Source organism: Apium graveolens, chromosome 4 (assembly GCF_009905375.1).
Source record: "Apium graveolens cultivar Ventura chromosome 4, ASM990537v1, whole genome shotgun sequence".
In the NCBI taxonomy this organism is placed as follows: Eukaryota; Viridiplantae; Streptophyta; class Magnoliopsida; order Apiales; family Apiaceae; genus Apium; species Apium graveolens.
This window is the reverse complement of record NC_133650.1, coordinates 298645661-298789839: the sequence shown is the minus strand read 5'-3', so window position 1 is coordinate 298789839 and position 144179 is coordinate 298645661. Positions and strand designations below refer to the sequence as shown.

General features: G+C 36.0%; 9 protein-coding genes, 1 long non-coding RNA gene and 1 other non-coding gene across 13 annotated transcripts; 8 read left to right on the top strand and 3 right to left on the bottom strand.

Annotated features, from left to right (window-relative positions):
• Nucleotides 1-31831: 31831 nt before the first annotated feature.
• LOC141717243 (rho GDP-dissociation inhibitor 1-like) lies at nt 31832-33492 on the top strand. 2 transcript variants are annotated; one of them, XM_074519337.1, is made up of 6 exons: nt 31832-31986; nt 32150-32309; nt 32401-32467; nt 32595-32813; nt 32905-33029; nt 33134-33492. In XM_074519337.1, exons 2-6 carry the CDS (start codon nt 32172-32174, stop codon nt 33206-33208), a joined length of 624 nt encoding a protein of 207 aa, XP_074375438.1. In that variant the 5' UTR covers nt 31832-31986; nt 32150-32171; the 3' UTR covers nt 33209-33492. The 2 variants fall into 2 exon arrangements, with proteins under 2 accessions (XP_074375438.1, XP_074375437.1); XM_074519336.1 differs by having other exon boundaries at nt 32109-32309.
• A 7165-nt stretch (nt 33493-40657) lies between these two features.
• LOC141721339 (putative long-chain-alcohol O-fatty-acyltransferase 5) lies at nt 40658-41946 on the top strand. Its single transcript, XM_074524235.1, has one exon. The coding sequence runs from the start codon at nt 40778-40780 to the stop codon at nt 41819-41821; it is 1044 nt and encodes a 347-aa protein (XP_074380336.1). The 5' UTR covers nt 40658-40777; the 3' UTR covers nt 41822-41946.
• A 171-nt stretch (nt 41947-42117) lies between these two features.
• On the bottom strand, nt 42118-56287 carry LOC141721338 (transcription initiation factor TFIID subunit 6-like). The gene is made up of 12 exons (XM_074524233.1): nt 55949-56287; nt 55777-55863; nt 55595-55696; nt 55377-55485; nt 55136-55239; nt 54899-55036; nt 54330-54425; nt 53912-54036; nt 53477-53609; nt 53054-53179; nt 52795-52906; nt 42118-42696 (listed from the first exon to the last, which is right to left on the bottom strand). Exons 1-12 carry the CDS (start codon nt 56108-56110, stop codon nt 42326-42328), a joined length of 1665 nt encoding a protein of 554 aa, XP_074380334.1. The 5' UTR covers nt 56111-56287; the 3' UTR covers nt 42118-42325.
• A 4081-nt stretch (nt 56288-60368) lies between these two features.
• Nucleotides 60369-60986, bottom strand: LOC141719897 (protein FAR1-RELATED SEQUENCE 5-like). Its single transcript, XM_074522261.1, has one exon. The coding sequence runs from the start codon at nt 60984-60986 to the stop codon at nt 60369-60371; it is 618 nt and encodes a 205-aa protein (XP_074378362.1).
• Nucleotides 60987-63510: 2524 nt separating this feature from the next.
• On the top strand, nt 63511-68798 carry LOC141721337 (serine/threonine-protein phosphatase PP-X isozyme 2). Its single transcript, XM_074524232.1, has 8 exons — nt 63511-63742; nt 65188-65340; nt 66106-66168; nt 66250-66335; nt 67765-67840; nt 67912-68180; nt 68267-68345; nt 68610-68798. Exons 1-8 carry the CDS (start codon nt 63599-63601, stop codon nt 68658-68660), a joined length of 921 nt encoding a protein of 306 aa, XP_074380333.1. The 5' UTR covers nt 63511-63598; the 3' UTR covers nt 68661-68798.
• A 556-nt stretch (nt 68799-69354) lies between these two features.
• Nucleotides 69355-74825, top strand: LOC141721335 (putative BPI/LBP family protein At1g04970). Of its 2 annotated transcripts, none has more exons than XR_012574705.1 (6): nt 69355-69993; nt 70486-70625; nt 71134-71485; nt 72084-72332; nt 72898-73015; nt 74406-74542. XR_012574705.1 is itself a non-coding variant. In XM_074524231.1 (6 exons), exons 1-6 carry the CDS (start codon nt 69565-69567, stop codon nt 74571-74573), a joined length of 1464 nt encoding a protein of 487 aa, XP_074380332.1. In that variant the 5' UTR covers nt 69360-69564; the 3' UTR covers nt 74574-74825. The 2 variants fall into 2 exon arrangements, 1 of the variants encoding a protein (XP_074380332.1); XM_074524231.1 differs by having other exon boundaries at nt 69360-69993; nt 72890-73015; nt 74406-74825.
• A 1919-nt stretch (nt 74826-76744) lies between these two features.
• On the bottom strand, nt 76745-79982 carry LOC141721334 (protein HOMOLOG OF MAMMALIAN LYST-INTERACTING PROTEIN 5-like). Its single transcript, XM_074524230.1, has 6 exons — nt 79737-79982; nt 79537-79637; nt 79278-79387; nt 78418-78493; nt 78178-78294; nt 76745-77805 (listed from the first exon to the last, which is right to left on the bottom strand). The coding sequence occupies exons 1-6, from the start codon at nt 79834-79836 to the stop codon at nt 77020-77022; spliced, it is 1290 nt and encodes a 429-aa protein (XP_074380331.1). The 5' UTR covers nt 79837-79982; the 3' UTR covers nt 76745-77019.
• Nucleotides 79983-80878: 896 nt separating this feature from the next.
• Nucleotides 80879-81427, top strand: LOC141719896 (uncharacterized). The gene has a single exon (XM_074522260.1). It carries the CDS (start codon nt 80879-80881, stop codon nt 81425-81427), a length of 549 nt encoding a protein of 182 aa, XP_074378361.1.
• A 3181-nt stretch (nt 81428-84608) lies between these two features.
• On the top strand, nt 84609-85211 carry LOC141719895 (secreted RxLR effector protein 161-like). The gene has a single exon (XM_074522258.1). The coding sequence runs from the start codon at nt 84609-84611 to the stop codon at nt 85209-85211; it is 603 nt and encodes a 200-aa protein (XP_074378359.1).
• A 3432-nt stretch (nt 85212-88643) lies between these two features.
• Nucleotides 88644-91530, top strand: LOC141721333 (uncharacterized). Its single transcript, XR_012574704.1, has 3 exons — nt 88644-88744; nt 88842-90320; nt 91016-91530. It is a non-coding gene; the product is annotated as an uncharacterized LOC141721333 (long non-coding RNA).
• Nucleotides 91531-113197: 21667 nt separating this feature from the next.
• Nucleotides 113198-113304, top strand: LOC141722392 (small nucleolar RNA R71). Its single transcript, XR_012575413.1, has one exon. It is a non-coding gene; the product is annotated as a small nucleolar RNA R71 (small nucleolar RNA).
• The last annotated feature ends 30875 nt before the right edge of the window (nt 113305-144179 follow it).

Below are 144179 nucleotides of genomic sequence, written 5' to 3'. Positions count from 1 at the left end.
CTCGTTAGCATTCTATAACCTTTTAATAACCACGTCAACCTTAGTATCACTAACGCGTTAGAATCGGAATACCACCATACTTGGTACCACTTCCTTTCTAGCTGCCTCCATCTTCGAAAGCTTGATCCATCATATAGAAGTAAAAGAATTCATTGAGAGATCACTATGATCATGAACACTTGTTACATTGCATAGTAAGTACAGAAGGTGGCCAGCCTTTAGTACTTGACAAGCAATTAAACAATAGCTGGTATCCTACTCGGTTTCTATCACACAGATAGATAGTCATTCGGAAATACCTCCCCTTCTGGAAGGGTTGTTCTTCTCAGTTTATATGAAATGAAAAGAAGAGAAAAGAACGAATTGAAGAGAATTGTATATATGAAAAAAATATACTGCCACAAAATATCTGGCTTGGAACCTACCTCTGAACTATAGAGGTTTGTCATAGGAGAACAAAACATATACGTATTTATATCAGCATCAAGCATCATAGCCTCGTATTTCCCATGCCTAAATATTTTCGCTATCCCGTCCATCATTCTATGGACCCACACTCTTCCTTGAGCTTATACATAATCACCTTTGAAACTCCCTCGACATCGAAAATCGAATCTGGGATCTCATTCTATACATCATCGTTACTAGGATTCTATGCTTGCACCGCAACCTTCCTCGTATAATAATACGACTCTCTATTGATAAGAAAGAATAATTATTCACTAGGTAGATACTCTACTTAATTAGTCTATCAATGATAACTTATACACTACCACGACCCGATTAGTGGTACTCAATCTCAACACCCATTCCAATACAACTCTCATGGTTATAATCAGCTCACTACTCACAGAATCATTGCTGCCTTACTATGGTCCACCACTGACCCACTGTAGTCATTCATTTTCCCTGAAGTCTTAATAGCTAACCATACAGAGTCCATACATCTCGTATCAAATCCTTCTAAGGAGGTAACATAATCACCAATCACAATTCATGAAGAACACTCCAAACTTTGACGTACTTTCATGACATGAAGAAGATAAAATTGCAGAAGAGTTTCAATCAAAGCAACGATAGCAGGTTAATACCATTCTTAATCATACGCCCTAAATAGAAGAATTAACTCAAGGGTTCGTCTAGTCCTTTTAGAAACATGGTCCTGGCTTATCCCAAGATAGGACCTTCTAAGATAGATAGCCCGCTCATGGCAATTACACGAATTAAACCTTTACCAACTACTATTACGGTTGGGTATTGCACAGTCATCAGAAGGAATGTCAATCTTCCAAACCATAATACAACCTTCTTAGCTTTAACCATCATCACTGTATTCCTTTGGCACAAGCGCCTATAATTATCCTCTTACCTTTAAAGTGTCGGCCACCTCTTTGGCCTTTCCTGATAGTTAAATTTCCTTACAGTCAATGTCATTTTAACCACCTCCAAATAATTTTCTACCTCATTTCAATCACAGCTTATGTGAAGATGTTTTCCTTAAAATCTGATGAGTAAAAAAAAAATCACCATTTTTCCATAAGTTATTGCCTCAGTCTTTAGAGGTTAATCACTGTCAAGACTGACTCTCGATCATACTTAGAACATCTTCTATCTTAAGTCCTAATTGCCCTGAACAATTTCGACCATTACTGGTTCGATCCATACCTTCTCGTGGTTTAACACGTGCCTCACTTGGCATCAATATAATTACGTCATATTTCCTTTATCAACATTTTTATTCTTGAGAATTTCGAATATTTCCTTTCTCCTTGTAAAACCTCTAAGGTTATCCTTCAATCGTTCCTCCTGTATTCCCTATATACAGGGCATATCAAAATACCATTTACTGATACTAGAACCATTGTCTATTTACTTCTGAAAAATTTCTCCACTGATCCTTAAAGGTTATTATTACCTTAATCCTTTCCAATTCATACTGTCAAAACTCATACTATCCCTATTAAGGGTGAAATGGCAACCTTTATGCAGTTCCCTAGGATTCATTTTAAGTTACCAATGTTCTATCCTTAATTCCACCTTTAAAAGGTACCTGCATCCTTCCACGAATAAATCAAGTCATATTTCCTTGATAGATTATCATATTCATCATTCCCACCTCGATAGTCTATACCTAACTTCATAATAGCATCCTTATTCAAATTGAGGTCAATTCATATGGCCTCCAAAAGATAACAACGGTTATCCGCTTGTCTTGCCTAATTTGGTAACGATAACAAAGATGTTCTGGAAGATATTGGTCGTATTCAACGTAAACTTCTTCTTAATAATTCCTTATTTACTTTTGTTGTTTATCTCAACAGTTACCTCAATGTTGGGATATCTTTCATACCTGGCGTCTCCCTTTCTGGGTATCAAGCCACCGGTCTTACATTTCACCTTCTTGAAGGTCACTTCCTTCATCCAATTTTTCATTATTTATCCTTCGAATTACCTCAAGGTTTCCTCGAATCCTCCCAACTTAAAGGGGGTACAATATATGTATCTCTTATGCCTTCAACCATAAATTTTAACTCATGGTGGATCATCATCATCTTGACAATTACATACTTTCCTATTTCTATTTCTACGAGTCTTTAGGGTTTCCTCATACCCAACTCCCTTATCATTCCTCAAACTCTATTGCCGTTATATTCCTTTCCTCTTCAATTTCTTTTTTTCTTTTTTTTTCCTTTCTCTTATCTTTATTTCATGAACCAACACCACATAAGCATTGATTTCAAACATCCCGTCATTCTGGATTCGTGTCCTCAGAACGAATCTTGATAACTTTTACAACTTAGATGCATAATTCATCATACTCGTCCGCCTTTGTTCTGGCTCTAAAGCTTTTACACTATCTCCATAACCTTGGGAATTACTTTCCCGAAAACAATTGACTAAACTTTAATCAGTTTATTATAATCTCTGGCTCCATGCCTTTCTTGGTCTTTCACCAGCGGGTGGTCTCTCTCTTAGGAGGGTAAGTGATAAAAACAGTCTTTTGTGATTCGTCAATCATTTAGAATCTCCAATAATTCCTATATTTCCTTTAGCCAGGCTCTTGCCTCGGCTGGGTCAGCTTGTTCCATGGAACTCTGAGAGCTTAGCGACTTAAAGGTCCTGAAAGAATTTCTCACCGCACTATCTCCTCAGGGTGGTGGTTGGGGATAATAGTCTAAGTTCTTTTTAGACAGGTCCATGAATTGCCGTATAGGAGTACCGTCTCGGGTCTCCTTTCCTTACTCGACTTTCTGTTTCCTTAGTATGAAATGTTTCATCCTACTCCCCATAATTGGGGTCATCTTTTAATTTAAAATCCTTATTTTCCACTCCATTATGTCATGGGTTCCTTCTATCTTGATGGTGACCTCCCTGACTATCACGTTCAGGGTTTACTCTAAATCTTATTCCTCAAACTATGGCTCTCATCTAAGTTCTCATCCTTACGCTCTTGAACTTTCGGAACCCAAATTCTATAGGAATACCTCATTATTCCCTTATCATCTTTCTCGATATTAATCTTTTATCTAATTGTTGGCTCTCTGCCTTCCTTCATAACTTTTTCTGGCACAATATGATCTTTTCCAATAATTCGGGCTGTATTGCAATCTCAAACAGCTTTTCGGTACCGGCTCCGGTTACCTTCGCTTCTATTTCCATTTTCTCAAAATCTCTTATAAACTCTCCAAAAGACATCATCATCTTGAGTCTCTCCTTTTCACTAAGGGCATCAGCCACCATATTGGCTTTCCCCGCATGATAAAGAATCTCCCAATCATTATTCTTGATTAGCTCTAACTGCCTCCTCTGGCATATGTTGAGCTCTTTCTACGTGAAAATGTACTAGAGCACTTATGGCTTAGGTAATTCTCGCACTTCTCTCCATACAAGTAGTGCCTCCAATCTTTAGGGTAAAACTATTGCCACGAGCCTAAGCTCATGGGCGGGGATATTGAATTTCATATTACCTTAATTGTCTTGACGCAGACGCGATTATCTTACTGTGCTAAGAAGCACCCTAATTCCTTATGCGAAGCGTCACTTACAAATCACAAAATCTCCTTTTTCCATCCGGCAATGCCAGCATAGGGGCCATCACCAACCTCTGCTTCAGTTCTTGAAAGCTGTTCTCGCATTTCTCTGTCCATTCGAACTTCCCAGTCTTACGAGTAAGCCGCGTTAAAGGGGCTACTATCTTTACAACTTGAACGAACCTCCGGTAGTGACCGGCCAATCCTACCTCTGGTAGTCGACCAAACCATGGACATCAATTCATCAGTGGTCCTTTATCTAATCCTGTCAGGATCCTCCATGGGATCCTCCTCAACAACTATCCCTTCTAGGACAACATCCTCAACCGCTAAATCCTCAATATCAACATCATCCGGTCCTGCATTAGGACACTCTATCGGATCCAAAATCCGATCTCCAATTAGTAATAAAATATCATCGCGATGTTGCTCCTCAACCTCAGGGTTCGGAGTCCCGCTACCATATACGATAACGAACTACGCTCCTATCACGATATTTATAAGGGTTCCCATAAGGGTTTTAACTGTCAGTGCTACGTTAGGTAGCCCGACTATGAACTTGGCAAGAGTTCTTATTATCTTAGTTAACTTATTATCTTAACGTCCCATCATCTCTGAGGTTTATAACGCTTAGCTCTGATACCATTTCTGTAACACCCCCAAATCCGGGGTCGGGAATCCGGGTTGTCACGAGTTCCATTTCCCTTAATAACACCCAATCTTAATAAACAATCAACTACTCTGTACTGTGACCCCACAATAAACACACACACCACAAGTTATAGTCTCAGAGATGAATATCGAAAAGTAACACGAATCATTTTATTCCAAAATTATATGCCATTACACCTTAAAAGGGTTTCTAAATAGATTTACATTTCTTTGCCATTATTACAATTGATAAAGATACATAAGTCTGGTACATCAAAAGTTGAAAGCCTAGCCTATTGGTAGTTCCTACCTCAGCTATAGCGACATCAACGCCTATAGGAAACTGCGGAACGTTTCCTATCCGCTCACGAACTGGGAGCTTGGTCCTGTTCATCTTTTCTATCTGTTGTTGTGTGATGAAAGAAGAAAGCAAGGGTGAGCAGCAAGCCCACCAAAATAATATGTATAATGATTAACTATATATGAGCCTTCTCATAGTACTCATGAAAGTCTTGGTCAAAAGAAATGGACCAAGTTGATATCTTAATGCGATGAAGTCGCAAAATATTAAGTATATATACATATATACTTTTCAAAATCTTGGAAGTCCTCTTCTATGCATAATATACACAGAGTTCCAGTTTATAATTATATAAAACTATCGTTGCAAGGTGATCTCATATATCTAACCTTGTCTCAACGTTTTTCTGAAAATCTTTGACATGCATAAGATAATCATTTGCTAGATATAAATTTAAAAGATGAAGTTACAAGATACTCCAATATACTTATATCTTTTCCAAATACTACTTGAACTACCACCGTTCAAGTTATAATTAGTTTCAAAAGTTCATCACATAGATGAGACTACAAGACAAGATTTGAATAGATTTAATCTTTGAACATCATTATAAATAATAAAGTTACGAGATACTTCATTAAGTCCTGATATATATACACCTATATATATACATTTCATACACTCCTTGAAAACCTCTGTTATGAAAATTATAAACAGAGTTGTAATATCCAATGAATTTGGAAAGGAGAAAACCTTGGCATAAACCTGATATCTTGCTGATCAGGCAAAGATACCAATAAGTAACCTTTTCTACTAGTAGATGGACGAAATCCCCACTGGTCATCACCCTGGCCGCAATAGGACCTTATGCTGGACTGCCACTCAGCCACTTACGTATTTGATGGACTCTCACTGAGCCACTTACACTTTCATGGACGCCCACTGAGCCCATGTTGCTTATGCCGACTCAATAGATGGACTTACTTCCCGAACGTTGGGTAAGTAATCAATTCATTTATCAAAACAGCAACCTCGTTGCGAATATAAAATACACCACAGAGCTGGATCCCTCTGGTTTTGAGCGAGTATTTAAATCCCCTTTAAAAGGAAGATCTTAAATATATAAAAATGAGTTTTGGGATCCGCTCTAACTTTTAAAAATCATTTTAAAGACTCGAAAACACTTTAAAGAGTGTTTGGAGTAATGCTGATTTAATAAAGTAAATTAGTCCCAATATATTAGAAAATATCTGAATATTAATATTCAAATAATATTCCCATAAAGAATAATCTTTATACAAATAATTGAGGTAGAAGTTGTAAAATTTATACTTGAAATGAGTATTAAATAACCAAAGATATACTTATACGAAAGTACTATCTTTATTTGAATAATCAAGATAAGTTTGATTATCGACACCTTATTCTTTAATAAAATAAAGAATATATCTCAGCAAATAATCGGAGTCATAGATCCTCAAATGAATATTCAAATAATATTCATTAAATAATATAAACTGAGTCATAAGCCCTCGAATTAATATTCAAATAATATTCAATAAATAAAATAAAAGGAGTCATAAGCCCTCGAATGAATATTTGTAATAATATTCATTAAATAAAATAAAAGGAGTCATAAGCCCTCGAATGAATATTCGTAATAATATTCATTAAATAAAATAAAAGGAGTCATAAGCCCTCGAATAATATTCGTAATAATATTCATTAAATAAAATAACATGAGTCATAAGCCCTCGAATGAATATTCGTAATAATATTCATTAAATAAAATAAAAGTTATCGAATAAACCTTATTCGATTAATAGTTTTGAAAACTATATCAATATATATATATTTATTTAAATAAATATATATATATAATATACTCGGGAACATCGACTCCCGGTTTTAGAAAATGTTCACCTTTGGGTCCGCTATACTAAGGGTATATGCAACTACTGCTTATCTCTAGCATAGGTATTATGCAACTTATAAGCAATTGAATCAACAGATATATATCAAGATTACGAAACAGACATGCATATATCATATCAGCATGCTCCAATATATCGCAAAATTTGCTAATAACAACCATGCACTTATCACAAGATAATGCATATACATATATTTACATCACAACAACAGTATAACGGGTAGAAAACTTGCCTGAGCGACTGGGGTTACGAATGGCTCGGGACGAGTCTGGTAACCTATAAACAACAAGTAAGTTGGAATTAAACCAAAGTCACTTGTAAATCTATACTTTAACTAACTTAGACTCTAACGCTTGTTTTGCGCTCACTGATTCGCTTAAGTCACTCGGGTACCCTCGGCTCCACCATTTTTAATAAATTAACCATTAAGGGTTTTAAGGCGATTCTTTCACGAGTACCTTACCAACTGCCTAATCCACTTTACATAATTGTTTCTTACCTCAATTAGTCATTTAAGGTCCTTAACCAAGGTTTCAAAGTAAGGCGAGGGGTAATGGTTCGGTCGCGAAACGCCGTTACTTAAAACGGTCGTTTCTCCTAAACCGTACATCGGAATCAAACGAACTACATATCAAAACGAAGTTCGTAACATGAACTATCTAATCATGGCAATGGTCAAAACCTAGCAGTGAGTTCACGGGTCCTAATGTTAAGAACAAAAACAGCCTAAAGTAAATCGGACATTACGACGGCTATGTTTACGCGATTTCCCAAAATTTTACCAACCAATTTAACACCAAACCATCACCAATCAATCCCAATACAACCATATGACCATATCACTCATCAAACACTTTAAACCATTTAAACCAATCTCAAATCATACCATGAATCATCAAGAACAACTAGTGCAACTTTTTAACTCCAAAATCAACAAAAGCACTTAACCACTAAGATCTCAACATGATAAAACAACTACTACACTTAATCTATCATTCCATCATCATAATCATTTATATCAAACAATCTTAATACTAAGGTCATGAAGAGTTATACCTTCCTTGAAGCTTTTAATCAAAGAAAGATCCTTGGAATGTCCATGGAAGCCTTAATATATGCTTAAGCTACCTTGACCTTGCAAATAAAATCAAGAATCAAAAATTTGTTCTTGAAAGTTACTATTCACCCTAAACTAAAATGATTTGTTTGAGATAGAAAACCTTTGATTCAAGCACTCAAACTACTTGCTCTTCTTAGTTATGAAATATAGGATCCAAAGAAACAAACCTTATAATTTTCCATGGAGTATAGCTTGTGTTTTGAATTTCTAATTCACCATTTTGGTGAAAAATTCGAAATGAAGAAGATGAAAAGGGGGGGGGAGAGAAGCTTGCTTTGTTTTATTGATCTTTGTGCATAAAAGGCTTGGTTGATATCCTTTTGTTTTGTTAATTACCTTTTAACCATGGTAAAATTTGTGTGGCTTGAAATCAACCAACAATACCTTCCCTTTGGTCATGCTTATGTCATCCTCCTATGTCATCTTCCCACACTTGTCATCTTCTTGTTGGTGTGGTGACATCATCATCACTAACCTCTTTGATTAGCTCTTAATTACTTGGCTAATGACCGCTGATCTGTTATACGGTTCGCTTAACTTTCATTCTCGTTTATCGTTTGAGGGATCATACCCGGGATTTTATTACTTGGGTTCCCTTAACCTTTCTCAATACATTATATTCCTTTTATGATCCTCTCTTATAATCCTTGAATTTAAATCCTTTTAATCATGTTACCTTATACTCAATTCTTTCGGTATTTGGTGGATTTTCGGGAAAAATCAAAGTGTTCGAATTTGGATTCTGACGATTTTTACATATACTTATATCTCATATAAAGTACTAATAAGATCTCAGAATAACAATAGAAGAACCCCTACATAGTGTGGCATGAAAAGTTTTCTTATTCAGCATAATCAGCAAAATCACTATTCATAAGGGTTTCAAAAAAATTTCAAAAAATTGGGGTTATTACAATTAACAAGCATGGAAAAACACCATATGAGATGGTAAAGAAAAAGAAGCCAAATCTGAAATACTTTCATGTATTTGGATGCAAGTGTTTTGTTCTCAAGACTCATCATGAACAGCTATCCAAGTTTGATCTAAAAGCTGATGAAGGAATCTTTGTTGGATATCCACTTTCCACAAAAGCCTTCAGAGTCTATAATTTGAGAACAAAAGTGGTCATGGAATCTATCAATGTCTCTTTTGATGACAAGAAGATTAATGGTCTTGAAGATTTCATTGACCATGATCAGCTGAGATTTGAAAATGAAGACTCAAATTCTGATACTGAAAATCCTGACAGTCTAAGTCCTGATACTGTAAACTCTGATGGATTAAACTCTGATGTTATTGAAACTGTGGTGACTACATCAAAGGAAGATGCACCTATGCAGGGGGAGCATACTCAAGATCTTACCACATCTCAAGAAACATCAGAACATACATCTGGCTCTTCAAGTTCTGATTCGTCAAGTTCTGATAAGCCAAGTTCTGCTAGTGCTGAAAATCTAAATTCTGAAGAATCCAACTCAGAGAGCATAGTTTCAGGGGGAGCATCAGAAAATGGAAATGAAGATAGCATGGATCATGGGGGAGCATCCAGTTCTAGAGAAAACCTTCGATCTGCAAGGAAGTGGACAAAATCACATACACCTGATTTGATAATTGGAAATCCTAATGCAGGTGTCAGAACTAGAACAGGTACTTCAAATGAATGTCTTTACAATTCTTTTCTCTCTCAGACTGATCCAAAGAAAGTGGAAGAAGCTCTTCAAGATGCTGATTGGGTGCAAGCAATGCAGGAAGAGTTGAATGAATTTGAAAGAAACAAAGTCTGGACCCTAGTGCCAAGACCAAAGAATAGATCTGTTGTTGGTACAAAGTGGGTATTCAGAAACAAAACTGACAGTGATGGCATAATTACAAGGAATAAGGCAAGGCCGGTTGCAAAAGGATATTCTCAACAGGAGGGAATTGATTATGATGAAACATTTGCACCAGTTGCTAGGTTAGAAGCCATAAGGATATTTTTGGCTTATGCTGCTCACAAAAAGTTTACTGTCTTTCAAATGGATGTGAAAAGTGCTTTTCTCAATGAAAAATTGGAGGAGGAGGTATATGTTGAACAACCTCCAGGCTTTGTAGATTCCAAATATCCAGATTATGTCTACAGGCTTGATAAAGCACTTTATGGACTTAAGCAAGCTCCTAGGGCATGGTATGAGACTTTAGCTCAGTTTCTTCTGGAAAGTGGATTCAACAGAGGAACAATAGACAAAACACTGTTCTACCTCAACCATGGAAAGGACTTACTTCTGGTCCAGATTTATGTTGATGTTATCATTTTTGGGTCTACAAATGACAGACTTTGCAAGAAGTTTGCCAAACTAATGTAGTCAAAATATCAGATGAGTATGATGGGGGAACTTAGCTATTTTCTGGGCCTTCAAGTCAAGCAGAATGAAGAAGGCACTTTTATTTGTCAAACTAAGTACACCAGAAACTTGCTAAAGAAATTTGGAATGCAAGATTGTTCAAGTGCATCCACTCCCATGGCCACTGCAACAAAACTGGATAAGGATACTGGTAAATCAGTAGATATTGCTGATTACAGAGGTATGATTGGCTCTCTACTCTATCTAACTGCTAGTAGACCTGATATCATGTATGCTACCTGTCTTTGTGCAAGATTTCAAGCAGATCCAAGAGAACCTCACTTAACAGCTGTGAAAAGAATTTTTAAGTATCTTAAAGGAACAGCTGATTTGGGATTGTGGTATCCTAGAGAATCAGATTTTAAACTAATAGGTTACTCAGATGCAGATTTTGCAGGTTACAAAATTGACAGGAAAAGCACAAGTGGAAGCTGCCAATTACTTGGAGGCAGATTGGTTTCTTGGTTCAGCAAGAAACAAAAGTCAATTTCCACATCAACTGCAAAAGCAGAGTATATTGCTGCAGGAAGCTGTTGTGCACAGATTCTTTGGATGAAGAATCAGTTACTGGATTATGGGTTAACATATTTCAAAATCCCTATTTACTGTGATAATCAAAGTGTTATTGCTATGACAGGTAATCCAGTTCAACACTCTATGACAAAGCACATCAGCATCAGGTACCACTTCATAAGGGAACATGTGGATGAAGGTACAGTGGAATTGTACTTTGTTCCAACAGATCAACAACTAGCAGATATCTTCACAAAACCACTGTGTGAAGCCACTTTTACAAGATTGGTAAATGAACTTGGAATGATTTCAGGTTCTTTCTCTAAATCTGCTTAGTCTTGATCTATATTATCAGACTTTATGATCAGTATTTATAGAATTTAATCTCTTTGTGTATTCTGTGATTAATTGATAAATGTTTTTAAGTACTGGCTGTTGTTTGATATATGTTTCTAAACTCTGATAAGTGATATGTCTGTCTAAGTAACCATTCAATCCTATGAGGATAATTGTGTTAGATACTGACCTAGTAGTCTTCAATAAACAAATGATCCCATGTAAGAAGTAATTATTTCTGTGGAAATTTTATGACACAAGCAAATTCTGATAATTGAGCATAGTTGAGTTTACTTTGTTTATCTTATTACTAAGTCACAAATTAGAATAATGCTACTCATCTGTTAAGTTCTGATACTAGTAAAACTGCTGAATGTACTAAGTGCTGATAAACCTCACTTATAAAAAGAAAAATCAAAAGGATCAAAGAATAAAATCAGGTACTCCTTTGAGATCTAGAGTAAAAATGTGGAAGGGAAGACCCAAGTGCATTGCTGGTATTAATTAAATATGCATTAGAAAAGCAAAATATTTTCTTGGTGACTTTTCACACTCTATGATTACTGGAGAAATACTCTGATAATAGCATAAATTCTGATAAGCAGTCGTGACTCACTTACACCGAGGAGCCACTGTAAAATAGAATTTAAAAAGATGCATAAAATTAGCACAAATCACTTGAGGTGGACTCAAGCATGAACTCATTCATCAGTAGGTTTCAGGATAATGACAGCTCTTTAGCAAAATTTTAGTTATGCCTTATTTCTAAGATGTACTGAAGTGAATCAGACTTTACTTTTTGTCTGCTATTTAGCTTGATGCACACACTAATTACTCCATCTGAATGATGAAAATTACTGTGGTGGTCTATGTTGTTTTAGATAAACAGTCATTGTGTCACCTTGCACTAATTCTGAGGACAAGTTCTAGTTGCATATTCTGAAGATTAAGTTCTGAAGAGTATAACTCAGAACTTGTATGAGGATTTACTCAGATAAGCATTTTTTTTTCGAGTTAAGAAATTATGTTCTGATGACTGTTAAGTTCTGAAATAAGTCTAAGTTCTGATATTACAGTCTAAATTCTTTACTTGACTTATCTGTGGATAAAATTTGATAACAGTCTCGGTACAAACTAGAACATGTGAAGTGGAAGATTAATAGTCCCTATGGTTAGGATTAATGGTACTCGTACTTGAACAGTCAACTTTTACTTGTGTCTTGTGCGCATTCAACCATGTTTTCTCTTTCCGATGAATGTTATTCTTTTTCCAAGTCTGGGGAGACGAGGTAGAATTAATTCTACGTGTCATCATTAAAAACCTTTACGTCTCCTGGCATTCTCTTGCCTATATAAACAGCCTCTTCATATCAGCCTTCCCATCAAATTCTTTCTCACAAACTTACCTTCATACTTTTTCTTTCAAAAACACAATGGTCAGATACAACATGTTTTTGAACTACCAAAACTTCAATATGGAGCTAAGTTGTGCCGACTGGCAGCAGGAATGGCACGTCACGGCCATTCCTGAGGAGATATGGGACTCTGTCCCACGGGAGGTACTGACCCACCTCCTGTTCTTCTATATGGACTACCATCGCCATCTGGAGCGATTGGAGGAGGAAAGGCTGGAAGCTCTCCGCCAGCAAGAGCATATCATCCGACTCGCCATTCTGTTTGTCGAGAGTAGGAAGAAGAAATGATTTAATCTCGTCTTCTTCTTGTTTTTCTTCATCATCAGCCTTGCCCTGCTTCTTGAGCTAGGACTAAGGCTGTTGATGTTAGGTTTAGTAGCTTAGGGAAATCTTGTATAAGTACTGATGTAATTTCCATTTCATGAATGTATTCTCTTGATATATTTATGAAATTTGTTTTTGTTTCAAGATTTTTTCTCTAAGTTATTTTGTAATGTATTGATAAATCCTGATTGATATTCTGATGACCATATAAATTCTGTTTTAATTTAAGTTCTGACTTTCCTTTATCAGTACTTACTCATATGATTTATCTTGGTCCTTTTCACTTGATCTCTTTTCAGAATATTAATGATGCAGTGAAAAATAATTAAATCAGTGGGAATGGTTTCAATTTTGAATTAAAACTGTTTCACCTTGATTAATGGAATATCTGGGTAGATGGAACGGTTTTTCCTTGAAAACAGGCAAGTGGGCAAGTAATGATTACTGTTTTCTCGCGCCCAGTAACTATCATGTTAGGTCACACTTTCACTGTAGAGAGGGTGAATACAGTGTTTATTACAATCAAATCAAACTTCAAGAACTTATGTAACAGAAAACAAACTTTATTGAAACAATAAACTCTGTTACAATCTGGAACTGTTATCTCTCAGTGATGAACAAAATATCACGAGAGCTGCTAGGGTTACAGTAAATAATATTCTCGATAATGATAACACTTATTGTGTAAACCCTATGTCTGTGTTTATATATTACACAGTTACAAGATAATCGCTAATTGATATGGAATATAATTCTGCTTCCTAATATATATCAATCAGATATCTTTCCTTCCAAGTATTCCATTCTTTACGGAATTCCTTCTTCATGCATATCTCTTCTTATGTTTATCTTGATCTTCTTAACTTTAATCAGCTACTGTCCTTATCTGATCATCCTTCAGCACTTAAGTTCTGATATCTATCTCCTGATGCTTATCTCCTGATAACATAAGTACTGATATCCCTTAAGTTCTGACGTCCAGTATAAGTACTGATCAGTTAAGTACTGATTTGTTCTGTTCAAATAAGATCTGAAATCTAAACATAAAACATATTAGCCATGACATTATCAAATATATCTAACAATCTCCCCCAACTTGTAAATTATCAAAATATACAAGTTTAACAGATATTTGATGATGTCAAAAACATTAAGTACAAATGCATGAGAAATAGACAAGATAACTACAACTTACAGTCCTTAAAGCTTTTACCAATTCAACTTCTGATAACAACTTTAGTCTGTATACACATCAGAATTTAAGTAGTTGTAGATCTTTGACTTGGCTTCATCATTTTCTGATCTCTCTGATGTCAGGAGTTGTTCTGAGATAATTCTTCAACAAACATTTCTCAGCATATCTGAGTTCATCAATCATTCTCCGTTTGACATCTTTAAGCTCTGCAGTATCTTCACCAGTTTGAAATATTGCAGCTCTGAGATCATTAATCTTTGCTCTTCTCAACTCCTGATCTAGTCTTATGACATAAGCTTTGTTAGACTCTAGATTGAATTCAAGCCCCTTAATACCAAGATATGTTCTGATCTGTGCAGTATTAGGCTTCATATCAACAATATCACCATTGTGATTTCTGTACTTTGGAACATATATGCTGTCAGACTTAACAGAATAAAGTCTTTTCTGTCTCTGAATCTGTTCTTTCAAATAATTTGCAGCAGTCCCTGTCAATCTGTCATCCACTTGAAGTAAGAATAATACATGCTCCAATTCTTCAAAATACTTCAATGGAATGGCATTTTGTCTTATATGATAAACCCTACCATCTGTCATGAAATACAACAAGATGTGTTCCTTCAAGTAGGTATGGTAAACCATTTGTACAGATTCCAATTGATTTAATCTTTCAGGAGTTGCTCCAATTCCTGGTTCACACAAGGAAGTTGGATCATTGGTAGTGTTGTGTACTCTTCTTTCATCAGCACTTCCCAATCCAGTTTTATCTCTTGCTTCCTTTCCAGTAACTACTCTAGCTTCAAAACGACTTGCAGTAGTCTTCAAAGGTTGAGTTTGTTTTGCTTTAGTGAATCCTGGTAGGAGTGTATTTGATCTTCCTTCTGATATCAAGTTAACTTGAGCTGTGTCAGAGGTTACTTGCTTCTTTTGAATATCAGAACTTTTAATTTCTTGACTCTGAACAACTTGAGCTGTGTCAGAGGTTGTTTTAAGAACTTTTCTTGAAATCAGAGCAAGATTATCTTTGTCATCAGTAATTTCTTCATCTTCAGGAGGTACATAGACTTTAACAGGTTCACCAACCTTTTCTTTACCCTTGGATCTTGGGTCTATCTTTGGTTGTGATTTAGCAAATGTTGCTTCAGTTTGTGCCTTTTCTTTAATCACAATACCTTTCAGTTTTGGAAGTGACTTTTTACCAGAAGCTTCGGATTTAGATGTGACTTTCTCTGATTTAAGTCTAGCTTCTTCTTCCTTTAAACTTTCCAAGTCCATTCCTGGATTTTCTTGAAGAAATAACTGTCTTGACATTTCTTCATCAAGATCTAGAAGTTCATCAGAATTTATTCTTTTACCAGTATCAGAACTTAATCTCTTCCCAGTATCAGAACTTATCCTGTGACTTGTAATTTCAGCATTTCTTGATGAGAATCTTTTACTTTGACTATGACCTCCACCCATTCCAGAGTTTCCTTGGTCATCTTTTTCATCATCCTTTCCTTGCAGTGTCTTGTCATCCTTGCATTTGGACTTAATCACTTTCTCCCCCTTTTTGGCATCAGCAGGAAGTAGAAGAGAGATAAGCAATTCCACTGAAGATTGGATTTCTGTCAGTTGTGATTGCTGAGAAGCTTGATTTTGCAGAATTTTATCAATCTGTGCTTGTTGGCGATCTTGAGTCTTCTCAATATAAGCAATCCTGTCCATAGATGGTTGAAAGAACTTTTTCTTATCAAGTTTCCAAACTTGTTCTTGTTTGGTAAAGTTCTCCTGAATCTTGTGTATTTCGGCATGAGTAATTGAATGAAGACCTTGTAGATTTTTAGTACTCAATGCAGTGACACGAAGCTGAGCTTTGAAATCATCAGAATTTAACATTTCATCAGCTTTAGTAAAGTGCTCAGTAAGATGTAACGCAGATGGAATACATGAGACTGAGTTCCATTCCTTAGTCCACTCCTGTCCTGCAGGAGTTTCACTCCAAGGCACTGGTGGTTCCTCTGTAACATACTTCTTTACTAGTTCAGACTTTGAAAGAGGAATTTGTCCTGAAGGACCTGCTGCATCAGTATTTGCAGTTGGAGCAGCATCACCAGTATCCCCAGCATGTGCAGCATCAGAACTTATAGAATCAGTATCATCTGATATAATAGCAGTGTGAGTAGCAATGGAGGCGTCAGCATCCTCTAATTGCTGATCTGATGCTAAGTTCTGATCAACAGCCAATTCCTGATGCTCACCTAAAGTCTGATCATCAGTGTCTAGATGCAGAGAAGGTGACTTAGATAATTCCGGAGTTTTAATAGCATCAGTAACAGTTGTTGGCAAAAGATTTGTTGTTGTTGGAGCTTCTAAGAAAATTACTCCAGGCACAACTAAGTGTTGATCAGCATTATCAGCACTTGTGCCTTGATGACCAAGAGACACAGATGGGAAATTAGCCTTGTCAGATACAGTTTCCTGAGATTGAGTGGATGGAGAAGAAGTAACTGGAGCAAATTCTTTTTCTTGTGAGATCAGAGATTCCTGATCCCCTTCCTTAGCTGCTTCCTCTTCATCATCTGAAACTGGCCTTTTTGCCCTCTGTTTCTGGTATGTCCTTGGTAATTTAGAGTCCTTGGAAGTGTCAGGAATTGTCATTTTTCTAAGCCTCTTGAGAAGCTTAGATCCTCCAAGTTCAGAATCCTTCTGAGAAATCTTTTTCTCAGCTGCAGTTACCACAGGTTCTGAAGAAAGAATCGGTTCCTCAGAATCTGAGTCATCTCTCAAGGTGATCCTCCTCTTCTTCTGAGGTGTGTGAGAAATTAATCTGAGACTGTTACCAAATTTTACTCACAGATAAGTCAAGTAAAGGGTTAGACTGAAAAATCAGAACTTAGACCTATACCAGAACTTAACAGTCATCAGAACATAATGTCTTAACTCGAACAAGGAATATCTATCTTAGTAAGTTTTCATACAAGTTCTGAGTTATAGTCTTCAGGACTTAATCATCAGACCATATAACTAGAACGTGTCCTGAGAATTTGTGCAAAGGGACACAGTGACTGTTTGTCTAAAAGAACATAGACCACCACAAAAATTTCATCATTCATATGGAGTGATTTGTGTGTGCATTAAGCTAAATAACTAATAAAGAGTAAAGTCTGATTTACTTCAGTACATCTTAGAAATAAGTCATAATTAAAATTTTGCTAAAGAGCTGTCATTATCCTGAAACCTACTGATAAATGAGTTCATGCATGAGTCCACCTCAACTGTTTTTGTGCTAATTTTATGCATCTTTAAAATTCTCTTTTACAGTGGCTTCTCAGTGTAAGTGAGTCACGACTGCTTATCAGAATTTATGCTATTATCAGAGTATTTCTCCAGTAATCATAGAGTGTGAACAGTCACCAAGAAAAATATTTTGCTTTTCTAATGCATATTTACTTAATACCAGCTATGCACTTGGGTCGTCCCATTCACATTTTTACTCTAGATCTCAAAGGAGTACCTGATATTATTCTTTGATTTTTTTTTTTTTTTTTTAATAAGTGAGGTTTATCAGCACTTAGTACATTCAGCAGTTTTACTAGAATCAGAACTTAAACAGATGAGTAGCATTATTCTAATTTTGGACTTAGTAATAAGATGAATAAAGTAAACTAAACTAAGCTCAAGTATCAGAATTTGCTTGTGTCATAAGATTTCCACAGAAATAATTACTTCTTTCATGGGATCATTTGTTTATTGAAGACTAGTAGGTCAGTATCTAGCACAATTATCCTCATAAGATCGAATGATTACTTAAACAGATATATCACTTATTAGAGTTAAGAGATATGTATCAGACAACAGTCAGTACTTAAAAACATTTATCAATTAATGCACAGAATATACAAAGAGATTAATTCTGTAAATACTGATCATAAAGTCTGATAACATAGAACAAGTTTAAGCAGATTTAGAGAAAGAACCTGAAATCATTCCAAGTTCATTTACCAATTTTGTAAAGGTAGCTTCACATAGTGGTTTTGTGAAGATATCTGCTACTTGTTGATCTGTGGGAACAAAATGCAATTCCACTGTACCTTCATCCACATGTTCCCTGATGAAATGGTACCTGATGCTGATGTGCTTTGTCATAGAGTGTTGAACTGGATTACCTGTCATAGCAATAGCACTTTGATTATCACAGTAAATAGGGATTTTGAAATATGTTAACCCATAATCCAGTAACTGATTCTTCATCCAAAGAATCTGTGCACAGCAGCTTCCTGCAGCAATATACTCTGCTTCTGCAGTTGATGTGGAAATTGACTTTTGTTTCTTGCTATACCAAGAAACCAACCTGCCTCCAAGAAATTGGCAGCTACCACTTGTGCTTTTCCTGTCAATTTTGCAACCTGCAAAATCTGCATCTGAGTAACCTATTAATTTAAAATCTGATTCTCTAGGATACCATAATCCTAGATCAGCTGTTCCTTTAAGATACTTAAAGATTCTTTTTACAGCTGTTAAGTGAGGTTCTCTTGGATCTGCTTGAAATCTTGCACAAAGACAGGTAGCAAACATGATATCTGGTCTACTAGCAGTTAGATAGAGAAGTGAGCCAATCATACCTCTGTAATCAGTGATATCTACTGAATTACCAGTATCCTTATCCAGTTTTGTTGCAGTGGCCATGGGAGTGGATGCACTTGAACAGTCTTGCATTCCAAATTTCTTCAGCAAGTTTCTGGTATACTTAGATTGACAAATAAAAGTTCCTTCTTCACTCTGCTTGACTTGAAGGCCCAGAAAATAACTAAGTTCTCCCATCATACTCATCTGATATCTTGACTGCATTAGTTTGGCAAACTTTTTGCAAAGTTTGTCATTTGGAGACCCAAAAATAATATCATCAACATAAATCTGGATCAAAAGTAAGTCCTTGCCATGGTTGAGATAGAACAGTGTTTTGTCAATAGTTCCTCTGTTGAATCCACTTTCCAGAAGAAACTGAGCTAAAGTCTCATACCATGCTCTAGGAGCTTGCTTAAGTTCATAAAGTGCTTTATCAAGCCTGTAGACATAATCTGGATGTTTGGAATCTACAAAGCCTGGAGGTTGTTCAACATATACTTCCTCTTCCAATTCTCCATTGAGAAAAGCACTTTTCACATCCATTTGAAAGACAGTAAACTTTTTGTGAGCAGCATAAGCCATGAATATCCTTATGGCTTCTAACCTAGCAACTGGCGCAAATGTTTCATCATAGTCAACTCCCTCCTGTTGAGAATATCCTTTTGCAACCAGCCTTGCCTTGTTCCTTACAATTATGCCATCACTGTCAGTTTTGTTTCTGAATACCCACTTTGTACCAACAACCGATCTATTCTTAGGTCTTGGCACTAAGGTCCAGACTTTGTTTCTTTCAAATTCATTCAACTCTTCCTGCATTGCTTGCACCCAATCAGCATCTTGAAGAGCTTCTTCCACTTTCTTTGGCTCAGACTGAGAGAGAAAAGAATTGTAAAGACATTCATTCGAAGTACTTGTTCTAGTTCTGACACCTGCCTCAGGATTTCCAATTATCAAATCAGGTGTATGTGATTTTGTCCACTTCCTTGCAGATGGAAGATTTTCTCTAGAACTGGATGCTCCCCCATGATTCATGCTGTCTTCAGTTTCATTTTCTGATGCTCCCCCTGAAACTATGCTCTCTGAGTTGGATCCTTCAGTATTTAGATTTTCAGTACTGTCAGTACTTGGCTTATCAGAACTTGACGAATCAGAATTTGAAGAGCCAGATGTATGTTCTGATGCTTCTTGAGATGTGATAATATCTTGAGTATGCTCCCCCTGCATTGGTGCATCTTCCTTTGACGTAGTCACCACAGTTTCAATAACATCAGAGTTTAATCCATCAGAATTTACAGTATCAGGACTTAGACTTTCAGGACTTGAGGTATCAGAATATGAATCTTCATTTTCAAATCTCAGCTGATCATGATCAATGCAATCTTCAAGTCCAGTGATCTTCTTGTCATCAAAAGAGACATTGATAGATTCCATGACCACTTTTGTTCTCAAATTATAGACTCTGAAGGCTTTTGTAGAAAGTGGATATCCAACAAAGATTCCCTCATCAGCTTTTAGATCAAACTTGGATAGCTGTTCAGGATGAGTCTTGAGAACAAAACACTTACATCCAAATACATGAAAGTATTTGAGATTTGGCTTCTTGTTCTTCACCATCTCATATGGTGTTTTTCCATGCTTGTTAATGAGTGTTGCATTTTGAGTAAAACAAGCAGTCTGCACAGCTTCAGCCCAGAAATAGGTTGGAAGCTTTGCTTCTTCAAGCATTGTTCGTGCAGCTTCAATGAGAGTTCTATTCTTCCTTTCAACAACTCCATTTTGTTGTGGAGTTCCAGGAGCAGAAAATTCCTGCTTTATTCCATGATTTTTGCAGAACTCTTCCATTATCAGATTCTTGAATTCAGTGCCATTATCACTCCTCAAAATTTTCACAGAATCTTTGATCAATTTATCCAGATGTTTGACATGATCAATCAGGATAGATGCAGTTTCACTTTTTGTGTGCAAGAAATACACCCATGTGTATCTGGTGAACTCATCTACTATGACCAACGCATATTTCTTCTTTGCAATAGACATGACATTCACTGGACCAAATAGATCAACATGAAGTAGATAATAAGGCTCAAGAATTGATGATTCAGTCTTGCTCTTGAATGAAGATTTTCTTTGTTTAGCCTTCTGACATGAGTCACAAAGACCATCAGGAACAAACACTGATTTTGGCAGTCCTCTCACAAGATCTTTCTTGATCAGTTCATTTATCTTGTTGAAGTTTAAATGAGAGAGTTTCTTGTGCCAATTCCAGCTTTCTTCAGTTGAGGCTCTACTCACTAAACAGATTGCAGAACCATCAGAACTTGTTGAAAGCTTAGCTTCATAAATGTTACCACGCCTGAATCCCTTCAGAACAATTTTTTCTTTAGATTTACTAACTATTTCACAATGTTCTGCAAAGAAATCAACATGATAACCTCTGTCACAGATTTGACTTATACTCAGTAAGTTGTGTTTAAGTCCTGAGACCAGAGCTACATCTTTAATGATGACATTCCCAAGATTGATATTGCCATATCCCAAAGTTTTTCCAATGTTGCCATCTCCATAAGAAACACTTGGGCCAGCTTTCTCCACAAAGTCTGATAGCAGGGCCTTATTTCCAGTCATATGTCCTGAACATCCACTGTCCAGAACTAAAATATTTTTCTTGTTGCCCTGCAATCAAAAAGACCACTAATTATTAGTTTTAAGGACCCAGACTTGCTTGGATCCTTTGGCCTTTTTAGGTTTGTTAACATTTGCAGCGGATTTAGCATCAGATTTTATGTTAACAGTTTTCTTATCAGAACTTATACTACCAGACTTTGAATCAGAACTTACACTAGAAGGAACAACAGAAACTTTCTTTAAAGAAGGTTTTATTTGATAATAATCATAGTACAAACTATGATATTCCTTACAAGTATAAATGGAATGCCATAAACTACCACAATGAAAACAAGGATCTTGTGGTTTGTATCTAACAGACTGACTCTTAACTCCTGATTTTGTAGATAAGGAGTTAATATTCTTATTCTTCCTGCAAAAAGAAGCCAGATGGTTAGAACTTCCACAGTTATGACACGCTTTCCTAGGAGCATCAGGAACAGATTTATAGTTATTGCTTTTATTCACACCTTCCTTTCCATTCCTGTTTTTCCTAGGTGATTTTACCTTGTTTGCATTCTTAACATCTTTCAGCTTATGCTTAAGCTGCTTCTTCGTCATTAAGCCTATGTTAACTTCAGCTGTCTTTTCCTGTTTTAGTTTGTCAGAAGCTAATTCCTTTTTAACTTCTGATTTCTCATTTTCAGATTTTTCAGTTACAAACTTAACAGGTTTTAACTTCGGCTTTTGCTTATCAACAGGCTTAATTTCTACAGTTCCTTTTTCATTTTTATTTTCTCCATAACCTAAGCCCTCTTTCCAGTTTCCACTGCTTAGCAAATTTTGAGTTGTTTTGCCAGAGTTAGTCCAAGTTCTGATAATCTCTCTCTCCTTTTCTAACTCAGTTTTTAGAGATTCATTCATTTTTAGCACTTCATCCCTAACATAAAAAGCATCATCTCTATCCTTCTGAGTTTGATGGAACATGACTAACTCTTTTTCTAAGAAATCATTTCTTTTCCTAAAAGCAAGATTTTCAGAAGTTAATCTTTCACATGTTAAAGTTTGATCTCTATAACTAACAAACATGGTTTTAAGATATCTTCTCAACTCATTAATATCATCAGTATGAAAAGCATAAGTAGTCTGAGGTACCTTTGTTTCAGCAGCTTCAGAACTGCTCTCAGAACTTTGTTTATCAGCATTTGCCATCAATGCATAGTTCTCCTCACTTTCAGAGTCTGAGGTGTCTGTCCAGCTTTTCTGCTTTGTGACAAGAGCTTTGCCTTTGTCACTCTTGGTCTTCTTGCAATCAGGAGATATGTGGCCTTTTTCACCACAATTATAACATTTAACATTAGCGTAATCTCCTCTGTCAGACTTTCCTCCTCTTGCTTCAGATCTTCTGAAATTCTTCTTATCAGAACTTATGCCTTTCCTGGAAAACTTCTTTCCCTTCCTGAACTTCCTGTATGCAATCTTTGTGATTCCCTTCACCATAAGAGCACACAGCTTCATCATCTCCTCATCAGCATCAGTTTCAGGCAAGCTTTCAGAATCTGAGTCATCATCACTCTCAGAACTTGATGACTCAGTATCAGACTTTATGATAAGAGCTTTACCCTTGTCTTTCTTTGAGGAAGGTGGTTTGGGGGATTCCTCTTCAGCCTTGAGAGCAACCGTCCTTGACTTTCCTCCTTTCCTCTTGCTTCTTTGTTCCATCTCAAGTTCATGAGTCTTGAGCATTCCATAGATTTCATCAAGAGTTGTTTCATCAAGATTGTAGTTGTCTCTTATTGTTGTTGCCTTCAAATCCCAACATTCAGGAAGAGCTAACAGGAATTTAAGGTTTGTATCTTCAAGATCATACTCCTTATTAACCAATGACAAGTCATTCAAGAGTTTGACAAATCTATCATATACATCAGTCAATGACTCATTAGTCCTAGAGTCAAAGTGTTCATACTCTTGAGTGAGTATTGTCTTCCTGTTCTTCTTAACTGTTTCAGTTCCTTGACACCTTGTCTCCAGTGCATCCCATATCTCCTTAGCAGTCTTGCAGTTGATTACCCTATTTGACATTACATTATCAATGGCACTATGCAATAAGTGTCGTACCTTGGCATCCTTAGCAATAGATGCTATATCTTCAGCAGTGTAATCACTCTTTTCCTTTGGTACGGTCTTTGCTGCTTCACCTGCAACTACAACAGAGAGCTTGGTAGGTTTGTGAGGCCCTTCCTTGATTCTATCAAGGTATTCTGGATCTGTTGCTTCCAGAAACATGGTCATCCTTACCTTCCATATGGGATATTCAGATGGTCTCAATATGGGAACTCTGATAGTCTCATATCGACTCTGAGTTGATGTCTTTGACGATTCCTCAGTTTTGGTAGGCTTAGTTGGAGTTTCTGTGTCAGACATGATTGTGTTTGGATCTTTAACTGTATGTGTGTTAACAGAAGGCTCTGATACCACTTGTTAGGTCACACTTTCACTGTAGAGAGGGTGAATACAGTGTTTATTACAATCAAATCAAACTTCAAGAACTTATGTAACAGAAAACAAACTTTATTGAAACAATAAACTCTGTTACAATCTGGAACTGTTATCTCTCAGTGATGAACAAAATATCACGAGAGCTGCTAGGGTTACAGTAAATATATTCTCGATAATGATAACACTTATTGTGTAAACCCTATGTCTGTGTTTATATATTACACAGTTACAAGATAATCGCTAATTGATATGGAATATAATTCTGCTTCCTAATATATATCAATCAGATATCTTTCCTTCCAAGTATTCCATTCTTTACGGAATTCCTTCTTCATGCATATCTCTTCTTATGTTTATCTTGATCTTCTTAACTTTAATCAGCTATTGTCCTTATCTGATCATCCTTCAGCACTTAAGTTCTGATATCTATCTCCTGATGCTTATCTCCTGATAACATAAGTACTGATATCCCTTAAGTTCTGACGTCCAGTATAAGTACTGATCAGTTAAGTACTGATTTGTTCTGTTCAAATAAGATCTGAAATCTAAACATAAAACATATTAGCCATGACATTATCAAATATATCTAACATATCCGTTATTACTGCATGTCTGACAGGTGTCCAACGACATTTTATCAAACACCTAACAGGCACTTTTAAATCTCAATTTTTCACATGGCACCTAAGGATTTAATCATTGATGGAGCTAAGTTTGTTCCAAACAACTATGCTGCAATTCTTGATCATGCTGAAGCTCCATCTGAATTGCATTTTGTGCAAGATCTTCTTGCACACAGTGAGATTGGGTATGCACTGACCCAGCCTTCAGTCTTTTCGAGCCAACAAGTTCTGACATTTTGGCGGACTGGGCACTGTGATGATGGTGGTAAATATGGCACTCCCAGTATTGTTTTCGAAGTGGGTGATTCTTCTTATGCAGTCACTCCTGGTACAGTACGTAAAGCTCTACATCTCCCAGAAGATTGTACCTTTTCAATTCCAGAAGAATTAGCTCTTCAGGAGTTAATGGCAAATTTGGGGTATGAAAAGAGTTTGGCAAAACTTGGGCAGTTGAAACGGGCTCATATCAGAAGAGAATGGAGCTTCTTCTTCGACTGCATCACCAAAGCTTTTAGGAACAAATGTTCGAATTTTGATGTTATCCCAATTCTGAGTCAGCATATCGGGTATGCTATTATCAATCAAACTCATTTTGATTTTGCAACTGGTATAATTGGTTTTATTGGGGATAGGATGACAGAGGATAGGAATGTTGTCTATTTTTCTAGATTCTGTCAACTTATTTATACTTTTTGTACTGATGAAACTCAATTAGTCAGTTCCTCAACCCCACCTTTTAAAGTTGCAAAATGCTACTTTAATGACCTGGTAAATGCTGACACTAAGAAATCAGTGGTTAGACCATTACAGATTCCTCAGTCTGTAAAACAGATCCTAGTAAATGTTGATCCTGATACTTATAGATCTATTTACTCTGATGTCCAACCAACAACAAACACCCAAAAACCATCATCCTCAGCACCTACCACTCATTCTACTCAACCTACCCTCTGGACATATCTCAAATCTTATCTCTCCACTTCACAGACTGTTCAACCCTCATCCTCAGCACCTATTGTGAAGCCTTCATCCTCCAAGCCAAAGAGGACAAAGACTGTTCCTCAAACACCTCAAAAGAGAAGGAGGATTGCCTTGAGAGATGAATCTGATACTGAGGAACAGGTTCCTTCTTCAGAACCTGTTATAGGTGAAGCTGAGAAAGAGACTTCTCAGAAGGATTCTGGAATTGGGGGATCTAGGCTTCTCAAAAGGCTTAGAAGAATGATAATTCCTGAAACTCCCAAGGAATCCAAATCAGCAAAGAGATACAAGAAACAGAGGGCAAAAATGCCAGTTTCAGATGATGAAGAGGAAGCAGCTAAGGAAGGGGATCAGGAATCTCTGATCTCACAAGACAAGGAATTTGCTCCAGTCACTTCTTCTCCATCAACTCCATCTCAGGAAGCTGTTTCTGAAAAGGCTAACACACCATCTGTGTCTCCTGTTGATCCAGGCACAAGTGCTGATATTGATGTTCAAAACTTAGTTGTGCCTGAAGTAATTCTCTTAGAAGCTCCAACAGCAAATAATCTTTCCACAACACCTGTTACTGATGCTGTTCAAACTCCAGAGTTATCAACAACACCTTCTCTGCATCAAGATGCTGATGATCAGACTTTAGGTGAGCATCAGGATATGGCTGTTGATCAGAACTTAGAACAAGATCAGCAATTAGAGGATGTTGAAGCCTTCATTGCTACTCATACTGTTATTTTATCAGAGGATACTGATTCTGTAAGTTCTGATGCTGCAAATGTTGGAGATACTGGTGATGCTGCTCCAACTGCAGATGCTGATACAGCAGGTCCTTCAGGACATGCTCCTCAACAGACTATTCTAAAGTCTGAACTGGTTAAGAAGTTTGTTACCAGAGAAGCACCAGTACCTTGGAGTGAAACTCCTGCAGGTCAGGAGTGGACTAAGGAATGGAACTCAGTTTCATGTGTTCCAACTGAAAAGCATCTTGCTGAGCACTTGACTAAAGTTGATGAAATGTTAAATTCTGATGATTTCAAAACCCAGCTTAGAGTCACTGCATTGAGTACTAAACATCTACAAGGTCTTCACTCAACTACTCATGCAGAGCTACACAAGATTCAGGAAAACTTTATCAAACAGGAACAAGTTTGGAAAATTGATAAGAAAAAGTTCTTCCAACCTACCATTGACAGGATTGCTTATATTGAGAAGACTCAAGATCATCAACAAGCTCAGATTGATGATATTCTGAAAAATCAAGCTTCTCAGCAATCACAACTGACTGAAATCCAATCCTCAGTGGAATTGCTTATCTCTCTTCTACTACCTTCTGATGTCAAAAAGGGGGAGAAAGTAATTAAGCCCAAATGCAAGACTGACAAGACACTGACAGGAAAGGATGATGAAAAAGATGATCAAGGAAACCCTGGAATGGGTAGAGGTCATAGTCAAGGTAGAGGATTCACATCAAGACAAGCTAGTCACATGACAAGTTCTGATACTGGGAAAAGAATAAGTTCTGCTACTGGTAAAAGGATAAGTTCTGATGAACTTTTAGATCTTGATGAGGAAATGTCAAGACAGTTATTTCTTCAGGAAAATCCAGGAATGGACTTGGAGAGTTTAATGAAAGAAGAAGCCAGGCTTAAATCAGAGAAAGTCACATCTAAATCTGAAGCTTCTGGTAAAAAGCCACTTCCAAAACTCAAAGGCATTGTGATCAAAGAAAGGACACATACTGAAGCAACATTGGCTAGATCACAACCGCAGATAGATCCAAGATCCAAGAGTAAAGAAAAGATTGGTGAACCTATCAAGGTTTATGTGCCTCCTGAGGATGAAGAAATTACTGATGAAAAAGATGATCTTGCTCTGACTTCAAGAAAAGTTCTTAAAACAACCTCTGACATGGCTCAAGTTGTTCAGAGTCAAGAAATTGTAAGTTCTGATATTCAGAAGAAGCAAGTAACCTCTGACATCGCTCAAGTTAACTTGATATCAGAAGATAGACCAAAGACACTCCTACCAGGATTCACTAAAGCAAAACAGACTCAACCTTTGAAGACTACTGCAAGTGGTTTTGAAGCTAGAGTAGTTACTGGAAAGGAAGCAAGAGATAAAACTGGATTGGGAAGTGCTGATGAAAGAAGAATATATAAGACTACCAATGATCCAACTTCCTTGAGTGAACCAGGTATTGGAGCAACTCCTGAGAGATTGAATCAACTGGAATCTGTACAAATGGTTTACCATACCTACTTGAAAGAATACAGCTTGTTGTACTTCATGACAGATGGTAGGGTTTATCATATAAGACAAAATGTCATTCCATTGAAGTATTTTGAAGAATTGGAGCATGTACTATTCTTACTTCAAGTGGATGACTGAATAATAGGAACTGCTGCAAACTATTTGAAAGAACAGATTCAGAGACAGAAAAGGCTTTATTCTGTTAAGTCTGACAGCACATACATTCCAAAGTACAGAGATCACAATGGTGATATAGTTGAAATGAAGCCCAACACTGCTAAGATTATAACTACCTTTCTGGGGTACAGGGCTGTTGAATTCAATCTTGAGTCTGATAAAGCTTATTTGATCAGACTGGATCAGGATATAAGAAAAGCAAAGATCAATGATCTCAGAGCTACAATCTTTCAAATTGGTGAAGATACTGTAGAGCTTAAAGATGCCAAAAGGAGAATGATTGATGAACTTAGATATGTTGAGAGATGTTTGTTGAAGAACTATCTCAGAACAACTCCTCACATCAGAGAGATCAGATAATGAAGCCAAGTCAAAGATCTACAACTGCTTAAATTCTGATATTTGAACAAACTGAAGTTGTTATCAGAAGTTAAATATTGGTAAAGCTTTAAGGACTGTAAGTTGTAGTTATCTAGTCTAATTCTCATGCATTTGTACTTAATATTTTTGACATCATCAAATATCTGTTAAACTTGTATATTATGCTAATTTACAAGTTGGGGGAGATTGTTAGATATATTTGATAATGTCATGGCTAATATAATTTATGTTTAGTTTTCAGATCTTACTTAACAGGACAAGTCAGTACTTAACCATTAATCAGTACTTATACTGGAAGTCAGGACTTAAGGATATCAGTACTTATATTATCAGGAGATAATCATCAGAAGTTAGATATCAGAACTTAAGTGATGAAGGACGTTCAGATAAGGACAGTAGCTGATTAAAGGAAAGAAGATCGAGATAAACATAAGAAGAGATATGCATGAAGAAGAAGTTCCGTGAAGAATGGAATACTTGGAAGAAAAGATATCTGATTGATATATTTTAGGAAACAGAATTATATTCCATATCAATTAGCGATTATCTTGTAACTGTGTAGTATATAAACACAGACATAGGGTTTACACTATAAGTGTTATCATATTCGAGAAGATTATTAATTGTAACCCCAGCAGCTCTCGTGATATTTGTTCATCACTGAGAGGTAACAGTTCCATACTGTAACAGAGTTTATTGTTTCAATAAAGTTTGTTTTCTGTTACTTAATATATTAAAGTTCGATTTGATTGTATTATACACTGTATTCACCCCCCTCTACAGTGTGTGTGACCTAATAGATTTTTTCTGCATCATCTCCAGATCATAGGTTTTAAAAATATCATATAAACCTCCAAAGTTATTCTCCCTAAATCTCTCCCTTCTCTTATTAGAAAGATCTTTTGTTCTAATGGTAGGAAGAGTGAACAAGAATTTTAGGTTGACCTCCTCAGCTTCATAATGCTTGTCATGCAGTTGCAAATCATTTATCAGTTTTTTGAACTTTTCAAAAATCTCAGTAGTGCCTTGTTTAGGTTTAGCCATGAAAGCCTCATATTGTAAGACTAAAATCCTTCTTTGGTTTGAGGTAGATCCTTATTCGTTTGAAACGTGTTAATTGTTCTTATATATCAGCCACAGACTTGTAATTGTAAATTTATGTACATATATGTGCTTTATATTGATAGCATATATTGTTAATTTGTCTTGCGAGAATCTTTACATATATTTTAGATTTATTATTATATTGACTAATGTTTTTGTAACTGGATCTTAAATAGTATTCTCGATTTTTTGTTTATTTAAAATATTTATATCATTTATGAGTTAGACTTTTATTGTGCGGCCTGTGAGCCTGTGCTGTGGTACTTGCATTGCATGCAATAGTTCAATTAGCGGTAGTTTAGATATATTTGGTGCGGTGGGTCTTCAGATATTATTGCACCGGGGAGGTAAAGTTTTGATTTTCTTTTTAAATCTTTTATTATGTTATTATAATATTTTATAAATTTTAATTTATATACGTTCCATTATTAAAAAAAAAATTGAACTTATATTTCGGATCAAAGAGATTTGAATTTTGAATATTAGATTTATAAAGAGTATTTTAGAACTTATCATTTTGTATCGTTAGTAAATTACATATAGTCCTGAAATTATATTCTAGACCTTAACAAGAAACACTTATTTTGAACCCTTCGTGTATTGTGCAGTACAGTAAAACCTCTGTATAATAATATCTTCGGGACAAAAAAAATATTATTGTACAGAGATTATTTTTAAACAGAGGTTAACATATAAATTTACAATTTAAAAATTAATTAAAAAAATTCAATTAAATATTTTTATTACACGAACTAGATGAATATTAATAAATTTCTCGAACATTCTAACAAGTGGTGTACGCCTTAATTGAAGAAAAAAACGTTGCATGAATCATTCAAGAAGCGGAAGGTAATAACCAAGACGATGCCTAAAAGGTTTTGATTTAAGAAGTTTCAAAGTTGCTCGAAAAATGAGATTATTTTGGATACAACAATATGTTGATTTTGGTGATCAATTATTATGGAAAAAGGAAAAAACATAGCGGATCAGAAACTATAACTGACGTCAAAAATAAGAACTTATATCGGATGTTGTTCAAAAGCGATGTTAAAGCGGGTTTTGACATCGATTTTATTTCTATAAACGATGTAAATAATGATTTATAATTTGAAAAGATTGTAATGCAGTTTTTGTATAAAAATAAAGAATATACATCGGGGTTTAATCCGGAACCGATGTTATAGTTGTTCCTAGACATTAATTCATGGGGTATCTTTCTCTGCACCCGCATAGACATCGGTCAGGAAAACTTTTAATCGATGTCTATTAAAGGTTTTCTAGTAGTGCAAGCTAATGGATACAATGTTGATCCGAACGACCAATTGATTGTCACGGACAATTTTACAAAAATATTTTAAGTTATCTGAAATATTTATGCAACAAATTTATATTTATTGGATATATATAAATATATTTAATAAATTTTAAGCGGTTGTATTCTTATACTGTACAGAGGAAAATTAATAAAGAATAAACTTTAGAATAGTATAGAATATTATTCTTAGAGTTTATTCTTAATTATAACAGGTCCAAGTTGAGACTATTTTATTACAATACGAATATTATTAAAAAAAATGTTTCTCAGGAACCAAACAAATAATTATCTACACTATATTAAAACAAAATTACAAACTATGACAAGTGTCACTTGACTTAAAGAGCACACTTGTCATTCTCACAATTAATTTAAATATAATTAAATTCTTAAAAGAAGACATTTTTCATTCTCTCACAATTAATCTAAATATAATTTTAATTTAGTTGATATACTAACATTAATGACATTCTTCTTTATCATCCCTCTAATTATGACTCCTTTTTTTTCCAATTTTGAACCTTTTTTCAACTTTTTTAGAAAAATATCTAACAAATTTAAATTTTATTGGTATATTATATCAAGTGATATTCGCCACTTAAAATTAAGCAATCTACAATTATTTCAATTATACTAAAATAAATTATATATATATATCAATTGATACTCCTTACTTAGAATTTACACATTATAATTATTAATTTATCTATTCTAGTACTAAAATAATAAAATATTAAATAATTATAATTATAATATAACTTATCAAGTGTACTAGTAATTTCGAAAGAGGATTTTTTTTGTCAGGATAAATTTGAAAGATGATTGTTTTTTTAGTGTGTGGGAGAAATAACACGTGTCATGAAAGCATGAGTTTGCAGGGACGTATAAGAAGCCTAATATTGAGGATTGACTGGTGAACATTTGAAGGCCATAATAATTTGCATGCATTAAGCAGTATCTAAACAAACCAGTTAATATTAATTTTTATAATTATTTTATATCCATTAATCATCAATTTTTTCGGATCACCATACGACTATTTCCCTGCCGCCAGCTCCTTTACTTCCTATCACTTTTCTACCCCCCACAATCAAAACCTCAAATGCACTCCTCCTTTTTTTTTCTTTTTTAAATATATTTTTTTATTACCTCACTTCATAACAATTATGCTTGTTTTAGTTCGTTAATCATATTTTATCTGGTGTAATCTATCATTTTCCTCCTTGAAATTCTCTAAATTATCAGGTACCTTCTTCTTATTAATCTGTTTATACTTGGAGTTGTAACATACCTGTTGTCTATTACGTTTTTCTTGTAGTGCATTGTTGTTAATCTTACTAAAAATGCTCGTGACCATCACATTGTAGAACTTCCCTGTTGAACCTGCTTCTTGCTGTTGCTACATTAGGATTGTTTGATCGAAAACTGTAATGGAGAAAGGCGATGTTTCTGATTCGGAGGGCAAACATCCCAGCGATTCATCTTGCTATGCAACTGAAGATGAAGAAGAAGCCAGGATACAGTTGGGACCTAAAATGAGTATTAGACAACATCTTGAGAAAGACAAGGTTGAATTTTCCTATGACTTTGATATTTTGGTTCAATAAACATTCGTCGATCATATTTTTAGCTTCTTATTTGATTGTTGTTGCTCAAAAGGATGATGAGAGTTTGAGGAGGTGGAAAGAGCAACTTCTTGGAGGTGTAGATGCAACCGCGGTTGAAGGTACAACTTACATTAATCTTTATGTTTAAATTCAAGAACTGATCTTGTTCTTGATACAACTGAGGAACGATGAATGTAACAGAAACTTGATATCTGTTTTTTTTTATTTCTATTCTTCTCTCTGCAGAAGTTCAAGAACCAGACGTCAAAATTCTAAGCCTCACAATAATTACTGCTGATAGAACTGATCTTGTTCTTGATATTCCGGAGTCTGGGAATACGAATGGCTTGTGGTTTACTTTGAAAGAGGGTAGCAAGTACCATCTGAGATTTTCCATCAAGGTCAGCAATGATATTGTTTGCGGCCTCAGATACACTAACACTGTCTGGAAAACCGGTATCAAGGGTAATTATGATCTATCCCTCCACGTAAAGGAACACATTTCATTTCTTTATAGGACTCTGAAAATTTCTAAATCACAATCTTCAAATTTCAGTTGATAGCTCAAAGGAGATGCTTGGAACATTCAGTCCCCAACCCGAGCCTTACACACACGAGATGCCCGAAGAGACTACCCCGTCTGGCTATTTTGCCAGGGGATCATATACGGCCAAAACAAAGGTAATTTAAGGGATTCTACATTTCTTGTATGAATTTTATTATATTTGTTCAAAATTTAATTTATCTTGTGAAAAGTGTCTCTCATTCCTTGACACAATTATCAGTTTCTCGACGATGATAACAAGTGCCACCTGGAACTGAACTACACCTTTGACATCCAGAAAGAATGGGCAAAATAGATCAAAACTTGCAAACTTATGACACATATATCGCTGGACTGAATGAATTTGAAAGAAGATGCAACGCCAAGTAGCTTCGTGGAGGATATGTTTTAAGAAGATAATAAGCATTTATGCCTGTTGTAGTTTTTTTTGGATATTCTCTTCCTGTCTCTGCGAGGAGGAGCGTCTATTTCTCCTTGCAGAACAGGGTGCTAGCAATTGACAGGGAAATTCAAAACTATCGGCTTGTTGATTATTCATTACAATGAAAAACTATTGAAATGACAATTTTGCTTTGAATTGTGTAGTTACATTTGCATCTTCATGACACATCTTTGTAAGTGTTTGATTTAGCATGGATGGCCCTAGTTAAACCGTGCCTTCATAGTAAAGATTAACTTTAAAATTTTAGACGGAAAGGAAATTTTAATGGATTAGACACTTACCACCCGCAGTGATCCAGGATTTTATCTCGCAGAAATTAAAATGCATACCTTCCGTATCCAACATTTAATTTCATATAGTATGTTTGGTCAGTTTTGAGGTGTGGAGTGAGAAATTGATCTATCTCTTAAAGCACTCACAATGGTGGTTATTTCACTGCCTCGGTCCACGTAAAGTGACATGGGCAACACTTTATCATTGTATTGAATGAGGGAAAAGAGGTTGTGACCGGGATGGTGGCCTTACCCACTTGATATGCTTTTTCATTTTTTATTACATTTTTTATTAACTGAATTAACATGCCAGTGGAACAATGTTACTTTATCGGTTCTGTTTTTCACTTTATCACCTGCATACCTATAATTAATGTATACATTCCAACATTTATATTAGTAACGTTCGAATTATTAACGATAATAATTTTACTTCTATATATTAAATTATGAAATAACATTTCATATTATATATAATATAATGAATTTAAAGGTTCAAAAGTGGACACTATTGGACCAACCAGGTCATTCGCTTCTCCTGCCCATTTCAACTCACTGTGACATACATGTGGTTGGGAGAAAAAGTGGAAACCTCCTAACTATTGTGGGTACTCTTATGAAAGTGGCCTTGGCTTTACTGGCATCCGCCACTGCCTACCGGGCAATGCATAAAGGGGTAATGGTTGGCAGAGTTTAGGTGCATTCTGCGAAGATGGTTGGGTCAGTCAATCAATTGATAAGGAATCTGAAGTATAACTAATTAACTACTGATAACCTGACCAAAATAAATAATTACTAGTGATAATGTTCAGAAAAGGTTGTTCTTTTGCAGGGAAGTAGTAAGTACCAAGTAATAGTGATTTCTTTTAACTTCCACAAAATTGTTTACTATTCTCACCACCATCTCTTAATACATTTCTTATTTTTATTTTTGGGACATTCAAAATACTTTTCCTATTTCCATTTTAAGTCATAAAATTATCTTAAAAATTATGCTAAAATATCCATATCTCAAATTGCCAGCAAATTGCGAATAAATATTTTAAACCAAAATATCATCATATTATCCTAATATCAACAAAACAAAAATAAAAAGCAGTCCTCTTTTTATTCGTACCCGACTCCCTCTTCACCCATGAACCCTAATTTCCCAACCCCTCCCTATTCGCTCTTGGATTAAACACAGCCTTCAATTCTCTCTTCACCCACAAACCCTAATTCCTCCAGACTAATACTTTCTTCGACCAAACACTTGATTAAACTGAGTAATATAAATACGTACTATGAATTTTTGGATTCCAACGATAAAGCTACGGGTTCCTATCGATGTTCTGATCCTAACCACTGCGACAAAGAGGTTCTTTGTGATGGGAAACATGGCTACAACCTTCAGTACAATCGATTGAGAGGGGTAAGTTCGGAGCAATCTGAAGACAAATAGAGTAGATTTTATAAGTAGAGGATCAAATTTAAAAAATCTGTTTTGTATCAACTGACTACTGTGACTACTGTAATGAAGATTGATTTTGTATTTGTATGTGAGAAGTGCAATGTTACTACCAATGTGTAATGTTGTGTTTTGATTGGTTATTGTCAACTTGTCATTTGAAAAAGCAAAATGGGGGAAGTTTAGCTAATCTCGCTCCAACATTGTGCACCTAATCATTACTAAGTATAGATTATATAATTTTCTTAAAACATGTGCTTTTAACCAAAGAGGAAATATTTTAAGGGATAGAGGGAGTATGTAAATACGAGGCTGGGAAGGAGAATCAATTTAAACACACCAAATGAACTAAACCGAATGTCTAGTTGAGCACAGTTGAATAGTTTAAGAGTTTATCCTATATCTTTACAGGTTTTGAGTTCGACCCTCGTCCACCCGAGAATTTCTTAGAACAGATACTCATTTGTAAGGTTATAAGTCATATTTACATAAAAAAACCCGAATGTCTAGTTGACGGCATAAATTTACCTTCAACTACGTTTGATAACAGGAGGGTAACAAAAGATGATGTAAGATGAACTAAAGCAAATGTCTAGTTGACGATAAAAATACTGATTGAAAACACTAAAAAACATTTACCACCAATCAAATTCGTTAAATATTTACTCTCTTTTTCTAAACAAATAATTGTTCTTCGAACAATGTTTATCATTTTTCGAGATTAAAAATACATTGTTACCGGTATGCGTATCTCGGAAGATTTGAGAAGATTATTCTGATTTATGAAATATTCATATATTGAGATTTATTGAGGTTCTATTATAGTAATTGTGTGGTGATGGAGTTTTATGTAGAAAATAAGAAACTAGTTAATGTAGGAGAGAAGAGAAACACATTTCTATGAATAGACTTCATAATTATAAATCTGCAGAACTGAACTTTTATACAATAACTATGCTAACTGCTAATCTAAAGATAAGGAACTGCCTATAACTTCCTCCTAAAATCAACCATAACTACTAGATAGTTACAATCCTACAACTGCTACTAAGTTATTTATTTAAACATTCATAATAACTAAGAAATTATAGATAATATATGAATTCCAGCATGGTTGTTGCAGCAACTTAAGTATAAATTTTCAACACTCCTCCTTACTTTGGTTGCTGCAAACTCCAAGTTTCTTTCTAAGAAACTCAAACTTACTTCTTGGCAGAGCCTTTGTAAATATGTCAGCTAGCTGAAGATCAGACTTGCAATATTTTAAATCAACTAACCCTTCTTTCTGCACTTCTCTAAGAAAGAATAACTTAATGTTGAAGTGCTTAGTTTTATCATGAAAAACAGGATTGTGAGAGATAGCAATTGTTGCTTGATTATCAACAAACACTTCTGTCCTTCCTTCTTGTTTCATATTTAAATCCAGTAACACTTTTCGTAACCACAAAGCCTCATTTACAGCAGCACCAGCAGCAATGAATTCGGCTTCTGCTGTTGACTGTGCTACAGTATTCTGCTTCTTGCAACACCATGAGAACACATTTGAACCCAACTTTGAACAATAACCAGTGGTACTTTTCATGTCATCAAGTGAACCTGCCCAATCACTATCCGAATAGACTTGCAAAATGCAGTCTTGATCTGCTCGAAATTTGATTCCATAATCCAGCGTCCCTCTCACATATCGAAGGACTCGTTTAGCAGTTTTAAGATGTGTTTCAGTTGCACAATTTGTAAATCTAGATAAGAGACTTACAGCATGCAATATATCAGGTCTCGTAGACGTTAGATACATCAAACAACCAATTAGACTTCTGTAAAAACTTTCATCAATTTTCTCGGCTTCATCTTCTTTCATCAACTTCTCTTTTTGGGACATTGGAGTATCCACACTCTTGCAATCATCCATTCTGAATTTGTTGAGAATTTCCTTAGCATACTTTCGCTGAGAAATAAACACTTCTCCTTTTTTCTGCTTTATTTCCATTCCCAAAAAATAAGCCATCTCTCCCAAATCTGTCATCTCAAAGGTGTGTTTTATATCCTCTTTGAACATGTTTACAAGTTCTTCGTTGCTTCCTGTAATCAATAAATCATCCACATACAATGAAACAACGACAAAATCAATTTCATCACCTTTAACGTAAAGAGTAGCTTCATTTAAACTTCTCTTAAAACCGAGTTTCATCAAGTATTCATCGATTCTGCTGTTCCAACTTCGAGGGGCCTGTTTAAGGCCATACAAGGCTTTCTTAAGCAAGTACACATAATCTTCTTTTCCTTTTACAACAAATCCCTCGGGCTGCTCGACATATATCTCCTCCTCTAGAACGCCATTCAAGAATGCTGATTTAACATCAAGATGATAGATTTTCCAGCCCTTTTGTGCAGCCATAGCAAGTAACAGCCTTATGGTATCTAATCTCGCAACAGGAGCGAAAGTGTCAGAAAAATCAACTCCAAATATTTGAGCATACCCTTTAACAACGAGTCTAGCTTTATGTTTATTGATCGAGCCATCTGGATTTAACTTTGTTCGGAATACCCATTTCACTCCAATCACTTTCCGGTTAGTTGGTCTTTTCACCAAGGTCCAAGTTTCATTTTTTTTTGATCATCTTGATCTCTTCATGCATAGCATTAATCCATTCAAGATTCTTCTTAGCTTCCCAAAAACTTGCAGGTTCAAGTATTGCAACATTGCATTTTTGATAAATATCAGAAAGAGATCTCATACCTCGAACAGGAATGTCATCAACCAATTCATCTTCATTAAGCTGTAATTTTGAAACTTGGTTTGAAAACTGAACTGCTTGTTTATCCTTCCAGTCCCATTCATCATTTTCCATGAAATGAACATCTCTGCTTATCAAAATCTTCTTGGTATTTGGTTGGAAGATTCTATAAGCAGATTTAGAATGTGTGCTATAGCCAATAAATACTCCTGCCTCGGCCTTTTTATCAAGCTTGTCCCTTTTTATTTGAGGAATATACACAAAGCATAAACATCCAAATACTTTTAAATTTTCTAAAGAAGGTTTGTAACCATACCAGATTTCATATGGAGTTTTTCCGGAAACAGCTTTTGTAGGAAGCCTGTTGAGGAGGTAAACTGCAGTGTGTGTAGCTTCTGCCCAATATTCCCTTGGCAAGTTCTTTTCAAACAACAAACATCTTGACATTTCTGTTATGGTACGATTCTTTCTCTCGCTGACTCCATTTTGTTGCGGAGTATACGGAGCTGTGAGTTGATGATCGATTCCTGTCTCCTCACAGAAAAAATTAAACTGGTCCGATGTATATTCTTTTCCATTATCAGATCTTAATACTTGGATGTTTTTCCCACTTTGTTTTTCAATCCATTGCTTGAATTTCCAGAACACACCAGCCACTTCTGACTTGAATTTAAGAAAATATATCCAGCACATTCTGGTATAATCATCAATGAAAATCAGATAATACCTACTCCCATTTAGTGATAGAGTTCTGCGAGGTCCAGCAACATCAGTGTGTACCAACTGCAGCTTTTCAATGGCTCTCCAAGTTGATTGCTTGAAAGGAAGTCTAACTTGTTTTCCTTGCTGACAAGCTCTACAATTAGAAATTTCAGATGCAAGACAAGGCAAACCTTGAGCTAATTCGTTCCTTTGCAGATTTACCACAGCTTTATGATTAAAATGGCCAAGTCGTTTATGCCAAATTTCTGTATTGACTTGTGTTGCAGGAAATGCTGCCTGCTCCTCCTCTAAAGGATCAAGTGCAAAACTCTTCGCTTTCATTTTCACTTTGAAGACATCGTTATTCTTTGCATCTCTAATTACACATTGATTTGTTTCAAAAATAATTTTGAAACCTTTTTGAGTCAATTGAACAACACTTAACAAATTCTGACTGATGTTAGGCACAAATAGCACATCTTTAATATATTTTGTACCTGAAGTGCTTTCAAGTGCCACTGTGCCTTTTCCTTCGACTGCAATATATTCTCCATTTCCAATCTTCACTTTTGAAGTCACTGAAGTATCCAAATCCTTAAAAAGCTCACGATTAAACGTCATATGATTGGTACAACCACTGTCAATTAACCACTTGCCACTTGAATGACTAGTTGCAAAGCAAGATGCTACAAAAAGTTGTTCCTCTTCTTCCTCATCAGCCACATCAGCAACTTGAGCAACGTTCTTTTGCTTTATATCCACTTGTGACATTGTGTTACTCCTGCAAATTCTTTGATGGTGTCCCTTTCTCTTACAATTTTCACATTGTTGGTCAGGATTTCGCCAACATTTAAAAGGTGGATGACCCTTTCTGCCACAATGTTTACAAGGAGGGAAATCATATTTTGGTCCCTTACTTGTGTTGGAAAAATCAAAAAATGCAATTCCATTCTTGTTCTTATCATTTCTTGTCCATTGTCTTCCTTGGTTTGATTGAACACTGGCCGGTAACGCACCTTCAACAAACCCTTCAGATCTCATAAGCCTGCGTTGTTCTTGAGCCTGCAAAGCATACATCAATTCTGCCAGACTAATTTTTGACAGGTCCTTTGTATTTTCCAACGAAGAAATAGTAGCTTCAAATCTTTCTGGAAGAGTGACAAGAATTTTTTGGACTAATCTCGAATCTGAAAATTCGGTACCAAGTAATCTTACTTTGTTCGCGATACCAAGTAGTTTGTCACAATACTCTTTCACGGTCTCAGAATCTTTCATCTTCTGGAGTTCAAACTCTCTGATTAGATTTAGGATTTTCATTCCCTTCATTTTCTCATCTCCCTCGTACTCTTTTTTTAGAAAATTCCATATCTCAAAAGCCGATTTCATAGTCATAATTCTGACAAAGATCTCAGCGGAGACTGCAGAAAATAACGTTGCTCTTGCCTTCGATTTTCTGGATTTCCTATCTTTATGCAACCTGATCTGCGCCACGGTTGGATTATCTGTTAATTGAGGAACTTCGTAGTCCTCCTCCACTGCTTCCCATAAATCATTGGCTTCTAGATGAGCCTCCATTCTTGCTGCCCAAACATGGTAACCTTCACCATTGAAAACCGGTGGTGCTAATGAAGTAAATGGGGTTTCTGAATCCATGGAAGAAGAAAAAAAAAAAAAAAAAAAACTAAAATTTTCAATCACAGGTCCCTCAAGAAGAGGGCTCTGATACCATTTTGATGGAGTTTTATGTAGAAAATAAGAAACTAGTTAATGTAGGAGAGAAGAGAAACACATTTCTATGAATAGACTTCATAATTATAAATCTGCAGAACTGAACTTTTATACAATAACTATGCTAACTGCTAATCTAAAGATAAGGAACTGCCTATAACTTCCTCCTAAAATCAACCATAACTACTAGATAGTTACAATCCTACAACTGCTACTAAGTTATTTATTTAAACATTCATAATAACTAAGAAATTATAGATAATATATGAATTCCAGCATGGTTGTTGCAGCAACTTAAGTATAAATTTTCAACATGTGGAGATGAAACCAAGGCAACTGGGAAAAAGCAGAATCAAACAAAAATAAAGATAACATAGTTAACAGGACCCAACTGAAAAAACAAAGACCAGATCCACATTCCAAAACTTTTTCTACAACAGTTGATTATTTCCCAATTCAATCGGAAAGCACTAAATAACAGTAACAGGGCCTAGCATATATATAAAGATCTCAAAAGGCCCTTGTGTTGAAGTAGACAATGGAAGGTGAAATCAAGAATTTAAGCTATGTATGCTCATTAATCATAGCTTCTCTTTCTTATTGTTACTTTGTTTCATCCAAAATTTCACCTGGTAAATTAAGATTTGTATCTGTATTACCCATCTTCTGCCTTTTCACCATCTTACCTTATTATCTCTCCTCTGCTTTCAACATTGCCCTGATAACTTTCTTTACTACTTGGCTTTCAAATTTCAAGCTCCTCCTCTTTTGCTTTGGCCATGGCCCACTTTCATCCCACAATCACTCTTTCGGCTTCTTCATCTCCATAGCTTCCCTTCCCATCAGAATCAAGCGAAGTACGACGAGTAATAACACTGCGACAAAAGTACTGCCTCTGAATTTCTCTGTACAAGTACTCGGGTTTGCGATAATAGTTAAGGTATTGTGTAGTTACAGAGAAGGATTGCAGCAGAAGCTGGTTCAGTGTCTGTATTGTTGTCTTTGCTTTCTGTTGATAGATATCCTCATTGCTGTATCCAGCACACTGGTTTGGGCCCTGGTGGGAGTTGAACTCGAGCCAGCCTCGAATGAGCCGTATCTGTCAACATCTCTCCAAGACTTTTGGGGAAAAAGATGGAACCTCACTGTAACCACTACTCTACGGGAGACTGTATACCAGCCTGTCAGGAAAGCGCTTGAAAAAGTTACAGGGAAAGACTTGGCTCCGGTGCCTGCAGTGATAGCAACATTTCTAGTATCAGGATTGATGCACGAGCTGTTATTCTGCAACGTCATACGTGTGTATCCAACATGGGAGATGACGCTGTTTTTTGTGTTGCATGGAATATGTGTAGTGGCGGAGGTAGGGCTAAAGAATTGGGTGCAGGGGCGGGGATGGCAGCTCCCGTGGGTGTTGTCGACGGGACTGACAGTGGGATTTGTGGTAGGGACGAGTCTCTGGCTATTTTTCCCACCATTAATAAGGAATGGTGCAGATACAAAAGTGCTGGAGGAGATGACATTTTTTGCCAAGTTTGTGTGGAGTCACCTAACCAAGCTATTCTCGTCCATTCATAAATAAATAGCTGCCAATTTGTCCATGTGAATGTTTACAATTTGAACAGAACTATTATCTTGTTCTGTGTCCTATAGCACACATGTTGTGCCATGAATTATTTTGTATCTAGTAAAATGACCGTACTATTACATAGGGAAAAGTTTAAAGTTTAGAATTTAAAAGTAAAGGGCATCTATATATAATAATTTGAAAAACTTGGTCAGAGAAGTGTTAAGAGAGAAGTGGGACAGTAAGATAAAATAGCTGGGGACTGAGCATGCCAAATATTTTCTATCCTATTCAAAATCTTTTCACAAAAATAATCATAGAAGCATGTTGAACTCGAGCTTTTATTAACAGCTCTAGCCTCTAAGGCCTGCCAAACTGCGAAATAGAAGCCATAATAAAATAGGATGGCAAACAGAGAAGGTCAATATTTTGTAAATTTTGATCATATACACCAAAAATACTACTTTAGTTTAGTTCATTCTTTGTATCCATAAATCTGTGACTGTAATTTCCAGATCCTCAAAGAAAGATATTAGATAGTGGAGTGGGTATGAACGGAAGCATGCTTTCACCAAAATTTTCAGTTAGCAGTGGCAGAAATTGTCCAGCATCCATGACCTCCTTCAAAGCCTGTGTTGATGAACTTGGCAACTTCTTTGCTCGATCATCCTTTTTACCATTGATTCCTAATACATTCTCAGTTGGTAAATGTCTTGGCATTGACGATAAACCAACATCAGAACCCCCGAGACTTGTAGAATACCCTCCAGTTGCTCTTTGAATGTTAACCGGAAAGGAATTCGCTGTATTGATACCCATAGAACCTTCGGTTGTTACTCTCTTCAGCGGTGGTTGTTGCATCATGTTGTCCGTGCTTGCTTTACGTTTATCTTGATAAATTACAGAAGCACGAGGATAAGACATTCATATTCAGATATGCAAATGGGAGACTTGATAAAAACTATATGCTCGTAATGCCTTGACAATACATTATGATAATTATTTAACACCAACTATTGAGAATATTAATCATCAGACATTGACTTAAGGGCCCATTTGATAACCAGTGCATGAGACTAATTGACTTGAATGAGTAAAAATAAGTGCCCATTAGATAACAAGTGAACGAGGCTGATCGACTTGAACGAGTAAAAATAAGGGTCCATTTGATAACAAGTAAACGAGACTGATTGAACTGAAAGATTAAATGATTAAGAAGCAAAGAACTGTCTGCACTCCCTAATCTCTATAGCCCAGCCTGGGTAAAATATCACTTTGGTGCTTTCAGTATAAAAATTACATATTGTTATCTTGTTTTTAAATTGTTTAAAATGGTCAATTATTTAAAATTACGTCATTAGATTATCAACATATAAGTAATAATTCTTTTTGAGTTTGCTGAATATTTTATTATTTTTACTATGTGAAGTTTTGATGTTTTATAACAAAAATTATGTTCTTTTATTCATTATTGGTATTAATATTAGAAGTTCTGTAGCATTATTAAATGTTTTTGACATTTTATCAACTTATATCCCGTGTGATGCATGAGAGTTTTTAATATTCGTTTTTCTATATTTTTATTAATTATTTTTGTTATAAATAATTTACTTATATTGTTTCAAAATAATTAATCCCATTACGATAGGTTTAAAAATAAATAGTCCTTAGAAATGTGTTTTAATTATATAGTTATTAAGTGTTTTAAGTGTTACAAGTACAACTAGAATATGTTTGTAACAGAGCTAGGCCCGTTAATTTAATTAAGGTCTTAAAGAGGTAATTATATTATATTTTGGGTCCTAGTAGTGAAAGAAAGTATTGAAGCCAAAGTACTAAAAAAGAGCTACCTTACCACCGACCACCAAATTTCTAATGTTCCGGATTTAATAATATAGTATATCTAACATGTAATTGTGTAGATTTTGTTCTAGCTATAAAATTCTTCTTCTTTTTGGTTTATTTTATGAACAAATATTCATGTTACATTATATATCAATTTTAAATTATTATGTCAAATCAAAATTATTACAGAACACATTTTGAATACATAATTTGTCAAATCATGTCACGTAATAATAATTAAAGGATTAAATAGTTAAATATCACATTCACTAGCATGTGACTTAACAAGATAATCATGCGTCTTTGCAATTCATATGGCTGAGGCGGAAAAAATATTAAGAAAGCTTTTATCCAGTACTAAGACAGTATTCTGTAGGAAGTCTTTATTTTTAACATCAATAAGTGTTGCTAAAGATGTAAAACAAACCTAAAAGTAAATAAAATACTAATATTGAATAAATTTTACTTAACATTAAAAACACCAAATGCCGCAACAACACTGAAACAAGAAGCCAAACTCATTACTAATATATATCACCATCGTTAGACTTACATTCTTATGGTAGTTTCACTCGCAGACCACCATAAGAGTTGGTATCTACATCCGGAAAAAATGCAAACCCTTGACTTAATAATCACATACAAGATTGTAACACTTCCAAAACACACAACTAGACAAATAATACTTTACAGAATAAATTGAATTAAATCACATTCCCTAAGTGTCGGGGAATCTTATCCAACACACTTTCCTGGTTGTTGGATGGAGAGGAATAAAAAAAATTATCCTTTCCGCAGAAGGAAGCCTTTCCACGGAATGACTTCTGGTTCCGCGAAAAAATATACTCGAAAGCACTGTAAGTTTAAAACCCTAGACGATCACTGTTTTCCATTTTGTGTCTCTTTAAGCATTTTGGAAAGCTAAGTTGAGGATTCTCTTGCAATAATTCATCCTTCTTCAATTTTATGCATTAGGTAACCTTAATTTGTTGTTTACATACATGTATAAGTTATTTGCAAGATTTGTAGGTAGAAAAAGTTTGAAAAAAAATTGAGAAAGTAGTATATGATGATGTTAAAAGTAGTAGTGGTAAATATTTGCGTAGAGATGGGTTGATGTTGTGAATTTTGTTGATGATGATTGTTATGTTAGTGAACATTTACGAAATTTTGCATGAAAGTAGTGTTAATATGCATGAGAGTAGTGAAAAAATAAATTAGGGTGTTTATGAAGATGAAAATATTGCAATTCCTTATTTGCACCAAACTTTCTCTAATTTACAAGTTCCGCAGCAGGGCGTATGCTTTAAAAATTGGTTTTGCACATAAGGTTCAAAACACGCAAAGGCGTGTTAATGATAAATCAATAGGCGTATACTTTACAAATTGGTTTTGCAATTAAGATTCAAAACACACAAAAGTGTGTTAATGATAAATCAATATATGCTTGTACGTATGTTTGTAATTTAGCGGGAGAAAATAGTGGTAAAGAACCCATTGAGGATAATGAAATATTGATTGGTAACGTCCGTAGTATAAAAAGGAAATGACGTAGAAATAAACTTCCTAGAAACGGATGCAAAGCTAGAATTTATGTGTCTAATAGGAGAAAAATAAGTCATTGGGAGATAACCCCGTTGGATTTAAAAAACACAACCACGAGGTTGTGTCACCATCTAAGATTAGCTTGATTAGAATGGAGAGACATGTAATCTCCTCCCGAAGTAATTTAATCAAGAGCTTACATGTTTCGAGTGTCCAACCAAGACAACGAATGCAAATTTTTGGCAAAATGCACGGAGGAGCGGAGCAAGTAGGTTTTGATTCCCAACATTGAAGGAATGCGGTACATGATTTTAGGATGGACAACTTGGGTGTTAATGAAGCTCAAGCGGGATCGGATTTGTTGCATCCCTTTAAAGAAGAAAGTGGTGGAACGTTTTTATTAGAACTCTACTCTTGAAGTATCTTGTATGCGTTGATCCTCGCTCTTTCTTGACTTAAAAATTTTTTGGTGACGTGCGTTTGATACTACATAACGAATGAATAGGTATGTTATGTCGTTTGTGCCTTTCACCGGTGTCAACCATCACTACCAATCAGTTCTTTTTGGATTTGCACTGAAAACAACTTTTGAGTGAGTTTAAGGTACTTGGCTAGAGGTCGTGGAAGGCAAAGAACCCTTGACTATCATTACCGATCAAGATTAAGCCATGACAATTGAATCTCAACTACCTAACATCACACATTTGTTGTGTTCTTGGCACATTAGTAACAAATTTCCCGAAAACCTTTCAAGTTATTATTTCAACGAAGGTTTAAAGGTGATTTTAACAATTGCATATACCACTCATTGACCAAAGATGTGTTTGAGGATAGGTGAAAAGCATCGGTTTTAAACTACAACTTGGAAGAGAATACATGGCTACAAGGGTTATACATTGAAGCATTAGTTGATCGAGACTTACATACGGAACATTTTTTCCGCGAGTCAAAAACAACGAATAAATGAATGCCTTTTTCGATGCTCATGTTGGCTCTTGCATGAGATTGAAATAATTTGTTGAGGATGCAAAAAAAGCTTTGGAGAGGCAATTCATGCGTGTGAAAGAAGAAAATTACAAGACACTTCACAAAAATCGTTGCATGCAAATGAACATCGTTTTGGAGAACCATGCCGCTTCCATTTAGACTTAAGAAATGTTAAAAAATTTCAAGACCAATTAGTAGAAGCCTCTATAAAATATTTTATAGAGAGCGATAGAGATCGCTCCTTAAAAGATTTCGAAGACATATATTACAAATGTTATAGACCATTGATGCTTGTGTCCAGAAGAACCATTACAAATGTTACAAATGGTCATACATTATACAAGAAATCCTTAATGACACCTTAGACACAAGCATTAAGGGTCTATAACATTTGTAATATGTGTATTCAACATCTTCCAAGAAGCAATCTTTATCTTTCTCCACAACGTATTTAGAGACTTCAACCAATTGGAAAGAGGCAAGGTGCTAGTGCTCCAAAGCACAGTTCATTTGCATGCAACGACTTTTATGAAGTGCCTTTGTAACTTTCTTCATTCTCACGCATGAATTGCCTCTCCAAAGCTTTTTGTGCACCCTCAATAAATTCTTTCAATCTCGTGCAAAAGCTAACATAAGGATCAAAAAAAGCATTCATTCATTCGCTTCTTGATGTTTTTGACCTGCAGAAAAAGTGTTGTGTGCAAGTCTCGATCCACTTATGCTTCAAAGTATCCAATCCTAGTGGTCATGTATAGTATACAATCCTTATAGTCATGTATTCTTTTCCAAGTTATAGTTCAAAACCGATGCTTTCCACTTATCGTCAAACACATCCTCGATCAATGATTGATATATGTCATTGTTGAAATCACCTTAAAAACCTTTATTGAAATAATAACTAGAAAGGTTCTCGGGAAATTTGTTACTAATATGTCACGAACACAACATGTGTTGTTAGGTAGTTGAGTTTCAATTGCTCCGGCCATGGCTTGATCTTGATCGATAATGATAGCCAAGGGTTTTTTGCCTTCAACAACCTCTATCCAACTATCTAAAACTCACTCAAAAGTTGTCTTCAATTCATCCCGCAAGAGTGTAAATCCAAAACGAACCGATTGGTCGTGATGATTGACACCGATAAAAGACACAAACGGCATAGCATACCTATACGTTCGATATGTAGTATCAAACGCTACTACAACACCAAAAAATTTTGTAAGCCAACAAAGAGCGAGGATCAACGCATACGCATACAAGACACTTCAATCTTTTTTTTATCGTAGGGAACCCGCAGCCGCTACCCTTCGGGTGGGTGCGCACTGGGTAAACCCCACGGGCTCACGCAATAGCCTGCAAACCACGTGAACCAGGGTAAACCGCATTTAAGCGACAGGCTCTGGCTCAGGAGACATAATCATAAATTCTCCTCCTGTGGGATTCGAACATGTGACCAAGAGGATAGATATCCCCTCTTCAATCTTTATTCATCATCAAGTATAGTTTTAACGAAAAAATTTCCACCACTTTCTTTTGCGTGATGTAACAAATCCAATCCCACTAGAGCATCATTAACACCCACGTTGTTCTTCCTAAATTCACGTACCACATTCCTTAAATATTTTTTGGAATCAAAATCTAATTGCTCCGCTCCTCCGTGTATTTTGCCAAAAATATTCATTTATTGTCTTGGCTGGACACCCGAAACATGTAAGCTCTTGATTAAATCCCTTTGGGCAGCGCTCACATGTCTCTCCATTCTAATCAAGCTCATCTTAGATGGTGACACAAGCTCGTGATTATGTTTTAATTCCAATTAAGTTATCTCCCAATGACTTGTTTTTCTCCTATTAGCCAAATAAATTTTAACTTTGCATATCTCTACGCCGTTTCTTCTTTATACTACCAACGCTATCAATCAATATTTCATCAGACTCAACGGGTTCTTTACCACGATTTTCTCACACTAAATTACAAACATACATACGGGAATATTTAATTACAAACATACATACGGGAATATTTAACACGCCTTTGTGTGTTTTGAACCTTAATTGTAAAATTATTTTTTAGAGCATACGCCCTAAATAAATTCTCACCAGCTTGCAAATTAGGGAAAGTTTGGTGCAAGTAAGGAACTACAATATTTTCATCTTCATAAATACTCTCATCCATTTCATCACTATCCTCATGCACATTAGCACTACTTTCATGCAAATTGTCATCAAAATGTTCACTAACTAAACAATTATCATTACCATCAACAAGATTCATAAGATCAACCCTAACCCTATCTCTAGGCAAGCATTTACCACTACTATTTTAACATCATCATTTACTACACAATGAACATGAACATTCTCAAATTTTTTAAACTTTTTCTACCTACAAATCTTGCAAAAAACTTATCCATGTGTAAACAACAAATATACAACAAATTAAGTTTACCCTGAACAAAAATTGAAGAAGGATGAATTATTGCAACGGAATCCCTAAATTAGCTCTCCAAAATTATTCAAGAGGCACAAAATGCAAACGATGATCGTCGAGGGTTTTAAACACTGAAAGTACAGTGCTTCCGCGTATATTTTCCATGAAACCAGAAGTCGTTCCATGGGAAATATCCGAGAAGTCGTTCCACGGGAAATCCACGGAAAGGCTTCCTTCCGCGGAAAATATACGTTGAAAGGTTTTTTTAAAAATCCTGGCCATTGGAGGCCATTAATTAGAATCCAATGGCCAGGAAAATGTATGTTGGATAAGGTTCCCTGACACACGATTGTCGCGGAACAGGCCCAATTGAATTTAGTTTTATTTAGTGTCAAGTTAGAGCAAGTGCAGCGGGAGCCCGAGTGTGTGATGTGGCAGAGAGAGAGAGTGAGTTAGGCCAGGCACATGCATTGGAGTGGAAACAAGAAAGTTGGTCAGGCCCGGCTACTTGGGCTTGGCCAACTCTTGCAAGTTGATTACTTTTTTATTTTTTATTATATTTTATCTTTCTTCTATCACAAACTTAACAATGTTTCCTGTGAATATGTAAGTGTACAGAACGTTAATATTAACGTTATAATTCTGAAAAAGTAGTGAGTCGTTGTAAATTTCATTAACGGATATAATTTTGGCACTATAAATATGTAAATTTCATGTTTATTTTTTTTCCACTTCTTATCTATATCAAAAAAATTCTAAGCTCAAAAAATGAATCCCCATCAAAATTCACCTTCAAATCCCCGAAATACAAACCCAAATTCTCAATCCACGAATACCCAATTTCCGTATCCATTTCCGAATTCTTATTTTCCGTTTGCCCAAAATACAAATATCGATAATTCTCAATTTTCTAGTCCACAAAATTCGTACTATAATCCTCAAACGCCAAATTCTCAATTTCCATTTCCTAATCCTTTTTTTCCCTGTACTCAAAATTCACAATTTGCGTATGGTTCAAATTTTCAAACCATACTTCCACATTTTGGAAACCAACAAACACCTACAGCTAACCAAAATTCTCCGCACTCACAAACTTCTTTTATTGATGCTACAAATGTTATTGATTTAAACGATGATGTCAATGAATTCGACGACACGCGAAGAGATATAACTCAGTGGAGTTGGAGTGAAGATCAATTATTAATTAGCGCATGGTTGAATGTGTCAACTGATCCGGTGATCGGGGCAGATCAAAAAGGAGAAGCATTTTGGGATCGAATTCAAAATTATTGTGAAGAGAGTAATCCCGGGCTTATCAAAAGAGGGGTTGTAGCTATAAAAAAAAGATGGCAACGAATAAATGAAGGAGCTCAACGATTTGGAGCATGTTGTGATCAAGCTGCCCGTAAAATGGGAAGTGGTACAAATCTTGACAACATAATTTCGGCAGCACATGACTTCCATAAATCTAAGTACAAGAAGAAGTCCAATTTTGAACTGCATTATAATGAGCTAAAGAGACAACCTAAGTGGAGAACTTCTTCAACAAATAGTGGAAGTGCAAAGAGAACTAAATTAAGTGATTCTGGAAATTATTCATCATCGATGAATGAAACACCGACGGATGAGAATGCTGTTGAATCTCCGGTTCGTCCAAAAGGTACAAAAGCAGCTAAGAGGAAGGGAAAAGGAAAGGCAAAATCAAGTGTTGTTGAAGAGTATGAAAGTATAAAAGTGGATTCATGCAGGAGATTAGATTTAATGGCGCATTATAATGATCTAAAGCAAAAGGAGGTAGAAACGAAACAGAAGGAGATAGATATGCAGCTTCTTATGCTTGATACTAGTATAATGAATGAGGCTCAACGAGAGATTCATGCCAAAATGATTGAGGAAGTCAAATCGAGACGAATGTAGCTGTTGGAAGTGTTTGGTTGTTTTTTTTTAATTTGGAAGCTAGTGTTTGTTTGTTTCTATTTGGAAGTAGCCGTTGGAAATTTGTATTTGGAACTAGCCGTTGCCCTGTATTCATTTTATCTTCTATATAACTCATTTTCCTTCTTCAAAATACAATGAAATCAAAATATATACAATGGATGAGAACTCAAATGTGTCTGAAGAATTTGTTGAAGAGTTTTTCTTTCATAATTCATTGGAGGATCGTAGACTTGAACTATTCAACCAAATATATGGAGAAGGTTCATCAACCACGAAGCGACGGGTGATATGCAGAGATCGTGAAGCAGGTCATGAACGTTTAGAGAGAGATTATTTTGCTCAAAATCCAGTATACCCTTTGGAGACATTCCGAAGAAGATTTCGAATGGGAAGACACGTGTTCCTTCGAATTGTGGATGCTCTTTCAAATTTTGATCCATATTTTCAGCAGAGGAGTGATGCATTGGGAAGAAAGGGCCTATCAACTTTACAAAAATGCACGGCGGCCATTCGTATGCTAGCATATGGAATTGGAGCAGATGCAGTTGATGACTATGTGCGTATCGGTACGTCCACTACAATTGAATGTTTGAAAAAATTTGTTAGTAATGTTATTTTAATTTTTGAGGCTGAATATTTGCGAAAACCAAACTCAAATGATGTACAACGTCTCCTTAAAATGGGAGAGGCGCGTGGTTTTCCCGGTATGATGGGTAGTATTGATTGCATGCACTGGCAATGGAAAAATTGTCCTAAGGCATGGAAAGGGATGTTCATGAGTGGTCATAAAGGAGTTCCAACAATATTACTTGAAGCTGTTGCCTCATCAGACCTATGGATATGGCATGCATTTTTCGGTGTTGCTGGTTCTAATAACGACATAAATGTGTTAGATCGGTCACCGATTTTTGATGATGTACTAGAAGGTCGTGCTCCTGAGGTAAATTACAATTTGAATGGTAACAATTATAAAATGGGGTACTATCTAGCAGATGGAATCTATCCAGAATGGCCTACATTCGTGAAAACAATTCCACGTCCACAAGGTGAGAAGAGAAAATTGTTCTCCAAATATCAAGAAAGCCAACGAAAAGATGTAGAAAGAGCATTCGGCGTGTTGCAGTCTCGATTTGCAATTGTACGCGGTCCAGCAAGATTCTGGGATAGAGCAGATCTCGCTAAAATAATGAGAGCATGTATTATACTACATAATATGATTGTTGAAGATGAACGAGACACATATGCCACTCCCTTCGGTCATTTACCATCTTACGATGATGCAACAAATGGCTTACCACCTCCAAATTTAGGCGAAGAAAATTTAGCTTCTTATGAAACGTATATTGAGAGAAATATCCAACTTCGCGACAGACAGAAACATCGTCAACTACAATCCGACCTGGTTGAGCATATCTCAAGCATTCATAACAGTGGCTAATTTATTTAAATGTAATGTTTTAAATTAAATTGATCTTGTAATGCTTTGATTTTAAATTATGTTTTGTAATGTTTTAAATTCAATTGTTCTTGTAATGTTTTTTCTTTTAAAATATGTAATGCATTTTAATTATAAATCATGTTTTATTATTAATTTCGTTTATATTAAAAATTTTAAGTTCTTAATTATTTAAATAATTTTAATAAAAATAAAGAGACGAATATTTATCATATCACTAATTAAATATAATATTTAATTTGCTTAGTAAACAAAAGGAAATGTAGCGTACAATAAAATGTAATTATAATGTATGAATATGGCTCTTTTTTTAGTTTTTTTTTTTAAAAAAGAAAGTGTAAATATGGCCTACAGAAAATTAAGAGTTGGGCTTTGCATTGGAGTAACTTGGCCAGCTTCTTTGTTGAACCCGCTGCTGCTTACGTGGCACACAAATGTCAGAATTTGGCAGTGGACTTGGGTTTGTGCACTGCACATGCTCTTATGTCTACAAGTATATATGGGTCTTAGGCTCTAAGCAATGTAACATTTAAAATAATGGATTTCAATTTTCAACTAACCAAACTTGCAAAAGGAAAATATCTGGCTGAATATTTAGCTTATGTGGTGTCCATTGATCAAAATCCTCATCATTAGACCAAAATTACCTATACATAAAAGGTAAGTCTATATAACACTGCATATAATGAAGTATTATCATCAACTGTCCGCCACACAAATAAGAAACGACCAGACTACTCGTAAGTCATATCTCTTTATAAACAAAAAGAAACAACGCAAGATAACTCACTTGCCATGGTAGTCATAATTTTCGCGTTAACCTTCCACGGGGTACAAGTTGGTGGAGACAAAGGGGAGGGTATTAGCTTTAGCTTCTTGTATACACATTGACCAACTGCATGCTAAAAGGTGCATTGTTCTTAGTTACACTAAATAGTATATGTGAATGAAGGAATAAGTACAAGGTGCAAGGCTGCCATTTTTTTCAACTCAAAGAAACTAAAATACAAAAACTGAACTTCTTGCCGCTTTATAAAAAAGAAACTCACCAGTAGGGCACCATATACACGCCAAGCTTCATATCTCTTTGTCTCATTCTTCTGCTTCTCAACTTGCATTTCTGGCTCTATAAGTTGCAAGTATGGTTCAAGGTTTGGGAGAACAATGAAACCAACCTGAAAAAAGATCTACTATGTAAACAAACTGGCATTATAAGAATGGAAGAAAAGAAAATAGTTCACAAATATGATTTTTGTTTCAAATGATGCTGGATTTGTAAAAGGAGTGAAAGAGTTGTATGAATCTTTGAAACTGAAACATTTCACCAATGTTACGCATGTTGAGGAATCTTAGATATTATACTTCCAATTATTCAAGCAAAGTAAACCCTCATTATCACCGAGGAAAGGAAAGAAAAAAGAAACCAGTTTGTCAATTAAAGGCGAGAAAAGGCTTAATCATGAAAGGCATACCACGCTGGGGCCAATGGAAGCTAGAGCGCAAATTGCTCCATATTGTTGTGCCATGGTCTTTGATGGGTCCAAGAAATTGTGCAGGAGAGTCTTGGTCACACGTGGCTGCAGGGTATGGTAAGCATGCCCATACCTGCAATTTCTCAACAAAAAATATTCATGTGAAGTCCAGAAATCACTTAGAAACTTAAAGATTCAGTATGTTCTAACATCATCCATAACCATGATCATCTATGCATGCCTAAACCAAAATTTGCAGAATGTAGAAATACTTAAATACAAGATACATTTGTAATGATTAGATCAATTATCTTGCATTGCCTACGTAGTAGGAAAGAAGGTACGATATTTGATTATGCAATAGTCATGTTTGCTTGAACAATGACAGAGCTTTCTTGTACTTTTCCATCCATCCGATATAAAGACAATCCTCACCTTCTGCATATAGAAGAAACCAATAGTGCTGCATAGTTTCTAAGCTCCCAATGATTGTCAGACAATTTATGGCTCAATGTTTTTCCAATAAGGCAGGTCATAATAGATGGCATCAATTGGTGTAGCTGTAGAATAGATCATTGGATACACATAAGGATTTTACATTGCAATGAAACTAGTCTTTTAATATAAAAAATTAATGAATTCTCTAATATATAGTTTGCAGTGTACTAATTTATAGGGGTACCCCAACTAATCGACCAACGGGCTAACAGGGTCAGAAAAGCTCTTGAGGTTGAACCTAGTGGGCACCTTATAAACTATCTTCTGAACACCAGTTTAAACAAATGATACCTTCTATCACCAAAAAACATACTTTATTTCAGCATATTAAGGAAATAAATTTCGCTGGACTTACATATGGCTCAATGTGGAGGTGTGGATTTTGGAGAAGACTCCGAACAAGTCGCATTAAAGCGAATAAGAGATGGAAACTTTTTGAATTGCGCATGACCTGGCATTATGTTACAAATACAAAAGGCCGCAATGAGTACCATCATATAAATCTATTCCACAATATATAATCAGCTTTTAAATTTTTGAAGTCCATTTAATCACATTTATGAGATCAAGATTAAACTGATCCATATAAAAATTCCAAGAAAGGATTTGCAACTAGTAATACTTTATATTTATTATATATAACAATATTTCATACTCGGTAATGAAGATAAACTTGTATCACATATTTAAGCCCGGAAATTATTTTAGAATTGAGTGAGTATCTATATTCCACAGTATCATATAACTGTAAACAACTAAATGCCAGACTAGTTTGGTAAAAATAAACATAAGCTAACTTTTGTGAGCGTGTAATAATACAAGTACCTTTACATTACTATTTGGCATGGAGGTTGGTGTGTTTCAATGCAGACATATTTAAAAAAAGTGCAGATAACATCAACCACAATTGATATTTATGATTACCTCGTCGCCAATGAAATATGTAAAATAAGGAACTAATGGGTGGAGGCCTGAATCAGTTGCCAAGCTCAACAGTGCTTCTTTAAAGAGTATAGAGTCAGATCGACCCACCGTAAGTTCCGTAATTTTTTCAAAGTAAAGCTGCACAACAATCCCCGAAAAGCATTTGCAGTCGTAATGAATCAAAAGAGGAATACAGGACATAGTGAGCACACAATGAACATGGATATATGATGGTACCTGAAGCTCACGAGAGAGTACATGCTTCACTGGATATTTGACGTCAGCTGGTATTTCATCGTCTTTGTAATCCGCTTTCTTGTTATCAGATGGGGACGCCAGTGCTTCGTACAGTAGAGAAAAGATAAACATGTGAAAAAAGAATATTACCACAAAAGCAACAATGATATATAAACATATCGATATGAAAGATAAACATCAGGGAGTAATTATGATGCCATAAGTAGAGGTAAGATACTACCTTCAAATAAAGTAGTTTCAGGAGTAGCAGGTTGTACACCTTCAACAGCAAGCCAATTAGAAACAACAGAAGTATCTTGAGGTGTTTTAGATATAGGTGCTTTCATAACCTTAAAACCGATTCAAGGAAATAGAGCAATTAGACCAAACACGTGATAAAAAACAGTCTTAAACTAAACTAAACTAAACTAAAGATGCAAAAATATGATAATGCGTTACATTTTTAAAATCGACTTGTTTGTCATCAATGTAGAAGAGATCCTTATGTGCGGCAGCTTTCTTGAACTTGTACGTGTCTCCCGATCCAAACCCGTAAATTGGCTAATATAAAAAAAGAAAAAAAGAACTTACTATTAAAATTGAGTTAAACTGAGGGGGATAGAATAGATTAGTGCTAGTACCTCTAGGTTTCTAAGATGGAGAGCAAAATCGACATCTTCGGAAGTCAAAATAGTGCGTTTGGAATGGTGCATACATTTAATAGCTTCCTGAAGCCCAAGCAATACATTACAGTATTATACAAACATACATATAATGAGAGAGGTAATAGGGAGGGTGAATTGGGGGAATTACCTGCATAATCTCGCGGAGACGATATTCGACATCAGCAGCGAGAGAGGGGAAGATATCAGGAGATAAATTATTGTTACCGATTTTCTGAGCAATTACTTGTATTGATTCCTTCCCCACCACCAGTATGTTACTGGTACTGTTATTAACATTGCTGCTGCTCATCTCTTAGCTTTACTACAATTCACTCTTCTCTCTCACTCTCTCTCTCTCCCTATATCTCTCTCTCCCTCCCTCTCTCCGACAAACCCCTTTAATCTGTGTGTGTTAGGGCTACAGTTGATTTGCTTCTCAGCTCGAATTTCCGGCAAAGAAAGGTCAGTGTTCGAAAAAGAATATAATAACGAACTACATAAAGCAAGATTTATTTTTTTAATTATTTCGGACGAAAATTTTAAAAACTATTTCTAATATTTAACTGAACTTTGAAAAGATAATTTAGAAAATCAATTCCTTAAAATAAATGAATCAAGGGTCCTGTTCCCTGTTCCCTGACAATCATGTGTCAGGAACACTTAACTAACACACTATCTCCTGGCCGTTGGATCGTGAATCCAACCGCCAGGAATAAAAAAAAAATAAAAATTGATCGGTCCGTGCTTTTTTCCGCGGAATGCTACCATTTCCGCGCTTTTTTTCCGCGGAACATATTTCCCTTCCGCGGATAATATTAGCGGAAAGTGCAGAAACTAATAATAGCCCGACTTTCTTCTCCATCAGTTATATACACAAACACAAACACTAAGGTTCGACTTCCTCCTTCTCTGGCGATTTTCTGGCGATTTCAACCGAAACAACAACCAACCAACAACCGTTTTCTACCCAAAGGTTCGATTCTCTCGATTCTTCTTTGTATTAGTATGTTCTTAGGGTTAGGGTTTTGAAATTGAATTGATTGTTCTTTGTTTACTTCGAATTGATTGGGTTATAATTCTGTATGTATATGTAAATATGTGTGTATATGTAATTCGACCCCATATGCCACAACCAACTTGAATTCAGAATTTGAATTTGACAATACCGATCGATGACTTTAGTAATTGTTTCGTTTAGGCAGGAACTGATCGATTTAGTTTGTTTCGTTTAGGTAGGAACTGATCGATGACTTTAGTAATTGTTTTTATGTGGATAATTGTTGTTTGATCGGTGATTATAAGAAGTAAAATGCATAAAGTTTGAAGCTTTATCGTACATTTAGTGTCGGAGGCTAATAATTGGTTGTATGTGAATTGTGGTTTAATGTTGTTTGATTGGGTGGTTTAATGTTGTTTGATTAGCGATTATAAGAAATAAAATGGATAAAGTTTGAAGATCATCGGTCGGTCATTTAGTTGGAGGCTAGTAGTTGTATATATGTGGACGGTGGTAAATGTTGTTTGATTGATGATTATAAGAAGTAAAATAGATAGAGATCGAGGCTTTATTAGTCATTTAATAGTCGGAACGTATTGGCCACGCTGGTGGCTCTAAAATTTTCCACAATGATGTCTATATATAGTATACGATCATATTATTGAGGAGTTAATTGCAAAGTTGCAGATCGCTTACTTATCTGCTGAGTTGTGGATGGTTTTTTTATCTTTTGTTTCTTTCAGTTAGGTACTTAGGTATTGATGACTGGCTTTACTTGGGCCTCTAGTTTCATCCATGTCTTAAGATTACACTGTTTTAAATCTATAGATACTTTTTATATATGAGAGCTTGAAGGGTGTTTTTATATTGGGTTGATCATGATTTGTTCCAGTTTTTGTGCGTATTCTAATTTGTGTGTATTCTGATTTGTGCGTATTATACGTTAATGGTGATGATTGTTTCTACTTGATCGTGATTAGTTAATCGTAATGGTTGCGTTTTGTCGAATGTTGATAGTTGATAGTTGTGGTTGTGTAGGAATCTGTAACGTGAGAATGTCTTGGTTGCATTTTGTTCAATGTTGTTGACTGTGGTTTGTGTCGTATTTGTGAGAATGTCTTGATTCCGCAATGTTGTTGATTGATTAATATGTGTTGGTTGAGATTTGAATTAACAAGGCCTAAATTTTGTTACATTCTGGTTCTTGTACATTATACGGTCAATTTTAAACGTGGAAGTAACTAACGTTAAATTGTTTGTTTATTGTTCCAGGATGGATAACATATTGTCGGGTCCAGTTAGTCATGACATTATCTTTGATAACTCCTATTATGTGAGTTCGGATGTTTGGGAGGGACATGAGCGGGGTCCTTTGGAGTGTTATTGTGGGAACAGAAACATGCGTATGTGGGTTTTATCTGATGCACAGAAGGACTTGTTGCATAACATTGGTTTTGGTGTGTTTGCAAATCCGAGTGTGGTTTTGCAGAATGATGCGAGGCTTGTCACGGCACTTGTGGAGAGGTGGCGTCCCGAGACCAACACCTTCTTCATGAGACAGGGGGAAATGACAGTGACTTTGGAGGATGTTGGTTATATTTTGGGTTTACCGGTTGCTGGTCATGCGTTAGTTGGAGACGGTCTGGACAGTGGTTTGGCATATTTTTCGAGACAGTGGTTTGAGTCGTTGGATGAGGAGGAGGTGAAGGCGGGATGGGCCAGAGCTGGCATAAAGTACACTTGGTTGTATCAGAGATATGGGAGGGCTGATCCGGGTCCTGATCCGAGGAGGATTGCTATCCACACACAGGCATAACTGTCCATGGTCGTTGGTTCTGTTCTATTTCCTACCAGTAGTAGGAATGTGGTGCACCCGAAGTACATTGGACACCTCCGCTATCTTACGGGTGTGCAGAGTTGGTCTTGGGGTTCTGCGGTTCTTTCATATCTATATAGGGGGCTCGAGCATGCAGCACAGAAAGGGGCCAAGAGGATTGCCTGTTGTACGTGGTTGTTGCAGTTGTGGGCATATGAACGGTTCTTGATTGAGAGACCTCTTCCTGATCCTATCAGGGATTCATATCCAGTAGCTGAGTTTTGGGCTAGGCCGGTAAATGAGGTGGTAGCTGAGGAGGAGGAGGCGGAGGAGGAGGTGGAGGAGGAGCCTAAGGAGAAGAAGGGGAATAAGGGGAAGGAGGTGAAAGGAAAATAAGGGAAGGAGGTTAGGGGGAAGACGGTGACGGAGGTGAAGGAGGTTAGGGGTAAGGGTAGGGGAAGGGGAGGGAAGGGTAATGTGCATGCTGATGTTATTCCTGATGATCCTGTGGATGAGGATGTTCCTGGGACTGAGATTGTTGTTAAGAGAAAACGGGCTATAGGTAGGCGTGATAGTAGATTGGCGCCTCATCATAGTTTGCCACATTATAGAGGCGAGTTTGATGGAGTAGCAGCAGATATTGTGTCTTGGACGCCATATGGCCACTTTCACGAGGTGGAGGAGGATTCGGGTGGGGATCATGACATATCGGTCGAGGATTGGGAGGCTCATTACTTTGGTCTTGCCAGGATTCCAGTGCTATGCTATGATGTTGTAGAGTATCAGTATTCAGACAGGGTGATGAGACAGTTCGGGTTCAAACAGGGTATCCCACGTTCACCTGTTAACATGACAGAGTATAGGAAGCCTATGATTCCGTTTAATCCCTATGACTGGTGAGGTATATGGTTTGCCGAGATTGGTGAGTGGACCCGTTTTAGTCAGCACCCCGAGATTGTAGTTGCTCATCAGCCAGACGCAGTGGATGACACGGGCTACATGCAGTGGTACTCGGGCATTGCACGGATGCGTGTTGGGAAGCCACAACCTTTGCCAGATCCACAGTACAGCACCCGGGAGTTGTTGAACAACTCCCAGACATTTGACCTTGTAAGTTTGTTAATAATTGTTTCCCCGATATTTTGTAGAATTGTTTCCTCCTTTGCATTATAGTAACATCTGATTATATGCCACAAATGTATTTTGCAGATACAGAAGGGGTTGGCATGTCTGCAAGCTATGGATAGTAGCATTCCCCCTGAGTATGAGCAGGAGTTTGGGAGGATTGCCCATATGTTTCTTGAGTCGTATTGTAGATTCATGCAGGATGGTAGAGGTCCGACATATATGGCTCCAGTGTTCCAACATGTTTATCTTTCTCTCGAGGCGCTGAGGCCTAAAGTTGGAGAGACTCGAGAGGCTGATGTAATTGACATGACACAGCCGTCTCAGCAGGTGTCACTGGCCCCTACACATGCATCTGTATTTGCAGCAGACTCGTCTTCCAGGGCTGAGAAGATGGATATCCGCCGCCTTGTGGAAGAGAAATGGGATATAAATAAGAGACTAAAGTGGGAGAGGATAGACGCTATTAGGAGGGATTGGGGATGGGGTGGTTTTCCCGGGAGTGGTCCTATTAATATGATGACATGGCATGCCCGAATGCTCAAACATTTTACATATGCAAGAACCCCGAAATGACAACTTGTTGAAGGTAACGAGATAAGTGGTTCTCTTATACTCAACCATTAATGGTCAATAACATTTGTAGTACGTATCCTCCACATCTTCTAAGGAACGGTCTCTATCCTTCTCCATAAAGTACTTTGCGGCCTCAACCAATTGCTCTTGAATTTTTTTGAACATCTCTTTCGTATACATGGAAGCGGCATGTTGCTCCAAGGCGGTGTTCAGTCGTATGCAATGAATTATATGACGTGTATTATAATCCTCTTCTTTCTCACGCATAAATTGTCTTTCTAATACTTTTTGTGCACCCTCAACAAATTCTTTCAACCTCGTGCAAGACCCTACATAAGCATCAAAAAAGGCATTCATTCCTTCGCTTCTTGAAGTTATTTTTTGACCCGCGAAAAAAATGTTACGTGTATAAGCATCAATCCACTTATGCTTCAATTTATACAAACCTTGCAACCATGTATTATCCTCCAACTTGTACTTCAAGATCAATGCTTTCCACCTATCCTCAAAGATTTCTTCGGTCAACGAATGATATATGTAATTGTTGAAGTCACCTTTAAATTCCTCCTTTGCATAGTAGGCTGAGAGCTTCTTCGGAAATTTGTTACTAATGTGCCACGAACACAACAAATGTGTCGTGTTCGGTAGTTGAGATTGAATTGCCCCCGTCATCGCTTGATCGGTGATAATAGCCAAATGTGCTTTTCCTTCAACGACCTCTAACCAAGTACCCAAAACTCACTCAAATGCAGTCTTCAATTCATCACGCATTAGTGCAAAACCAAAGAGAACCGATTGATAGTGATGATTCACCCCGGTGAACGGCACAAACGACATAGCATACCTATTTGTTCGATATGTTGTATCAAATGCAACCACATCACCAAAATTTTTGTAGGCCAACAACGACCGGGGGTCAACCCATAAAAGACACTTCAATATTCCTTATTCATCAATTATAGTCCGAATAAAAAAATTTCTTCCACTTTCCTCTTCTAACCTATGTAACAAATCCAATCCCGCTTGCGCATCATTCACACCCAAATTATCTTTTCTAAAATCTCGCACGACATTTCTCAAGTGTTGGGCATGAAACCCTACTTGCTCCTCTCATCCATGCATTTTTCCAAATATATTCATTTGTTGTCTAGGCGCAATACCCGAAACATGTAAACTCTTAATTAAATTCTTTTGGGCGACGGTTACATGTCGCTCCCTTTTAATCAAATTCATCTTAGAAGGCGACACAACATCGTGATTGTGATTTAACTCCAACGATGTTATCTCCCAATGCCTTGTATTTCGCCTATTAATCACATAGATCCTAAACTTACATCCACTTCTAGGAAGTTTATCTCTGCGCCTTTTCTTCTTCTCACTACCGACACTTCCTATCAAAACTTCTTCATCCTCTACGGGTTCTTTATCGCGGTTTTCTCCCGCTAAATTACAAACATAAGTACGGGCATATATTGTTTTGTCCACACGCATTTGTGTATTTTGGATTTTAATTGCAAACCCATTTTTCAAATCATAGGCCCTAATTGTAATTTCGGCGGCTACCAAATTAGGGAAATTTTGACTCAAGAAAGGAATTACAATATCTTCTTCCCTAACAACACTCTTATCCCAACCCTCATGCACAAACTCACTATTTTCATACAAATCTTCATTTTCAAATCTATGTTCACTAACATAAACATTTTCATCACAATCATCAACATGGTTAACATAATTTACATTATCATTACGTAGACAACTATCACTAATATCAACAACCTCACTATTTACAACATTATCATTTTTTCTCAAAGCTTTTCTACCTTGAAACCGAGCAAACATCTTATCCATAACTACAACAAGAAAAAAGCAAGAAATTGAGCTTACCAAATGTAATTAGTGAATAAGGATGAACAAAATCAAGAATTCCCCCAAATTTGCTCTCCAAATTGACAAATGCTCCACAAAAGGAAAGTGTGATCGTTTTTAGGATTATAAACTGTAAGTACAGACGTTCCGCTAATATTATCCGCGGAAGAGAAATATGTTCCGCGGAAAAAAAGCGCGTAAAGGGTAGCATTCCGCGGAAAAAAAGCGCGGACCGGCCAAATTTTTTTTTTTAATCCTGACCGTTGGATTCACGATCCAACGGCCAGGAGATAGTGTGTTGGTTAAGTGTTCCCTGACAAATGACACATGATTGTCAGGGAACAGGACCCATGAATCAATACCTGACACCTGGGTATCCAAAGTCATGTATCCCAAGTCACGTAGTTGAAAAATGATCAATTGCGCACTTTCGTGTTTTTGGTTAATTCTTGTAATCGATTCAATTTATATCTTATAAATTTTTACGAATTTTTCTTTATTATAATATATATAAATTTTTATTAATATTAAAATATTATATTAACTTAAATATAAATAATTATAAAAATTATGATATAATAAATATATAATTGTTAATAAATATATAATTGTTAATAAATAATTAATATAATAATAATAATATAATTTAATATTATAATATATCTGATTTTTTACTCAGATTAATTATTTTGATTAATACTCAATTTTTACAATACTGCATGTAGTTGAAAAATGATCAATATTGCCTACTTTTGTGTTCGAGCTCTTGTAACCGTTGCGCGGGAATTCAGGAGTTCGACCTCTTACACTTGTGCGTGTGTCATAAATTGGCAAACAATTATCAATATTTATTTTCCTATAAATATGCATTATAAAACATATATAGAACTTTCAAATCATTAATAAATTAAAAAGAATAGGTTAAATACTAATTTATTAATTTATACTATTATATTAAAAATAAAAAATTAAAAATTTAGTTGTTCGTCCTTGATTACTCAATCTACAATCACCAAATTAAATTAATGAGAATAATTAGATATAATTAAAAAATTATTATTTAAGTGATAAGATATTAAATTCTACAAGTAACATATTATTAAAATTAAAATTATAATATATAATGATAAGAACGACTATCGTATATTAGTTTATATACTAGTATTTGTTAGTATTTGTTTGTTGTACGTTATTGTGTATCGCTTATTCGGTTGTTTAAAATACAACTGATATTTTTTATACATACAATTAAAAAGAAAAAAGAGGTAAAGACAATGAACAGAAGAAAATGGGGAAATGCGTATAAAATAAACACAATAAAACAGACACACACAAATTTGTGAGGCTGAGTTGGTAGTAGCAAAGCAAGAGAGTGAATTGGAATTGGGTGGGGAATCGAATCCCCGGGGGGAGGGATGTCTTGTGAGCTAGACAGACAAATAGAGCAGCTCAAGAAATGCGAGCCTTTGAAAGAATCTCAAGTCAAGTCTCTCTGTCTCAAAGCTATGGAGATTCTTGTTGAGGAAAGCAATGTTCAAAGAGTTGATGCCCCCGTCACTGTACTCCTCTCTCTCTCTCTCTCTCTCTCTCTCTCTCTCTCTCTCTCTCTCTCTCTCTCTCTCTCTCTCTCTCTCTCTCTCTCTCTCTCTCCTCTCTCCCTCCCTCTCCCCCACTCTCTCTCTCCCTTCTGGATCTCTCTTTATTTTCTGCTTATACTTATTATTATCATCTGCTCAAGCTCAACTGTAATTAGGGCTTCTCTGTCTTTCTCATTCATTGTATGTGCTCTCTTTCTTTTGTGCATACATTTATAAACTTTACTATATTCGTATCCTTTAGATTTTATATATCACTCTACCCATTAGATTAGTTAAATTGAACATCCAATAAACAAGAGTTGGAGCAAGCAAAGAAAATTTACACGCTCCTAAGTCATAAAGTAGGACTTGTTAACAATATGATATCGTTTTGATGTCAATCCCATTAAAGGGCTTTTGGGACAAGGTTGATTTTATAACTATTAAGTAACTTTCTCTGATATTTTTAATAGTTGCTCATATAACAGGGTATCAATTGTCAATTCCGAGTATATGGACAGGTCGCAACCCACCCTCCCCCCCCCCTTTCCCTGTCCGCCAAAGGCAATGATCTCTTAATTTTCCCACAAAGTTCAACGTTTTGGAAGATTCAATCATTTAGCTTTATGTGGTAGTGATATTCTTTTTAGCCTCATCATCATGTATCAAGATACTTAAATTAATGCTTTCATTTGAAAATATTAGACCATATTGAAAAAATTATATCACTACTCTCCTACGGGTACTTGAGGATAACAAATACAAAATATAGCAATAGCTCAAAAGGTGGTAAGATATGACAAGGCAAATAGTCAGTTCTCCTAGAAATTTGCAAATAAATATTTATTTTGGTATACTTTTTGATATCAAATGAAGTGATATCCCTATGATTGAAACACCAGTTTAATACCAAGATGATAGGGAATTGAATTTCATATCTTTTATAACTACAGCCTACATTGTTTTCATAAATTGAATAGTAATACAATAAGCATTACATCACTTTGCAATCTTCATTTTCTCATGTATAACATGTCACCTTGCGCATGTCGCCTAAATATATATTCTCAGACCCGTGTTCAAGTTAGTAAAGTACAATTCAGATGCTTCTCTGATATAATATGATCCCCTGTCATATAATCTAATCCAACGCTGAACATGTTACTCAGTAATAAATTAAATATCTCATTATGAATTACCGATACTTTATATTATACACGACTTTTATAGCTCGGTGCTTGAATATTCAGTTATTTTTTCTTTTTCGAAATCATTGTGTGGTCTGTAATCACATACTCTATGCAGATGTAGTTGGTATCTGGAAAAACTTGTTTATTGGGTGATTGATTGTCATTGTAATGTAGCTCTCTGTTAATGTCACATTTCTTCTTATACTTTGCTTTTTTTCCTTGTTTTCGTTTGTATAGATATGTGGCGACATTCATGGGCAGTTTTATGACCTGAAAGAACTTTTTAAAGTGGGGGGTGATTGTCCAAAAACCAATTACTTATTTCTTGGAGATTTTGTTGACAGGGGATTTTATTCAGTGGAAACATTTCTACTTCTACTTGCCCTAAAGGTATTTCTAAGCACACCATTTCTACTCCCTTATATAGTTCTCTGGAGATGGTGTGTAGTTTGTTATCGTCAAGTCTGCCAATACCTTATTTATATCAATTTTTCTGCTTCACCTATTTTTTTCCTTGATAATGCTCTAGCTACCCTGTAGGCATAGGCTTAAACGGTACAACCCGACCTTGATCATTACAGGGGTAGAAAGTTTCCGTCGTTTTCATTAATAATTTTTTTCTTGTAAGTACTTAAGGAATCTATTTTTTTTCAATATATTAAGATAACTATATATACATAAGTTCCGTCTAATATGGCAAATAAGATGTATCCTGTATATAATTAGTGAGGGAATTAATGTGGTTTGGTCGTCAGGGGTAAAATTTTATTTTAGTAGTATTATTAAGTGAAGAGATTAAGGTTCAAGACGTTCGACTCCTTACGAATACAACGTTAACTTAATATTGTTGTTAGAAGGAAAAGTAAATTAAATCTGATATATTATATTCACAAGTTAATGTGATTTGGTCTTCAGAATTTCGTGCATTGCATGGGGCCACGGGCTAATAGCTAGTATATCTAATTAAGCGAAAGTACATACGAAGCTGTACAGTCCAGATATATTGCTAGCTTGCTACTTAAGCTTGTATTTATCAAGAAATTAAGCACTAAAATGGATGTTGCAAAAGTCCTACTGGGGGCGAAAGGAACCATCAGTTTATTTACTGTAGGTCTCTTCATGTTGTTGTTTAATTAAAGAATTGTGTATAAACAGGTCAGGTATCCAGATCGAATAACTCTAATCAGAGGGAATCATGAGAGCCGACAGATTACTCAGGTCTGGTCCGTACTTCGAATGCCTTGTTTAATTTTTTTTAATATTTTGTTGCAAGAACTTATCCTCTGTTCTGTATGTCAGGTCTATGGATTCTATGATGAGTGCCTTCGGAAGTATGGTTCGGTCAATGTTTGGAGATATTGCACAGATATATTCGACTACCTAAGGTGTGGTGATCTCCTAATTCCTATAAAGATGACAGTGGTGTCTCTCTGGTTCAAATTAGATAGATACACAACTAGTGTCATTGTCTTTCTGTGAAAACAAATTTTAGAGACATTTGTTCTTCAGGGTATATAACTTCATCTTTTGGATAATCAGAATCATGAGAAAGTTGTTAGTATCTTATAGAAAAATAAAATATGAACAGAAACTTTCACAAAAATATAATATATGGACAAAATATTTTCTGTAATGTTCATGCACATCGATTCTTGATACTTGTATCATAGGTACTAGTTGATATATATATATATATAATATATATATATATATTCTATGTTGCAAGGATAACAGATTAATCTATGGCATGGTCTGTCTCTCTAATGATAGATCATGGGTCCGTATCTGTATTCTGTATGTCAGTTTATATTTTTTTTCATATTTTACGGATATAGCCTTCCTCTCTATTCTTTTGAGTATAGCTAAGGTTACATACATCTTACCATCCTCCGAATTTGCTCTACAAACTATGTAAGTTCCTTTACTAGTTATGTTGCGTACTTCACTACGTTCTTGAAAAAAAACAAATTTTATAGTGCTTTTTACTGTCCCTATAATGTGGAGTCGATAGGTGTCATAGTTTTAATCATATTTGTTTCTGAATTGCCAATTTCCATGGTTGTCATGTCGGTCGACTAGTCGCGACTACTCTCGAGTAAGCGGTGATTGGATGTCGACTCAACATGTCGACTAGTTGAATGTCGATATTTCGGTCACCTGGTCGACTAATTGGTCGACTAGTCGACGAAGCGGTCGACTAGTGGACTAGTCAAGCTGCTGAATGTATATATATATATATATTTTTTTTTTCTGCATAAATTTTGTTGCATGCTGCACTACCACAACACATCACAGTTGTATCAGACTACTGTTATTGATCAATTGTTACATATTTCACATGATTGCAAATACTTTTCTTGTTGTTATTTGTTAACTCTTCTAGCTTTTTCATCATTATCTTCAAGTGTCGGATTCTTAATTCCTTAGAATCTGAAATTAAACATTGTGGAAGGAGTTGGAACTTAGAACCTAGAACTTAGAAATCTAAAATACATAACATATATACATGTGTGTGTGTGTCTATATTGTTTTTTAATCTATAATAAATATATTATTTTTTTCAACAACTAGTCGACTAGCGGGAGGTCCGTCGACTCGCCTCAACTCATTGACGCGACAACCATGCATTTTTCTATTCGAATAATGGTAATATAGAACATATTAATATAGAACTGCTTTGGTGGGACACCCAAAAGATATGGTGGCTTTAGAATATTAGTTTGTGGTTATAGGGTATCAACCACATAATTCATCAAGTTACATTCAGATAGTCTTGCTATGAATTTTAATGTTGTTTTCCTCTGTAATCTACAGTCTGTCTGCCCTTATTGAGAATAAGATTTTTTCTGTTCACGGTGGTCTATCTCCTACAATTTCAACATTAGATCAGGTTTGGGAGCTCATCCTGTAGATTTTGGCTTATGCTCCTAATAAATAGTTATAACGCAAGTCATATGGCAGATTCGGACAATTGATAGAAAGCAAGAAGTACCCCATGATGGCGGTATGTGTGACTTACTATGGTCAGATCCAGAAGACATCGTAGACGGATGGGGCTTGAGTCCCCGCGGTGCAGGTTTCCTCTTTGGTGGCAGTGTAGTTGCTCCTTTCAATCACACTAATAACATTGATTACATATGCCGGGCCCATCAGTTAGTAATGGAAGGTTATAAATGGATGTTCAATAACCAGATAGTTACAGTCTGGTCAGCTCCAAATTATTGTTACAGGCAAATATTGTTACTCCGAAAAGTTTCCTTTCCCCTCTCATGTTTGGGAGCCAATTTGTTTCTTAATTCTTAGATGTTCTATGCAGATGTGGCAACGTAGCAGCAATTCTTGAACTGGATGAGAATCTTAATAAGAAATTCCGTGTATTTGAAGCTGCTCCGCAGGTTTGTGAACAAAATTTTGGGTCTTAATTCATGATATATAATGCTTGACCAAATAGTGTTCTCGGAAAGAATAGTGGCTGCATCAAGGACCATAATGGTCGCGGACCACAGTGGGTCTTAAAGTTTTGAACATTCGGTTGCAGTATTAATTCGTTTTAAAGCCTCTAGTTTAACACAGTGAATTGATCCCTGTAGGACTATAGAGGCTGTTTTTATGTGTTGTGCACTCTTTTTGTATCTAACATACAATTGCAAAAAATGCAGGAATCAAGAGGGCCTCCAGCCAGAAAGCCAGCACCAGATTATTTTCTATGATTAGAATCGTGAAGTTGTTACCTATTCATACCTATGTGCTTGAAGTGTTTGCAGTCTAAAGACATGACAATGATACTGAATTGAAAGACTGGCGAACTTGTCACTCTCTGAGCATTGGATTCTCGCGGTGTAGATTTGTGTACTTTATTTTTTACTTTTTTGGGGTCTTCATATTTCGAAATCATTGTGTTTGTTGTAATTTGTGCCTGCGGATGTTAACGGTTACATATAGCAAATGTTATGTGTCTGTCAATTTGAATTCTGAGATGCAAGATCATACAAGGATGGAAACTCCAGCTAGAAAAGTAAGCAAATGTTTTGTATACAAACATTGGGTGGATTTTCGAGTTTGCAAATTACTGGCAGCAGATAGATAATTCACAGTTGGTGAGTTGGGTTTAAAAAATACTCCATCTCAGAAGGCAAATATCCTTTTTTATGATTAATTATTTTTATGAACTTGAACTTTGATAATGATTAATGAATAACCTCGGATCCAATAAATTTAAGAACTTTGATAATTGATTAAAATGATTATTTTTGTCAATTTTTTCTAGAATATATTTAACTGCAAACTCTGATCCCTTCTTACCCTATCATGTTTGTATACAAGACAGAGATCTGAAAAACAATTTATCTTGCTCTTCAACTGCCTGACTCTGGCATGTGGCTGTGTATAAATAAAAGATTAAACTAGCACTTTTATTTGCTTGCGTCTACGCCACTCTCTCCCCCCGTAACATGAAACGAGAGGTATTTATTGAAGAAAACAACCTCATTTCAACTTCTTGGTGTTTAACTACTTGTTCTAAGCAGCTATCTACCTTTACTTGTACCTACCTCCAACACATAAAACTGCTCTTGCCCCTGGTACTATATCCTCAGTAATTTCTGCTGTGAATTCATGGCTCACCATGATCAACCAATAATTTTCAGTATTTTGTATTTCTTGCTGATATCTTCTTGCCAGTATCTTCATGTTCACTGCAAAGTAGGAGATGCAGGATACATCTCTTTACAAGTATCTGAAAGAGGTCTTGATTTTGTGAAGGATGTGGTAGTGAAGGAGGCTCTTTCTTCTTTAACTCCTCTCCACCTTCCTCGAGTCGAAAAGCCTGTCAAAATCCCATTTCTTGGTAACGTTCAGATTGTTCTTTCAAACATCACTATTAATCACATTGACTTGCCTTCTTCTGTCATCAAAACTGGACAATCCGGTATTACGTTAGCTACATCCAGTGCCACCGCTAATCTCAGTATGGATTGGCGATATTCCTACAGCTCTTGGCTACTTCCTGTTGCTGTTTCTGATCAGGGGGATGCCTCTATTCAGGTGCTTTTCTTTTCCGCAATCTGCTCTGATGCTTCATGTATAGTAATTGACTTTGATCAGAATCTCTTTGCTTTTCGAGTATTGATACTAATTTTTTTTTAAACTTCACTAGTCGTTCTAACTGCTTCTTTAACTAATGGAATCATCTACCATATATTCTAGTTTAGTAAGAGAGCTTCATTGTGATAAAACATGTAATAGTCGTCTTTCATTCATACATCTCTAAACATTAGCTTTTTTACTTCAGCTTTACCTTTAAAAAATTAGTTTGGTCTAATACACTTATTTTTCGTGTTTAATGACAAGTAATAATTTTTTTTGATCATTAGGCTATTAGTCCCAATCCAGAACTTGTTCTAGTTTATTACTAGTCATGATCTAGTACATTTCCCAGAAATAAATGGCGCCTCACTCTTACACGTTCATTTAATAATTAGAGATCTTTTCCCTCTTCTCCTGCAAGGAAAACTAATGAATGTTACATGTTTCAAGGTTGATGGTATGGAAGTTGGACTTACCTTAAGCCTGGAAAACCAGCAAGGGAATCTTAAGCTGTCCCTTCTCGAATGTGGATGCTACGTGAGGGATATATCAATACAGCTGAATGGCGGTGCATCTTGGCTATATCAAGGGTATCACCTCTATAATATATCTCTAGTTACAAGTCATGTCTCTTCTTTTCCCAAATTAGTCATGATTTGAGAATCATAGTCAACTCATATTCTGTCTTGTTCAATATAATGAATTACTAAACTAAGTTTCTTGTGAGGTGAGCAAAGCTATTGCTTTTGCTCGATAACTTCACATAATGACTCTACAATTCTTATCATAGTTATCCATGTTTTACTGAATTCCACATGTTTTTGCAACGGCATGGCATATCTTATTCTTCAATTTTAATCAATATTTTCAATCATTTGTAGTTCATCTATTGAACTATTCAAACAACTTTATAGACTTTGCTATAAGTAATCTGGAAATGTTAGTTAAGTTGCACCTATGTAGAAGCATCTTTCGACTTTCTAACCTTCTGCTTTTCATTCGTTGTCTGTCCTTGAAATATAAGGTATACCATGTCTGCTATTTTTAATGTAGATTGCCTACAATCTCCTGCAGTTAATTCTCCATTATGCTTCCCAGGGTAGCAGATGCTTTTAACGAAGATATTATCTTGTCAGTTGAAGATGCTGTCTCCAATAAAATCAAAGATGGGATCATATATGTTGATTCTTTTTTAGAGTCAGTTCCAAAAGAAATTCCAATAGACAATGTCGCTGCAATTAACGTCACATTGGTGAATGACCCTGTGTTTAGTGATTCTTCATTTGAACTTGAGATTGATGGACTTTTCACCGCAAATAATGAAACTCTGATTTCCAGCCTTCAGAGAGAAGTAAAAGAAGATTCACATTCTTGCGAGGGTCTGAATAAGATGATTTGGATATCATTGCATGAAAAAGTCCTTCACTCAGCTGTTTCAGTTTATTTTGAAGTAAGATCTTATCCTTTAGACCTTCACTATAAACTTAGTTACTTTAAGATCGAAAGAATATGGGGTACTCTACTAAGAGTAACTCAATGCTAATATATCATACAAAAACGCATGGTATTATATTTCTCGTCTCGGTATAGAGAAAAGGGGCAAAAAATCAGAAAGGTGGGCGGAAGGTGCAAAGTTATTTCTTTTCCGTGGATTTTGATTGAAAGTATATAAAAATTTCTCAACTCTAATGATACATCATACATTCTACTAGCATGATTTCATTCTTGTTAGCTCTAGTGTTTCACCAATTAAGTCTTATTTCATATGTACAAATGTCCTCCTTGCCTTTTGATAACAACAAGTTAGTAACCTCTGTAATATAGTACAATGTCTATCAGAGTAAAGATCTAGGATTGAACAACAAAATATTTACATGTTATAGTAATCACGTACAACGCACAGGGTGGTTCTTCCTACCTGGTACATCTGTTGAATGATCCCTGGCTGCAGAGTGTGTTTCACAAGTGTATAGCGATGGTCTTCTTATATTTGCTTCACAGTTCGCAGTTATATGAAATCGGGGTTGATTAATTTTCTTTCATTCCAGGCAGATATGATGCAGTGGGTGGTTGATCAACTGCCTGACCAATCTTTGTTAAATACTGCTGGCTGGAAATATGTTGTTCCTCAGCTGTACAAGAAATTTCCAAATGATGACATGAAGTTGAATATTTCAATATCTTCTCCACCAACTATTAACATTGAACGGCAGAATATTGACGTTGCAGTTGACTTAGATATAACAGTTTATGTTGTCGAATTTGGAGAAGTAATACCCGTTGCATGCATCTCAACTGTAAGTTTGACTAGGCATTACTCTGTAACTCGTATCTTCAACCTCAATTCATCAACTAACCTCAGGTTGTATTATGTTTTTCCAAAATGATATACTTTTTGTTGACAAAATCGGAGAGCTTGTGCTTTAAAGTTTTGAGTAAAATAATACTAGGACTAATGAGTATGCTCGGACTGAGCAAAAAAGTGAGACATTGCCAGAATTTGAGTTGATGAATTTTTTAAAAAAAATTGTAGTATGATATTTATGTACATAAGTCAAAGTTTGTATCTGGATCGTTGTGGCTTGAAGATATTTCTAGCTTCCGGTGCCATTCCATGGATCATCATATTCTGTATTGTTGGGAAGAGAGATTATCTGAAATAACTTGCTGTCATCAACCCCTATAAATTAACAATAGCTAGTCTTTCATTTAGCTGTATAGCGTGTTATAAAAATATACTACTGATAGTGTAATAAACTACAAGGCATTACTTATAGTTATTTGTCGTAATAAGTGATTTTGTTCCCTCTTTATTTTTGTGGAAGTTCGATTAATGGTTCGTAATTTGGTGTAGATGATCAGTGCTACAGGTTTTCCTGAAATCTCAATGCACAAACTAGGTGGTAGTGTTAAATTGACTGGCTTCACCATGGATTTGAAGTGGAGCGAGATTGGTAATTTGCACATGATTCTTATCAAGGTATGCAAGTTCATTATAGAATTCTTCGATTATGATGCGACTACAGTGCACATAGTGAACATCAGAATTAGCACTGACTATATCTGCTGATCTGCATATATCTGAACCTTGACTTCAGTTTTATTTTAATTAACATGCTGGATTTTTTTTTTTGTTTTCATCATATAATTTTTGTAATAAAAGAATACAAATAGTGTGTGGTGTGTACTTGTGTTGCATCAAACTGAATTAACGAAGGGTAAGAATCATGAGAAGTGAGGGTGCATTCAATCTCATCTCTTCCTAAGAGCTGATCATTTTTAAATTCCTCATGGATTTCTTAACGATTGATCCTTCATCCCTTTCGTGGATCAAGGCAGTTAAGTTAATGCCATATGTGTTTTTACCGAATTAATTGGGTTAAATGCTAAGTTTGATTATCCTTGTGATATGACTTAATATTAGCTTTTCTCAATTACTCAGATGCATAAACGTAAATAAGAGAGGGAATTGGTGACGCGGAAAACCCGTAAAAGGGAAAAAACCGCTGGTGGGAATGTATACCCAACCAAAGAAAAATCTCACTAAAATAATGTTTTTTGATACAAGAGTTTTTGTTTAAAATGATCGAATATAATTTGTATCATGAACTCCCATTGATTTGAGTGTATTTGCTGTGTGATTCTTGGGTCTCTCTTTTCAAATGATGCCCACGATCCCTTCTTATCTTTCTTCCTCCTTCTTTCTCTCCAACTGCTCCTCCCTTTTCTCTCTTTGTTCAAATTGTGGTTGCTCCGGATAAGGATAAGCTTACCTATTCTCACTCCTTATAATTCGGAACTAACTGGACCGTGTCGTCTTCAGTCGTCTGCTGCTTCTACCGATGTCGTTCTCGACAGCTTCCTCAGGTTCCCGTCCTGATGTCCCGTCTTGTCTTCCCGTGAAGCCTTCCTGTCATGTTGCGAAATTTCATATATAACAATATGCTAAGAGGAAAAATAGTTCAATTTCTTGGGTTTTATCAATCAACTCGAAAGAGGGAAACCCCCTTCTCAGTAGGATCTGCAGACCAACTTTCACTCCTCGTTTTGCCTGGTTCTTGCTGCTCCTTAAACCTCACAGTCCCTTCTCTTCTAGCAGCACTAAGTCTTAGTGATTGAAGCTTCCACCTTACTGTATGATTCTAGTGATCATTTGTTTCGCTTCTGGTAGAAGTTGTTCTTTGCTACCTGGCTCTTTCCTCAAAGACAAAGAAGTCAGAGGGCAGCGTTTTTGCATAAGAATATATGACACTTTGATGAAAAGTTGTATGCTAGTGTCCTCTTCTTTTTTCATTGAAGTCTTGATGTATGTATATATGAATCGTTTATACCTTTGTCGAATAATTGCTAAGCTGTTATTCTTTATGCAGTCCTTTGTATCCGCAAGTCTCAAAACTGTGGTACTGCCATACCTGAATATTCTCCTCTGGGAAGGATTTCCCCTTCCCCATTTCCGTGGATATGAACTTCAGAATGCTCAAATTCTTTCCGACGATTCAAAAATCATGATATGCAGTGATGTGGCATCCATAAAATAGTCAGAATTATCTTTCTCTGTGCCTCGAGGCAAAGTAGACTGCAGTAGGTTACATATCTAGTGTTGTAATGTACCATATACAAAGCCACAGAGATGTCTAATTTGTTTTTAATAATTTGATATCTTCTGAGTGACATGTAACCTTCTGATCATGTTCAAATGTTACCGTTAGATTCTTATGATACTACTACAAACTTTTACAACATTATGAATGTCGTATTATGTATTGCAGCGAAACAGATAAATACTATCAGATGTTGCCTAAGATTGTTAAATTTGATCCATATCTATGGAACCCATTTCATTGATATCCAAACTGTTAAGTAACCAATTGTTTTAAAACCTTAATGTGGTAGAGAAAGGCCCGAACAAGATCTTATATTCTTTAACACGAACTGTTCTACTATGGAGAAACAGAATATCATATAGGAAGACACTAGAGCTTGATAATCGATCTATAAAAAAGAATAAGCTATCAGCTTTGATTTTATACATAACAAAATAGCTCAAAGAACAAAATATATATCTGGTCATACTGATACACTGAGACATGACTTCTGATACCGCTCCAAGCATGTGGCAGCCTCACACTCACTTCTTAGAGTAATAGTAACCATCTGCTGAATCCATAAAGAATATATCGGCCACTTCAGGTAGCGTAAACCTCACTTTCTTTTTTCCCTTGGCATCGATTTGTCTCGTTATTACTGAAGAATCCTCCTGCGCTTTCTTATCTTCATCATCGTCATTGGCCTTCAAGTTCATCTTTTCCAGACACAAACTATCTATACGTTTTGATGTGCCTACTTCAATTATGTTTTCTTCCTCGTACGAAGGGTGCACTCTGCCTGAGAATTGGACATTGAAGCTAGGTGAGTTCATAATCCAATCTTGTAAAGTCGGTTTGTTTACTCTCTTCAGTATAGGCTGTATTTTCTCCTGTTGATGAGGTGTTACCAACGGCCTCTTCTTCGTATCTCTCGATGAGCATCTTGGCTTTATATACTCGAACATGGATGCTGATAAACCAAGGCACCTTCTTCGCTCTACAACATTCCGGTTTGCTGAGATTTTCTGGTTTTCATGCACAACATCGCGTAAACTTGATCTGGTTTTCACCTTTTTCTCACTGGTGTTGATCATTATCGGAATCTGAGGTTGAAGCAAGTCTATGCACCCACTGGTTTAACATCACCAAAGTTAGAGAGACGAATATATAAGGAATGCATTGGATGCCATAGCAAGAATTGATGTATTCCAAGAACGTTCGATACATTATAGGTAGAGATACTATCAATGAAAGTGAGGAGTCTAAGAGACGCCAAATACGAAACATGTTGGATAATTGGATTTGATCCTCTCAGGATGCATGTATTGTAAAAGGCTAGTTTCGTAATCCCTGAACCCGATAGTGACAAAAAATGTCGAAAAAGGATAGAGTATACTAGTTACTCTTTGGTTGGCCTGTCCGACACCGTCTAACACTTGTCTAGGACAAGGGTGGTATGCATTGTCAAGATGGAGAGGTGAAGAATACAAAGGACCTCCCTTAGTTATTTTACTATGTACCTGACCGCCTAATTGTCAACGGCTTGCATCTGTGTTTACTGTTTGGCCTACTCTTTTGAAGTTTGTATCATCTAGAAATTAAAATGATAATTCCTTTGGAAGCTTTAGTTGTATTTTAGAGGCATTATCCCACGCATAGATAATAATATTCCTAATTCTCAACCTATTGATCTTTACTTTACATGTTTAGTTTCAGTATTTTAGAGGCATTATTAGGTACATGGATAATGATATAACTAATTCTCAAACCTATTAATCTTTATTTTACACGTACCGCAATCTTTTATCTTGATACGATATGTTATAGCATATGCGATCTTTTATCTTGATACGATATGTTGTAGCATAAATAAGGAATCACTAGCTTTTCATCTTTGCTGTTGCTGAGAATTTGGATGTAACCATTTAATTGTTAGTCTGCTACAACAAGAACTCATTAATATAAATGGAGTAAGGCTCTCATTCCATGCTCTTGCATCATCTAAATACTTTCAGAGCAGTTTATAGTTGGCACTTTCCGAGTATGAGTTATTTTTTAAGTCAGACAAAGGGTTTAATAAACAGGATTAGATTATACTACCAATACAGCATCAGCAAAAGATAGAAGTGTAGGAGCCAAAAGAGTATCATTTGTCCACAGTCAGCGATATAAATGCTCTAAATGAGTATCATATGTTCCAATCGAGAATATGGAAGCGGGGTAAAAGAGCATCAAATGTTCCAATTAGCATGGAACCAAAACAAGTGATTTCGTAATTCATAAGCTGCAAGTAGCACCCTCCTAACTTCTACTTACAAACTTTACAAACCGAGGAAGACCAAGTGAATAAAAATCGGATGATACATATCCATCCAGCTTTGGAACTCTTGAAACAAACTCACTGACCTGCTGACGGTATCGTCAAAAGTTCAAGTGATTTCTTAAGGTAGTCAACGGCAATCGAGACATCATCAAATGCCAGTGCACCCACTGCAAATCTTGCCGCCTTGTGTGCCTCTGCAATTTTTTCAGGTGGAGGCTGATAATTGCTATCATATTTAAATTCTTGAACAGAAGCAGGAGCAAGGTCTGAAACGGTTCCATTTCTACCATTTGAGCTCTGCTGCACTGATGAAGGGTAGTTTGATGCATCAGAAGCCGATGTGATGTTGTAAGAAGAATCGGAACCTTGATGGTAAGAAGGCTGATGAGTGGGAGCAGCAGGAAGACTACTCTCTGTAAAACTAGGGTAAGTCTGGAAGTTTGGATATGTGTAAGAAGTGTCATGAGATGGGTACTGTGAAAAATGTGGTCGAGGTTCTTGAGGAAATGACTGCTGCTGATATGGTTGAGCATAGGTATTATTTTCTGGTCTGCTGGTAAAATTTGGTGGTTGGTGGGAATTATGGGATGAGTAATCATCGTTCGGGGGAGGTTGATGGTAAGTATGGGATGAATAATCATTGGTTGGAGGCTGATGAAAACTAGGGGACTGAAAATTGTTTGTAGGATAAGGAGATGGAGGAATGTTGGAGGGAGGTGGTGTAAGGTTTTTTGCGGGAGGTAAAGGTGATGGAGTAGTGGTTAAGGATTGTTTGGGATCAACACTTTCATAAGACTGGGTTGATGGATCATACTCTGATGCAGATTTCATAACCGGATCAGTATTGCCTGGCTCAGAATTCTACAAAAAGAGAATGTTATAGTTAGACAACCACAAACTGATTACCATGTTATTTATTCTTCATATGCACTTGAACAAGTTAAGCCAATAACAGTTCATTTTGTAAGAAGCAAATAAAGTCTCAGCATCTAATCCTCTGAGCCACATATCATCGCCAACAATATATGGTATATATTGATACTGCAATAATTAAACACTTCGCAGTTGGGAGAATACTAGCATATGATTAAATTGGTCACCAACAGTTCGGTACATTTGTCTTGCATAAAATAACCGATGTATTCTTGCATAAAATAACTGATATAATTCTTACAAGTCTTATATATCATTAACCAGAAGAGATGGTATAGAACATACATAATTACTACTTACCGGGCTAGATATATCATTATCACCTCCGGGAGGGCCTGGTACGGGTGTCCTTCCTTCTTTTAGAGCTTTGCTTATATCTGCGGCTTTCCATGCTGCATATTTTTGTTTCTGTTCCAGCTGCCAAAGAAAAATTAAAAATTAAAATATTTATTTTGCACATGATTACTGATCAACTACATCCATTTAATGATGACTTGCATACATAAACATGCGAATATGGAAAGGTAGCCAGAGACTTACATCAGGTTGAAGTGGGCCAAACTGATTAAGAATTTCAAAGAAAATACTTGCAGCATAGAAGGTCTTTGCGGTACTCCTGCAAAAAAATTGTAAGGTCATAACTGATAAAGAACAAGCAGCAGCACAAGAGATTGCAAGTTTGTATGAAGGAATGGCAAGTCATTCCAACATCCAAGTTAACAAAGATATCTACTCTGTTCAACTCACGTCCCTTTTTTCTTTTCACTTAGGAGAAGCAGGAACTATATAAAGGTATAGCCTTGCAATTATCAATATGATAATGTTAAAAAGAAACACAAACCATGTTTATCATATATTAAAATTTTGGAGGTTGAAACCACTGGCACGATGGCTATAAAATCTAAGTAAACATCATCGTGTAGCAGCAAAATCTGACATAACTGTACCACATGTATTACAACTTATAATACAAGTAAAGTGGTAAACCAAACAAAACATACCAAGTACATCACACTGGAGAGGGACCTGAGACCTCTACCTTAACAAATCAAGTACAACCACTTTTCTGTATCTCTAATTTTGCAACACAACCAAAATTCTACAACATGATGAAAATTTATCCACCTAAACTGAGTTATCAACTTTAAGTCCAAAATCTAAATGTAGGTAACCGCAAATTTCAAAAATTTCAATTTATGTGTAGCTGAGGACTAATTAAAGGTTACGGAAACGTTTCCAGTCCCATATAACTAAAAATCATTTCTAAATGAGACCCAAACACAATTCAAATCAAACGACCTACCCTTGTATGTCCATTAAAGCAAGCTGTAGCAATAAGACATACTAAATCCAATCAGTGTATAGTAAAATGCAAGTAAGAAGGGGATTAAGAATGGTACTTATCAGCCCGGCCAGCCCGATCTTGCTTATCTGCTTTTGCGAACACATTCAAGGCAAATCCCTCAATGTGTAAACTGTCATCCGGTGTCAACTCTAGTGACTTCTTATCCTATTAAAAATTAAAATAGCAACCCAAAACTTAATCGCCAGTATCAAACACAACTCGAACCAATTATTATAACATACTTCCTTTCCGCTTTATTGAATTATAACTAAATTAAGCTTAAATCGAAATTGACCCGTTGAAATAATAAAAACCTTTTCGAGTTGTTTGATAAGAGAAACAAGGAGAGAATTGGTGGTCTTAGTACGGTCAGTTTGGGGGATCTTCAATCCTCTTTCCATAGCATACAATCGACCTGGACAATCCGAATCACAATTAAGTAATTAAATAAATATAGATATGAGAATTAAAAAATTAATAATTAAAAATGAGTTAGGATTAGGGATTGGATTACAGTAATAGGCGACGAGAGGATCGTGCTTTTGCAACTCATCGGCGCGTTGTAAATAAGGAAGTAGCAGCTTCGCCGGTTCATTTTCGTTTCCAGTACTCATCTCCGCCTCTTTTCTTCAACTATAACACTTTCTAGATTGTACTCCGATCGTATATCATACACAATACTACTTTTTATTCAACCACTTATTTTTTCTTCTTAATTAAGAAAAATATGTCTACGTTGTAGGAAGGCTAGACTTAGACTTAGAAATCTTCGCATTACATTTAATTTTCTTATATCTTGTTTTGGCTATAAATAGCTTCGTTTGTGATGAATAAAAACACACCTCCGAGCAGCAACATTCCTCTCATTTGCTTGCATTCTTCTTTTATCAGCTCTTCAACCCTTTCATTAATCCAGCTATTGTTATAATATAGTTAGTATTTTACAACACGTTATCAGTATGAAGTCCTGCCGAAATTGAGAAGATATAATTTTAATTTAAATATGCATATATATGAGTAGACGTGGTTACACCATCTACATATAATTTATATATATATATATATGTGACCGAAATAGACGTGGTTACACCCTATACTAATAATTTAAATATATGCCGGAGCACCGCCTATTAAATTATTTTACGGTACCATTTAATTTTGGGTAATACCGAAATATAGTGGGAACCTTAATTTATAAATTGCATAATTATCGGATAATAACTTTGCCCATAACTAACTTATGCAGGATTGTCCACTTTAATTTATTATTGATCGGAGATAACCTGCATACGCAGACGTCCGTATGGCGGGTGAAAATCCATTTGTCATTTTATATATAGATTTGTTTATATTATCAATGATAATAATGATATATACATTGATTATTGCATACTTGTTAACGCACCCGATTAAGTAGAATTTTATGTAATATTTACATTGATGAATTAAAATTTAATAATTTTCGTGTTAATTCAGATTTAGTATGACAAATATTACAAGTTCGTTTCCTTGGACATTTCTGGCGATAATTAGTTATCATGGGTACAAGATGTAAAGTTGCATTTGGGTTCAAAGAAATTAAGCGATACAATAAAGGCAGAAAATAAATCCACGGCTGAAGAAAACTTTACCTCCATAATTTTTCTCCGACACCACATGCATGAAGATTTAAAATCTGAGTACTTAGAAGTCGAGTATCCTTTTATTTTATGGGAAAATCTAAAGGATATGTTCGATCACCAGAAACTAGTTTATCTACCTGCAGCTGAAAATGATTGGGCTAATTTAAGACTTCAGGATTTTAAGAGTGTCCGAGCATATAGCTCTGCTTTGTTCAAAATAAGTTTTAGGCTTATTATGTGCGGTGAGAAAGTTACGGAAAAAAGAAAAATCGATAAAACACTATCAACTTTTCACCCCAACAATATCAACTTAGCAGAGATGTACAGGGAGCGCAAATTCACTAAATTCGGGGATCTTCTATCAACTCTCCTCGTTGCTGAACAGAATCATGAATTGGTGATTAAGAATCATCAATCCCGTTCAACAGGATCTGCCCCATTACCTGAAGTAAATAACATGTCATTCCAGCAGAATGTACGTGGAAGAGGGTATAGAGGTGGACGGGGCCAAGGGCGGTACCGTGGACGAGGTCGGAGCCACGAGCATTTTCGTCCATATAACAACTCTGGTCACCGGAAGTGACAATCTGAATCACAGAGTAAAAGAAAGGCATCACGAGGAGGAAAAACTGAAAATGTTTGCTATAGGTGCGGCATGAATGGGCACTGGACACGTAATTGTCATACCCCAGATCATCTTGTTAAGTTATACCAATCTTCTCAAAAATCAAAAGAGAAAATGGTAGAAATAAATTTCGCCAACAATAACATAGATGATTTCTCGAGAATCACAACCGGAGGAATAAGCATTAATGGTCCGAATGAACCTAACGAAACTCCCATATGGGAGGCTGAAGATTAGTAGTGTGTATTGTGTGCTTTATTTTGTTTGAACTATGTAGTGTGTTATGTTCTTATCAAATAAATTATGTTTCTTAATTATATACAGAATGGATTCTGAAGATATATGCATTGCTGATTGTGGTACAACTCATACGATTCTACAGAACCAAAAGTATTTTACCCAAATAACCAAAACCAAAGCTCAAGTCGGAACGATTTCCGGCGTATCTAATATAATCGAAGGTTTTGGAAAAGCTAGTTTCGTCCTACCTAACGGTACATACATACACATTTCAAATGTATTATATTCTAGTAAGTCTACTAGAAATCTTCTTAGTTTTAAAGATATTCGACTCAATGATTTTCACATCGAAACTACCTCTGAGGCTGATAGAGAATATCTTCTTATTACTTTCGTTAATCCTAGCAACAAGAAAATCTTAGAAAAGTTTCACTCACTTTCCTCAGAATTATACATGATGAAAATTAGAACTATTGAGTCACACAATGTCATTGCTTCCAAACTCATAGATCCAAAATCTTTTACTCTTTGGCATGAAAGATTAGGTCATCCTGGCGTCTCTATGATGCGTCGTATTATAAATAATTCTACTGGCCATCTTCTTAAAGATTTTAAAGTTCTTTCCAACAATGACCTCCCATGTTCAGCATGTTCTTTAGGAAAATTGATCACTCGACCATCCCCTACTAAAGTTCAGCTTGAAAGCCCAACTTTTCTAGAAAGGATCCAATACGACATATGTGGACCTATACACCCATCATCTGGCCCATTTAGATACTTCATGGTATTAATTGATGCCTCAACTGGATGGTCTCATGTTTGTCTTCTCTCAACTCGTAATGATGCTTTTGCAAAATTACTTGCCCAAATAATCAAATTACGAGCTCAATTCCCAGATCATTGCATCAAGTCAATTCGTTTAGATAATGTCGGAGAATTCACATCTGCAACTTTTGTCGACTATTGCATGTCTGTAGGAATCTCAGTTGAACACCCAGTTCCTCATGTACATACACAAAATGGGTTAGCCGAGTCTTTTATCAAAAGACTCCAACTTATTGCAAGTTCGTTGTTGTTGAAAGCAAAATTACCTACATCTATTTGGGGTCACGCAATACTTCATGCTGCTAATATTATTAGGATTAGACCAACTTCCTACAACCAACATTCTCCGCTACAACTGGTACTTGGTCAAGTTCCTAATATTTCTCACTTCAAAATTTTTGGATGTGCTGTATATGTACCGATTGCTCCACCACAAAGATCGAAGATGGGAGCTCAAAGAAGAATAGGTATCTACGTTGGTTTTGATTCCACATCTATAATTAGATATCTGGAACCTATAACTGGAGATTTATTTACCGCAAGATATGCAGATTGTCATTTTGACGAGTCTATGTTTCCTCCCTTAGAAGGAGATAAACATTCGAATAAAGTTAATCCTGACCTATCATGGAATGCAACAGGACTATATTTTCTAGATCCACGTACCGGTCAATGCGAACTTGAAGTTAAAAGAATTATCCATATGCAAAATATTGCAAACCAAATGCCTGACGCATTTAACGATTCTAGAAATATAACTAAATCTCATATACCTGCAGTAAATACTCCAGCCAGAATAGATATACCAATTCAAAAATCAGATACTAAAGAATTGGTTACAGAATCAAAACCACGCCTAAAGCGCGGTAGACCGGTTGGTACAAAAGATGTTGCACCACGAAAAAGAAAAATAAAGAAAATTGTTCCTGAAGTGGCACATGCTCCAGAAGAAGCAAATACCCCTGAAGTGGTATTATCTCCTGAAGAGATTCCATCCTCTGAAGATACGGGATTAAACAATCATGAAATTTCAATAAATTATGTGCATGATATGAAATTATGGGATCGAAGTAAAGCCATAATTGATGATATATTTGTGTATTCCGCAGTATTGGATGTAGACATAAATTCTGATCCCGAACCACAAAGTGTGGATGAATGCCGTCAAAGAAAAGACTGGCCAAAATGGAAAGACGCAATCCAAACATAATTAAATTCATTGTGTAAAAGAGAAGTATTTGGACCTGTTGTCCAAACACCAATTGGTGTAAACCCTGTTGGGAATAAATGGGTATTCATAAGAAAACGAAATGAAAAGAATGAAATTATGAGATATAAAGCCCGACTTGTAGCACAAGGGTTTTCTCAAAAGCCTGACATTGATTATCAAGAGACATACTCGCCAGTGATTGATGGAATTACTTTTCGTTTTATATTAGGTATCGCATCTAAAGAAAATTTGGAAACACGTCTTATGGACGTCGTAACTGCATACCTATATGGTTCACTCGATAGTGAAATTTTTATGAAAATCCCAGAAGGGTTAAAAATGGATGAGTTCAAGAAACCTCGTCATATATACTCCATTAAACTTCAACGATCATTGTATGGACTGAAACAATCTGGTCGTATGTGGTATAACAGACTAAGTCGTTATTTGCAAAAGAATGGGTATATTAGTAACCAAATTTCTCCATGTGTTTTTATCAAAAAATCACAATCTGGTTTTGTGATTATTGCTGTATATGTGGATGATTTAAATCTTGTAGGAACATCTACAGAGGTTAATGATATTGTCATATACCTAAAGACAGAGTTTGAAATGAAAGATCTTAGAAAGACAAAATATTGTCTTGGGATACAAGTCGAGCACTTGTCAACATGAATTTTCCTCCACCAAACCACATATACAGAAAAGGTTTTGAACATATTTTACATGGAAAAATCTCATCCATTGACTACTCCAATGGTGGTTAGATCTTTAGAGCCTGATAAAGATCCATTTCGACCACGAGAAGATGATTAAGATGTTCTTGGTCCTGAAGTCCCATATCTAGGCGCGATTGGTGCGCTTATGTATCTTGCAAATAATACAAGGCCAAATATTGCATTTGCTGTGAATTTATTGGCTAGATTTAGCTCTGCTCCGATGGATAGGCATTGGAATGGGATCAAACATATATTCTGTTATCTTCGTGGAACAACAGACTTTGGATTATTCTTCCCGAAAAACTCGACATCTCAGTTAATTGGATATGCAGACGCTGGATATTTGTCAGATCCTCATTTTGGTAAATCACAAATTGGATATGTGTTTACATATTGCGGTACAACCATTTCCTGGAAATCTACGAAGCAAACTACAGTGGCAACCTCAACAAATCACTCAGAACTCATTGCAATTCATGAAACCAGTAGAGAATGTGTTTGGTTGCGATCTATCATCAAGAATATTCAGGAATCATGTGGATTATCAGACATCTCTAGAAGTCCTACCATTATGTTTGAGGATAACACCGCATGCATTGATCAACTCAAGGAAGGATATATCGAAGGAGACAGGACGAAGCACATTTCACCAAAATTCTTCTACACTCATGAGCTTCAAAAGAATGGTGAAATTGATATACAACAAATTCGATCACGTGACAACCTTGCTGATTTATTTACGAAATAATTATCGAATTCAACATTTGGGAAGTTACGACATAACATTGGAATGCGTCGATTCAAGGATTTGTTACAACAAAATTTTGGAGAATGATTAGTTCTTCCAAGGGGAGATTGTACTCTTTTTCCTTCGCCAAAGTTTTTATCCCATTGGGTTTTTCTTTGACAAGGTTTTAACGAGGCAGTCTATGATCCATTCCAAAATAACAATCAAAGGGGAGTGTTGTAAATTGATTGTTATTGTCAAAGATTAAATAGTAAGGCTAGGCTTAGACTTGGAAATCTTCACATTACATTTAATTTCCTTGTCTCTTATTTTGGCCATAAATAGCTTCGTTTGTGATGAATAAAAACACACCTCCGAGCAGCAACATCCCTCTCATGTGTTTGCATTCTTCTTTTATCAGCTTTTCAACCATTTCATTTAATCCGGCTATTGTTATAATATAGTTAGTATTTTACAACAGTTTACAATTATTTTACAAGAAATAATATTCACATGAGGATACAATAATGTATTTGTTATTATCTAATTAAAACTAAAAAAACAATTGAAATTTCGAGTTTCATACTTTTATTATTTATAGAATTGGATGTTTTCATTTTGGACAACAAATGGGGAGTAATTTGTATACATTTATGCATGAAATCTTTTTTGTCAAATAAAGAAAAATGTTGTAAATTTTGCATTTTTAAGGATACATTTGAGATCATAATTAAAATTGTAGTTGAAAATATAGTCTTTTCCTGATACTAAGATTTTTAAGTTATAACAGAGAAACTAACGTTTTGCCAAGATTTGATACTGTTCATAAATTTTCGATATGGAATGGAGTCAAAAGTAATTATTGTTAAATTTTAAATTTTAGCCAAAATCTAAACTATTTTCTGTGCTGATATTTAATATATAAAAAATGGATGCTTGAACTACTAAAGATTATGCTTAATGCTGCTTTGTAGTATTTTTGAACACAAATGCTAGGTTACTCAAAAATTTTCATTTTGTATTAATATACATTTACAAATTAAAACATGACATGTATTTGTCATATTATTTGATAAAAATTTTGAGAATTTTTTTTGAGAAACATAGCACTAATCAATTTTAAATAATCAAAACAGCAACTCCAACAAGTTATTTAGGATAATTTGTTAAAAATGGTGTTACACTTCTTGATCCTTATTTTTAAGGACTGTACATGCCTTATCTTATTTTTGTCAATTTAATTAGCTCTTACATTCCTTATTCTTTTCACGATAGGCAAGTAGGATGCAGTTGGAGTTGGCTCTTGCATTACCAATAAAACTATACTCCAGCAGTATGAGATGCCACACCAATGCATCCTCTCCCAAAAGCTAACACCAATGAACAATATCATTGAAATATCTTAGAACTAAGTTAGACATGCCATAACAATGAGCTACTTAACTCTAACATCTAAAGGAGGTTTGTGTCTGGGCCTGATCACAGTTGTATTTCAGCAAATTTAACTTCAATGCTGGTTAATGCTAACAACAGAAGACACAAAACATATCCTATAAAATTCCTTTCACATAAGAAACATTTGATCAAGTAAAGACTGATTATATCACATCAACAGTCTTGGGAGAGGGGGGAAGGAGTACAACCAACCAAATCAGCTAAGCATTCTAATCAAGTTTGCTCGAATTACACATATCTGAGATCTGTATATAGATAGATAAAAATTGACCGTTAAAATAAAAAGGTACCAAAACAGAAATACAGAATATTCAGAAGCGGTCAAGATGTCTAAAAGCTAAACAATTCACAGGACAAACTGAGAAAGAAAGGGAACTAAAACATCGTTATTCAGTAGGATAGGCGATGGCACATGGCAACTACAATCAATTTTCCTGGACGTGCTCAAATCCTTCGATTGAAATGAAGCTCTCTGCATGCTTGAGAACTCTCGTCATAAAGCTTCGAGATGGGCGTCCAATACATTTAGTCTCTTTCTTGCCATCATCATACAACATTTCTCCTGCTCCAGTTCTTACAACATACTGTTTAGCACCCAAATACAGAAAAACCCACTCTATCTCCAAACCAGCATCAAATTTGAACTTCTTGCTCCAAGACACCTCACCGAAAACTGTCTCCATAGTCCACAAACTAATCATCTCCTTATCAACCAAACCATCACCGCCAGATTCAACAACAACCGCAATCGAACCTTCAACATCCAAAACATTCGAAATCCTTCTTTTTAAAGTAACAGGAAACGAAATCAGTCCAAACACCTCACTCCGCAAATCAAATGTCACAATCTCATGCATACCTTCCAAATACAAAACCCCATCCAAAACAGGCCCCGATATCAAAACAGGACAACCCGGAACGACACAAAAGACGTAAACACCACATCAACCTCAATGTCCCTCCTGGAATCAGCATTCGAAGAATAAACCTCAATAATCGACACCGTCACAAGTTGAGAATTACCAACCCTTACATACTGAATTCTCAATACCTTAAAGTCATTTAAAACACAATCAAACCCAAACACTACATCAACCTTAACTACCTTATCTCCTCTTTCTTGTAATTCTTGCAAACTTTTATTAACAATAACAACAGGTGGCACCTTTTTCGACATTGAAATAAACGGATTAAACAAATAAATATTCTCAGCGGCATTATCACAAACACATACAATGCCATTACAAGAACTCACAAATTTCATCCTATTACTACAAATCGACGGCAAAGGAGGACTCACATTAGAATCATCGAAGTATACAATAGTTGCAGCGACATGATAGTCAGATGCTGCTGACGTAATCATTAGAATTGAGGGGGAATTGAGTGAATTGGAGTGATGGGCTTGGATGAAATTGGGCTTTGAAATAATGGATCGCCATAACTTGCAAATGGATCTGAATCGGAGCAGCGATGTGAGTTTGGTAAATGAGAGTATGTTGCATATTACTACTTCGGGGAAATAGTGATCGCAGCTTGAACTCGTCATATTCGATTCTGTGCGTGTGTGTTTGTTTTTGTTAAGGTTTTTGTTAGACAAGATGGAAGTTTAAATAAACATTTGAAGATGGAAGTTTAAATAGCAGGTTCGTATAGTGGGCCGTTAACAATGAACAGATCTTTTCTGGAATGGAATTTGGGAGCCTTGGGATGGGGTCCCCGTGCAAAGGGGGATGTATTTATGTCTGAGATAGAATATGGGTTAATGATCTTGTTGGTCACTGAAGTCAGCTAAATATATTAAGTAGGTCAGTGAAATGAAATCGGTATCTAATTGGTCACTATCTTGACCCTATTGTACATTCGATTTAGTCATTTTACATTTTTGACGGAAATTGCTAACGTGGCTAACATTTAATCTATGTGGCTAATGTCTGTTAAAGTAACTATGGTTAATTAACTATAGTTTATGTGAACTCCAGTTTATACATTGATTCATCGTAGTGTAAGTCAACTGAGGTTAGTAAATTAGGGGAAGTAAAACCCTAATTTTAACAAATCAAGAAACTGCAGTTATCGTATGCATATCAATTAGTAAGGTAATATATACATACATATCTAACAATCATATATCATATATTGAAGATAATATATCTAACAATCATATGTTCTTTTCAATTTTTACAATTTTTACAGGATGTCGACAAGGGTCTATGTTTATATACATCATCATGGTGATTTGGATATTACAAAACCGAGCTACCAAGGTGGGAAGGTGGATGCAGTTAATCTTGATATTATGAGTTCTCCTTTCGCGATTTGGACGATTTTAGCAAGGAATTCGATTATGATTCTTCAGCAATTGTTTATTTTAAAACGAATGGTCATAATTTTAGTGATGGTATCAAGATTTTGTATGATGATGATTCTGTTAGAGAGGTAGTTGATGTGTCAATGCCCTACGGTAAGATCGACCTCTATATAGATCATTCTTTTGACTTTGCTTTTCCAATGAATGACACTGAAAATGAAATATTTAATGGTGATTTGAGTGATAGTGAAAATGATCCAGAATACTTTATTGAAACTGAATCAAGTGAATCTGATTGTTCAAGTCTAGTTGATAGCGATGAAGAGCTGAATGAATGTAGGCAATCATAAAAGTTATTTAAGGAGCAATTGGCTAGCGATAAGTTTAGAGATATTAGCAGTCACGAGTCTAGTTTTGAGAGTGATGAGCTGAGATTGATTGATTCCTCGTCTGAAGATGAAATTAGCAGAAAAAGGTTTATAGGGGATAATCTGATTATGGATAAAAGAAGAAAAAGAGAAAAACTTTTTAAAGCAGGACATGAGAAAGAGGCAGCTATCAAGTTTAAAATAGGTATGATATTTTTGTCAATGGATGAATTTAGATCAACTGTTAGACAATATGGTTTAAATGATAGGAGGGCAGTCTACTTCGTGAAGAACGATTCTCAGAGATGTCAAGTCATTTGTGAACAAGGGTGCCCATTATATATATGGTGCACCAGAATTAAAGATTCTGAGAATGTTCAAATTAAGACTTTGGTGGATAATCATTGTTGCACGAAGCCTTATATGAACAAGCATGCCACGGTTAAGTATTTGACTGAAAAATACGGTGATCGAATAAGAAAAGACCCCCAATGGAAGATTAAAGACATGATTGAGGTTATTAAAAAAGAAATGGAGATAGAGGTTACAAGAATTAAATGTATCAGAGTGAGGAAAGCTGCATTAGAAGGGGTTTACGACAGTCTAAAGGAACATTATGCTAGAGTTAGAGATTTTCCATGTGAAGTACTAAAGGTGAATTCTAAAAATACAATAAAAATTAGTACTACCAGGATGGATATGAATTCTTAGGCCAAGTTTAAAAGAATGTACGTGTGTTATCACGCTCTGAAGGAAGGTTGGAAACTTGGTTGTAGATCTATACAAGGGCTTGACGGTTGTTTTCTGAAAACGGTGTGTGGAGGGCAGCTGCTATCTACCGTGGGACGTGACGGTAATAATCAGATGTATCCCGTCGCGTTTGCTGTCGTGGAGACTGAGAACACAAACTCGTAGAGCTGGTTTTTGGAGCTACTGGTGGAAGACTTGAATCTCGGTGATGGTTATGGTTTTACAGTCATAAGCGATCAATAGAAGGTACATCTTGTTAATTTGTTTCCTTTTTTCCAGACTGTAAGTACTTCCTGCCAGTTTGTATTGCTTTTTCGCTACTGAATTTGGTACTCATGTTTACTTGGTTACTGGCTTGACCTAATATAGATTAATTTCTTATTATATATGTAGGCTTCTTACTTTTCTCTAATATTATATGGCAAATTGAGGTAGGGAACTTAATTGAATCATATAATATATTTCCACAGTAGACCCTCCTCCACTTTATCTAAGTCTGGGGACTCAGTGTCTTTTCTTAGTTTAGGCATGCTAAACAATATTAATTAGGAGACCCTGTAACTAATTCTGGACAACATTAACCAAGATTAATTTATATTGCTTAAGTATGTTACTGCCTATTATTATATTTCTAATTTCTTATTTAGGGAATCAGACCTGCATCATTAATAAAAGTGAAAGATTGATTAGTCTGAGAATTATAGAAAAATTTATAGCAAGGACCAAGACTCACCATTTAAAACCACTTAATAAAGCAGAAATCACTGGGATGGCTATTCTGGTATTAAAGGCTGACAGGAAATCAAATAGTATAGTTTATTTAGAATAAGGGAGGTGAAATCACAACACAGTGGTACTTGTTAAAAAATTAATAGGGAAAATAAATGGATTCAATCTAACTGAAAAGAAATATATTTTTAGTTAATTTTCTTCTTCTCCAGGGCCTGGAAAATGCAATGAAATATTACATGCCAGGAGCAGAACATAGATTCTGTACTCGACATTTATACTCCAACTTCAGAAAAAAAATATCCATCTGCATTCTTAAGGAAAACATTCTGGCTAGCGGCAACAACAACACATCCTGTGCAGCATCAGAAAGTTATGAACACCATTGCCAAAAATTTCAGGCCTGCTTATGACCAACTTAGGAACCTTGATGCTAAATCATGGACTAAAGCTCATTTTACAACAACATCAAAAGCAGACAATGTGGAGAATAACATGTCTGAATGCTTCAATGCATGGATCATAAGCGAGATGTACAATTATATAAATTTGCAAGCTACCTTGAAATTGATATATTTTTATTTATATTTTTTATTACCAATTGGATGCAGATATATGCCAGTTTTGACAATGATACAAGAGATTAAATTTAAGCTCATGACCAGAATTAAAAATAAAAGGGAAAAAATGCTTAACAGTGATCAAATCCTTTGTCCAAAAATTAAAAAGTAACTTGACTTTTATGTAACAGAAGCCATAAATTGGAATGCCACATGGGATGGAGCTGGGACTTATGCTGTAAGTAAAGTCATGCATCTGGTTTTAATTCAAGTTTTTAAATATTAATATATGAAGTATTTATGCAGGTTAAATACGGTGTGAGAGGTGTGACAGTGGATTTGGTTAATAAAACGTGCGCTTGTCGAGTGTTCCAATTAACCGGAATACCATATGACCAATTTGATACCGATTTCAGTTCAGTGATTCACTTGATACATTTAGCTGACTTCAGTGACCAACAAAATCATTAAGCCGATAAAATATGTGCCCGTTGTTTGGATCACATGTGAGCTATTGTTGGTAGGGGTGAGTAGAAAATCGTAAAAACCGCTTTCACCGCATCAATTCGCACCGTAGAACGCGGTTTTTAATTTTCGTGGATCGGTTGCAGTTTGAATTTTTAATAAACCGCGCAGTGCGGTGCAGGTTGTGATTTTAAAATTCTGAAATGCGGTTCAAACCGCACCGTTTCATGATTCCATTTATTAAGTTTGATTCCATTTAACATACTAGGAGTGCTTGCTTAGTGATCATCTTGTTTCTGCAAGACCAATTGTTGCGTGGTGATCATCCTATTTGTGTTTCTTCAAAAATAATGAGACACATGGTACAAAACCACCTATTTAACAGTGAACTCATTTAATTGCTGAGCCAAGCTTCTATGCTAAACTTTACGGTGTGGAATTTTTAATTTATATTATTGAAGAATATTGGCGACTTTGTTATATTATTCAAAAATTTAATTAATTTAAGTTTTGTATTTATTTAAAATTTTCGAACTTATAATGTATAAATCGCAGTGAACCGCACCACACCGCACCGTATTTTTGTGGTGTGGTTTATGCGGTTTTTGAGGGTACGCGGTGCGATTGCGGTTTGGAAATTTGATCAAACTACATGTGCGGTTTGGTTTGCGGTTTGAGGAAAAAACCGCACCGCCCGCACCGCGCTCACCCCTAGTTGTTGGGTTTCACCATATTGAATATGAATTTTATTTTTAAAGCTGATTTTTTTTGAATTTGAATTTTAGATATACGGATTTTGAAACCTGATTCTAAATCCGAAAATTGATCTAAACCCAATTCAAAACAGAAATCCGAAGAAATTTAATATATATATATATATTACTCCAATTTTAAATACTCTACACAATATATTATACATATAATTGTTTGACTTTAAGACATATATTTTTATTTATGTTAAAATTAATTAACAATAAATTTAAATGAAATTAAATTATTGTCTAATTCAAACGGGCGATAGGGTAAATAAAGCATCATCTAAGATAAATCTAGTTAATTTGGTTGATTGTTAAAATATTTGTTATAGATATACAAATAATATTGTGGTGGAATGGTTGAAGGTGCCATGTTAAAATTCATCTTTCATAGTCTAGGTTCTGTGCTCCATAACAGATGCTTCCAATATTAATCTATTAGGATACTTTTCGTATTTCGGGTTTGTATTTCAGATTTCGGAGGGTTTTGGATTTCAGGGTATGTTCATATATCCAATCTAAAAAAAATCGGGTTCAAATATTTTTTCGGGTTCGGGTATGGATAAAAAATCGGATTTTGATATGGTTTTTGTTATACCCGATGATGGTACATGTGGCTCCTCCAACGACTAGGCCCAGACTCCTAACTCCATCCAGTCCCGCACACCACCAGTCCTAACTGGCCCAGTCCCGCAAGCCCAACCTTGAGAGGTCCCAACACGTGAGGCATATACCAAAATGCATGATAGGGACAACTGTCACCCATCAATCATGGGAACAATCAGGGCACGTATTAGAGGATCCTCAGAACATTCCTCAGCCAGTCCCGCGCTGACACGTGTGAAACATCCACTCCAGCCAGGTGTCCTCCGCTCCTAGAGCCAATGGCCACGATTCAAAGGTACCAACCCCAAAACCATATCCTTGGGCTATAAATAACCCAAGAAGGTAAGGTTTTGGGGTTAATCACTCTCTCACACTCATATACAAACACAACATCTATCTTCATCTTCCTCAAAAGCGAGTTCTTATTCTCACACCGGAGGCACCGCGGGACTAAAACCCCCCTTTCGGTGTTGTTTTGTAGGAACCCCACCACAGTTACATCTCCACAGCGGCGAAGGATCCAGGCACGGTGTCGAAGGAGCGGCTCCGCCACCAGGAGTTACCATTTGGTGCTAGAAGGAGGGGCTCTCCATCCTTAGGTCTCGGTGCCCCTGGATTCACCTTCATCAGCAATCTCTTTAAAGAGTCCATTTATTTGACTTGTAAGAACACATGCAACCAAACTCTCTCATAAATATGAATGTTGTTGATCTAAGCCACATTTGTATGTGCTCGTTGTTTTAGGCCACGTTTATGTGAGCCCAGTTTCGTTGATTTAAGCCACGTTTGTGTGTGCTATTATCAGTTTTTTTTTGTTTTAGAAACCCCGAATTTTCTCTATCTTGCAAATTACCTTTGTGTTCTAAAACCCCGCTACACTTTTGTTACCACATTGTTGAGTAGTCCCAGAAGATTGTCTGAACTAGTCCCGGAAAGCTGTTTGTCACTGCTTGTTATTGTTTGGGATAGTTCTTGCGATTTTCGTAAAGCAACCTTAGATCCATATTTTTAGTGGGAAATCTTTGTTAGTTGTTGTTGGTATTTTTGAGACAATGGCAAGACCAGGAAAGCATACTTCTGGAAGACCATCTGCTAGTACTCAGGTCCAGGAGCCGGACCACTCCCAGGCCCTTGACCCCGGAGCCGACAGAGAAGCATTCCACGAGCAACTATTGCAACACACTCTTGTTGTGGACATAATTGTAAACACCCGGGACGCTAGAAGCCTTATTGAGCTGAACCAATACAAATACACTAATGTCCCGGTGGCCGAAGAGCACATGGCCAACCTTACAAGTGATGAATTGGCAGAAGCAATCCGGCTCTACAGGCAGGAGCAAACCCGGCTCCAGGAAGAAGCCGAACTTGAGGAAGAACCGGAGGAGTCCGGGGACTCCCAACAATCTAAGAGATCTGTCTTTGACCGAATTGGAGCTAAGGGAATGAAAAATACAAAGGATTAGGGTAATAGGAAAGAAGCAGAAGCTGCTAAGCAGAAAAAGTTGGAAGAGATGCGGGAGCAAATCAGAAAATAGGAAGAAGCAAAACTCGAGCTAAAAATCCAAAAAAGAATGTAGTTAGAAGAAGAAAAGCTATTGGCCAAGTATAGGACCAAGAGAACCCGGAGGGATCCCACTCCGGAGCTGATTTCTGATGATGGAGAAGAGGAGAAGCAAAAAGACTTAAAAGATATGATCTATGAATTGCAAAGGAAGATGGACAAAGACTCAGGACTTGAAGCACTACAATTTTGATTCTTTTAATGGCCTGGGAGACCCAGAGGAGCACTTGAACTACTTTGAGCAGATCGCGCAAATATATTACTACAATGACTTGACGAAATCAAGGTTCTTCGCATCAACTCTTAAGGGAGGGACCCATAGATGGTTCGGCAAGATCCCCTCCCGCAGCATCCATAGTTGGAAGGAGTTCCGTGCTTCTTTTCTCCGGAGATTTCAAGCAAACAAGATGCATGAAATGCATATGTGTCACCTGGAAACCAACCGGCAGCATGACAATGAGTCTCTCTCTACATATATGCGACGGTTCCAAGAAGCAATCAACAAAGTCTCGAGCTTGGATGAGTGCGAAGCTCTGAGTAGGGTTGAGCAAAACCGAACCGAAACCGAAAAACCGAACCGAACCGTGCTAATTCGGTTCGCTTTGGTCCTAAATTTTTCAAAAATTCGGTTTATTCGGTCCGGACCGAATAGACCGAAATAAAATTCAGTTCGGTTCGTTTATTTTCACAAATATTTCGGTTCGGACCGAATAGACCAAATCATAAATACTATAATTTTGTATTATATATATTTTACATATATCTTAAAAATTATAATCAAAATTTTTAATTTGTAATTATATTTATGGAGTATTAGAACTCTATATATCACATTACTTTAATTATATTTTAAAATTTAAAATTTATGATTTAATTTTTAATGTAATTTTATTTTTGAAAAAAAAATCGGTCTATTCGGTCCAAAACTGGACCGAACCGATTATTTCGGTTCGGTTTGGTCCGGTCCATAATATAACTTCGGTCCGGTTCGGTCCAAGAAAAAATGACTATTCGTTTTTTCGGTCTATTCGATTCGGTCCGGTTTTGGACCGAACCGACCGAATGCTCAGCCCTAGCTCTGAGCATTTTCAGGAAAAACTTGGACCCAGAGCAGAGTGAGAGATATATTGTCGAACTGATCAATAGGGAGCCACAAAGTCTGGCAGCAGCTTACTCCATGGCTACCAGATTCATAAAGAAACTGATGTACTCTAGGCAATGAGGATGACCCGGAGTGGGGGATCCAGGAGTAAGAACACTGATGACCGACCGAAAGGGGGTTACCATCAGGACAAGAAGTTCAGGAAAAACCAACAGAACCAAGAAAGACAAACTACTCCAGTTTTTCAGAGACTCAGTCCTAAGCTGGAGTCCAAGGGCGACCCTGGACCCGCGAAGCAGCCCCGGGAGCCGAAGCAGGAGCCGGACTGGACTCCTCTCAATATGACCTGGGAAGAAATCTTGAAGGAGGTAAAAAACAAACCTTTCTATTATCCTCTGAAACCAATGCAAACTCCTCCGGAGAGCAGGCCTTGAAAGGAATATGTCCTAAGTCCAATCATGTATTAGGATTTAGGAATAACTTTTATGTAATCTGTTTTGATTTCATTGATATTAATAAAGACTTGTTTTGTTTTTATTACGGGCTCTATCTATTTAAGTGTTTAAATAAGATATACCATAGTTTAGAGTAAAGCTTTTTATGGATTATGATGAGATCATAATAGTGAGACCTAAAAAGATGATAACTCTAAACTTAAATAGTTCCTGGTCATAGGATTACTAATTGGTAATTAATAATCCGCAAAGATTGGTACATACTATGCTTGCTTCATTATGAAGGATGTCTGTTCTCATAGACATTTGTGTGGTGACACTATAGCTAGTATGTAGGTGCTTATTATAGAATAAGTTCACTGAACATGACTCGCCCAGCTGAACAACTGATGGAGTTCACTCACGTGTCAGCAGTTATTCGCTTAGTGATAGTTGTACAAGTATCCTTAGACTTGAGGTCATCATAGTCATCTTGTATACACTGAACTATGCTTTGGTTTAGTTCTTAGTCTCCAGGGACAATTATTAGGGCTCTTCTGGGTATAGGAATTTGTACACGAAGATAGTGTATGATCAATAAAGGATCTACCCCTTCAAGTGAAGGAAGCAAATGTTCAAGGCTGATCCACTTATGCTAGTTCAGGAATATCTGGCCAGAGTGAATGAAATTAGAAAGGAGTTTCTAATTTGCATAGAACTACGCATAGTAAATGGTAAGCAAGTGATTGAATTAGATAGGCTTGGCACGAGATCCATGCCTTGTATTTAATCGGGACATTGTAGGGTAGAAGGAGTTTATTGTACGGTAACTATTCACTGACAGGTTCTTGGTTTTCTAAGCAGTGAATTCATATTATCCGGATAGTCGCGATATGTTGAGAAGCATCACTCACGATGTAGAATAAATGTGATTAATTAATTAATCATATTTAATAAATTAGAGAATTTATATAAATAATGATAAAATAGTTTTATTATTATTTATTTCTACTACCGGCTTAATATTGAACCTACAGGGTCACACCATAAAAAGAGAATGATTTTATGATGGAGGAATTAATTAATAATGGCTAATAATTATTTATTTGTGAAATAAATAATTAATTGGCAAATTTAATAATTGGTTAAATGAGATTTAATTGATTATAAATTAATTAAGAAAAGTTCTTAATATTATTAATTAAGGATTTAATTTTTGGAAATTAAATCAAGAGAGAGAATTATTTCTAAAGTGTTTAGAAAAAGGATTAATAATTAAAAGGTGTTTTAATTATTAATGAGAATAATAAATGGGATAATAATAATAATATTTATGGGAAAATTTCAGCTGAAAATTTTGCCTATAAATACACTATTATAGACCCTATTTTATTCGAACCCAAGAAACCCAAAAGTTTCAGAAAACCAAATTCTCTCCACCTCCTCCTCCTCCTAAAAGTCGTTTTCTTGGTGGATACCGGTGGAGTGCTTCACACTTGAGAAGCAACTGCTAAGGATCTCTGATCGTTGTCTTCGAATTAATTTTAAAAGGTTAGATTCGATCCCTCGAATTTTTATTCACGATTTATATGCTTTTATTTGGATTTTGTATGTGTAAAAGTGTTTTGTCATGCCCCCGCTGTGTTTAAAAATCCAACATTGGTATCAGAGCATAGGTCGTATGCATATAGATCTGTGGTAAAAATTTTAGAATTTTATGTGCTTGTATGAATTAATTATGATTTTTACAAGTTATATCATGAATTAATTTTGTCTGATGAGAAATCGTTTCTCAGAATAATTTTGACTGTTGATCTGGGTTCTACAAGTGTTGTAGATCGTCTGGGTATTTTTTTCATAATTTTATGATGTATAGATTTTTTATTATGAATTTTTTGAAGTTCTTGTAATTAAAATTCGTAATTAAATAATTATATATATATATGAATTGTATGTATGTATATATCTATATCTGCATAATCTGTACTGCTGTCTGTTGTTTGCACGGGTAATAGAAAGAAGACAGCATAGGTACGATAGACACAGCAGAAAAGGTAGCTGACAGCCGCCTGCAACTGTCGGCGCGTGCAGCGCACGCGGGTAGCCTATTGCGCATTTGTAGAATGCGTTATACCCTATATTGGCTTATAAGGGGTGTAAACGCATCACGGGAATGCGTTACAGCCCCTCTGTTGTTTTTAAAATTATTTTTCTGGGAGTTTCGTAACTCCGTTTTAGGCGTGCAATATACCGTTGGATTCGTTTTTTCGAGACGGATCTAATGGAGTGATCAATTTTAGTTTATATAAAAGTTTTGAACTGTTTATATTTCCATGAAGTGTTTTAAAGCTGTTTTTGATTGTTTTAATTGATTTTAAATGCTTCATGTGATATATAGAGATGTATAATGCTTAGACTAATGTGCTAGATGATGTAACATGCCTACCTTGATGTTTATTCATGTTGATATATGTGATATATGCTTAGTTTATCATGCGATGATAGATTTAGGTGAACTTAAATAAACATAAGGCGTTTGTTAGACAACCTAGTATAGTGAAATTGTTTCATAACCTTAAGAATAATATTATGAATACAATCATGAGATTCTTGTGTTTGTGAAACACGTAATTGAATATGAATTTTCGATATGAGAGAAAGGATGATTCTGTCAACAACAGATTTCTATCTGTAAGAAAGGGTTATTAAGTGACGCCTCTTGACAATGCTCCACCCGATCTGGGAATCGTCTGATTATTGATTATTGATTTGAAATATTTAATTTAAAAGGAAGAATCTCTTTATAATATGATTATGATTGTAACGTAATATAATCCCTCTAAAATTAAATAATATCAAGTAGTAATTGGCCAATGACACAACGGGCTTGTGTTGGTCATAGCCTTCCAACATGATAGAAAGTAGTTCTTATTTTTGAATCATTGTCATTTCGTGCCACAGCCGAGGGCTTTGATTTCGAAATAAGAAATACTTGTCTATTACATAGAGATGTGTACATTGAATAAGAATCTAAAGGTCATTACGTGCCACAGCCGTGGGCCTTTGGGGACTGATTCATTTGTACGGAATGTTGGGTTTGACTTGACTTAGAATATTGAGTTTGTCGTGCCACAGCCGTGACTCAATTATTCAAGAGGCTAAAGTTTGATTAGGGAATAACATGAGATGTAATTGACAAGAGTTGTCTGCCTATTGAACATTACATGGCGTTTCATGCCACAGCCGGGGTTGTGTGATGGAATGTAGGATCCCTATTCCCACTAGCATTATGAATGCTTAATTTTTCACGTAGAGGGTTGAATAAATTAGATAAACTAGTGGGAGCCACTTATGAATAAAGACCCGATTCATATAGTGTTTTGAAATGAAATCGAATATTTGCTAAGTGTTGTTATGTGTTTATCATTTACAGATTTACTTTGTACGTTATGTCTTCTGCACTATCACTCAGGAGCATACTAGATGCTCACAAATTGACTGGTCCTAATTATGCTGACTGGCTTCGAAACTTGAGAATTGTTCTCAGGATTGAGAAGCTGGAATATGTGATTGACTCACCTAAGCCTACTGAACCTGCTAGCGATGCGCATAATGATGAACATATTGTGTATCATAAGTGGATAGATGATGCAAATGTTGCTCAATGCATCATGCTAGCTTCCATGAACATTGAGCTACAGAAGCAACATGAGCATATGGATGCTCACACTATCCTCATACATCTACAAGAGTTGTATGATGTGGCGGGGATGACAGCTCGATATGAGATATCGAAGGAGTTGTTCGGTTGTAGGATGTCTGAGGGATCATCTGTGAATGACCATGTACTTAAGATGATCAATTTGATTGAACGTCTTGGACAACTTGGTTTTGTCATGGATGGGGAGCTGAGCCAAGACCTGGTCTTGCAATCGCTTCCGAGTTCGTTCTCGCAGTTTGTTCTGAACTTTCACATGAATAAGTTGGATGTCAGCCTGCCTGAACTCCACAACATGTTGAAGACTGTGAAATCGAATTTTCCCCCTAAGAAGAGTTCTGTTCTTCTAATTGGTGAAGGTTCCAATCCTAAGAAAAGGAAGAGGAACTCTTCCAAGAAGAAGAAAGTAGGTGAGAAAATGCCGGTTCCACCAAAAGCTGAAGACCCCAAGAGCAAAGTTGTTTGCTTTCACTGTAACAAGGTGGGGCACTGGAAGAGGAACTGCAAGGTTTACCTTGCAGAATTGAAGAAGAAGGGTAGTGAGACTACCGCTTCTGATTCAGGTATGTTCATGATAGAAATGAATATGTCATTAAATCAAATTTCTACTTGGGTATTAGATACCGCCTGTGGTTCTCAAATTTGCAATTTATTGCAGGGACCAAGGAGAAGTAGGACTCTTGAGGAAGAGGAGGTGATTCTACTGATGGGAAATGGAGCAAGAGTTGCTGCTGAAGATGTAGAATCATTTCATTTACATATGCCTACGGGCAAGACTATTGTTTGAAATAATTGTTATTTTGTTCCCTCGATTGTGAGGAATATTATTCCCATGTTAGACTTGGGTGGATTTTTCATTTATTATTGAGAATAATGAATGTTCTATTCTTGGAGATAATATTCTTTATGGACGTGGTGCTTTAAATAATGGTCTGTATGTATGTGACATAATTTATTTCAGATTGAACAAACTAATAAAAGAAAAGGGATGATGAAAATCTCACTTTATAGTGGCACTGCAGTCTCCATTTAGTGGACATGGAGAGAGGGCTGCAAATTTGCTAGGAATGGTACACACAGATGTATGTGGACCAATGTCTACGCAAGCCATGGGTGGATTTTCATACTTCATTACTTTCATAGATGATAGATCTGGATTCGGATATGTGTTTGATGAAACACAAGTCTGAGGCCTTTGAAAAGTTCAAAGAATATAAGTATGAAGTGGAGAAACAACCAAACATAGTATTATAACTCTTCGATTAGATCGAGGTGGTGAATACTTGAACGGAGAGTTTCTAGATTATCTCAAAATAAATGGTATAGTCTCCCAGTGGACTCCTCCAGATTGGAATCTGAAAGGAAAAATTGAACTTTGTTAGACATTGTTCGGTCCATGATGAGCTATGCAAATCTTCCAGTATTCCTATGGGGTTATGCATTGGAAACCTCAGCATATTTACTGAATAAGGTGCCTTCCAAATCTGTTCCTTAAACTTCGTATGAGATATGGAAAGAAAGGAAACCGAGTCTTAAACACGTTAAGATTTGGGGATGTCCAGCTTATGTCAAGAAAGTTGACCTAGATAAGCTGGAATATCGATCCGGAAAATGTAGTTTTGTGGAATATCCTAAAGAGACTTTAGGGTATTACTTTTGCACCGATCATCGGGTGTTTGTCTCCAGACATGCTACCTTCTTGGAAAAGGAGTTTATCCTTGAAGGAAACAGTGGGAACAAACTTGAACTTGATGAAGTTCAAGAAGCACAAACTACTACAGATCGAGTGGAAACACCTGTTCTGACTAAACAACCTTTTGTGGAACAGCCCATTCATAGGTCAGGGAGAGTATCTCGCCAACCTGAGAGGTAATATGGCCTTGTCATTGAGAATGACAATGAGTTGTCAATCATTTGATGATGACGACCCTGTGACCTATAATGAGGCTATGAGTAGTGTTGACTCAGAGAAATGGCATAGTGCCATGAAATCCAGAATGGAATCTATGTATACGGTATACAAAAGATAGATTATAGCAGATGGCCAGGTGGAGACCTATAAGGCCAGGATTTTGGGAAAAGGATTCAAACAAAGGCAATGGATTGACTTTGATGAAACTTTTTACATGAAGCCCTGTTAAAATCAGTTCGGATTTTCCTTGCGATTAATGTGGTTTAAAGCAAGCTTCTCGAAAGATGGAACATTCGTTTTGATGAGATAATCAAAGAGTTTGATTTTATCAAAAACGTAGATGAACCATGCGTCTACAAAAGGGTTAGTGGGAGCGCGGTAACATTTCTTATATTGTATTGAATTAGAGTTGACACACACAACAACATAGCAGACCCACTCACAAAGCTACTTTATGAAAGTCACTTTGATCGTCAAGTTGGGTATTAGATACCAGAGTGATTGGCTTTAGTACAAGTGGGAGATTGAAAGGAATATGTCCTAAGTCCAATCATGTATTAGGATTTAGGAATAACTTTTATGTAATCTGTTTTGATTTCATTGATATTAATAAAGACTTGTTTTGTTTTTATTACGGGCTCTATCTATTTAAGTATTTAAATAAGATATACCATAGTTTAGAGTAAAGCTTTTTATGGATTATGATGAGATCATAATAGTGAGACCTAAAAAGATGATAACTCTAAACTTAAATAGTTCCTGGTCATAGGATTACTAATTGGTAATTAATAATCCGCAAAGATCGGTACATACTATGCTTGCTTCATTATGAAGGATGTCTGTTCTCATAGACATTTGTGTGGTGACACTATAGCTAGTATGTAGGTGCTTATTATAGAATAAGTTCACTGAACATGACTCGCCCAGCTGAACAACTGATGGAGTTCACTCATGTGTCAGCAGTTGTTCGCTTAGTGATAGTTGTACAAGTATCCTTAGACTTGAGGTCATCATAGTCATCTTGTGTACACTGAACTATGCTTTGGTTTAGTTCTTAGTCTCCAGGGACAATTATTAGGGCTCTTCTGGGTATAGGAATTTGTACACGAAGATAGTGTATAATCAATAAAGGATCTACCCCTTCCAGTGAAGGAAGCGAATGTTCAAGGCTGATCCACTTATGCTAGTTCAGGAATCTCTGGCCAGAGTGAATGAAATTAGAAAGGAGTTTCTAATTTGCATAGAACTACGCATAGTAAATGGTAAGCAAGTGATTGAATTAGATAGGCTTGACACGAGATCCATGCCTTGTATTTAATCGGGACATTGTAGGGTAGAAGGAGTTTATTGTACGGTAACTATTCACTGACAGGTTCTTGGTATTCTAAGCAGTGAATTCATATTATCCGGATAGTCGCGATATGTTGAGAAGCATCACTCACGATGTAGAATAAATGTGATTAATTAATTAATCATATTTAATAAATTAGAGAATTTATATAAATAATGATAAAATAGTTTTATTATTATTTATTTCTACTACCGGCTTAATATTGAACCTACAGGGTCACACCATAAAAAGAGAATGATTTTATGATGGAGGAATTAATTAATAATGGCTAATAATTATTTATTTGTGAAATAAATAATTAATTGGCAAATTTAATAATTGATTAAATGAGATTTAATTGATTATAAATTAATTAAGAAAAGTTCTTAATATTATTAATTAAGAATTTAATTTTTGGAAATTAAATCAAGAGAGAGAATTATTTCTAAAGTGTTTAGAAAAAGGATTAATAATTAAAAGGTGTTTTAATTATTAATGAGAATAATAAATGGGATAATAATAATAATATTTATGGGAAAATTTCAGCTAAAAATTTTGCCTATAAATATACTATTATAGACCCTATTTTATTCGAACCCAAGAAACCCAAAAGTTTCAGAAAACCAAATTCTCTCCACCTCCTCCTCCTAAAAGTCATTTTCTTGGTGGATACCGGTGGAGTGCTTCACACTTGAGAAGCAACTGCTAAGGATCTCTGATCGTTGTCTCCGAATTAATTTTAAAAGGTTAGATTCGATCTCTCAAATTTTTATTCACGATTTATATGCTTTTATTTGGATTTTGTATGTGTAAAAGTGTTTTGCCATGCCCCCGCTGCGTTTAAAATCCAACAGGCCTTATAATAGGCAGTGCGATTATCATGAGACCCATGGCCACAAGACTGAGAACTGCTTATTGTTAGGGCGAAAACATGCACTAATATTCACGCAAGTATACGCGTTCGCAAGTAATATAGAATACTTTCTAGTTCGTTCCCTCAGAGACTCAGACTAAGTTATTGTCTAATTAAACTCACTCACCAATGTATGATTACTTCTCAATGTTAAGATAACACTTAAAATTGTTGATTAAATATTAATTATAATTAACTACTTAATTAACCACTTAACTAACACTTCAATTTATCAATAATAAAACACTCATGAGATCACAACTTCATTATTACTTCCTTCTATAGCCATTATTATTACCTTTAGCATGTGACAGTGATGACATTAATCGAATAACACGAAACTGATAAAAGCCAACTTTCATTGTACTAATACCATTCTACCAAACATCCACAATTAAGATAGAAGTTGAATAGTCATCAATTATGTTGAGTTCCTATATGTCTACAGAAATTGACAACACAACGATTTAAGCACAAGTTATCCCTTTTGATTACATAGGGCAAATAAAACTGTTAGAGTTACCCACTAATCATGTACAACGTACATGAACCTATGCTAGCATGGCAAGTTCTAAATCTCAAGATCCACCGTCGCTTCACAAGAGATTAACACCCTATCTTATATGTTCGCGACGCACATAAGACGAATACGCACAACCAATACTAGATATCATGCAATCATCACACACTAAAGTATTAAACAATTAACTAAAGAATTCCATAATAAATCCGTTGCAACCCCATGATCACGATTAGCCCATAATAGAACTTATCGCCATCATGGGTTCATATGAAATCATGATAAACAACACAAGAAAATAATAACTAAACTAATTATATTAAAACAGAGTACGTCACAAGAGTAAATAAGTCAAAGCAAGAAAACTAGCATCCAACGTTACAACGAAACAAGAATCACAAGAAAATATGCTTCCTCTTCGTTGCGGTGTGCTAAATCGGTCTTCTTCCTTATCTCCTTCGCTTCTTGCGCCAAACATAATATAAAACATAATCTCCTTCATATATCTCTATGAAAACGTCTCAAATCTACTTATATAATAGTCCCATAAAACTCAGATTACATAGAAGTTGGAAGCCAAACAGAAGTAGAAGTCTAAAATAATTCAGCTTTTTTCCCCGACCCTGCGCGACCGCTCAGCATTTCTGCGCGGGCGCGCAAGGCTGCTGCGTGGCCGCTCAGCATTGCTGCGCGGGCGCGCAGGACCCTACTGGAAAAATTCCAGGTTTGCTCCGTTTCTTCGCCGTAATCTGCCCGTTCTTTTCCTCTCGCAATGGTGAACACATGCCAAGGCTTATTCTTGATGATTCCTCCTCCGAAATGCAACTAATACCCTGAAATGCATAAACACTAGAAAAATGCATCAAATACACAAAATACTTGATTTCAAGACACCAATTTAAGCCATTTTAAGACGTTCTAAGTGGTATAAAATGCCACTTATCACACCCCCAAACTTAAATCGATGCTTGTCCTCAAGCATCACAGACTCAAAACAAATAAAAATATGCATGAATGCAATCTATATGAAAATGCAACGATCCCCCTTACTACAATTAACCAATCAAATTGTCACGTCTCAACGAATGCAGTTAGACACTAAAGATCAATAAACTCATGCAAACAGACATACAGCCAGAAACGTGGTGTGTGCAAATGCTTAACAGATATGCTTCGGAACTAGACCAATTACTATGACTAGACTATCCTCAAGGCAATCCTACGATTATACAAAGAATTAAAATTCTAGGCACAAAGTGATATACAACACTACAAGAACTCTGGAGCTTACTACAGAATCGTGCTTTTTATTTACAACTCAAATGCTTATTTGACCGTGCAATGAGTGAGGTCCACAAAAGACTTATACAATGGTATCCATGTAACGAGCGTTAGGTTAGCGGATCCCAGACTCTAAAAGCCTTAGGTCACTAGGCACAAAGTCCCCTAAGAACTTAATAACTCGAATACCAAAGAGCCCACTCTTGATCAATTATGCAATTTTTTTTTATTTCTTTTTTTTTTTATTTTTTTTTTCTTTTCTGAGCAAGTGCGTTTCGCTCCATCTTGCTCAACCCTAGACTACTCGCATAACATGCGAGCCGGCTACTAGCCATTTGACGCCTAGCCACAACTAGCAACAAATTCCATTTTTACTCCATTTTTTTTTCTTTTTCATGCCTTTACCACTAAGAACCTATTATCAAATTCTAAGCATAATAAATAGATTATCCTCGAAAATAATCAGATCATAACAACAATCTAGCCCTTAAGCATTCTCTAAGACTTAGTGAAAATACAAGTGCTTCTAGCATGCATATCAACCTACACAACTTAATATCACTTTAATGCTATCACTACACTCGCATCAATATCACAATTCAGTCGATAAATCATTGCAAAAGGGATCATGGTATATGCATGAGCTATATGATATGACAAACAAATAAAGCTATATAAAAAACTATATGGCAAAAATTATACAACTATATGAACTAACTATCATGAATATGCAGCTATATGGCACACACAAAATATTCCTTAACTACCACCCCCAAACTTAAAATCTTCACTGTCCCCAGTGAAGGTAGTAGAAAGGAACACAGGGTATACCTACTCGGAGTCATCATCATCATCACCCTCAGTGGGTGGGGTATCAGGCGGCGGGTATGCAGAGTCCTCACCAAAAACTGGCCACTGGATATCAGCTCCAAGGCCTCGAAAAGCAGTCCCTAACGCAAGAGTGAGCTCCTGAGCAAACCTGCTCTGCGTCTCATACATGGCATCCATCCGCCGTAAAAGCCTCCTATACTGGGCATCACCCATCCCAGCACCCTCCTGAGCTCTCGAAGAACCAGCCTCACCACGCCCTGGCCTAGCCATAGTAGCACCTCGTGCTGGACGTCCTCCTGGAAGACGATAACCCAGCCCATGCTCCTCAGGCTCACCACCGGTCCACTCCTGCATCCCATTCAGAGTGCCAGAATCTATCGGAGCTGCTGGCAACTGCAACTGCTCATGAGCCGACCAGTTCACTCCTACTGCTCGGCATAGCTTCGTAACCGTGGATGCATAAGGGATGTTCATATGCTTGGCTCCCCTCAAAAACTTCAGAATTCCTTGGTAGATAAACTCACCAAGGTCCACATAGTATTCCTCATTCAGAATTCCCCACAACAACTGTGCTCTCTCAACTGTGACCTCGTGTGCATGTGAAGAAGGCAAAATATTAGCACATATAAATGCATTCCATGCACGGGCATACCTGTTCATGGCGATCCCCGGAAAGTGACGATACTCATTATTGGCTGGACTGCGGTTCCAAACTGTGCCCGGTCGACAGAGAGTCGCACAAATCAAATCCAAGTCAAAATCCTCAGCAGTCTTTTCATTCCAGTTCTCCTCCTCGGGCTTCCTCTCTCGCTGTCCAATCACACGGCGAATCGCCGCAGGATGATAATCAACCGTCAGCCCACGAACTACAGAAAACCCATTCTTTTCAGCCTTCGCGTTCGCGTAGAACTCGCGAACAACACTCATCGGTACTGCTTCGGGTGACTCACAAAAAGCTATCCACCCCTTCTCTGCAATCATAGGCAACAACTCACCATCCCTCCCTGATGGTAAAAACCCCCTCTCCTTCAGAATCGGCTTCCCCAACAGCCTAGTGTACTCCTCCTCCGCAGCTCTGTCAGTTAACCGAGGCCTTGCAGCAGTACCCCTTGATGAATCAGCAGTAGGAACTGTGCTACTGCTGTCAATAGTGCGTGCTCTCTTGGGTGCCATTGATTTGTGAATAAAAGTGTGTAAGAACTGATTTTTGATGTTTATGAGAGGGTTTAAGTGTAGGAAGTTTGTCGGAGATATGTGGGATAGGTGTATGTATATATAGGGTGTGGAGTAGGTTAAATTAGATTAGGAGTGGGGTTGAGGGATAAAATCATGGGGTAATGGGAAAAGAATTCGTGGGTTTATGGGCTGTGATGGGTTTTTGTGTTTTGTTTTTTTTTTTTTTTCTGAACTGCAAAAAAATTTCTGGAACTCGACCCCTGCGCGGCCGCTCAGCATTTCTGCGCGGGCGCGCAGCAAGCTGCGCGACCGCTCAGCATAGCTGCGCGGGCGCGCAGAAGGTCTCTGGAATTTTTTTTTTTCAGCCCCTGTTTTCTGATTTTTTTATGTTTTTGGATAGGTTATTAACTTCTAAGGGTTCCTGTAACAACAATTCATGGGTTGCCTCCCACGCAGCGCTTCTTTTTCGTCATTAGCTTGACGTTCCGTACCTTTCTCAAGTAGTCAACAAAATGACACTAACCACCTCTCGGTTTGCCATGTCCCCATTGTAGTGCTTCAACCGCTGACCGTTAACCTTGAATGCTTGGTCCGAATCATTCTCAAAAATTTCCACCGCTCCATGTGGAAACACAGTTTTGACAATAAAAGGTCCAGACCACCTTGATTTCAACTTCCCAGGAAAAAGTCGGAGCCGAGAGTTGAATAACAGAACTTGTTGCCCTGGCACAAATAACTTAGGATGTAGCTTCCTATCGTGCCACCTCTTCACCTTTTCCTTATACATTTTGTTATTCTCGTACGCTTGCAGTCGAAATTCATCAAGTTCATTAAGCTAAAGCATTCTTTTCTTACCAACTGCATCTAAATCCAGGTTCAATTTCTTCAATGCCCAGTAGGCCTTATGCTCAAGCTCCGCCGGTAGATGACATCCCTTACCGTCACCAACTGAAACGGTGACATCCCAAGTGGAATTTTGTATGCTGTTCTGTAAGCCCAAACAGCTTCATCGAGCTTTAAAGACCAATCCTTCCTTGATGGACAAACAACCTTCTCTAGAATGCGCTTTATCTCTCTGTTAGACACTTCCGCTTGACCATTTGTTTGCGGATGATAGGCAGTAGCTACTCGATGATTCACATTATAACGCTGCATCATATAAGTGAACTTACGGTTGCAAAAATGCGATCCTTCATCACTTATGATTACCCGAGGCGTTCCAAACCTTGTGAAAATTTGCTTATGAAGAAAATTTAGCACTGTCTTTGCATCATTTGTCGGTAAAGCTTTAACTTCGACCCATTTTGAGACATAATCGACTGCCAGCAAGATGTACTGATTATTGCAAGACGAGATAAAAGGCCCCATGAAATCGATTCCCCATACATCAAAGACCTCGACTTCAAGCATCACATTTAATGGTATCTCATCCTTCCTTGACAAATTTCCCACTCTTTGGCAACGATCACACCTTAAAACAAACTGATGAGCATCCTTGAACAAAGTAGGCCAGAAAAAACCTGCTTGCAGAATACGAGCTGCCGTCTTCTCACCTCCATAGTGTCCACCATAAACCGTGGAATGGCAGTCTCGTAATATCCCCTCCGTCTCACAGAACGGGATACATCTCCTGATGATCTGATCAGCTCCCTGTCTAAACAAATATGGTTCATCCCACATATACCACTTCACCTCATGCAGAAACTTCTTCTTTTGAGCGGATGTCAAATTAAGCGGCATTATATTGCTGACAAGATAGTTTACAATATCTGCAAACCATGGTTCTTCCTCCTGAATTGCAAACAACTGCTCATCCGGAAAAGATTCATTGATTAACGTCCTATCTTGTGAAGTAGACTCGGGATTCTCCAACCTAGAGAGATGGTCAGCTACTTGATTCTTGGTACCTTTTCTATCTTTGATCTCTAACTCAAATTCCTGAAGTAAAAGCACCCAACGAATGAGTCTCGGCTTCGAATCCTTCTTAGAAACCAGATAGCGAATAGCTGCATGATCAGTGAATACTGTTACTTTCGTACCAAGCAGATAAGATCGAAATTTCTCAAAGCCAAAGACTATAACCAAAAGCTCCTTCTCAGTAGTGGTGTAGTTCAATTGGGCCCCATTTAAAGTCTTACTCGCATAGTAGACCACATGGAAGAGATTTTTCTTGCGCTGTCCCAGAACTGCACCTACCGTATAGTCACTCGCATCACACATCATCTCAAACGGTTCTGTCCAATCTGGTGCTGTAATAACTGGTGCCGTGATCAAACTCTCCTTGAGAGTCTTGAATGCTGCCAAACATTCATCATCAAATTTGAAAGGCACATCTTTCTCAAGTAAATTGCACAACGGCTTAGATATCTTTGAAAAGTCCTTGATGAATCGCCGATAAAAACCCGCATGACCGAGAAAACTACGGATTCCTTTCACCGAATTAGGTGGGGGAAGATTTTCAATGACTCCCACCTTGGCCTTGTCCACCTCCAGACCTTTGCTAGAGACCTTATGCCCAAGGATAATGCCTTCACGCACCATAAAATGACATTTCTCCCAATTAAGCACCAAATTAGTTTCCACGCATCTTTTGAGTACGGCGCGCAGATTATTCAAACATTCATCATATGAGTGTCCAAAGACGGAGAAGTCATCCATGAACACTTCGACGTTATTTCCAATCATGTCAGAGAATATAGCCATCATACATCTCTGAAAGGTGGCCGGGGTGCCACATAACCCAAACAAAACTCTACAAAAAGCAAATGTGCCAAATGGACAAGTGAAGGTAGTCTTTTCCTGATCCTCTGGTGCAATACAAATCTGATTATACCCGGAATAACCATCCAGAAGACAAAAATACTCATGTCCCGCCAATCTGTCAAGCATTTGATCAATGAATGGGAGAGGGAAGTGATCCTTCCTTGTGGCTTTGTTCAATTTTCTATAATCCATGCATACTCTCCATCCTGTAACTGTTCGAGTAGGGATGAGCTCATTCTTTTCATTTGCGACCACAGTGATACCTCCTTTCTTAGGTACACATTGCACGGGGCTCACCCACGAGCTGTCAGAAATAGGATAAATGATGCCTGCATCTAGCCATTTCATAATTTCTTTCTTCACCACCTCCTTCATGATCGGGTTCAGTCTTCGCTGTTGTTCCACAGTTGGCTTACTACCTTCCTCTAACAGAATTTTATGCATACAATATGAAGGACTTATCCCCTTGATATCTGCTATGGTCCATCCTATAGCCGATTTGAATTCTCTCAAAATCCTTAAGAGCTTGTCTTCCTCACTACCTGAAAGGTCAGCTGAAATAATAACAGGTAACGTAGATGAATCACCTAAAAAAGCATACCTCAAGTGTTCAGGTAATGGTTTGAGCTCCAAGGTAGGTGCTTCCTCTATTGATGGTTTGAGCTTCCCTTCATCATTCTTAAGGTCAGAAGTACCAAGAGATTCAAATGGTATGGCGAGCTTTCGCTTCCATGGAGAAGCGTTCAGATATTGTATTTGCTCGTTGCTATCTTCATCATCGCTGTCAAAATCCCCCACTAAGGCCTTTTCCAATGCATCAGACATTAGCATGTGATCGAGTTCCGAAGTAACCGCAGAATCAATCACATCCACTTTTAAGCACTCCTCATCTTCTGTAGGGAATTTCATTGCCTTGAATACGTTGAAGGTCACATCCTGATCTTGGACCCGTATAGTAAGTTCCCCTTTTTGCACATCTATCAAGGTACGGCCAGTAGCCAAGAAAGGCCTCCCCAAGATTATGGGAATCTTCTTATCTTCCTCAAAATCCAGAATAACAAAATCAGCAGGAAAGAAGAGCTTATCCACCTTGACGAGCACATCCTCAACTATGCCCCTTGGGTAAGTAATGGAACGGTCCGCCAATTGTAGCGACATGTATGTGGGTTTTGGATCAGGCAGATCCAGCTTTTTAAAGATCGACAAGGGCATCAGATTAATGCTTGCTCCCAAATCACAAAGGCACTTGTCAAAAGTTAGATTGCCAATGGTGCAAGGAATGGTGAAGCTTCCTGGATCTTTCAGTTTTGGTGGTAACTTTTGCTGCAGAACAACGCTGCATTCTTCCGTGAGAGCAACGGTTTCAAGGTCATCCAGTTTCACCTTCCTTGAAAGAATAGTCTTCATAAACTTCGCATAACTAGGCATTTGTTCCAGAGCCTCAGCGAAAGGTATATTGATGTGAAGTTTCGTGAACACCTCCAGAAACTTCCCGAACTGTCTATCCAGCTTTTGTTGCTGTAATCTCTTAGGAAAAGGTGGTGGAGGATAGAGCTGTTTCTCCCCTGTATTAGCCTCAGGCAGAGTGTGTTCAACAGTAGTCTTCTTTGGTTCTGCCACTTTCTCCTTTTGCTTAGATTCTTCATCTCTAACTTCAGCTTCGACTTCTTTTGCCTTTTCAGCATCAGCTACTTTTCCAGACCTTAAGGTAATAGCCTTGACTTGCTCTTTAGCTTCCTTCCTGCCTGGTACTTCCGTGTCACTGGGAAGAGTGCCAGGTTGACGATTGAGCACTGCATTGGCTAATTGACCGATTTGATTTTCCAAGGTCTTGATAGAAACCGCCTGACTCTTGCACAACAGCTTAAGTTCCTCAAAATTAGCACTAGTAGGTGCAGCTGCACTTCCCTGTTGAGGATATGATTGCCTTGTAGCATACTGCTGTGGTTGCTGGAATCCAGGTGGGTTAAACTGTTTACTCACTCCTTGCTGATATGTTGGCTGAATAGCATTCTGATTATTCCCCCAGCTGAAATTTGGATGATTTCTGTTGTTAGGATGATAGGTCGCTGGCACAGGCTGCTGTCGTCGCTGATAATTATTCACATACTGAACAAATTCGGTGACAAGAGAACACTGATCCGTAGCATGAGAACCTGCACAAAGCTCATAAACCATAGCTATTTGATTAACTCCATACGTAGCCAAAGAATCAACCTTCATTGATAGCGCTTGGAGCTGGGCTGCAATAGTGGTGGCTGCATCAACTTCCAGAATACCTGCTACCTTGCCTGACGTCATCCTCTGAGTTGGGTTTTGATGCTCATTTGCAGCCATCGTCTCGATAAGATTATACGCCTCAGTATAGCTTTTAGCCCATAAGGCGCCTCCAGCTGCTGCATCGAGCATGGGCCGAGATTGGGCCCCCAAACCATTATAAAAACCAGTGATTACCATCCAATCCGGCATTCCATGATGTGGACATTTTCTCAACATTTCCTTGTAGCGTTCCCAAGCCTCGCACATAGATTCTGTAGGTTGCTGCGCAAACTGAGTAAGAGCACTCCTCATAGCAGCAGTCTTTGCCATTGGATAAAACTTCACCAGAAACTTTTGCGCAAGATCTTGCCACGTAGTGATGGACCCAGCTGGTTCAGAATGTAACCAGTCTTTAGCTTTATCCCTCAGTGAGAATGGGAAAAGCCTCAACTTGATAGCCTCATCAGTCACGCCATTATACTTAAAAGTGCTGCAGATCTCGACAAAATTCCTTATGTGCATGTTGGGGTCTTCAGTTGCCGCTCCTCCAAAAGAAACAGAATTCTGCACCATCTGAATAGTACCCGGCTTGATTTCAAAGGTGTTAGCTTGAATAGCCGGATGAAGGATGCTTGACTGAATGTCATCAATTTTAGGCCGAGAAAAATCCATAAGAGCTGGATCAGCTTGAACAATACGATCTCCCATGTTTACTGGTTCTTTCTGCTCAGTTCCTGAATCCGAATCCTCAAAATCTAACTTCTCCGGAGTATCAAGAACTTCGTCTTTCTCCTCAGCTGTATCTAAGGTCCTCTTGCGAGCACGAGAACGAGTTTGCATAAACGCTTGCTAAAGTACCTGAAACACAACCGAAAAGAGTAATTAACTACTACGTCCTAATCACTGAGTCCTAATGACCAATGATGGTAAGTACATAAACTAAACAAATACGCCGAGTCCCCGGCAGCGGCGCCAAAAACTTGTTAGGGAGAAAACATGCACTAATATTCACGCAAGTATACGCGTTCGCAAGTAATATAGAATACTTTCTACTTCGTTCCCTCAGAGACTCAGACTAAGTTATTGTCTAATTAAACTCACTCACCAATGTATGATTACTTCTCAATGTTAAGATAACACTTAAAATTGTTGATTAAATATTAATTATAATTAACTATTTAATTAACCACTTAACTAACACTTCAATTTATCAATAATAAAACACTCATGAGATCACAACTTCATTATTACTTCCTTCTATAGCCATTGTTATTACCTTTAGCATGTGACAGTGATGACATTAATCGAATAACACGAAACTGATAAAAGCCAACTTTCATTGTACTAATACCATTCTACCAAGCATCCACAATTAAGATAGAAGTTGAATAGTCATCAATTATGTTGAGTTCCTATATGTCTACAGAAATTGACAACACAACGATTTAAGCACAAGTTATCCCTTTTGATTACATAGGGCAAATAAAACTGTTAGAGTTACCCACTAATCATGCACAACGTACATGAACCTATGCTAGCATGGCAAGTTCTAAATCTCAAGATCCACCGTCGCTTCACAAGAGATTAACACCCTATCTTATATGTTCGCGACGCACATAAGACGAATACGCACAACCAATACTAGATATCATGCAATCATCACACACTAAAGTATTAAACAATTAACTAAAGAATTCCATAATAAATCCGTTGCAACCCCATGATCACGATTAGCCCATAATAGAACTTATCGCCATCATGGGTTCATATGAAATCATGATAAACAACACAAGAAAATAATAACTAAACTAATTATATTAAAACAGAGTACGTCACAAGAGTAAATAAGTCAAAGCAAGAAAACTAGCATCCAACGTTACAACGAAACAAGAATCACAAGAAAATATGCTTCCTCTTCGTTGCGGTGTGCTAAATCGGTCTTCTTCCTTATCTCCTTCGCTTCTTGCGCCAAACACAATATAAAACATAATCTCCTTCATATATCTCTATGAAAACGTCTCAAATCTACTTATATAATAGTCCCATAAAACTCAGATTACATAGAAGTTGGAAGCCAAACAGAAGTAGAAGTCTAAAATAATTCAGCTTTTTTCTCCGACCCTGCGCGGCCGCTCAGCATTTCTGCGCGGGCGCGCAAGGCTGCTGCGCGGCCGCTCAGCATTGCTGCGCGGGCGCGCAGGACCCTACTGGAAAAATTCCAGGTTTGCTCCGTTTCTTCACCGTAATCTGCCAGTTCTTTTCCTCTCGCAATGGTGAACACATGCCAAGGCTTATTCTTGATGATTCCTCCTCCGAAATGCAACTAATACCCTGAAATGCATAAACACTAGAAAAATGCATCAAATACACAAAATACTTGATTTCAAGACACCAATTTAAGCCATTTTAAGACGTTCTAAGTGGTATAAAATGCCACTTATCACTTATCACTCAAGTAATTCATTGAGGACCAAGTGAAGAAAGGAAATATGAACAAGTACTTAGTCAGGGACAATAACAACAGAGGGGAGGCGCAGAAGAGAGGGAAGAATGTAGTTAATATAGTCCTAGGAGGATCCCACTCCCCACCTCGGAGCTCGTACTTCGGCAAAGAAATCCTCTCAATCCAATCACTCCCAGATCTGGTGATATCCTTCAGCAGTAAGGACTATGAAGGAGTCAACCCTCATCACAATGCAGCTTTAGTTGTCACCTTGGACATCTTTGATAATGAAGTAAGAAGAATGCTCATAGACAATGGTTCCTCGGTAAATATTCTCTTCAAGCACAGAGTGGATCAAATGCAGTTAGGGAGCGTCCGCTCAAATGATTGCCGGGAGGATCCACTCTATGGGTTCGAACACAACTTAGTCCCGACCCAAGGGACTTTGTATCTACCTGTCATTTTTGGAACTGCTCCTAACCAAGTAACTCATGTCATAAAGTTCTATGTCATCAACACTCCTTCATCATACAATGTAATCATCGGCATATCGGCTCTAACCATGATGTAAGCGATAACTTCAATCTCCCATCTAAATATCAAGTTCCCAACCCCGACAGGAGTCGGGGAGATAAAAGGAGATTATGGAGTTGCTGAAACATGTTATAGCCAGGGGTTAGTGATGGTAGAAAGCCACCAGGACAACAAAAGGAAGGCCACAGTCCTTCGCAAATAACTAAGCATCAAGAAGCACCGACCCCGGACAAGGGAAGAAATAACAAAAGAGGTGCAACTAATTGAATCAAGTCCAAACCAAGAAGCAAACACGCCAAGTCTGTAAGGACCGGCAAGCAACCAAGTAATGGTAGTCGACAAGGAAAATCAGGTCCTGGACCAAGCTAGTCCTACCATGAAAGCAACCAAAGCAAAAGAATCAGGACAAGTGAACTCCTACCTGAAGAAGAACTCCGAAGCCCGAATTCATCAAATGGTTTCAAAGAAAGAACAAGAAAAAATCGAAGCTGTAGTTGAAACATAAGAAGTCTAGATTGATGAAATTAGTCCTATCAGGAAGGTGAAAGTTGGGTCAGGACTTGAAGAGTCCTTCAAAGAAAGACTAGTGTCCTTGCTCCGGGAGTACAAAGATGTTTTTTTCGTGGAGTTCAAGAGACATGCCCAGACTACATGAGTCCATAGCAATGCACAACTTGGATGTCAACCCCAACAGAAAACCTGTCAAACAGAAGAGAAGAAATTTCACCCCGGAGAGGCAAAAAGCCATAGACGAAGAAGTGGAGAAGTTACTTAAAGCAGGAATCATTAGAGAATCAAATATCTAGAGTGGCTAGCTAATGTTGTCATGGTGAAGAAGTCCAACGACAAATGGAGAATGTGTGTGGACTACACTGATCTGAATGATGCATGCCCGAAGGACCCATACCCTCTCCCAAATATTGATCAATTGATATATGCCACTTCCGGACATATTATGCTAAGTTTCATGGACGCCTTCTCCGGCTATAACCAGATCAAGATGAACCCGAAGGACATATCTAAGACACCATTCATAACCCACAGAGTAGTGTATGCTTATGTGATGTTTCCATTCGGACTGACAAGCACCAGATCCATTTACCAAAGAGCCATGAACAAGATATTCAAGTCTCAAATTGGGAGAAACTTGGAGTGCTATGTCGACGATATGATTTCCAAATCAACAACTATACAAGGACATGTGGAAGATCTGAAGGAGTGCTTTGACAACCTAAGGAAGAATCAACTTAAACTGAATCCGGAGAAGTGTACCTTCAGAGTAGGAGCATGCAAGTTCTTAGGATTCATGATCAGCAACAGAGGAATAGAAGCTAATCTGGAGAAGATAAAAGCAATTCAGGAGATGAGGGCTCCCAGGACCCAAAAAGATGTGCAGAAGCTAGCAGGATCCCTAGCGGCACTCAGGAGATTTGTCTCAAAGCTAGCATAGAGGTGCTTACCATTCTTCGATTTATTCAAAGGAGCAAGCAACAAGAAAGAGGTAAACTGGAGTCCGGAGTGCCAAAAGGCATTTGAGGAAATCAAGTCCTACCTCTCTCAGCCACCAGTCCTAACTAAAGCTCAACCAGGAGAGCCTCTATACTTATACTTATCAGCGGGAGCACAAGCAGTAGGAGCTGCCCTAATCAGGGAAGAGAATGGAAAACAACAACCGGTCTACTATGTAAGCCAAGTTCTTAAATATGCGGAAACCAGATACCCAAGACTGGAGAAGTTTGCCTTCGCCTTAGTAACAACTTCAAGAAAACTCAGGCACTACTTCCAAGGAAGAGAAATTAGAGTGGTAAGAAATCAGCCTCTCAGAAAGATAATTCATAAGCTAGATGTCTCAGGAAGGTTAGTAAATTGGGATTTGGAGTTAAGCCAGTTCAACTTAAGCTTCATTCCCAGGACTGCCATCAAAGCTCAAGCACTTGCAGATTTCATAATCGAATGCAACTTCCCGAAAGAAGAACCGGAACCAATGAACATAGATCCAGAGACAAACCAAGATGCAAATCCGGGAGCCTGGATATTGAAAGTAGATGGTTCTTCAACAAGCGAGAGGTCGGGAGCCGGACTTATACTGAAAAGTTCTGAGGGATTCACCATTCAAACACCTATATCTTTCGGTTTCCCAGTAACAAACAATCAGGAGGAATATGAGGCATTGATTGCAGGACTAAAGCTCTCCAGGACTCTAAGGGTCCAGGACTTAAAAATCTACAGCGACTCCCAGGTAGTGGTCAAGCAAACAAACGGAGAATATATAGCAAAGACCCTATTCTGGAAAAGTATCAAGCACTGGTTCAAAGTTACCTAGCTTCAATCCCAAAGCATCAAGTCCTGCATATATGTAGAGAAGAAAATAAAGAAGCAGATATTCTATCCAAGTTAATTCGGAACTTATCAGACCTGGACTGCTCAGTTTACTTTGAAGAAATCCACAAACCATCTATTGATTCTGGAGAAGTCTTGGAGATCGAAAACAACCAGAACTGGATGACTCCCTTCATCAACTACTTAGAGAAAGGGGAGCTCCCAGAAGACAAAGAAAAGGCCCAAAGATTGAAAGCAAAAGCAGCCAAGTTCTTCATCGAAGACGGACTACTCTACCGCAAGACTTTCTCATCTCCTATACTCACATGCGTTGGCTCAGAAGAAGCAAACTACTATTTGATGGAAGTACATGAAGGGATATGCGGAGATCACATGTCCGCAAAGGCCCGAGCTCATAAGATCATAAGGCAAGGTTACTACTGGCCAACTATTCATCAGGACGCAATAGAGTTCGTGAAAAAATGCAAGAAATGCCAACTCTTCAGCAATGTGTCCCGGATCAACCGAGTCCTACCTTCCTCAGTCCTATCACCAATCCCCTTTGTTGTATGGGGTATTGACATAATGGGACCCTTTCCTCGGGCGAAAGGAGATCTCAGGTACTTGTTAGTTTCAAATGATTATATGACCAAATGGGTCGAAGCCAAAGCAATGAGGACCATAAACCAGCAGGACTGCATGAAGTTTATGGACAATATTTTGATGAGGTTTGGGATTCCACGGGTCCTAGTATCAGATAACAGACCACAGTTCATCGGATCATAATTTGAGTCCTTCCTTCAGGAACGCGGGATCAAGCACAAAAAATCATCAGTAGCATATCCCCAAGGAAACGGGCAAGTAGAAGTCACCAACAGAATCCTGCTCCGGGGTATTGAAAAGAGACTCAAAGAAAGTAAGAACAAATGGCCAGAAGAACTGCCAAGCGTACTGTGGTCCTACAGGACAACACCAAGGACAAGCACCGGAGAAACTCCATTCAAACTAGCTTATGACATAGAAGCAATGTTTCCTATTGAGGTGGGATCTCCTTCTCACAGAGCAATAAACTTTGATGAAGAAGCCAACGAAGAAGGACTCAGAAAAAATATGGAATTGATCGACGAGGTCCGAAACCAAGCTGTAGAAAAGATGGAAAAATACAAGGAGAAGACAATGGAGCACTTCAGTAAGAAGTCCAGAGCCAAAAACTTCCAAGTAGGAGACTTAGTCCTCCGAGACACCGAAGCTTCAGATCCTACAAAAACTGGAAAGCTAATGCCCAAATGGGAAGGACCATACAAGGTCAAAGAAGTCCTGAGGCCAGGAACCTACAAACTCCTGAACATGGATGGCTCAGAAGTCCCCAATACTTGGCATGGACTCAGACTAAGGAAGTTCTACCAATAGGAAAAAGCAAACAAAGCAACCAAAATCTTGTAGCCAATATAGCAAACAACCATTTTGTTTTTCCTTATGTTTTGTATGAATGAAACTCCGGATAAATGTAAAACATTTCTCTATTTACATCTATTAAAACTATCCACTAGTCCGGACCAACCACGAGTCTGACCAGAGCAACCATATTTACTTAGAATTAATTTCCAAAGTAAAGAAGCCATCACTAGTCTGTACATCATATTAGTCAGGATTATAGCAACCATATTTACTTATAATTAATTTCCTAAGTAAAGAAGCCATCACTAGTCCGGACAAAATATTAGTCAGGACTAGAGCAACCATATTTACTTAGAATTAATTTCCTAAGTAAAGAAACCATCACTAGTCCAGAAAAAATATCAGTCAGGACTAGAGCAACCATATTTACTTAGAATTAATTTTCTAAGTAAATAAGCCATCACCGAGCAAACTTCGGAGAACTCCTGTTTTAGGCGGCGGTAACAGCGACTACAACAGCGTAAAAGATTGAAAGGAAGAGAGAAAAAAAAGAAGAGAAGGGTAAAAAGAAAAAGGAAGAAGATGGGGCCTTTTTTATAGGCTCGGTGAATCCCAAACGGCTTGCCACATGGCAAGATCCACACCGCATATCGCATCCGCCTAAGACGTGACAATTAAGATGGATAATAATTACGACACATCTTTTTACATAAAACAACTGTAAGAATTCAAATCATTGGGGGGAAAATCCCAAAACCGTTTCACCTTCCAAGTTCGGGCCACTCATCTCAACACAATCCGAACTAAGGGGCAAGAAAAGCTCAAATTCTTATAAAGGCAACAAACCTTAGTCCAGATTGGTTGAACTCAACACAATCCGGACTGGGGGAAAAAACCTCAAATTCTACTAAAGACAACCGGCCTTAGTCCTGATTTGCTGAACACAACACAATCCGAACTGGGGGCCAAGAAAAGCTCAAATTCTTCTAAAGACAACCAACCTTAGTCCTGATTGGCTGAACTCAACACAATCCGGACTGGGGGCAAGAAAAGCTCAAATTCTTCTAAAGGCAACAGACCTTAGTCCTGATTGAATGAACTCAACACAATCCAGACTGGAGGGCAAGAAAAGCTCAAATTCTTCTAAAGACAACAATCAAAAGCTCATGTTCTTCAAGCAAAATCATCCTTACTCCCCCATCCAGAAAATCTGCATAAGGGAGTGAGGAGCACATGATAGTACATGTAGCTCCTGCAAGGACTAGGCTCGAACTCCTAACTTCATCCAGTCCCACACACCACTAGTCCTAACTGGCCCAGTCCCGCAAGCCCAACCTTGAGAGGTCCCAGCACGTGAGGCACATACCAAAATGCATGATAGGGACAACTGTCACCCATCAATCATGGGAACAATCAGGCACGTGTCAGAGGATCCTCAGAATATTCCTCGGCCAGTCCCGCACTGACACATGTGAAGCATCCACTCTAGCCAGGTGCCCTCCGCTCCTAGAGCCAATGGCCACGATTCAAAGGTACCAAACCCAAAACCCTATCATTGGGCTATAAATAACCCAAGAAGGTAAAGTTTTAGGGTTAATCACTCTCTCACACTCATATACACACACAACCACCTTTCATTCACATCTATCTTCATCTTCCTCAAAAGTGAGTTCTTATTCTCACACCGGAGGCGCCGCGGGACCCAAACCCCCTTCCGGTGTTGTTTTGTAGGAACCCCACCATAGTTACACCTCCACAGCGGCGAAGGATCCAGGCACGGCGTCGAAGGAGCGGCCCCGCCATCAGGAGTTATCACCCGACCCGATATAACCCCATATCATCCTTAATATTTAGCATTATCACGCAATAGGACTTAGACACAAATGCACGACTATTGGTAGATTTCATCCATTTGGCAAGAACATGCTAATGTCAAGCCTGATCATGCAACTCCATCTTTATATGCTTGTTATGTTTCATCAGATTGGCATGGTCTCGCACTCCACAACATGGTCATGCAGTTTCGCATCACTATATATTTTTACCAATTTGGCATGCTCTCACAATCTGATAACTTGATCATGTCGTTCTTCCATAAATTAATATCAAACAAGGGTTCCCATCACGACATGGACATGCTTATCTCTTTACATCCTCACACATCCATTTTGGCAACTTCATCATGATCATGTAGTCTCTAACATGCTCATGCACATGCTTTAGTTTCATTAAGGGAGTTATTCTAGCTTTTTTTTATATATTTTTCTCCTTGTTCTTTTTTTTGTAAATTATTCATTGAGAACAATGAACCACTTAAGTGTGGGTAAGGGTTTTGAACATAAAAAAAGAGAGTAAATTAGTTCATATAAATTGTATTGCATCGTATATTGACATTGTATATTAGTTTTATTGCATTATATTGCATATCATAGCATGATCTCTGATTAGTAGTAGTCCAAGGTAGTGGCTGATGATGTTACCATATATACCTTATTGTTAAATACGTCTTGCTATGATCACATGCTAAAGATGCTACATGTTTATCACCAATACAAAGTTTATTTCTTAATACGTTTTTCTTATGCTCTTCAATTGAGACTTAGATATGCTTCTTTCTTGAGGGGTACCACTTGTTGATTATTAAAATTTTGACTATTCCCTTTTGAGTTTAATACGTAACGCTTAAATTTGAGTGAATCAATGGGGTGTACATGTTTTAGTAAAAAAAATGAATAGTTGCAATTAAGTACACGCAATAAAATATGGTAATATTGATTAGGTTGGACTCATTAATACTCAAGTAGTTAAGTCTGAGGGGACTTCGTGCCTAGTAATCCAAAGCCTTTTATGGTTTGGAATTGGTGGCCCAACGTTTGCTGCATGGGTATTAGTGCATAAGCCTTTAGAACTCTCGACTATTACACGGTTAAATAATCCACTTAATATGCGTGTACAATATGGATTTTAGGGTCTTATGAAGGTCGTAACTCAGTTACACTGAGGAGCCACCCAACCTTAAACTGAGCTTGTGGAGTTTTATGGTGGTCGAAACTCACTTAGACTGAGGAGCCACATGACCTTAGACGGAGCATCAAAAAACCATATATTTATATAATAGTAGTGTTCTAGAAATAAAGAAAGACATGGAAATTATTTCCTAAACTTAAATGATGGTTGTTTCTAGGTAACAAAATGTTTAAGACCTATTTTATTACTCAACTTTGGAGCTATTAACCTGCATGACTTGTCATGTTGAAACTTGTGCATCTTTGTTTATGGTTCATTAGAGAGCACTTTGTTAAGCCAAGTGCGTGTGTGCGCGCACACACATTGTACTTGTGTTTACTATATGGTGATATTGTGAGTGAGCTTGATGCGTCTAAATTTGGTGCTAAATTTGAAGGTTATTGTTGACTTGGCATACACTATGATGTTTGAGATCTTTTCCATTTTAGGTCATTTAGGTGCATTCACTGTACATGAGCTAGATAGATTTTGTGGGTAAATTTATTATAAACCCTCACGAGACCTTACTTGTCCACTAGGGTTTAAAGGGCTTGTGTAATATCCCATAATTTTTTAGAATTTGATTAATAAAAGAATAATAGAATAAAAAGGATTGAAATTAGATAAGGACTAGGATTTAAAATTGGGTTAGACTATTGGGCCTAAAGTTTGGGTCATATTCTAATATGGATAATTTGTAGGTTAAGATATAGGGTTTTGTATCGTTATAAATACATCATATTCGTATTCCTCGTCTTTTATATCAAAATTCGTAGGGCTTTTTTCAGCATAAATCAGTAGTCTTGTAAAATTCGTAGAAAATTCATCGTAAGTCAGAATTCAGTAATTCTGGACTTTTCGGAGAGGTCTTTTCGTTATCTTCAACTTTCGTGTTTCGTGTTTTCCAAGATAACATCGTTTAAAGGGTCAAAAAGGCTCAATAAGGATCTGATCAGAATTGGAGTCATGAAGAAGATCGAGATTTTAGATGTTTCATTTTTGATGGGTTGCTAAGGATTGATTGTGTATCCTAATGTGAATTATCTGTTTGCGTGATTAAGGCAAGTAACTTTCGTTGCTCTGTATTATTTGTTGCTTACGTGTTTTGTAAGTCATTATTCGTTGTTCCGTATATTTTGAAACTTGAATTATCTGTTTGATTACGCAAGTGAATCTTTATTGCTCCGTATTATTGTGTAATGTATCTTATATTGTTTGATTCATGTGCTCAAATATTTGTTTTGATTGTCGTATGTATGAAATTAATATGTGATTAATAAGAAACGAATTCAAATAAATCCCCAGTCTTAATCACGTATAAGAATTAGAATCCGATCACTGGACAGTGTGATACTTAGAACTTAGAACTAGTTTGCGCACGTTCCGGAACACATCGATACCTTGACAAGCTTTGGTTGCACTTGACGAGGAACGTGAACTAGCCCCCATCGAATAAGAATTAGAACCCGGTCACTTGGGAAGTGTGGCATAAAGTATAAGATGTCGGTCACTGACAAAGTGTGACATAAGGTGTGATTTAGGACTGTGGGACTAAAGATAAGAATTTGTTATTAAGATTTATTGATTGATTAAGAATTTTGATTATGTGGATTATAGAATATGTTTGATTATGATTATTGATTATATCGTGTGCATCTTTGTTCACCTTGTTATCGAATATATGTGTGATTTTGTGTGATCTGTGTTATGTGTCAAGCATGTTTAAATTCTGTTTTCGAAAAAGATTTAAAATATTATTTTGAGCCGTCAAACGGTAGTTGCTTGCTGGGCTCCGTCGCTCATTCTTTTAATATTTCAGGTTTCGTCTAAAAGACTCGAGTTGGTTAGTATTGGAGTTCGAGGACCTTAGAATTGTAGTAGATTGACTTTTGGACTCCGCTTTTAGCCGCGCGTTTGTAATAGTGACCTTTGTAATAGATTTTTGTATTAGTAAATTGTATTTTATTTTAGTTTTGGTTTAGAATTAATGGTCCGGAAGTGCGGGCTGTTACAGCTTGTTGTCGTTATTCTTTAATAATCAACTAAGGTGATTTGTGGAATGGGGTTGAATACAAATCAAATCTATTTGATACTATGAATAAAAAAAATTAACTTATAAATTAAAAGGAGAAAACACAATAATTAAAGGTGATTTGTTTTTTAGCTTACCACCTGAAATATGTATTGAAGAAATAACATGTATAAATTACAAGTACAATTTTACAGCTGCGTTTTTTAATGTTTCTTTTAAGATAAATCTTTCTAGAATGCACACTCTCAAAACTATTTCTTAAGAGATAACCCTGCAGTTACTTGGTTTATATATCACCAAGTTAAAATATTTACTAGACTACAAATTACACGGTCTAGGTCCAGTAAGATTACTTCTGCATTCTTTCCCGCGAGCCTTGACAAATGAGGTTTGATTCGACCTTGATATATTACTTCGAATATCCCTCCAATTTATCATGCATGAAAATGAATATTTTTTTTTTGAATTCCAAAATCACATTAAAATTTTTCTTTGACTTCCATATTCTTTGTTGAGATTCCAATCAACCCATTTGATGTGTCAGAATCAGGATTTGACCACTGTCAAGTCACTATCAAGTGCTACTCAGATTATCTTAGCCGTTGAGAGTGCTTATTTAGTCGTTAATGGATTGATGTTGTTAGCCGTTGATGCTGTTGTTTCATTTAGCAGTTGATAACTCACTTCACTTAATCAGACTTATATGTCATCACATATTTACAATTGAACATCATATTATATGTTATCCATTGAGTCAACATGATTTCTGAACGAATACATCATTACTAACATATACAGAAATCTCATAAAAAATATTATAAAAACCTCATTAGTTGATAGACTACTCTTTCAAAGAAATTTCAAGTTAGTGAATTGTGATCTTGCTGTAGTATTACATTGCTTTATTGCCAAACATATTCAGAGAAGTAATTAATTTGACTCAGTTTTTCATATTTAAAACTCATCTGCTCTTTTTGACATTATAATATTAGTTAGTTAATTTAGTGTTAATTATTTAGTTTGATTAGAAAACCCAAAATTATGTTCTTGGGTTCTATAACTGATTTTTTTATATATTAATTGTGATTTATAAAAACTTACAGTTTTCAGAAACGATATATATGATATTTATTACTATATTACATGTGTGTAAACTTGCACATAAATATTTTATGCAACAATTATGTTAGTTCAAATAGATAAATTTCTTAAGGCTCAAATCATCGTTCCGTTATTTTATTTTACATTTTCATTTTTTTAGTTACTTTAAATTTATATATGTAAGAGTGGATGAATCACAAAGCACTTTATTTTGCGTGTATTTGGTAATGATTTAAATCGAGGATAGTTAAAGAATTTTTAGTGAAGAATTAAGGGTCTTGATAGACAAGTATTAATTTTTGAAGGTGACAATAATTTGAGTAATGCTCAATTTTGAAAATCTTTTAAATAACTTGTAAATAACTTCATAAATTTGAGATATTATTACATTCTTACTGACCAAACATATATCATGATTAAAACTGAAAACTAAATAAACTTTTAACTTGAACAATTTACAATAGATTCGTTCATGCTGCAAATAACAACCACCAAAGAAATTAAATCGACCAGATTAACTAGTCTGCATATAGCAACCACCAAACATTGACTTTTTTGTTTATATTTCAATATAAATAAAAAAAATTAAATAAAATTTATTTTCAAAATACATCGTAAACAAATTATATTTTCAAAAAAATTATTAAAAAAAGGTTGATATTTTTGCATATTTTGCAATGAAATCATCAACAATACTTTCGATGAGGACTTATGTTGAAAGATCACTTTCGATTGCCAAAAAATAAGTCTACTGAGTCTTTCTTACTTACATAATTATTCGTAAATAAGATTTTAACAAAATGATTTTTGAAAAGTTTATTTTTTCTAAAAATGAACCGGTAACTCGTATAGTTGATCATATTTTTTATGTACAATTGTTACATTATGAAATCACGTAAATCATTTTAAAAACTTTAGTAAATTTAATTCTCTTATTTTCTCCCAATCTCTTATATTTTTGTGTAAAACTTATACAATTTATTTTATTTTTTAATTGACTAATTCTTATTAATTTCATATTTGTCAGTACCAATAACACTCTTCATTCAAAATATTTAAATTATAAAAACTTGAATAAAGGGGGAGTACATTTACAAAAAATCTCAATAACATTTTAAAACAACACATATAAAGGACACAAGTAAACATATTCAATAAATTGCATAATTTATTTACTGCAAATTTCAAATTCATTGGACCAAGAAAATAGTCCAAAGTCTTTTAATTATGTAACAATTTCTTCCAATCAAAATTAATACCACGTAGGGTCTCAGTTTTGGACACATAATCTCTTGGCGAAATTTCTAATTTTTTCAACTTATGTCTTCTCGGGTTCCATCAGCCTACAAAATTCAAATTAAAAAATAATTTTAATTGTAGTATTCAAAAGTTATAGAAAAAAATTAAATCAAATACATAAAATGATTACTTGTTGGTATGAGAGAGAGTTCTCAAATGTTCTCAGACTTACCTGACTTCACATTTGTCATTTTGAAATGATATAATTTTTTCTCAAAAGTGTTTTCATAGGTCGTAGGTTCATTCGAAAAAATCGGGTTTATGATTATAGATGGAAACATTTTGTGTAATATTATATGGTGTTATAAGATAATATAGCTCGAAAGTAGATAAATTACGAGGAATCTCATAATTGTATTGCAGGTGTTATGCTCATAGGTGAAATTATGTTTCAATGCATTAAATTCATTATTTTTATATGTAAACTCGGTGACTTCGAGTAACACTCGTGACGACCGAAATAACCTTGGTTATTATTTTTTACTAAATGTAAAGAAAAATTGTGGGTTGTACAACATGAATTGAAAAATATTTGAGGTAAAAATGCATGAATTAAATAATAAAATAGACAGACTTTCTATTATTTTAAATGAAATCGCACAAGTGGAGGCACAATTAATTTTTCATTTTTTAGTCTATCTTATTAAAATTATAATTAATAATTACAGTATTTTTTGTTAATTGATTGCAACACCTATAATAACACTTTCAACTAGTAAACATGATGATACGTTTACACCTAAAAAAAGATATTTAACTTAAAATAAGTAAATAATATTAATTCATATAATATCCACGCACGACTCATATAATATCTTTAAAAAAAATCATAAATTATCATTATAAAGTGAGTATTTTTTTTAAAACAAACTCATATACGGTGGTTCCAAAAACTATTATATTTATGATCTTAAAATATTCAAAATTGTGATCTTTTAAGATTTATTTTTATTATTTTCTCACATTTTACTGTAAAATTCGTCATAATATTCAAATATTACTATTTTTCCTATTTAATAAAAACTAGTTTGGCTAAATATTTCTCATAAAAAAATAATTTACAAATTTACCACAAAGTAGTTTATATATTCTAATTTCAATATATTTCCAATGTTATTATTTTTTCATGTTTATCATTGAATTTTTCAGTTTTTTGGTGTTTTGCATCCATATATGGTTTATTTTCAATATTTGATATGTTATTTTGATTAGTTTCTTATTTTGTTTTTCCTAGTTTTTATGTTACATCTGTTATTTCAAATGCTATTTTTTTTATCTCCCGTGCATATACTTATTAGGGGTGTACGCGTTTCAGATCAGATTGGTTTTAAGGTAAAAGTCGAACCAAACCACGAAGAGCGATTTTAGGAAATTTTCATTGTGCGGCTGCGGTTAGCTGAATTATTTGCGGTTGTGATTTTGCGATTATTGCGGTTCGCTTTGTGGTTAACCATAAAATTATTAATAATTTGAAAAAAGAAACGGTGTAATCCATTTGTAGAATTCATCTGTTTAGTGATATCTCTTCTATATATAATAGGAGAACATGAACATAATATTGGTGAGATTTTTATACTCAGTGAAATGACAGAATTGCTTGTATGTTTAATATACTTAAAAAAAATGTTGTTAATGAGAATTGAACCTGAGTCTAACAAACAACATTAACAGTTCAATACCATTATGCCAAAATGTCTTTTGTGTTACTAATCATACACTTAATAGATATTTATCGCGTTAGAGTTATAGAATAACATTTTTAATCATATTTGTTTTTATATTTGCTGATTTAGTTACCTATACATTTCAAGAAAATTTTAGTTACTACTAAAATAATAATACTAATCGATATTTTACATGTAAAATAACTATTTTATGAAAATGATAGATGAGTTAACACATAACATGTATTTAATTAACGATGTTATACTTTTTAAAGTAAATGTTATATTAAAATTTATGATATTACACATAAGAAATGATTAATAAATTCTAATGATCATGTATACAATTATAAGAAAAAAATAAATCAAATTTATAATGTCTAATGATCATGTATACAGTTATGCTGAAAATAATATATATAAATGTATTTATTTAATATTGATATAATATTTTTGTTAAGTACTCTTCGATTATACAAGACAACTATTATTGGTATGTATGTAGCGACTGGGAATTTCGCGACGTGATTAAGTGGATAAAGTATAATTTTGTGTTGTAATTGTGAATTTATGTGAATAAATAAAAGGTTAAATGATTATATGGTTTAAATGTTATCGTTGTATAATAGTAACTGGGAACGTAAAGTAACTCGTTCCATTTCCAGTTTAAAGAGTCAACTAAGGGATTAAGCTGTGCCGTCAGGCCGTCAAGTTAAACGGAACCCGTATTAAAAAGGGATGAAAATATTAAAAGTGTGAATGTGAAATATATGTGATGATCCTATGTGTTTATATACTGTTTGATATGTTCATGTTCGAATTCGAGATCGGTTTTATTTTTAAATATTTTTAAAAAAGGATTTTAAGGATTTTATTGATATTTAATCATTTTTATAAAATTTTAGAAATGTGATCAAGGTATGAAATTGGCTTTGTTGCTTTCAAAGTAGTCCAAGGGACTTTTTAAAAATAATAGTTGTATTTATTTTGATGATTTGTGATTTTAAAATGATTTTATGGAGTTCATTTATATTATTTGGGATTATTTGTAAAAATCCATATTAAATAATCTATTCGCTTAAAAATTTATTTTAAGATATGAGAGAAGAGCTAATTTTATGCTCCTTCTTTTAAAAATGAGATTTGGTACATTTTCTGATTTTATAAAGAGATTTTATATTTTCTAAAAGAGAGATTTATTGATTTTTTTAATAAAGATAAAAGAAGGAAGAAGCTTCTTGATTTAAGTGAAAAAGACTCTTTTGCCCATGCCATTTCATTATATAAACCATCCCCCCCTTCTTCCCCTCTCTCTCTCTCTCTCTCTCTCTCTCTCTCTCTCTCTCTCTCTCGCCCCCTCCCCCCTCTCTCTCCTACATGCAACACTAAATCCTAACTAGAATTTAAAGATTTTGCCATTGATCTTCATCATTTCTAATCCTCTACTTATATACTCTTTGCATGTAAGTTTTTAAGAAAGTTTTACAACATCATCTCTTTGGTTATATCTAAGAAAAATGCAATTTCTTAGTGTGTGATCATAAGAGAGTATAGTACACTAGATTATGTGATTCTCTTTGATTTTTGTGTTGGTGGTGAGTTCGAATTTTGCTAATAAAAGGGGGTTTGATTTTGATTCGAGTTTTACAAAGGATTTTGGTTCGGAAATCTAATTTTTGGTTCGGTTTTTCTTTTAAAATGGTTCGAATGGATGAGTTGTGGCTTGAACTAAAGTTTATGCTTGATTCTTGAACTTGCATGTTGACCATTGCTAGTTAATAGATAATTTTTGGACTTGCATATTGATGATTGGATTTAGATAAGTTTTGGTTCAGTTTTATTTAAAAGAAAAAAGAGTTTAAAGGGTTTTCTTGTTAAGAATTGAGTGAAGATAGGCTTTAAAGGTAAAATTAACTTTGCATGTTAATTTAAGAGTTGCATGTTGTTTGTTTGATTATGGACGAATAAGGCTTGGATTTCTAAGAAATAAATAGTTTTAAACTACTTGATTGGTTGATAAGATTTGTGATTTGATACCTTGTTGCTTGTAACTTTGTTTTGATTCGAATTTTGTGGTATGAATGGATGATATGGCATCATTCAATTAGTTTAAGTCATAATAAGGTTATGATGTAAATATAGATTATGCATGATAATAATAAGTGTTTGCATGTTGATTTCTTGGCTTGGTTTCATTGTTTTGGTTCAAATTTTTGAGTTAAAAAAGAAAGGAATGAGTTGTTTGGTTATCGAGTTATTCAGATCACGATTGTTTGTTAAGATATAGATTTTAAGTATACAAGTATATACTGTGCTAGGTGCTATGTGAGTATAAGTGATTATACTCGAGTTCATAACTTAAGTAATATTACGAATTGGGGTAATCGTTAGGCGTTCTGATAAACGTCGAGTGTTGAGTAATTTGCTAATTAGGGATTCTGTTTTGGATTGTAGATTTCGACAGCGGAGGCATTCAGGCTAGGAAAGGGAAGGATATCTTAGGTGGAAGTAGCTCAGTACCCGTTAAGTAAGAAAGCGATTTAAGGCAAGTAACTTTGCCTTCTCTTGTGAATTGATTATAGAGAGGAAATTATTGATGCCATGATAAAGTAGTGACTATTTATTGCAATTGTGATATACCTGTTATTGATTTTGAGAAACCCTGGTATTGTTCCTTGTGACAACTTGATATCAAGCTCTGTTCAACCCTTTATAGTAACCCTGTTGATTTGCACCCTGATTACCTTATTATTTTCTTTGTTATCTTATAATATCGTAAACCCTAAAAGAACCTTTATGAATTCCCTTGCATAATATAACGACTCGTGTATTTTTATATAATTTAAATGTGTAATTGTGGAATTATTGAATAAATGAATTATGTGTATGGTTTTGTGAGCTCAGTGTTGTTTTATTATTATGTATGTGTGATTTTTAGTGTGTCGGGTTGTCCTCGTAATTAATTATGCAATTATACTGAGTTATTTCACTTTTAAAAGTGGATTTAATGCAAATTTATTTGCATAAAAATTTAGATTAACTCTAAAATCATTCTTATGGTTTTATAATTATAATAATTATTTTTGGGATTTATAAAATTTAGATATCAATATTGTATCAATTATTTAACCCTGTATGATTTTCTGATTACATTCAATTGTAAAATCCATATTTAATTCCAGAATTCTTCAAAAATTATGAAACTCAAATTTATTTAAGTTTGGAATATTTCGAGAATTTTAAAATTATTTTGGGGATTTTTGAGATTAATTTTACCTGCGCGTTGATTCGTTTAATCGAGAAAAGCGGGTACAAATTATATTTTAAAAATTGTTTAAAAATTTCAAAATTTATGTTTTTATAAACTTTGGGATATTTGTAACATTTTAAGACTATTTTCGTAATTTTCTGAATTTGTTTTAAGTGCAGCTTGGTTCGATAATTGTGAAATGCGGATACGAGTTGCATTTCAAAAATGTTTTAAAAATTATGAAAATTTTATTTTATTAATTTCGGGATTTTTAGAAAATTTTAAGATTTATTTGGAATTTTCGGGATTATTTTTTCTATTCACGTGATGTTTGTTAAATTTGTAAAATCAGGATAAGATGAGGCTGTCAGAAAGGAAAATACCACGTGTCAGAATTTCAGCTGTTTTGCAGATACGTGGCAGTTGTAGATTGAATAAAAATAAATATATATATATATATAATCATACACCCGCCCCTGTTTCTTGTTCCTCCCCATCTTTCAATCCCTCTATTTCTCTCTCTCAACAGTCTCTCTCTCCTTATTTCTTTTTGATTATTCCTTTCTCTTGTTGCTGGCGCCGCTGTACTCTCCTTCCGGTGACACCCATCTCTGTTTTTCCCGGTTCCTTTCCTGGTTGTGCCACCGCCGCCGTCGTTTTCTTCCGATTGCTTCTGGTTACTTGTTTTAGTTGTAATCCTGTTCGTTGATATATATGTGTACGTGCGTATATATATGTATATGCTTTGCTACTGTTGTGTTTCCTGCTGTTTTCCTTCCAGCCGCCGCTGTATGTTTTTCCAGCATGGTGGCCGTGTGCGTGTGATGCACGCGCCCGTGTTCCAGTTGTATTACTGTATGAGTTTTGCCAGTTAATTGTTTGAGGATTTAAGAAAATTCGAACTGATGTTTCATATTTCGGGTTATTAATTAAATATAAGACTCGAATGAATTTCTGTGATTTTTCGAAGCATGAATTCTAATTATTAAGAATTTAATCGGTAGAGCCGTGATTGGAAACTCGAATAGGGTACCTCCCGGTTTTACCGCCGTCGACGATGAGCCTTGGCGAGTCGACGGTGGACGGTAATGAATTTATTCTGAGTCCTAATTTTTATAGAATAAATAAAAAGAGTCGTGTAATTAGTTTCGTATGGAAATGGTTGTGGAATTGTGAAAATTGGATTGTGCTTTGTGTTGTTGACGTCGATGATGTTTTGACGGGTAGTCCGATAAACAAAGGGAACGCTGTCCGATTTCCGAGAAATCGAACTACGGAAATACGAGAGCGTATCCGAGGATTATCGCGACGTCGAGCGAATTAAGTAAATACATATACGTATGTTTTATACAAAACCAGATTGTATATTGTAGTGAAACGTTTTGCTGAAACCAATAACCCTAATTTCATAAAATGATGAGTATACATATTTTCTGAAAACGAACATTGAACCGGTTGCGAGAACGTGAACCCTAATTATTGTGTGTGTTATTATAATATGAATAATTATAAGTCGGGTTTGAATATCGTTGGATAAGAATTAGTATCAAGGATATGTCAAGCATACCTAGACGTCTAACGTAGGGTATTTCGACCCTGTAGGTGATAATCGGGAACCTGAAAGTAGAAGATGGACTAGAGATGACCTAGTAGTCAGTCGACGAGCTCAATAGAGTTTCAACAGAAAACCTGAGTGTCGAAGTCGAATCTAATGTGGTCTAGTGGTCGGACGTTAAAGCATGAGCAGCAGAGTCGGCTCAGAGATGATCAGTAATAGTTGTAAAGCCCTGTGAGGCAAGTACTTCCAAACTTTTCTTCAAGATATATCGCAATTATTTTCAAACTGTTTCATAACATGTCGCTCTTATTTAAAATAACTCTTGTTTATATTGCAAGTGCTTTAAACTATTTAACCTTGAACTCTGATTTTTCTTGATCTTGAGCCGTAAGCCTTATTCTTTGTAAACCATCCTTTGTTGATCCTCAGATACCAAATAACACAAATACGATACCACTCCCCAAATGTATAACTACCAAACACCAAACACTGGAGCGAAAATTGTTTGAAAACAAAGAAACTTTTATACTCCAACCATTCTTTATAACATCAAAGAACTATACATTGAAAAATGAGTATTCATCCACTACCTGATCATTTTACAAACTGAAAACCGTTTCTTATACATACCTTGATATACCCTTGAGATATCCATGAGTTTCCTTACGTTTTTATTCAAAGGTTTAACCATCATTGATTATGATCTTGTTTTATCGAATTATATTGTTTATCATATTGAACTGCTTTAGGATTGGATAGTTTTATATATGTGGACCAGATTCGTGGTCAGACCATACCAATGGTCAAGTTAGGCCAATGTGTGCCTTGGATCCAGTAATTAGAGCAGTGCTGTGTGCTTGCTCGAGGTTAGTACGTGACTGATCAGCAGCCTAACCTTGGTTTTTAAAACTTAAAATGAATATCCAATTCGAATGATTAGTTAAAAAGAAACTTGATTCCTTTGAATCATCTCATTTGATCATTGTTTAACTTCAGATATCATTATTATGACTTGTTGAGCTAGTTAGCTCACCCTTGCGATTCTTTTTATATATTTTACAGTTGAAACGGTTATGGATGATAGTAAAGTTCTTCAATCCAAAGTTCGGGCTAAGGTTCCAGTTTGAGTCGGATCGAGCTAGCAAGGAGCTTCATACGGTAGAGAAATAGTTCGATTGTAAAAAAAAAAAAAATTATTATCAGTTGTAAGTTAAATTAGTTGGGTTTTGGTATGTTGTAATAAAAGTTAAAGTTGTGGCTTGTTTTCATACTTTAACCTGTTGCGATCTGTGGTTCTGTAAAGCAGGGTCATTGAAAATATTATTTCTTATACAGGTTTATATATTGTGTATGTGTTGTGGACCCCAAACTTTTGACCCTGGTTTGGAGGACGCCACAGGTTGGTATCAGAGCTACAGGTTATAAGTCACTGAAACAAGCCTAGATTGTCGGGATTGGATAGAGGGTTAGGATTAGGAATAGGAAACAGAAAGATAAGACGTTGTGAGGATGAATGCGACTATATAGTAAGTCTTTGACACGGTTCGTGTTGCGATTCGGGATTCTTAGCTTGCGATATGGATTCCAGACAATGGCAATGGCAGATCCTGATTTCCTGATGTCATTTGATCGTTTGGAGCTTTTTGTTCGAGGATCGTCATCTTCTCTTAGATTTGACTTGCACCTTGTTCCTCCACCAGTATTAATGGCACTACCTTCTGTTATAACGGTTGCACTTCTTCAAGCTATTCTACGCTACATTTCCACCTCTTGATATGAGATTACCTATTCAAGAACCTCCATCTGTTTATTCTTATTTTATTGGACATTCGGCTGTGAGTGTATCTCTTTAGTTTACCCTACATCCTGTTCTATACCCTCGGTTTAAAAACTTGTTCTATGACGCAACAGTACCTACGAGCATGGATTCGAGAGCTGCAGTAAATGGTGAGTACTTGAGATATAAATAAAGGTGAGGCAAAGTTTAGAAAGAAGATTTAAGTGTTTCGGAGGATAGCTGCTACCAGATTAAAAGAAGCCATTCGTGACTAGGCCACCCGTGACCAGTTGTGGGATGAATTAGATGAATTTTGAAAAAGTAGAAAGAAAAGTATAAATCTGAAATCTTTGTAGAATTAAATGATGGTGCTATGATAAATACGATATGTAGAGTATTGATGTGATGTTATATGAGCAAATTTTGTTCTATGAAATAGACTTGTTGACTATTGAATAACCTGTTCTACTTAACGACTGTAAAGTTGATGACGGGAGCATTGCCAGGATGGAAATTTTGATGTGAAGCTACGAATAAAATAACATGCAACGACAATTGAAGTTTTCGTCGATTAAGGAAGGCAAATAGACACGATAAAGGAGAAAAGGTAGATTGGAGTGAACGGACTTTTATGTGATTGTTTCTTTAAATGGTACCTTGTTATAGGTAAGAAAGACAACAACCAACTCATATAGTAAGGACAACCAGATTTGTGATTTTCAAAATTTTTAAATAAGTTTTCAAAAAAAAGATTTTCCCTTATAAAATTTTTAAAAGCCTTTTGAATAAAATAAGTTTTAAACATTGGTTGTAAAGTTACTACTTGAGTTTCTTGTTCGTTAAAAGACCCGGATTACCTGGAAGGATACTTATTTTAGACCCAGTATTGTTAATTCAGAGAATAAAGTGATCCGCGATTATAAAAAATCTGATTATTCCTAACGGTAAGGTGTAAATGTTGTTTGACAAGGTTAATAACAGAATCTGTGTATGGAGTAATTATTTATCCACTTGTAGAGACCATTAGAGTGTAAAGAATTCATTGATTTAAAAAGAGCCTGGGCGTGATCGAAGGAGGTTGGGAAGATTCCCAGACCCTTCCAAAAGAAGAAGATTATTATTGGATTGTTAAAATACTATGCGTGTAGATGTGATATTAAAAACACCAGACGTAACAAGTAAGAATCAACCATAATATTTAATTTGTGAAGGAATCTTAAAGTACTTTCTAAAGTTGTTAAATGGAGCAATGGGAATATGATCGATTAAGCTCAAAAGATGAATATAAGTGAAACGTGGATAGTGACCAATTGTGTCATTCTTGTCTTCAATATTACAGTATATATTCCTTTTTAATTCCTAAAATTGTATGAACTTCTGTTCATAAATAAACTCTTTGCTATGATATCGAAAAGGAGGATATTGAATTCCTTTTAAATTTAATTGTTTCCTTCAAGTCTTGCTCTCTGATTGGGACAAACAGTGTTATGGTGAGACACTTTGTCAGAATGACGAAGAGTCGGGTGGGACGCCACCTAATCATGTGCTGTATGCCATATGGTATGAAAGACTGGCCATCTTAAGTACCAATGTGGTTGTCTCATTCATATCCAAATCCTTGGTTCTTCTTTCTTTTCAACTCTAATTTTTGTTGAATTGTGAATCCTTCTGGTTGTTTCGTTATACCATCATTCTTTGCAAAAGTTTTTCAATCAGAAATCAACGTATTATGGACCAAGCGGGCAAAGTCCCATCTACCTCTCACGCATGGAAAGCAAACAAGGGCATATGATGAGAATTGTAAATCATTAACCAGTCAGGAATGCACTAGGGATCAAAGAAAGCTACTCCAATAAGGAATGCATCTTCGAGAATGAAAATATGCGATTTTCCTGTGAAATATGTTATTCAGAATACAGATGTGATAACATGGATGATTATGGTGAATACCTTATGCGTTAAAGTATTAGAAGATGTGAGAGAAACTTAATTATTTATCTCTCATGGTTTTGTTGATGAGATGAATTACTCTGTTGAATTGTTAAGATTATGATTAAAGGACTAGCAAGTCAAGAACGTGAAATTGTTACATAAGTGGATACCAATGATGGAATTAAGATTTCTGGTAATAAGTTGTGAAGAATTGATGTCATTTGAAATAAGAGGGTTTGACATTATTCTAAGGAATGGATCAACTATTAAAGCATGATGCCTGGATAGACCGTCGTGATAAAAGATAGTTCTGAAAATGTCAAATAAGAATGTGATGAGGTTCAGAAGACAAGGGAAGTTAAAGAATTGATAACGATGATTTCGGTAATCAAGGTGTGAGTATTATGATGATTATGTGATAAATAAAAGTCAGAAGTAAACAAAATTTGAAAATTTTATAGCAATTAAAGAGTTTCAAGATATGTTTCCAGATGGGTTATCAACATTTTCTCCCGATAAAGAAATAAAGCTCGCGATTGATGTAGCACCTGAGACAAAGCCAGTAACCAAGGCCTTACACAAAATGGCACAAGTTAAAATGAGGAAGTTAGTAAAGCAGATGCAATAGATGTTAAAAGAAGAAGCGATTAGACCCAGTGTATCCCATAAGGTGCACCTGTACTAATTGTTAATAAAAAGATGGAAGTATGAGATTATACATCGACTAGAGAAAGCTCAACAAGTTTACTATCAAGAAATCTTTAGGGAATATCTGGATGAGTTGTATTTGTGTTACTTAAAGTCAGCTAAGGACCATGCGAAGCATTTAATGACAACTGAGGAGTCGGAGAAGAAAGAAGTATGTGAAGGTTGCAAGGTGAAAGTTTTGATGGTAGAAAACATAAGTAATCAGTGAAGAGGAGACCATAGGAGATCCAGTAGAAATTAAAATTACTATGAATAAAGAAAGGCCAAAAACACCAACAAAAGTAAAAAGTTTTACCATGGATCGGTTATTACTGAAAATTTGTGCAAGATTTCTTGAAAGTTGCAATACTTTTGGCAAAGCTAACCAGGAAAAGCGAGGAATTTATATGAAATGGAGAAGGGTAAAAGAAAGTTTTGCGGACAACCGAAACCTTATGAGCAGAAGTATCCTAATCATGACTGGGCCTAACAGTAATAATATTTGTTTTGAAAGATTGAGAAATATGATATGTATGGAGAAAAGTGTAAGATCTATACGGACCATAAAAGTTTGAAGTATGTCTTCACGAAGAAAAGCAAATGTAGAGGCAAGCAAAAAGCAAAAAGGAGAAAGTGAACATAGAAATTGTACCAGAAGAATTATCTATGGAATTTTAGAAGTTAGAATCGGAAGTTAGAGTTTATAATCCAAAAGGAGTAAGGATGGATAGTATGACCTTTCACTCGAAGTTGTAAAGGGAAAGATAAGGAGAAGTCAAGAGAAGATAATGGATCACGGTGTTAGCAGTTAGTAAGAGGAAATTTATGCGCTCAGGAGAACGATCACGATATCCCCAGGTTTTCTTCTAGCACTTGGATGCTACAAGTAGAAGGATTAAGAAATGAGATCCCACGGGGAATTCACAATATAAAGTATTTAATTTATTGAAGAAATGCCAAGATATACAGAAATTTAAAGAAAAATAGTGATAACCAGGTATAAGAAGGATATGTTAAGATGGATTAGAAAGTGTTGGAAACGTCAAAGAATTAAGGTGAGGTATTGGAGGCCTAGTGGACAAGGCAGACCAATGAATGGCTTTATAAGAAGCGAATCGTAAAGTGTACCAGTGGTGTTGATGGAAAAAGGAATGAAATTATGAGATTATGTACTGATTATTGGGAGTTGGACAAAACAGCGAATAAGAATAAGTGACCCCTATAAAGAATTGATTACTTAAAAAACCTAATTTAAAAAGTGTATTATGTCCCGAGGATTACCTTAAGATCCGACCTGAGGACATATCACAGATTACAATTAAAATGATTTATGAGCATTGCAAGCTCTGGTGATATTATGTGAAATAACAAGTGTATCAGTTGTCTATGAGGAATTAAGAAACGTGGTGTACGAGGAATACTCGGATAAGCAAATTGTATTTATTGATAATATCCTCAGCTATTCAAAAAAATAAGAAAGTTTGCGTGGAATGCCCAAGGATTTTCTCCAAAGATCAGAAGGAAAACAACTATACGTTGAGGCTTCAAGAATGAAATTTTTACCAAGGTTAACAAAAGATTCTGAATTAATCCATTTACAACTACCTAAGCAAAGCCGTATGGTAACAGATGCCTTATATCGACAGAAAGAATTAGATGTAATTAAGACCACTGAGGAGTTAGTAAACGAATTGGAAAGAGTGGAATCTGAAGTTCAATTACCTAAAGGTGATAATACGTGAATATATAAGATTACTTTTCAGCCTTAACTGATGAAAAGGAGTAAAAGATATTTAAATGTTTGGAAACCAAGTCAAAAATGAGCACCGCCTATTATCCTTAAGCGGAGAGTCAAAGTACAAAAGTGATTCAGGAAATATAAAATATGTTGAGAGGTTGAGTTTTAAGGAAATACTGGAATGATCATTTATCAGCGATGTCAGCTTTAGAATGCCATTTTATTAAGCTTCATATGAACGCAAGTGTAGGTCCCCATTCTTATTGAGATAAAGCGGGATGAAGGAAGTTATTAAATTCTACGTTAATTCAGCACACCAGGAGCGTAGGGATATTGATTGAAGCAGCTCAGAGTAGACAAAGAAAGAAGACGAAATTGTAACGAGAGAGAATATGAGTATAGAAATAGGACCAGTAGTGTTAGTACAAGTCTCATCTTGAAAGAGACTGGATAAGTCTAAGTAGAAGGGACAGGTTAAGTCCTAAAGTTAGTAAACCATTCTCGAAGTATTAATAAATATAGATAAAGTTGTTCATGAGTTGATATTACCGTCACAACAGTGTGTATATATAATGTGTTTTGCATGACAAAGTTAAAGCGATAAGTATTTGATTTGAATTAAGTAATTGATCAGGAGCCAATGGGGCTGTTGTCCAAGTTTGTTTTGCATATAGTGGTCAATCCAAATTTTTGATCGTTAAAGGTAAGTCATTGGAAATGAGTGTATATCCATAGTAGGTACGTTTGAAATCCTCGAGTAGAAGAGTCTAATTAGAAATTAGAGTCAGATATGCTTGACAAATATCCTCACTTGTTTAGCTAGACCAGATTCTGAGGACATAATCTTTTTAAGGGGGGAAGGGTATAACGACTCGTGTATTTTTATATAATTTAAATGTGTAATTGTGGAATTATTGAATAAATGAATTATATGTATGGTTTTGTGAGCTCAGTGTTGTTTTATTATTATGTATGTGTGATTTTTAGTATGTCGGGTTGTCCTCGTAATTAATTATGGAATTATACTGAGTTATTTCACTTTTAAAAGTGGATTTAATGCAAATTTATTTGCATAAAAATTTAGATTAACTCTAAAATCATTCTTATGGTTTTATAATTATAATAATTATTTTTGGGATTTTATAAAATTTAGATATCAATATTGTATCAATTATTTAACCCTGTATGATTTTCTGATTACATTCAATTGTAAAATCCATATTTAATTCCAGAATTCTTCAAAAATTATGAAACTCAAATTTATTTAAGTTTGGAATATTTCGAGAATTTTAAAATTATTTTGGGGATTTTTGAGATTAATTTTACCTGCGCGTTGATTCGTTTAATCGAGAAAAGCGGGTACAAATTACATTTCAAAAATTGTTTAAAAATTTCAAAATTTATGTTTTTATAAACTTTGGGATATTTGTAACATTTTAAGACTATTTTCGCAATTTTCTGAATTTGTTTTAAGTGCAGCTTGGTTCGATAATTGTGAAATGCGGATACGAGTTGCATTTCAAAAATGTTTTAAAAATTATGAAAATTTTATTTTATTAATTTCGGGATTTTTAGAAAATTTTAAGATTTATTTGGAATTTTCGGGATTATTTTTTTTATTCGCGTGATGTTTGTTAAATTTGTAAAATCAGGATAAGATGAGGCTGTCAGAAAGGAAAATACCACGTGTCGGAATTTCATCTGTTTTGCAGATACGTGGCAGTTGTAGATTGAATAAAAATAAAAATATATATATATAATCATACACCCGCCCCTGTTTCTTGTTCCTCCCCATCTTTCAATCCCTCTATTTCTCTCTCTCAACAGTCTCTCTCTCTCCTTATTTCTTTTTTATTCTTCCTTTCTCTTGTTGCTGGCGTCGCTGTACTCTCCTTTCGGCGACACCCATCTCTGTTTTTCCCGGTTCCTTTCCTGGTTGTGCCACCGCCGCCGTCGTTTTCTTCCGATTGCTTCTGGTTACTTGTTTTAGTTGTAATCCTGTTCGTTGATATATATGTGTACGTGCGTATATATGTGTATATGCGTTGCTACTGTTGTGTTTCCTGCTGTTTTCCTTCCAGCCGCCGCCATATGTTTTTCCGGCATGGTGGCCGCGTGCGTGTGATGCACGCGCCCGTGTTCCAGTTGTATTGCTGTATGAGTTTTGCCAGTTAATTGTTTGAGGATTTAAGAAAATTCGAACTGATGTTTCATATTTCGGGTTATTAATTAAATATAAGACTCGAATGAATTTCTGTGATTTTTCGAAGCATGAATTCTAATTATTAAGAATTTAATCGGTAGAGCCGTGATTGGAAACTCGAATAGGGTACCTCCCAGTTTTACCGCCGTCGACGATGAGCCTTGGCGAGTCGACGGTGGACGGTGATGAATTTATTCTGAGTCCTAATTTTTATAGAATAAATAAAAAGAGTCGTATAATTAGTTTCGTATGGAAATGGTTGTGGAATTGTGAAAATTGGATTGTGCTTTGTGTTGTTGACGTCGATGATGTTTCGACGGGTAGTCCGATAAACAAAGGGAACGCTGTCCGATTTTCCGAGAAATCGAACTACGGAAATACGAGAGCGTATCCGAGGATTATCGGGACGTCGAGCGAATTAAGTAAATACATATACGTATGTTTTATACAAAACCAGATTGTATATTGTAGTGAAACGTTTTGCTGAAACCAATAACCCTAATTTCATATAATGATGAGTATACATATTTTCTGAAAACGAACACTGAACCGGTTTCGAGAACGTGAACCCTAATTATTGTGTGTGTTATTATAATATGAATAATTACAAGTTGGGTTTGAATATCGTTGGATAAGAATTAGTATCAAGGATATGTCAAGCATACCTAGACGTCTAACGTAGGGTATTTCGACCCTGTAGGTGATAATCGGGAACCTGAAAGTAGAAGATGGACTAGAGATGACCTAGTAGTCAGTCGACGAGCTCAATAGATTTTCAACAGAAAACCTGAGTGTCGAAGTCGAATCTAATGTGGTCTAGTGGTCGGACGTTAAAGCCTGAGCAGCAGAGTCGGCTCAGAGATGATCAGTAATAGTTGTAAAGCCCTGTGAGGCAAGTACTTCCAAACTTTTCTTCAAGATATATCGCAATTATTTTCAAACTGTTTCATAACATGTCGCTCTTATTTAAAATAACTCTTGTTTATATTGCAAGTGCTTTAAACTATTTAACCTTGAACTCTGATTTTTCTTGATCTTGAGACGTAAGCCTTGTTCTTTGTAAACCATCCTTTGTTGATCCTCAGATACCAAATAACACAAATACGATACCACTCCCCAAATGTATAACTACCAAACACCAAACACTGGAGCGAAAATTGTTTGAAAACAAAGAAACTTTTATACTCCAACCATTCTTTATAACATCAAAGAACTATACATTAAAAAATGAGTATTCATCCACTACCTGATCATTTTACAAACTGAAAACCGTTTCTTATACATACCTTGATATACCCTTGAGATATCCATGAGTTTCCTTACGTTTTTATTCAAAGGTTTAACCATCATTGATTATGATCTTGTTTTATCGAATTATATTGTTTATCATATTGAACTGCTTTAGGATTGGATAGTTTTATATATGTGGACCAGATTCGTGGTCAGACCATACCAATGGTCAAGTTAGGCCAATGTGTGCCTTGGATCCAGTAATTAGAGCAGTGCTGTGTGCTTGCTCGAGGTTAGTGCGTGACTGATCAGCAGCCTAACCTTGGTTTTTAAAACTTAAAATGAATATCCAATTCTAATGATTAGTTAAAAAGAAACTTGATTCCTTTGAATCATCTCATTTGATCATTGTTTAACTTCAGATATCATTATCATGACTTGCTGAGCTAGTTAGCTCACCCTTGCGATTCTTTTTATATATTTTACAGTTGAAACGGTTATGGATGATAGTAAAGTTCTTCAATCCAAAGTTCGGGCTAAGGTTCCAGTTTGAGTCGGATCGAGCTAGCAAGGAGCTTCATACGGTAGAGAAATAGTTCGATTGTAAAAAAAAAAAAATTATTATCAGTTGTAAGTTAAATTAGTTGGGTTTTGGTACGTTGTAATAAAAGTTAAAGTTGTGGCTTGTTTTCATACTTTAACCTGTTGCGATATGTGGTTCTGTAAAGCAGGGTCATTGAAAATATTATTTCTTATACAGGTTTATATATTGTGTATGTGTTGTGAACCCCAAACTTTTGACCCTGGTTTGGAGGACGCCACACATAATGTCTTGATCAATCTAGATTTTTCGATAACCTGTAAACCCTGTCATGAGTTGATTTTTGAAACTCTCTTAATTTGGAACTAGTACACCCTGTTTATTATTTGATCCAGTTCCTTAGTATTGATCCATGTTTTCGTTTGATTCGTTCACTTTCCTTGAAATATTAAATTGAACTTAAGAATGATTTTCAACT

Coding starts and splice junctions, on each gene's coding strand:
- LOC141717243 (XM_074519337.1), top strand. CDS start 32,172: ATGGAGAAAGGCGATGTTTCTGATTCGGAGGGCAAACATCCCAGCGAT. Junction 32,310..32,400: donor AACATCTTGAGAAAGACAAG/GTTGAATTTTCC, acceptor GTTGCTCAAAAG/GATGATGAGAGTTTGAGGAG. Junction 32,468..32,594: donor AGATGCAACCGCGGTTGAAG/GTACAACTTACA, acceptor TTCTCTCTGCAG/AAGTTCAAGAACCAGACGTC.
- LOC141721339 (XM_074524235.1), top strand. CDS start 40,778: ATGGAAGGTGAAATCAAGAATTTAAGCTATGTATGCTCATTAATCATA.
- LOC141721338 (XM_074524233.1), bottom strand. CDS start 56,110: ATGAGCAGCAGCAATGTTAATAACAGTACCAGTAACATACTGGTGGTG. Junction 54,426..54,898: donor CATATTTCATTGGCGACGAG/GTAATCATAAAT, acceptor ACATAATGCCAG/GTCATGCGCAATTCAAAAAG. Junction 52,907..53,053: donor GTGTATATGGTGCCCTACTG/GTGAGTTTCTTT, acceptor TGCACCTTTTAG/CATGCAGTTGGTCAATGTGT.
- LOC141719897 (XM_074522261.1), bottom strand. CDS start 60,986: ATGACGGGGGCAATTCAATCTCAACTACCGAACACGACACATTTGTTG.
- LOC141721337 (XM_074524232.1), top strand. CDS start 63,599: ATGTCTTGTGAGCTAGACAGACAAATAGAGCAGCTCAAGAAATGCGAG. Junction 63,743..65,187: donor GAGTTGATGCCCCCGTCACT/GTACTCCTCTCT, acceptor TCGTTTGTATAG/ATATGTGGCGACATTCATGG. Junction 68,346..68,609: donor TATTTGAAGCTGCTCCGCAG/GTTTGTGAACAA, acceptor CAAAAAATGCAG/GAATCAAGAGGGCCTCCAGC.
- LOC141721335 (XM_074524231.1), top strand. CDS start 69,565: ATGGCTCACCATGATCAACCAATAATTTTCAGTATTTTGTATTTCTTG. Junction 70,626..71,133: donor GCATCTTGGCTATATCAAGG/GTATCACCTCTA, acceptor TATGCTTCCCAG/GGTAGCAGATGCTTTTAACG. Junction 71,486..72,083: donor CTGTTTCAGTTTATTTTGAA/GTAAGATCTTAT, acceptor CTTTCATTCCAG/GCAGATATGATGCAGTGGGT.
- LOC141721334 (XM_074524230.1), bottom strand. CDS start 79,836: ATGAGTACTGGAAACGAAAATGAACCGGCGAAGCTGCTACTTCCTTAT. Junction 79,638..79,736: donor TCCTCTCGTCGCCTATTACT/GTAATCCAATCC, acceptor CGGATTGTCCAG/GTCGATTGTATGCTATGGAA. Junction 79,388..79,536: donor TTATCAAACAACTCGAAAAG/GTTTTTATTATT, acceptor AATTTTTAATAG/GATAAGAAGTCACTAGAGTT.
- LOC141719896 (XM_074522260.1), top strand. CDS start 80,879: ATGCATGAAGATTTAAAATCTGAGTACTTAGAAGTCGAGTATCCTTTT.
- LOC141719895 (XM_074522258.1), top strand. CDS start 84,609: ATGTATCTTGCAAATAATACAAGGCCAAATATTGCATTTGCTGTGAAT.